Consider the following 103,975-nt stretch of genomic DNA (forward strand, 5'->3'; position numbering starts at 1 on the left):
TGCCTTGGTAAAAGACTGTAAGCTCCTTAGAATTTTTTTCACGCTTATCACTTATTTAGGTCTTTTTATCAAAGCGATCATAGTCATATTTTTGCACCTGTAACGACACTCAGGATACCCTCTTGGCTCATAAGTTAACAGCTCTCTTTCCCTTAATTAACAACATTGAATGGTCATGCAACAGATAAGAAATGTGTGAACTTGTCTTAATGAGTTCATAAATCCATGGCTGTGCTTAAGACAATAGCATGCCGGGGGGCTGAGTGATGAGTGTATTTTGGGGCAGGGCAGCGACCCCCGACACCCGGGACGGCAGGCAGCGGAGGAGGAGGCTGAGCCTGAGCAGGTGTCTCTGCTGACATCTGCTTCAGTTCACTGGGGAAACACAAGCACCCTGCAGCTACAGCGCTAACAATGCCACTGAAGTGCCCTGGCTTCATATAAACAAGGTAGACTTTTTCCTCTTCTTCTTATTGCTCTGGATTCTGGAATGATCAGACTGAGGGGTGAAGCAAAAGGATTTTGTTTGTTTGACTTGATTAATTTTATCGACTTGGTTTTACTTTATTTCTAATTCTTGCTTTTGACACTTGCTAAATTCCATGTTTATTTTCAATGTGTTTGCTTTAATCCATGCAAAAATTAAGAGGATTCGACCCAGATCTCCTACAAACATTAAAGAGAGAAATCGTTGGATGTTCGGTCTCATGCAATATTGATACTGTCATGTTTACTCATCAACCCACTTTCCTCCTGAATCTAATCAAGCTGACAAGACAAACCCACAAGGCTCTTGATTCAGACGCACTATTGATCCAAGTTTGTGCTCCATTGAACCTAGTTTTAAAGATCTTGTAGTGTAATCAAAGGCTGTGTGCACCCCCTGACCTGTGCTGAGCAGATATTTCGGATTTGTGTGTGTGTGCGCGTGCGTGTGTGTGTGTGTGTGTGTGTGTATATATATTTCCCCTGCAGTTCTTTTGCAGCTCTGACAGGCTATCACATCACAAGCCCTTACTCTGTGTGTTTGCTTTAATCGGACATTGATCTTCCTGTACACTCCTCAAACAACAGATTGTAATAGGACAGTGATATGATGGCAGTGTGGAAGTGGTGGCAGGAGGATGATGTGCTGAGATGGATTCATGATGAACGGATGCTGGGGGGATGCTGACGGGAGTACCTGATAGAAATTCTGAGCATGCACTTTGGTGGCAGTGAATCCCAGTCCATATGTGTCCTGGAAATGAAAGAAGCCATCTCTTTATCACCATAATCTGACCTAATTCAAACCTCAGAGGGAACGGAGAAAGTCTATGATGAAGAAAGACTGCTGTTTGATCTTGAAAAGAACAGCATTTCAGAACTCTATGGCTCCTTCACATATACTTTAAGAGCCTGACAGCTATCATGAGACCAGTGGGTGATAGAAATTGTATTGACTGGGGCAGTTTTTGCTTTCTCTATCGAATGGTTTGCTCTTTTGCACTTGCGTTTGAGATATAACTTTATTCTGCTCACACACACTATGTCACAAGTGCCACTGCTTATCTCTTAGCAGCCAAGAAGCTCCTGAAAAAAACTACCACTACTACTACCCGTTCTCATTTCCAGGTATAGACAAATATAGACAACACTTTGTCACACACCCTTGGCATCTCATATGAATAAACAAGGTACTTGTACACTGGCAGAAATGTGATATTTAGTCATACACATATACTACATTGAACATTTATCACACAAGTTACATTTTATTACTATGTAGCTTTTTTTGATAATCCTTTTATTTATGGGTCCATGGTTTCATTTTGATAATCGATCTTTTCTAGAATGTTTCTTCTAAATAGCTGTGTAATTTGTTACAAAATATACTGGAAATAAATGGAGGCTTATTTTTTATATGGACATTTCTATTTCACCTTTAGAAAGTTCTTTCTAGAAAACATCCTGTGAAATTATTAAGAAGTTATTGTGAAAGATAAAACAAATATCTTCAAGAAAAATAGATATAATTTGAGAACTTTGGAGTTAGCTAAACATCTTTCATGAGAAGATTTAGCCATATAATTTCACTGTGATTCCAATTTTTTTTGCCACACTTGTAGTAGAGGACCATGATTACCTACCAATATTTCCAAAAAGTAACACCTAAAGTTAATGAAAACAGAATGCAAAAATGTGCAAACAAGAGTGTTCCTGAGCCCATGTAATAATATCCTGTTTCCTGTATTCCTGTGGAGGGATCCAATCAGGTGTCTTTGGGGCATTCCACAACTTCTCCAGTTTTTTGTTACCTCGGTCCCAACTTGTTTAAAACATGTTGCTGCCAAAAACTTTAGAATAAGTAAAAGTGATGAGGTAAAACATTAAATATAGCGAGCTTTCAGATGTCTCACCCGCACCTTGTAGAATGAACGTCACAGTGGTCACTGAAGGACGTTGATCGCAGGCCAGCAGGCGTATTTGTTGAGACGGGGGTCCCTCCAGCCTGGAGTCACTGCTGATCTGGCATCAGCCTGTCTGGGGACAGGATTAGGGGGTGAGTGTGGAGTTGAGGATTCACAGATAAATAAACTGCTACTGACTGAGCCACATATGCAAACAAGCACATTATCAGCAGGACTAATTTACATTGCTGAACACGGACATAGTAGATCAATCTGATGCTTAATCCTCTCCATTCAGATCATATGATGTGATCCTGCACGTTTATGAAATGTAGGAGCTATTGGTAAATCATACAAGTCATGCGCTACAAAAAACAGATGAGCTCTCTCTTTAGTGACTGTAGTCTATAGTGATTCCACTGATCTCTTTAACCAGATTTAGTTGATACTGAAGGGAACACTCAACTTCTCTCCTGATTAACACAAGAGATTTTGTTCATTTATGGTGTTAATAGTATTCAGAACAGCCACTTATTGCATTTTTGAGTTAGTCCATGCCATTATCAATTTGTTGTTACAGAAGCCTAGTTTAGCTCTTATCCTACTTATGAGAAGTCCAAATAAGATGGGATATAGTATAATTAGAGGGGGTGCTGAGTATGTATACAACTTATCCCACTTAGGGATGGATTTTTGCCGTCTTTGTTAATTGAGTTTCTGTGGCGATAGTCAGTTGATCCATAAAGCCTGTTAGTAACTAATTAACCAAAAAAACAAATGGATTGTTGTCTGGGGCTGGAGTGTTTAGTGTCTGACATTTAACAACAATTTCTGGAATATTCACTGATGACAAGCTGTTTTGTCCAATTCAGATGTACATTTTGGAATAAGAAATGAATTAAATAAATGTGATTAATTACAAATGACTAAAATTGCTGTTCATTTTGTAAATATGAATTTAAATTAAATTAAAGCAGTTAAGTGGATTATAATTTCACCTGTGTCCATTTTTTGTTGGTTGACAGTTGGTTTGTCAGCAGCAACTACTTAGCAAATTTCCACAAAGCTTGGTTTCGGCCCCAAATAGATCCCATTAACCTTTGAGATTGAGGCCGTTTTTCACATTTTTGGCAACTTCTCAGGGAACTAGAATTGCACTCTGTAGTAGAGTGCATACCTCTGCCAAGGCCCGACAGTTGCTTTTAATACGATCAATTCCAACATCTTATCAAACTTATCTGACATATTTGACTAACCAGCCAACCAACAGACAAATGGACACCAGTGAAACAGCTCCTTGGTGGAGAAAAAAAGGGATGGCTTGTGGTGAATTTAGGTGGTTGATATCTTTGAGAGAGTACTTTTTTTTTTTCTTGCACCACACAATGGGATTATGATTCCCTTGCATTGTTTTGTTGTCCTAGTAGCTGCTGTTATAGATCTGGTGATCTTGAATTACGGTTAAGCAGTTATGGATGGTTGGAAATTTAAATTGATGCAGGCTACTGACTTCAATATCAGATAAGGTTTGATTGGATTAAAATGGACTGTTGGGTCTTGGCGGAGGTAATGTGCTATTCTGAGTGCCAGCCAATTTTCATTTGTAAATGCCAGTCTTGCTCTAATGTAGTTAACAAATTAGTTTGAGAAATCAAAGTAAATCTGAAAAAAAAAAAAAAAATCATATAATATCCTTGATGTAGCTAATTTGCTATAGGTCTGCATTATCTAAGCATATCAGATTTAAATAATATAAAGTAATATAATATAAATAAAGTAATATCCACTGAGTTTGTGTGGAGTTCTTTTTATATCATGTAGTACACAAATGCCTATTAACACGTATGTAAGTGTACAGTTGATTTATCGGGGCTTTCTTAACTGAACCCGTCAGTGTTGATGTCATCACTTGACAACAGTGATGACAGTGAACTAAGTTACAGGCTATAAAGCAAAATGCCATAGAATTGAGGAGTGCCATGTTGGCCGATAATGTTCAGCATGCACATGTTCCAAGGGACCCCTTTTATATTGCACTGTCATTTGATCCACTGTGAAAATTAAAAGACTCATCAGCTTTAATTACATTTTATTTTTGTCAGATCGTGTCCAAGTCCCATCCTGAACACTTATGCTGGCCTTCACACAATACAGGCCAGCAAGTTTCTAAAATGGCCGTGAAATTTAGAGGTTGGTCAGTTTTGAACTTTGATCCCTTTGGGACAAGATATCTCACTCCCCGATATGCTCCCACTTAGATACTAACAACGCATTGTGGTGTGACAGACACACACACACACACACACACATACACACACACACTTTGACACATCTCTAGGTGTGTGTCAACAGCTACTTTAGTTCATCGCCAAAGAATCCACAGGGTAAAATTTAGAGTCAAACTGTTTCCTAAGTCTTTGCGCCTGTATGGATCTGAATAAAGGGAAGGATGAAAGGGGAAGGTTAAATGGAGGGTGAAAAATGCTGTTAGCGAAGCCTGTTTGAGGATGGAGGAGGCTGACACACACACACACACACACACACACACACACACACACACACACACTCACAGATGTATGCATGCAAACACACATGCACATGCCCCTCCAGCGAGCAGATATGCAGGAGATTTAGTTCCCTTTTGAATATGTAATGAGTTTAACATGCATGATGAGCCGGTGGTTGATTCCTGGCAAAGCAGCTGTGATCCTCGCAGCACATTCAGGATTATCTGCTGCCTAAGATAACGGGCAGAACAAAGCTGGGGAGAGTGCTGCAGGCAGAGGAAGCCCTCGTCACTCCGCAGCAGCAGCCCTCACAGCTATTTGACTGGAGTATTCCCCCTACATTACCTTTGCATGGCTCCAGGCTTCACTCCACTTTTGGGGGTGGGCGGCCTTGGGGGAGGCACTGTTGGCTTTAGAGGTGACAAAGCATTAGCAAACATTGTGTTTAGAAAGGCTCTTTGGAGTATAGGACATAACACTAACACTGAACAGCCCGACAGCTCAGCTGGTAGAATAATCACATGTGATGTGCCTGACATCGAGATGAGAACATTTAGATATTTAATATTACTTTCATTGCATATAAATAAGTGCCACATTGACATTTGGGCTCTTGTTAAAAGGGGTGCTCCATATTCCTTTTCTCCTTATTATAGGTCAAGTTCAGAAGAAATTAGATGCAAAAAATCTTGATAGGGTTATTTTCTGACATTTGACAAAGAAGATTTGAGCCACCGCAGACTGAGTAGTAAACTACATTACCAGTAAACTGACCGAGATATAAAACATAGAAATAGCAATGGGAACCATTTTCTTCTGCAGCAACACAATCACTGTAAATATTTCATATGGACAGCTGAAATTCTGTTCCAGGTCAGGGGGGATATAGATCCATTCTACTGATGATAACATAGGCTGTCTTTCAGAGAAAAGGCAAATGAGAGATAGACTACATAGCCTATAGAAAAGTAACAAACATCCTTTCACCTCACTGCTTTTTTATTTTTTACCTCCAAGCAGAAACACTTTGAAAGTTTAATGGCTCTGCAGGTGCTCACATTTTCAGCTGGAGTCTCTCATTTTAACCTCGAGCCCTTGTGGTGTAACATGATCGCTGCTGAAGTCATTGAGAGTGCCACCATTTAACTTGAGAGGGACCTTATTAGAGGCAATTCAGCACTTCTTTTCAGTGTCATCGACACCTTGAGCTACAGCCGCTGACTGAGGTTGTCCAAAGTTGACTGAGGAGGTGTGCTTTCTATCATGATTTTTTCAAATGAAAAAATAGCGTCTTCTTGAAAGGCACCACCAGGCAATAATGATTAGACTTTTGGCTTCTGACTCCAGATGAGACTCTTGACAGTGGTTGCTGTAAAGTACTTTCTGTAAAATGATCCTCGGTTTAATGATCTCAAATTAAAGAGTGTATCAGTAGCCATTTTTATACAGGGCAGCAAGCTGCCAATTTGCCCGTCCTTTTGGCAGCTAGGTCCGCGGTTCTAGACAGAGGCTGGCAAATTGGGGATCTGTTTTGGTCCGCCGATTTGCCGCCTCGAAGGGTACACCAATTTCCGCCTCGCCTGCTATCTAAATCTGAGGCGTCAATGTGCCGGCCCCTGCGTGAGATGGGCGGAGGTGTCGATGACCTGCACTGTTGTGCGACCCACAGCCGGGGAGTTTTAAAACCAGGAAACAGCTGATCACAGCAGTCAGTCCATCATTTCATCCGTGGACGTCAAGATGAGCAACTGGACAGCCTCTGAGATCCAGGAGATGCTAGCGTCTCCTGGGTCTCTGTAGCTGTTTGGTTGTCTGCTTGTTGTTGTAGCGGCAAGCTAGTAGCGTTCTCTACTTTCAAATTAAAAGGCCCCCGCTAAGAACCCATTTCTAAACTCCAATGGGGTGCAACGTAAAGCTCTTATTTAGAAGACAAATTCGTTGTCACTGTTCACAGCCCAACTTCGTGCTTCACGTCACGTTACATGTTTATGCCTACCCCGGTGGTGGCTTTTGGAAAAGGAGGAATATTACGCCTCAGTTTTAGAAACACAGGGTGGCACATTGTTGCCTTTACATTGGAGCAAATGTGCCGCCTTTTCTATCTAAAAAGGGCTAGTTAAAGGTGTTATTTGTAAAATATGGATAGAGTGCGAAGGTAGTTCCAAATCTACAGGGGGGACCGTATCACTGACAACTGCTGCTTTCTGCTAGCTATCCTTTCCTGTAGCTAGCTACAGCTGCCTCAGTTAACTGGAAAGCCAGTGCTACTAGAGTTTGCCAGGACTGAGACCTGTAAGCTAGTACAGAGAGTGAGAAAGTCCTCTTAAGGAGGAGGTCTGGTCTAAGTAGTTGGGTCAAACAAGCACAGGACTTTTACCCAGGAGACCGCTGGTTGGATCAGCTGTGCAACCAGAAGTCAACGGTGAGTGATTTCAAGTTAATAATGTATTGAAGTTACATCAAGTACAAAAGGTAACTGCAGTAGCATCACTGGATGTAGACTGTCGGTATAGGCTAAAGCCTGTCATTGGTCATGCCACATGCTCCTCTTCCCTCTACTGTCAGCATGTTACTGTTTTCAAACTTCCTGTCGATGCGTGAAACAGCATCAACAACCACTGTCAACAACCTTCTTGCTGTAAATGGCAAGTTACACCTGGTCACCTACAGTGGTAAAAACCTAAACATCTGCTCGGAGCTGCTTGCTTGTCTTTAGCAGGGATTCAGACATTTTAATGCCAGGGCTTGCCTCTCCACATGTAAACAATTTCACACTATTTTGCAGGGACACCATCATTGCATCCTGGGTTTAGCACTTCCCAAGATAACTGTGATTGTTTTAAAGAAATACAAAAAACCCAGGATATTATATATATATCATCCCTATCCCAGAATGATGATCGATGCAGCCAATACTTTTGTTAGTGCTGACGAGCGCAGTGGAGATAGATCTGGCTATGCGTGACTTACCTTAACATAACCAGTGAGTGTTTTAAACTATAATTCTGTACATATTTTACAAACTTCCAAAGATTTATGTAACAATGAAATTGTGGAATGTCTGTGTTCCTGCTACCCTTACTGGGCCCATAACAGTAGATGATCCAGTGGATATACTGTGCTAATACAGTCCAGGTTTTGTGTGTGTTTACTCTAGTAATTAAATTAGGGTTGTTCCTTTTTTCCCCTCTTGGTTTTCTGTGGCATCTTTAAAAAACATCTCCAGCGGTGGGAGAGGGGGAGTTAAAACATTCAGCCTTCTGTTGCTTTCAGTCTCCTGCTGGACTTGAATATCACAGTGACCTAGTTAGGAGGAAGCTGATGATCTCCCCCACCTTGTCATCAGTGGCCTGAGTCTAACAGATGAAATAATTTCCTTCAATGCACTGTGCAAAGAAAGAGTAGACTCTGGATTAGATCAGGCTTGTGTGACATATAACGGCTATCTAATCACACCGAATGCAAACAATCCAGCTCCCTGGCGTCTTGGCTGTGGGAGCTGGCAAAACCTTCCACTCATCTGGTTTTCCCTGGACTGAGCTAAAGACCTGCCGAGAGGGAGGCCTCAACTCGCTACAGTCAAGTGCTGTTGGCAACCAATTAATGTTAGCAAAAGGGGAAAAGAAGGGTAGGAAAAAGCACCTTGCACAGCGCTTTTCTCAGGCTCCTGTTTCCATGGGCACAAGCTCTCCAGGGGAGGTGATGTCAGATAGGTAGGTTCACCACAGTGTAACCTCCTCTGAGCTCAATTACACCTTTGTAGGATTTTTTTCATCCATCAGTTGCAGACTTTGCAACCGGAAAACTGCTGGAATGTGTGACTTCTCCTTTCCACTCTGTTCTGGTCGTAATGTGAAGATGGATTCAGTTTGAGAACTCTATTTTTTTTGGTTTTTACCCCCTCTCCTCTTCCAGAGAGAGGGCGGCACTCTGCCACCTGATCATCTGCCAGCAGAGCAGCCCCAGTGCCAACTTCTTTTCATTCAAACAGAACAAACGCCTGCATTATTCAGGCTGCGATCTCTCTAGAATGGATCGCCTATCGCGCTGCCAGGCTGCTGGGCTACACACTTACCAACAGATATGTTTGCTGTTCATGTTAGAAGATAGATCTTCTCAGTAGTGTCTGTTGCGGGTGCTACTTTTCTGCACAAATCCAAAGGCCTGCGCCAGGAAGCATAGCAGAGGATCAGTCCCAGAGTGTACACCCTAGCTGTGCAGGATGTTATCTGCTGGTTTATGAGACATTGATGAACCTGAGTGATATCTGAGTGCTGCTGTGAAGTGTTGATGCACTTTACCACCAACACAGCATACTGCCAGTGAAGTAGATTTAAGCATGTCCACACTCCACACATCCCAGGATAAATGTGTTTACATAGCACACAGTGCACTCTCACTAAGTGGCTGTTAAAACACTGGCCTTCTCCTCCTCTCTGCCTGGTTAATAGCCAAGTGATGATGTACAGAAGGTCAGACAGTACACTGCCATGCCAGTGGCTCAGGGTGTTAGTACGACCTGCTTGCCTGCCTGCTGATCAGTGTCATTCCACTCACTGTGGTATTGCCATCAGCACTAATGTTGGGGGAAGTGCTGCACTCCAACATGTAATCAGTGTCTGTTCAGCTCCAAAGGCCAAACAGGATTTTGCCAAACTGCACTGATCTTTCATCTCTCATTAACTGATAATAAGATCTGGACTACTAGCTACTACTAGTAGCTACTATCCAGACATGGTTTCAGTGTCTGTGAGTCAACACTTGGCAAACTTGCTGACTGAGCTGAGACTTGGCTTTGATGATGAAAATGCTGTGGTCTCTTAACAGTCTAACATGCAGATGTGTCTGTTCCACAGCTGCATGACTCATCTTCTGGACGAGTCCAAATCTAAAACTGCTATTAAATCTTCTGATGTCATCATCAAATCCAACTTGGATGTGTGGAGAGAAAGCATTGCTGCCACATGTTTATACCTTTGTTGTCATATAATGTGTGATAAAATCATTGCAGGAGGCATGAAAAGGTCTGAGCCTCTACATACCTGCAGTGTAACATCAGATCATTGTTGAGATTGTAATTTACAGCCTCGTTCACACAGAACCTCTTTAAAGCCCATCCAAACCCAGGGTGTTTATAGGCTGCCAGTGTGTAATACTGTATAATGATTTTGCCTTAAGGAGGCGTGTCTGTTCATTTTTACTTGAAGTACATCTCCATTCAGTGCTGGAATATCAATTATGAAGACAGTTATAGTTGACTTGGTGTGTAATTTAGAAGAACTACACTGCCACTACCACTGAGCAGTAGAGATGATGAAGCATCAAAGAGTAACAGGAAGGAGGGAGTCAAATCATTGTATACACTAAAGGTAAGATAATAGAAGAGGTTACACTGATTAGAAACCTGTTTTAGATGTGTTCAGATTGTATACATTCTTTCAGCCTTTGTTAATCAGGGTTTCCTCTTCAGTTCCATTCATGTTGCAGCAGAAAGATATCCTGTTTTTTTTTAACCATCATACGTGACTCAGATCATGTCTAATACACTCAACAGTCCTCTAGTGGTATCTTACCAGCCAGACAGGTTTTTTTTAGGTCTCTGTCAGGTTCCTGCCTCCACCTTAACACAATAGAAATTCAAATTATTTTGTTTGTGGTATACATTCAACATTAAAATATGATCATATGAAAGAGTGTCCTCATTACTTTCTATGTAATAATAAATACTAACTAGCTGTCAATTAATAGTTAACTAGTGTGTGATGTTGATTAGGTATTAATTCATACACTATTTTATTCTTTAATTTTAGTAACTACATTAACAAGGACACTTTAATTAACATTAACTTCTGAAGTTATTACCATTAACTAACAGCTGACTGAGTGTTAAGTACATATTTACTAGTGGTGTCCATGTTAATTAAGGTGGTAATTCATACATGTTTAACCAGCACTGCTCCCAGCAGACCTCACTCTGCACTGTGCAATACAAACTCTACTCATAACCCATTTTGGTTTGCACTATCTGGGGAATTTTCATACCCATATCTAATATCTATTGACAATAATACACTGCCAAACTGTTTACAATTACACTGATCAAATTGTACAATATTATGTGTATACAATTTATATGAGTCTATTTCTATTTCTTACCTTTTTATGATATTGTTTATTTTGATCTCTACTGATCTCTCTACTGTTTTGTTGTATATATTATTATTGTTTATTGTTTATAGTATTTTTTGCAGATCCACTGCTGCTGTGACAAAATAATTTCCCAGTCTGGGATCAATAAAGTAATTCTATTCTATTCTATTCTATTTTTCACTAGTATTATTGTTTATTGTAATATTACTGGCCTTTGGCTGCTGTGACACAGAAATGTCCCTGTTTCCAGGGAGAATTAAGGAGTTCTGATTCTAATTCTGATAGTTAACTTATGTGACAAGTGATCATTTACTAATGGTGTCCATCCAAATTAAGTTGCTAAATCATACGTTATATCATAGTTTATAAAGCCTCTATTATTATTCAGAAGTTTAATGTCCACAGGACTGTAGCCAACATCCCTGGATGTGGCCGCAAGAGGAAAATTGATGACGAATTGAAGAGGCGGATAATATGAATGGTAACCAAAGAGCCCAGAACAACTTCCAAAGAGATTAGAGGTGAACTCCAAGGTCAAGGTACATCAGATCAGATCGCACCATACGTTGCCGTTTGAACCAAAGTGGACTTCATGGAAGATGACTCCACTGTTGAAAGAAAATCATAAAAAAGCGAGACTGGAATTTGCCAAAATGCATATTGACAAGCCACAAAGCTTCTAGGAGAATTTTCTTTGGACAGATGACACAAAACTTGAGCTATTTGGCAAGTCACATCAGCTCTATGTTCACAGAGGCAAAAATGAAGCATACAAAGAAAAGAACACTGTACCTACTGTGAGACATGGAGGAGGCTCGGTTATGTTCTGGGCTGCTTTGCTACATCTGGCACAGGGTGTCTTGAATCTGTGCAGGGTACAGTGACTCTCAAGACTATCAAGGCATGAGCGAAATGTGCTGCCCAGTGTCAGAAATCTTGGTCTCAGTCACAGGTCATGGGTCCTCCAACAGGATAATGACCCAAAACACACAGCTAAAAACACCCAATAATGACTAAGAACAAAACACAGGACTATTCTGAAGTGGCCGTCTATGAGCCCTGATCTAAATCCTATTGAAAATCTGTGGAAGGAGCTGAAACATACAAACCTGAGGCAACTGGAGCAGTTTGCTCACGAGGAGTGGGCCACATTATATTTTCCTCAATTTCTGCCAAAATGGGTCCGATATTATGTGTATTTAAAATTTCAGTAGATGTAGTTTGGCTGCAGGAAATGCTTGGAATCATTACATTACATAAATAAACAAAAAACAACAAACAAAGTTGGTTGCTGTGGTAAGGCTGTTTAGTTAATTTCAGTTGGATAAATGTTCAGAGCAGCACTGATACAATAATAACTTCAGGGGCCCTATATTTTTATGTGTCCACAAAATGCTGTGGAGGCAGGCAGTCTATTACAGCCATGTGCCAGTCCAGAGGGACACACTTCTTCTTCTCAGTATGCTGAAGGAAAATATAAGACTGCGAGGAAGGAAGAAACACAAGACAATGCACAACATTTTCTTTTATATGCTTTTACTAGACTAGTTTTAGGGCTGTGAATAGATGATCCTATGATTAAGGACGCTGAGGAGGCAATGGGTGATCCATCTAGACTCAGGGTAACATGTCATCATTTCATTATCTCCGGAAAATTGACCTTCGCTTTGTCAGTGAAGAGCCCCTCAATCAGGCTACGGCTCAGTGCTCACAACAATTTTTACCTGGGAGTGGGTGATCCCACTTTTCATCCAGCTGTTGTGGAACCCCATTAGTAGAGATCTACGTGTGACACATTGCAGTGTGTCTTTATTTTACTATATGATTCCTATAAATGAATAAATTTAAAGTAGTTCTTAATTTTACATGTCTGGAAATTTCATGGTTGGTAGGTAATTAACAAGCAACACATTTAATTTTTTCTCCTATTCTCTTTCAAATATCATTAGCTATTTTGGGAAGCAAACTTTACATAAAAGAAAGTAGGAGGGAAACTAGTCATTTAATATAGACAAGTAGAATTGGCACCAGTCGGAAGATTCCTGGAAATGAAATATACCAAAAAAAAAGAAAATACCAGAGAGAATAAAAATGTCTGTCTGCAAAAACAAAACAGGAGCTGCTGCTGCTGGAAATGAGCTTGATGAAACTTGAACCACAACAATAAAGTTTTACAATGAGCTGAACTAAAAAATGCTAAAATTCTCTGTAGCGCTGCGGGAAATTGCAAGTTCAGTGTTAATTCAGTCTAATTTAACCTATTGTTAATATGAAAAGGAAGTATGAGAGCAGCTTTAAAGGTCATATTACTACAAAAAAAAGACTTGAGTCTCACTCCCAACTTGTCAAAAACTGATGCTTTGGGATGGAGGCCAACCCGCCCTATGAATCCAAAGGTAGGGGATGAGGAGGATAAGACTCAAAAATCTATCTTTTTCACAAAAAGGACCTTTGAATAAAGAGATGAATGTATCTGAATTAAATCTTCATGAAGAAAAGTCATTTCGACTTCCTTCCTTTCAGCTACAGTTACTCAAGTTGTGCAGCTTTTTCTGAACAACTTTAAAAAACTAGAGCCACATTTTAGCTAACATTGATTTCCAGGATTAGATTGAGTGTACACATGTTTTGGCAGTCATTTTGGGAATTTTGTAGATTGTAAATGTTCAAATCTTTGCTTTCTTCCTTACTAATCTTGCTGAAACCAACATTATTTTCAAACAGTTGTCTTGCTGTCTGTAGCTGTAACACAAGCTGGCAACAGACAGAACAGAAGCAGTTTGTTTGGTGTTAGTTTAGAGTCAGGACTTTTTTGAAGAGTTGAAGGTTGCACAAGGTCACAACTTCAATAGTTATGTAATCCTGAAATGCAGCTCATCAAGTATGTATTCCCTAAATCCAACAAGCTTGAAATCAAATGCTGTAACATGACAAAATTCTCCAAAGCTCTTAAAAAGCTAACTGGGATTGTATTGTGCTGCTTTAAGTCTTTTCACCATCTGTCCTCATGTTTAGATTATCTGTATTTGGGTCTGACACTGACATACTGTCTACAGCAAGATCATTCCTGACCCTCGACATTCATACTCTTTGTATGACTCCCTGTCAGGCACTAGCATGGTTGTATAGTATAGAAGAGGAAATCACTGGTCTCTATCCATTCAGTCCTAGGACTCTCCTAGCATGTCAATGTAAAGGCCTTAGTCTGTTTGACTCCACAGATTGCACTAGTCTGCAATGCAATGAGATTACAGAAGCAGCAGTGCTTGCCAATCACACAACAGGAACCGCAGTGATCCCCAACCCTCCTGGGCTCTCACTGATGAAAAGGCAAAAGATGTTTCTATACATTCCACACACACACACACACACACACACACACACACACACACACACACACACACACACACACACACCACACCACACACACACACACGCATGCACGCCACGCACACACACAAAAAGCATGAGTATTAAAGGATGATTTGAACACAAACTTGGTCATCTAAGAGCAGCGGCATGCAGCAATGATATCTTTACTGTGCTGAAAGTTGAGGAAAAGTTCTGTTTTGCCTCTGCAGGGTTTTGCAGACGTTGATTCAAGTCTATGTTTTCAACTGTTGCTGTGGCCCACTGGGGTTAGATCACGCTGCAAGGCTCCAAAACCCATCACAGACTCAGTTTGCCAAACTGAACTCCTGAAAATGTTCAGATTCAAAAATCCCTGCTGGCTCCACACTATACCCAATTTTGCTGCAGTATTCTGATTTTAAAACCATGTCCACAGTCTCAGTGTTAGCAGTGGTGATTGACGGATTAATACAGAGCTTCTCCAAGGAAGCAAGTCAGGTCAAAGCCAAATGTCTCTGCAATGCATTTGTTTATCAGTGCTTTATAGAGGGCATACAGAAACAAGTGACTGTTTGTGGGCATCATCTCCAATGTTTATATCCGTGTGGACCCTCTGGTTACAGGCAGTGAGAAGAGTCAGGAGATTCAGGGAGTTGTATCTGCAGCTCGTCTTCAGCCTTGAACAAGTGAAAACTGAAAGTTGAGAGGACCTATGGGCTGCTTTCAGTGTTTTACATTCACAACAGTGTCTCATAAATCCCTCATACGTGTGCTGAACCTTATCTCCTTTATCAACACAAGGCTTTGGTCTGACCTGTGTGCCTCTTTGTTTCAATGCCCCTATCTTTCTGAGGCAGAGCAATAGAATAGGATTTACAGCTGTACATACTGAGGGTCCTGATGTATGACCAGTTTATGTTGGGTGGGTCAAAATGTTTAGGGTCAGAGCAGGAGGACCAAGGCTACTTGTGTTGTTTTATTGCACACACAGATCAAAAGCTCCTGCTTGTAAGGTTGAAGCTAGCTGAGTGTTCTTGTGTTGATGCAAATGAGCATCCAGGAGGGGTTCCCTCAAGGGGTGTGTGGATGTGTTCACATGTGTCCTCTACATGTTTAATGGAACATACATACACCCCTGACACAGATCCCACAGGAATACAGGCCATACATGAGCATAGAAATACTCATGGATGTGATGCCTAAAATATTTGGTTTGAAGGAATCACTTAAATATACTAATAGTAAAAATCTATCTTGACATATTTTCAGTGGACATTGAGTTAATTACTGAACCAAACTTCATGAATGTTTTTTGCGACAAAGTAGTTTGTGTTCCACTCATTCGATCACAGAAAGTGAGAGTTGTAGAAATCACTGGAACTGAAGACTGCCATGATATACATTTTCTTAACAGGTGTATGTCAACTTCTGATCACAACTGTATATATACACTGTCCAAAAAATGAGTCACACACTTTAAAGCCTGAAGCAACATTTATTTCCATGTTGCATTCATTTTTTTGCATTAACTTGTATTGATGATAGGAGAGGTGGGTAAAGGCTTCTCCAGCACATCCCAAAGAGCTCACTGGAGTTAAAGTCTGGACTCTGTGGTGGCCAATCCATGTGTGAAAATTATGTCTTATGTTCTCTGAACCTGAAGAAACAAATCCAGTGAAGGAAGAACTCTGTCATTCAGTATTCAGGTAGTCAGCTGACCTCATTTTTTGGGCACGTAACGTTGCTGAACCTCAACCTGACCAACTGAATCAACCCCAAATCATAACACTGCCCCCACAGGCTTGTATGGGAGGTGCTAGGCATGATGGGTGCATCACCTCATGAGCCTCTCTTCTTACCTGACATGCCCATCACTCTGGAACAGAGTAATATCTTTTCCAGGACCACAGGATATGTCTTCTGAGATGGTTGTTTAAGAAATGAGAAGCTCCTCACTGCATCAGTTAGGATTAAATAACATGTTGCCAGCTGAGTCATATGAATCACTGCAGTAATTATCCAATGGTAGGCTCTTATCGATTTGCTTAGTTAAATGGCGGTGCTAACTTTTTTTGGCCAGGCAGCGTGTATAAACACACACTGTATTTCCCTGAATGTACATCTCAACCAAATAGTCCATTGCCTCTCAAAGTGTATAAACATATTCCTGAGAGTAAATATGTTTGTAAATGTGTATCAGAGGAGGCAGAATAAACATGACCCATTTCTGCTGGTTGCTCTGTATCAGTTGAAGAGATTTCATCCTCCTCCATAAAAACCCTAGTAATATATTACAGATGTCTGTCTTTGTACTTTATAACTAGCTCTGCCCAGACGGCCTCTCAGATTTGTTACAGTGAGTTGGTGTGTGCTTGCTGTTTGAGCTGGTTGTAAGAAAGCAGACTTTACTCGCAGTAAATTCTCTGCTCGCTCAGACACGGCTGCAGCCCTCTGCAAGCCACTGTGTTCCTCAGGGATGTCTCAGATTTTACGGGCTTGGAAAGGCATGTGTGTGTGTGTCTGTCAGTATGTGTGTTTATCACCTTGTGCTGTAATTAACTGCTCTAAAGAGGTCGCACCAGATGGACAAGGCTGATTTGTGTTGCCTGGTCAGGATATCACTAACACAAAGGAAAAGTCAAACCATATGTCAAATTCACTTTCCATTCATCTTCATTTGTTTTGCAGTCATATATTTAAACCACAGTGTGTTGGTATAACAGTGGTATAGATACAACCATAGCTACCCGGCTATTACAACCCAGTAATATGGAATTATTTGTTGCCATATTGGTGCATGAAGACAACCAAATATGAAAGCTGCATCAGCTTTCATCATTGACAGGGATCAGAGAATTGGAAAAAGAGTCTGATAAACAGATGCTGTTGGTTGCATTGTGGGAAAGGAAACGAGGAATTCTTAATCCAAAGGTTACATGATTTTTTTTCAGAGTTTTCAGCCTCGTCTCATGGCCTTCATCAGCAGTGAGTTTTCCCAATCCTAGTGTGAACACTCCAAGACTCATAGAGTGAGACTCCTTGAGGCACGTTCCCAGAAGTCAAATGTTAAATTGTCAAGTGTAAGGGGCCCCTTCACATGGGAATTATCCACAGTTCATAACATTGTAACATTAAACATGGGGTTACCATGGGTTACCAGAGGTCGTCAGAAAAGAAAACAATTAAAAGGACATGATAATCCATATGATGGCGTTCTTCGGGATCTGATAAATTTCATTTTTGTATATGCTGTGGTTCTTATTCAAAAACAGACATTTTCAAAGTCGCTACCTAACGTTAGGTGTGGAACAAAATATCAATTGGCAATATATCGTCATCTTTCCTCATGCAATGTGAGTATCCATACACTGGCACCAAATATCAATATTTTAATACAAAAAAATAAGGAGCTCTTAACAGATATACCTGCCTTCTTTATGGCTCCTTGTGATGGTGCTTTTCACATGAAAATGTGATTTATATATGAACCGTTTATAAAGAAAGGTGCACTCATTTGTTTTCATAGTCTTTCAATAGTTCTGTAAATTTAATTTACAGACTGAAAAACTTGTTAGAACTGTGCTGTTTTCTAACAGTTTGGTTTTGTCAGTTTCTGTGATTGCACATGTGGACATTGACAAGTTCCAGTCAGCATGTTTGTAAAAGAGGCACTATGCTAAGACTTTATGCACTTTTTGTTGAGTGTTTCTCAGTTTCTGTAACATTCTGTGAAACTGACACCAAATTGCAGTGAATATATAGATTCAACTTCTGTCATTGCCCAGTGGTAAAATAAAACAACAAAAATTGCAATTTATCAAAATATCGAATTGCAATTTGTAGAATTGAAGTACCAAGAAGAATCGCAATACATATCGAATATACACTATCACTAAGTATAGTGTATCGTCTCAGCCCTACCTAAAATCTGACATTTTATTGAACTTTTTTTTAATGAAAACAAAACATTCAATAAAAAGTCTCAAACCCACAAATTAACATAAGTCTCAAAGTGTTGTCCTTTTCCTATTTCTGTCATGTTGCTCCCTTGCAGCCTCTCTTAAACACTTATTAGTTGATGTCATCTACGTCCATGGTGGTTCGGAGCGCCAGGCTTTAAGCGGGACATTTGGATTTTGCCTTTGTTCATATGATATGAACTTGTAGCCATGTGTCTGAGGTATGGACTTTTGTTTGCATAACAGCAGGGATGCCTCGATCCTATACAACACTTCTAATAAGGTTTTGCAGAATTTTTGACAAAATAAGATAGACTAAACTAGACAGTAAGCAGACCATAAAACCCTTGATTTTAGAGTTTGCTGTTCACGGCCATTTAAATGTCTGTTTATGAATTTTAATTAGCAGTGACAATTTGAAGTTACAGTGTGACTGACATCTAGTGTCAAAGGTATTGTGTCATTTCCTGTTAGCATGGGGAAGTATGTGGATAATGTGTATGCTAACTGCTAAAACAGTGTAGTAGGATGATCAGTATGTGTTGTATAGAAATAGTGTGGAGCATGAATTTGGATTTAAATAAAACGTCTTCCCATACATTCCCCTGTAATGTGTTGCAACACTCTTTTGCAGTAAAACAATATTTTCAAGCATTACCAAGGGGATTTTGGTTAAGTTATTGCATGAACTATTAAAGATACACATAACCACCCAAACTCATTGTCAATGATGTCATACACAGCATCAAATTATGTATCATGAAACATATTAAACATCTCGTTATATAACTATAAAGCTGAGTTAACCTGGTGTAGTCAATGTTTCATTTGCAGACTAAATGAAATATGCATTTGATGGTAATCTAATGTATCAACCAATAATCATTTGACATTTATAACTCAGTGCACTAGCACAACTGCATTGGTATCAGGTTTGGAAGCTGTCTTAAGCAAACAGTGACAAACATATCTCAATCACAGGTAAATCACATACTTTCTCGCACGACAAACACTCGCTTCATGTCAGCATGTTACTGTAGCTGCAGAGGGGGAGAAGGGGACTTGAGCTGACTTTTTCTGCCACTCAGATGCAATCAGTCTTGCGGGGCTGCCGGTGTCTGAGGGTTTTTTCCTGCTCAATTTCTGGAATGGCTCGAGTTGAACTATTTGAATAAGTGCTGGACGTAAAGGAGCCATACTTCCTCTGGTGCTCTTAGTGCCAATTACCCAGCAGGCTCTCCGCTCTCACACTGAAGCTGCCTCAGTAATTATAGGCTGCTGGTATTGAGGCTATAGCTTTGCCTCTCAGCAGACCAAACGTGTGTAAGCAACATCAGTGTGCACACACAGATGTACATGCGCGCACACATAGAGCTGAGGAATGTGAAGAAAACCAGGGACACACCATCCACACGCAAAATCCACGTGCACAAAAGCAATGCATATTAGCAGCAAGTGTGAACATAGAAAAAGAAGAAAGAAGAAAGAAACATGGCTGAGACTGATGGCTGCTCAGTGTGTTCACACCACAGCGGTGTAGGCACATGTTATATTACACATGCACATGGAAGCCATTACATTCCCCCGCTACTGTTCCAAAGAGTGCATCTCTGCAGTGTGTGATTATTACCCTGAACGACAGCACACAAACCTTTAGCTATTCTCTCTGTTTCTTTGAGGCTGCCCTAACCGTGTTTCAGGCTGATGGTGCTTGTGGCATACAGATGTGCAGTAAAGCTGCTGAGATCCAGGTCAGACAAGGGTGAGCTGTGAGAGGAATAAAACAACACCATCATTTGAGGGTATATTCAGCGAGGATAACATTTGCACTTATAATCAAGTAGAATCGAACTGAATGTAGGATCTTTTCAGGGCTTATAATTGCTCTAGACTTAAATCCTGTTGTGGTCTATCTTTTTGAAAGAACACTTGATTACATATGTCATATTATCAGTCCATCATGAATGTTTCCCTCTTACTAAGTCTCATACTAAGACCTGTTATTTGAGTCCATCTGGCAAAATTGCAGGCCAAAGGATCTTAAAGTTCTCCTGGTTATAGTCGATGTCGATTAATTTAAGTGATTCAGCTAACAACTGTCAATCAATGCAATAGAATGAAACTAGCAGTAAGTGCGTGTATACAGTATACATTGTGTACATCATCAGCATGTATGTGAATGTGCATGTGGATAATTGGACACATGGATCATCTCACGCAATCGAGGAAACATTATTCAGAAATATAGACAAAAACATTCTTCAACCACTTTGATGAATTCATGATCCATGATACAAATAAACTGGATACCAAGATCAGAAGAAGCAATACTAAAGCAAATATTGTAAGATGTTCCAAAGTAAATGCAGGTGAGTGTAACTGTTCTTTCGGATTTACCACTTTTACTATAAAGTAATTATTGTAAAAGGAATGGATTGGTTGAAATTAATTTTCACTTCTCTTTCGTGTCCAGCTGTTAGCAGACACTCTTTCACACTGTTACAGTACAGGACATCTCCTATTAAACCTCCTTTGATTGAAATTGACGAAAAAAACAGGGAGTAAATGAAAAGCAGATGACTGTGCTATAGACGAAGTGAGATTCGACTTTACAAAATGATTCAGATTAACTTTGTTCATATGAGCATTTTCAGATCTGTCTTCTCTGGTTTGCTTAGGGCAACTAAAACTACTCATGTAAAGCTGCACTAATCAACTATTTTATCTTAATTGAAATTGAAGTGAAATGACTGTGTGAAATAATTAAGTAATTTCTGATTCTGATTCAGATTCTGATTCTGAAGTTGAAAGGTGTTTTTCATAGTGACAAACCCACAGAGAATTATCACTGTTTTGATCACTCTCACTCTCACTGCTCTCAACAGCTATTTTCATAGAAACAGCATGTTTGCAGTGCAGTGCAATGTATGACACTCTCCCAGCAGCAAATGGCATACAGACAGAACGAGTGACTTGGAGCTGCTAAAGACAGGAGGCCAAATGAACAACATCGTTGCTCTGTGTCTTCCAGATGTGTAAATAGGCTACTGGTTGATAATATGTCAGCATTATCTCCGATTTCTACCACAAGCTGCACCCAACCATACATTTGTGTTGGTGTAACAATCACGCTATGCCGTCCTGTGCTGTTCAGAGACAACAGTATTTACTCTGATGACCACATGAAGTCACACAAAACTAAAAACATATACTTTTTCTTTTCATTCTTTTCTTTTTTTTTTTTTAAATTACCTAAAATGTCAGTGTCATTACTCAGGATTAGTTAATGTCAGTCCTGGTCCTCAGTGCTCATTCTCCTGCTGCTTTTCATTGTAGTCAAATAATCAAGGTCTGATTTGTGCTTGGGATGTAATTAATGACCTTGTGAGACGCATACACAGCAGTATCTTGGTTTCTGAGAACCAAGATTCAGAATCACTGCTGTGGATAATGCTATTATTCAACCTTCTGTGAACACATACATTATTTTGTTGTCTTATTTCTATAACCAGTTACCCCATCATTGCCACTGAAAGTCTGCATTCACCTTCTTCTTAACTCTGTGTCTACATCTATGATTTGAGTCCATTAGAATTCAAACAGACCAGCCACCATTAAAGAAACGCTCTGGGGTAAATTTGGATGTAATTCATGTTTGTGAGACATTTGCAAGGCTCCATAAGCGAGCACAGCAGGGCTCCAGATATATTTCTCTCTTTGTTTCAAATGGCTGACAGGTTGTGAGAATAAATAGAGCAGACTCTACACCTCGGGAGATCACTGAGCCCTCTGGAGTCTCTGAAGCTAGTTTATCATTAATAAACACTTAGTAGTCCCCATTTTCCCTCCTCATTTCTCCATCCCTGCACAGGAGAAGATGAATCATTAACAACGTTTCTTTCTTTTTCTTTTAACAGATGAACATGCCTACAAGCAGAAGAAGAGTGCTACTCACTTCTTCTGTAACTTTTTTCCGGGGTAGTGAACATGAGGAAGAATATCGACTGTAATCTGCTAAAATATCAAGTCATTTGAGCCAGGCATGGAAAGTTTATTCTTAAAGGATATTTAATACACAGAGGTAATTCAAAGTTTCTATAATAAATAATAAATTGCAACATTAGAGAATGAATACAGTACAAAAACGGAAAGAAATTAAAAATGTTATGGTTGTCAGACTACGGAAAGCCTGGTAACAGCTGGCAGACCGCCAGAGAGTTTTGTCCTAAACCATATATATTTATAGAGATATATTTGTTAACAGCCTTTATGACAAAACTAGAAGCCAGTATAAAGACATGCAAATAAGTGTGATATTTTCTTTTCATCCGTTTTTTGTAGGATGTTTCTTAAATTGAAGTGAGAATTCTTTCTGGAGAGACCTGAGCTGAGATGAAGATTATTGTTGATTTCATGTGTAACCATTAAAGCATTAACAATGGCTCAATGTCTAATGTGCGAAGGTGTCTCTTCAAACCCATAGCGAATAGTCACATAACACTGCAGGTCCCTTCAGTCCTGTGTTTAACCATCTTTAAGCTCATTGTATTGGTTTCCAGCCCACAGCTTTACGGATCTGTTTCAGACTCACTCCTTAAGATCCTCATTTTAAGATTAAGTAGGAAATTGTTTCACTTTCAGTCACTAAAAACACAAAAAGTCACTGATAAACCCACTTTAGGCTATACTACATGCCTACACTGAGATTGTCCCAAGAAAAATCATAGAAGCAGTTGTCTCTTATCTCTCTACCTTATCTAAGCTCACATTTTAACCCATCATATGATTTTTCATGAACCCTTTCCTCGTTGTTTTTATGCCTGAACATGATTAAATCTACAAATGTTATCATCCTAAAAGACAGCAACATATTTGTGTTAAATAGTTTTTAATAGCTGTTGTTTAATAGCTATGTTATTACCCTCTATCTCACAAACATGGCCCAACATTTTTTGGGGGAAATTTCCTCACTATTTCCCATTAGAAATAATACAAAAAAATCAAAACAAAATGAATATTTTGTTTTACTATAAACCAATTATTTCAGACCACAAAAAGGTCCAGAATAGCTTATCAAGTCTCTACTCGTTTGCAAAAAAAAAGCATTTAATATTTGCCATCTGTAATGCTGTCAATCCAGCATGCTTTAGTACACTATCTCGCCCAGGGACTCTTTGGTCGTTGATGGGCTGCTGTGAGGATTGAAACTATGACCTTTCAGCAGCACAATTGTGTCTGCAACCAGTCTGTTGCTACATATGCCACAATAACTGCATGCAAATTAGTTTTGCTTGACTCTGTGCCATGAAACAACTGCTAGTGGGCTGAGATAACATCACTTGTTTGCAAAGTAGCTTCACTAATCTTCCACAAACAAGCTGTGAAGCAGCATCCTGAGCCAAGGCATGAAATATGGTAATAAAGATGACTTCATCGGTACCAATGGCATGAATTAAATTCCAAAAACAAGCAGGGCTGAATTAGAACAAGACAGTCTCCATTAGAGGTTTAAGTTCTTTTGATTTAAAATTTGGGAGGACTATTGTAAATTTGGATTCCACTCAGAAAGTTGAAGCAATTTAGTTAACTTGACATTATCTTTTGTTCATGTTTTTCACCTGTTGTCTCATTGGGAGCTCCTTCACATAGGCTACCATGTTGTTTTTATTCCACTCTGTACAAAGGAGAGGGGTCAAGCTAGTACTCACCATCTCTTACAGTTCCAATGCAGCAGCCTGGTCACTGCCAGGTCAGCCCCTCCAGTGCAGCAGAATAAAGGGTGAGAATAGTTGGTTGGTGGTTGTGGCCATCGAATGGGTCATACAGGACACAGGGGTTTGAGTCCTGTGTGTAACCAAATCCAAAGTGACTTGTTTTGAAGTTATGTATGTCAGTAATCTAACATAAACTATGTAACTCAGTTTTGTAAGTGATGTGACTGAACCACGATCTTTTCTGTGTCTCAATGTAACCAAACTGCAACAATTTCATAATGTTAATATTAGTCTAAAAGGCATATATCCTAGGATTCATTTATTTTGAAAATCTGACCAGACATTGCTTATATTTTATTTCTAACTTGACTGCAGCACTCTGCACATGAAAAACTGACGGCCACCGACAAGCTTCTGTATGTGACGAGCTGGAAGTGACAACATGTTGACATTCGGTATATTATATATCATTCAGTCATTTGAATAACAACACGGAGTAAGGTGTCACATTCACACAATAACATTCTGCAGAACACTGATGTAGGGGCCTATCTTGGCTTGAAATTTAAATTCTTAAATGAACCATAGTTTGTGGTACCTCAACAAAAAATATTTTGACGTGTCACCCATAGAGTCAAGGTTTGGTTAGGAAAATAGGCACTTGGAATGTTGAGATTTCTACAGGACAAAAGTGGCTGAAAAATGCATTTTAGAGGCTAGTCGGAGGCTAATTGCCACCAATAAAGGAGCATCTCTCTGGCATATTTCCACAGGATTATAATGGTGAGATGGAGACGGGTCATAATGGCTCATCCTTGAAAATGATTGAAAAAATATAATAGTGAAGAGGGCGGAGAGGAGAACCACTTAAACCAGCCAACGCTGCTTAATGCAGACGGAAGCTGGCTCTTACGGTCAAGCTCTCCACTCTATTGTCCAGTGGACCTTCTGCTGTCGGCTGACCCGTCTGCTCTCACCTCTCACCTCTATCCATCACAGCTGCTACCGTGTTATAATGGACGGGTGTTTTCCTCAGAGGTATAGGCTCCCTTCTTTGGCTCGCAGGTGATTTATTCAAGATGAATAGTGGTAAATAACGGAACGCTTGGAAATATTGTAAAGTCTGGCTCGTGCTGGGTTTTTCACTGCTTGACAAAAGCAAAGATGAAAGAGAAAAAATAGTTAGTGTGCCGCGGTCAGAAAGGAGGAAGAAAGGATAGGAGAAAGAAAAGCAGGAGGTAGAGAATTAAAGACAAGCCTTCAGCTCTACTGCTGGGTAATATAAACAGTGAAGATAAGCTATAAAAGTTAACATCCTGATGCCTCAGTTTCCATCAGGAACACCTCTTTCATTGTATTTCTAAGAGCATGGACCTCATTGAAATTCATTGCACAACAACTTGTCTTACAGATATCCTCACAGAGCTTAAATAGATTTGCAAAACATGGCATTTTGAAATGTCTTTGCTACTATAGCAAATAAAGATATTGTGGATGACTGTGGCATTGTGACACGACTGAACTACATTTCATTCACATTCAGGGACCACCAACAGTCTATCAGAGTCTCAGTACCGAAGTAGGCATCAATCATGCGAGCCCAGGCTGCGCTGCCTTGTGTGCCATCTCTCCTAAAGCAGAGAAAAAGACTTTGACAAGGGCCCATTATTCAGCAGCTCATCTCCTGTCGCTTCACACATCACCCATCAGCCCGTCTGCCAGCCGTATACCCAGAGGTCACCGCTGGTCATCAGTCACATCACTGACATCATTACAGCCAGATCTAGACTGTGTATTCATCTGTTTAACAAGGCACTATTAGATGTCACTCAGGAGTGCAGGACAATAAGAGAGTATCAATTAACTCCAGTGATAACAGTGGATTTCACACACTCAACACAGAGCATTTCATGAAATATAGATAAAGAAACAAACCATCTCATTGATTTAAAAAGGATTAACCTCCCTGTGTTCTCATTAAAGCCTTGGTCAGGTTCAAACTGACTTCTGGTGGTCTCAGAGCCCCAGACTGGTGTCCAGCTGTGTTCACTGTCAGGCTAACAAATCCTGGTGAGCTGGCATCTGCCCCCCATTGTGACTCAGTCCAGGCACACTCTAGGGCCACTGGCTCCCCAGCTAACTGGGCAATGGCTAATTAGCTAGAAGTAGCTAGCTACAGCCAAGGATAGCCCAAGTGCACCAGCAGTTGTCGGTTATTCTGGTGATATGCTGCCTGCCCCTTATGTTTTTGGAGCTTTCAATACATGTGCACAAATCCAGCCCAAATGAATGCAGTGTAGGAACAGAGGATCCCATCTATATCTTTATACATTATCAAACATTGAGCATAAATGAGATTTAAAAGATGAAGCATACAAATAAGATCTGAATTGTTGTCCTTTTATTGTCTTCCTTGTTCAGATGACCATGAAATACAGTTAAAATCCAAGAAAAGGCTTGTCAGTGGACCTTGAGATATTTCATCACTGTCGTCACTTATCTGTTGAAGATATTCTACTTCTACTTTATTGAAATATAGCAAAACGTATCATGTACATCTGCTTGGAAAACACGTTCTCACTCCAAACTGGTAAAATACAGCAGCTTGGTCAGTGGCCTTAAGCTTCAAACTACGATGCTCTAACAACCGCTCTAGTGTCAGTTTTCCATGTGAAGGGCTCTTAGGTTGAGTTTGTAATAATACGTAATATGGTATGTAAGGTTTGACTTTCAAATTAGGGCTTACTGACAAACATTTCACATATTACGACTTGGACTGTCAAAGTTAACACAATAACACCTTAACACGAACTGCGTAAATTTGTTTGCTGCATGTTTAACAACACGCACACGTTATGACCCTCAGCTCTCCCTGTAGTTTGGGAGAACAGGAAGCGATGCAGCAGTCACATTGTGGATGGCAGCAGAAACAAACCTCCTTGAGCAGAAATAGACAAAGAAAACAGTCTTTTGAATGACAGGTTCAGCTTCAACACCTGCCAGATCGTTCTCTCGACAAGAACAAAGTTATTTGCTTTTACTGTCGATGTGAACTCAGTTACCACCGGAGTACATCAAGTCTCAAATATCACCAAGCACACAGCTGATCGTCTTGAATCGGATGCAGGCCGCAACAGGAAGCCAGTGGAGGTCATAGAGGAGGGGGAGGATTTGGGAAGATTGTAAATGAGGAGTGCTGCAGCGTTCTGGATATGCTCCAACGGTTTAGTCGCAGAGACTGGGAGTCCAGCCAAGAAGGAGTAGTCCAGGCAGGAGATGACCAGCGCTAAGACCAGGAGATGCGTTGCGTCTCTTGTAAGGAAAGACCGGATCCTGTGGATGTTGTAGAGGGCAAATCTGCAGGATCGGGCCACAGCAGTGATGTTGGGGGCGCAGTACAGTCCGTCGTTGAGGATTGCGCCAAGGTACCTCGCCCGTCGACGAAGGCAATACCGTAACATCCTCAACAGTGACTGACAGGTCCATGCGAGGGCAGTCTTTCCCCGATATGAGAAGGACAGGAGTTCATTTTTCCTAAGGTTGAGTTTGAGGTGATGTGCAGCTGAGATGTTTCCCAAACACTCAGAGATGTGTACCACAACGTGGGTGTTGGAGGATGATTGGGGGAAAAGAGAGGAACAGTTGGGTGTCGTCAGCATAGCAGTGGTAGGAGAATCCATGCGATGTGATTGCCGAGCCTAGTGATCTAGTGTATATTAAAAACAGAAGCGGTCCTAATACTGAGCCTTGAGGGACACCAGTTTCCGGAAAGCAAAAAAACAAAACAAACAAACTTTGACAAAAACAAGACACACACCCTGGTCTCTAGAGTGCAGTGTATGAGCCAACCAACCACCCAAGCTTCCACCTGACCTTATTATACTACTGAACTTTTGGGCCACTTCAAGGAGTGATGCCAAAGAGATAGCTACATAACTAAAAAGAAGTACTGACCAGGCTGCTGTATTTGAAGTGTTGGGAATGAGAATAGGCTAGCTCAGAATGCACAAATCACTACAGATTACTACAATCAATCAATCTGTGACACCCATAATGTCAGAGATGAAGCACATCAAGTTTCCAGTATCTGAAATGTATATATATTCCAGGATAGTGAATGAACTTGAAAACAACATCGCTTTATGCAAAATACAAATGTTATTCTTCTTCATTTTTTAGTTGTTGTTGTTCTGCTATAAAAAGGCAATATTCTGCTCATAAAGCCTGTGGCCTGCAGTATCACTTGGTGTCTGGGTGGCAGTCTGCATGGAAGGAGAAGGGGTTATAATCAAGCTGCAGAGGGTAAGGGAAACCACAAGGGAGTTGGGGAAAATGACCTGTAGACAGTGAGGATTGTATGTGTGTGTGTGTGTGTGTGTGTGTGTGCAGACATGCACATGTGTGTGTTGATGTAGTAGTGGTGTGCACACATGTTTTTCACAAAAAAGGAAAAAAAAATGTTCAAAGGGTGAAGCTGCAAAGGCAGGTGGTCGAGGGGAATTCAAATGGCATTTGTGATAAGGTGACATTTAGAGGAATCTCACCTCCATCTTTTTCGCACCTCAAGGTCTTATCTTGATGCTGTAAAGGTATATAGAGTGGCATTTGAGACATAACAAAATTTGGATCATTCATTTGACAAAAAGAAGAAATTAGTCTTGAAACAATTCAAGCCATGATGGGGTAAACCTACCTAAATGTAGTGTGTTGTTTTTAAACTAAGAATATTTTGTAAATCTTAGTATCACATTGTACTGATGACTGTAATAATGCATACTGTAAGCGAATGTAATTTGAGTATAAAAAATAAACTGTGTGACAGAATATCTGGTGCTGATCACCAGCCAGAGGTCATAGTTCACCCTCCGTTTTATTAGGACTACATCACTGATCATATCTAATGGTGACCATGGAGAAACCTGCAATCAGCTGCTGTTTCTCTCCCTTTCACCACTATCTCACAGCCCTCCTTGGCCTGTAGACATTACAGGCCCAGTTGTTGTCAGATAGTGACAGAGCATGTGTAGTGTGGGAAGGAGGATCTCAGCTGTTCATCCTGGAGAACTCATCTCCCCTCCTTTTCCGGTCCTAGGTGAGCCTCAATACTTCCCCAGACCTCCCTTTCCTTTTGGCTGCCATTACCCAAACTAAGCTCATTTGTCCCCCCCAATAGACCCATGATCTGCCTTTTGTTCGGGCCCCAACCTCCCATTCATGTCCCCCAGGAGAGCAGACAAAAGAGGAAAAGACACAGGCCTGAACCCTTTGCCCAGACAGCGACCATAAAGAGATGCTGGGCTTGAATGGAGCTGAGCTGTGACAGGACCTCTCTAGATTTAACTATAGCCCCGTCTGTGAGGATGCCCCCCCAATTTCTGCAGTGTGTGTTGAAGGCAGCTTCAGTTAATGGGTGTATCTTTATTTTTTTGGTTATTCTATAATATATAATGGAAACTACGCAGGCCAGGAGATATAATCTCACTAAAGAAAGCACCAAATCAACTGAAGTACACCTGTTCATCAATTTGACAACACACATCCAACACAACGGAATGTGCTCCAATAATAGAAATACAGAAACAGTGCAAATACACTATGGACATCAGACCATGAGAAAGCAACACAGAATTGTTTCAGCTTTTTCAGGAAAACAGAACAAAGTTACAAGCCAAATGTACAAGGGGGTAGTGCGGGACACACAGTAGTGAGGTACTGCAAGTCTGTGACGCACCCTGGCCAAATACTAGTTTTGTTATTTACAGTCACTGGAGAATTAGCTTCATAAACCTCTTGAGATTTCATTTTGTTTTATCAAAATTGGATCCCTTTTGTCCAGTCACATTTGAATGGTCTAATGACCCTGACACCCCAGGCCCATTGACGGCTTCTCTCTTATCGGTGTGCTTTGCACCGTTTGTGCTAGTCAGCCCTTGTAGGCTGCTTTTCTGGAAGAATGAGCATATTGAATCAGTGGCGGAGCCCGTCAGTGGGAGAAATCATTCTGATTGGCTGTTCAGCTTTGTGAATCAGTAGTACTTCCTTACCTAAAAATAAGTAAAGAAGAGCCCCCTGAGCCTGTCGCTGTAGTATCCAGGATTTCACCAATTAGTGCAGTTCATCCCCTTTTACTCCTCTGCCTCTTCACTAGTTCCATTTACAACCTTTTATAAAACATGTTAGAAGTGGCTTAATGCTTATAAAATGTCAACATCAATGTGTTGCTCAACTCTCCTTTGTTTTATTTTGTGCCACTCTTCTCTTAATGCTATGTTTTTAAATTGCTAAAGAATCACTTGTGATTTTCTATTGACATGATTTCTTGTTGCACTGCATTGAGCTTTGACTTGAGAATGGTGAGAAGTGTGTGAGCACTGTGTTTGTATGCTGAGGAAGCAAGATACAACTATTTAAATGATTTCAGCATCGGTTCAAATTGCCTCTGATAGTATAATATCAAACTGGATCCTTGTTGTCAGATTGAATCCAGCAGCTTACGCTTCTGTTATGGTTTGCGGCACAAATCACATCATATTTAAACCATAAGCTTTATTACTGTAGCTTAGGCTTTATAGGCTTCTAGAAAATACTCTGAACTCCCCGACATGCTAATCTACAAAGCAATAAAGTCTGACATATACAGTCACTGTGTCTGTCTCCACCTGTGAGATGTTAAATATGAGCTCAGGTTCAGCTGGGAGACAACGGGTGGTATCTGCCATACTGTTCTATAGGGGCTCCTCTGCACAGCTTGAAATAGAAGAGATAAGGACCAAGTCTCTGGAGGCATCCATGCTGTTACATATTATCACAAAAATATAGTGTAGGCTGATATGTGTTCCATGTAGAAATGTGGCTTGCAGAATTGTAAACTGAAAATAAAAGAGGTTTTAAAATAAACAGATATAATGCATGCTCATCACAATTATGTTGACATGGAAGTAAAAACCAACAGCAAGTAAAGAACATTGTGATGTAGCCCCGTCATGATACACAGTACCCCACTTAGTATCAAAATAATATGAAAGAAATCCACCAATTAGCAGTGTATCAGATGTGTAGTCACGAAAGTCAAGAGGCTGAACATCAATAACAAACTCGAGAGTGGAATAATAAGAAGGTTGATATACTACTACCATAAATTCTCCTCCCACAGCACGGCTCATCATAGTCACTTCACTTCTGAATCTCATAAACAAAGAGCCCTACCCAGGGACAGCCTGGCCCAGACCAGACCCAGTGATGGAATGTGAGGGCTATAATTCAATACAATATTAAGGTACTTGTACTTGTACATGTCCAATTTCTGCTACTTTACATTTCCACTCCACTACCTTTGGACATAAATATTGTGATTGTACTCCAGCACATTTATATGCTAACTGTATAATTGTTACTTTGCAGATTGTATGCTGCGTCATAGACAAAGTAGCATATTTTCAAAATATATAACAAAAACAAAACTGAATCAGAAAAATGCTTGATATTGGATCTGATAACCCGCCAGGTTGATAAATACATTTAACATCATATACTTCAAGACTCTTACTGAAGTACTATGTATTTGTGTGACTTTCACCCATGGAGTAATCAGAGTAAAGTAGACAGACAACCCACTTCTCGCTTGTTTTCTCCCAATGGCCATTCTGACTATGGCATTACCTGGTTTTTATAGATGCATTGGTGGATTACTGCAGTTTGCCACTTGTATTGACACACTGCCAACATTTTAGATTTCAATGGGAGATGTTGGACAAGTTCCTATAGTTTAATGGGGTTGCCACTTGTAGATGTTTCCCAGCTGACAGTTTCTACAGTAAATGTGACATTGGATATCAATGCAACCTAGGCCACCTTGTATAGGCGCTGAACACAGTTTGCTGGAAATTAACCAGTTTGGCAGAAGTGTTATCAGTAGTATGATGCACTTGAAGGCAGACACAGAAGGGAGGCATACTTATTCAAATGGGAATGACAGTGCACACTTTGCAACTGTTTCCCCTCAAATGTATAAATGGAGTTGCACTGTAAACTGTCTCAATTTATACAAGTAACTGTGTAAAAAAGAAGCGCTTGTGAAATAAATTAAAATAATTCCCTACTTTCTCAACACTGCACACCGACAATTGCTGCATGACGTAGGAACTTGTCAGATTGTTGCTTTAAGAAAGTTAATGCCCCTAATACTGACACCAGTATAGCATGCGGGCAGGGATTTCACATTTCATTCAACTTTTATTAACTTGTTATTTTTTTTATCTAGAAAATCTACACTAGAGTTTTCTTAGAAACTATATAAAGTCAGAGGATTATTTCAAAATAAAAGTCAAAGATTGCATGATTTCTGCTCAATTCTGGCTAATAGATATCAGTCTGACTTACAATTCTTACCTTACTGATTTGAAAGTGTTGTGTCAGCCAACATGATGAACTTGACAGCTTGACTTTTGGTTCTGTGATTTAATGTTGATGATTTTGTGCAATGTTTTGATATGGCTATAAAACATAGTCATTAGGTGTTTTGGAGCCAAGTATCGTAAGATTTTAATGTTGGGCAACCAGGTCCATTTTGTTTTTACGCGTTATGTTTGTGTGTTCATCTTTAATCTCTTTTTCTTTTTGACATAGATTTGTCAACAATCTGCCAGAACTTTGTTCATAGGAACAAACTGAATAGCTGTGTTGAGTGGATGAACAGGGGGTAGCTGGGGTGTTTTGTAGCATTAAATGTCTGTATTAAACTGATCCAGAGAGTTAAAGTATCATATGTGCACTGGAAGCTTAGATGACTAAAGCAGCTGTCACATGCAGGCATGAGTCAGAGTGAACAAGGTGCCAACTGTAGCAACACAAAAGGTTTGTGGAGAATGGATATAGGGTCAAAGGTCAGGGACCACAGTGGAGATTGTGGGACAGTGAGGACCTGTGTTTATAGGCCATTTATACAGACGGGTGCAGCAGTTGTTACTGTGTGGTCTTAAACTGCAGTGTTTTCTTCAGTTGAGAAATAACAAACAGTCAGAACAAAGAACTGAACACATATGTTGTGGGCAGCTTGCAAAGAATCTCAGGTATTCTTCTCTTAATCTTTCAGTGAATTTGCTGTCTCTCTGAGCTGGTGTCAGGACATGTTTACCCTAGCTTATCATAATTACTTAACAGCAATCAAAATGGATTTATTACAACCCTGAACATTTACAAACATATTTGAGCACTGTGTGACAAAGTTAAGCTTGTTTTACTCAGTCCAGATGTTGACTGACTGACACATGTGTTAGGGACAGGGCTTACCTTAGCTGTATGCACTTGCTATACTCAACCAGAGAGCTGCTGGTACTAGCTCTCATTCAGTGTACACGTACAATGCTCCCCGTATACTGTAGCAAACATCATAGATTCAAGATGAAACAGGCTTCAGAGAAAAGAATTTAAAATTCAAAGAGGTCCAGTTAGTCAAACTTTCCTCAGACAAAGCCTCAGAACACCATACATATTCAACTTTGAATTGTATGATTCAGTGCCTTAAAAAATATATTTTTCTCTGTGGCTTAGTTCAGATTATTGTGGGTATGTTTGCTCAATACATGACCTGTGCTTTGTATAGTAGTGGTGCATCACAGTGTCTCTTTTAATAAATGCCATGGTCTCAGATACAAGTCTGGCTGAGCAGCATGATGTATGACTTATTTAATACAAATGCAATTGGTCTTTGAGTTTCCTTAGCTGCTAGTGCTGTAAAGGTTAAAAAAAAAAAAGAACCTGCAAAAGAGAAAAATCAAATTATGATCATTCTGAATGGACTAGTAGTTATTGGTCTAGGTAGAATGTCCTCCGGGTACAGACACAACAGTCTGCCTATTAGTGATCTTGGGGTGGTTGACAGGCAACGAAAATGTTCAGCACACAACGCTCACACAACTGTGTTTAGATTCCATCTGTGTACAAGTTAAAAGGCTTTTGAGAACAGCCAGACAAGCTTTTTCCCTCCCCGGTTTTTATGCTAAGCTAAGCTAAACCTGACACCACTCTGCACAGGCCTAAGATTGATACTGATCTTCTCTTCTCCCCCAAAAGAAAATTCCTATAAATGTAGTATGTGTGACTTTTTCCTCTGTTTGGTTCCTCAGTGAGAGATTGTACCCTGTAATCTTCAGATCTATTTCTTTGACCTCTACGCTACATAATTTCTAGTACCAGTATGATGCAAATAGCTGTGCAAACAGCTGCCATAATGCAAAAAAGAACCACTTGGTTTCACTGCACCTCCATGCCTCATGAAAGCTAGTGTGGGCCCATCTTTTCCCTGCATTATGAATTATGGATCACTGCTAATAGGCTGTTTCTCCCTTGTTTAACTTATTGTGGCCACAGGTTCATCGCTGATGGCTGCTTCTACTTGGACTCCCTACCTTAGTGCTCATCATCTACATTACACTTCTTATCACTGTGTTATCGTCTCATTATTGCATTACAGAGGCAGGTGCATCAGTAGCTTATGGAGGAGGAGGTAGACAGGGTCCCTGTCCAACTGACCCTCCCTGAGGACTTAACCCACACCGTCCCACCTCACTGCTGCATAATGGATGAAGGACAGGCATTGGGAGGAAAAGGAGGAATGGGAGTGGGGCCCTTTTTACCTTGTGATTTATTTTTAATGAGGTAAACAGGTCTTTCCAGGTCACCTGTAAGCTCACACACACACCCATGGCGGGTGGTGTGTCTTCCCTATCGGCTGCCTTATTGCTGCCCGCTTTGACATCTTCCATGACTGCAGGGGCTCCATAGTATAATTAGGTCTCACTGTCATCGACAGAACGTGTCTCACTTCCGACAGAGTCCCTTTCCTTTCCTTCAAGTTGGATGCCACCAATTATACAGTGGCAAGAAGACCTTATTATAAGTGCTCCAGGCACCCTTTGCCTCACTTTTTCTTTTGCTGCCACTAGATTATGTTTTCCAGCACTGGTTCCACACTGTTAGCACCAGCTCCACTGTTAAGTTATTGATTATTGTTTCTAACAGAATTGATTTCACTTCGCAGCTTATAAATTAGATTTTAAATAGGTGTGTAGTGGAATCCTCTCTTTGAGAATAGCCTTCTTTCTTTCTCATTGCAGTGCCTGGTGATATTTCCAACCTTATGCAACATCAGTGCTGTAACATTCAGTGCAGGTAGTTGCTCTCTCTCTTTGCTGGGCATGTTATTGTAGCATTTCTTCGTCTATGTGTATGTTAAATGACAGCCGATAAAACTGAACATTGCTATGCTCTAATGGAAATAAAATGGGCTCCCTCAAGCAGACGTCTGGTTCTCGAGCGGCAGAAATTGGATGACAGTCGAGGATGCACGTATGGGGTGTCATCTGGGAAATCAAAACTGCTCAGTTCACTTGCTCTGAAAGTCGGTGAACAGGTACGCCTTCACAAACAAGGAGGTGGAGAACTCCCACAGCAATTCTCTGCGAAACCTGGCGAGGCTGTGAAGGAAGGAGAAGGGAAGAGAGAGAGAGAGAGAGTGCGACAGAAAGGTGAGAATAGGAACAGATGGAGAGATGCAGGGAATCTACATATACAGTCATTTAAATCAGGTGCTATACATAGCCAAGCTTTCAACCCATCATCTCATCTAAATGATATCATTACAGCCAGAAGTCATTAAAAAAAGATCTATGCCCCCGGACTATATAGATTTCCTCCCTCTCCCTGGGGAGTGGGGATGAAAATGAATTTAGGCCCCCTCAAGTCATTGAATTTGCTTTTTATCACCCGATAGCCATGCTACATATGTGCCATTGTGCTGTATATAGGATTAGGGAGGATATTTTCTGCCTGACTAGCTACCAGCTCTCAGCAACAAGATGAGGATCATTTCGCCTGCTGAGAAATGCTTCACTCAGTCTGGACGAAATGCTCAGCACTCACACCCCACTGATGCTCCCTATAGATCTTCACTCACATACCACCAATCTTTATCAACATGAGGGGCAGACATTGAAAAATTATACTTCCCCAAAACCTTTTATTTCACACAAGCTAAAAAAGAAAAGGCTTGTTTCCTGGATATTCCTTATTAGCACTTTTAAAGTCTGCCCAAGAATTGATACATCACGTTAAAAAGAAAACTAGTATTTGTGACGGTTTTAATCATTCACCAACATTCCCCCTCATAGCAGAGCCCTGTATGATCAGTGTAAGAGGTCACATTTGGACTTAATGAGTGTCACACCATCCTCCACACTGACTCTCATGGAAGATCTTTTGATGTGCATTTCTTTGAAGTCCACGATTTTTCCCTCAGAATGAGGGGTCGATAGACGCTTTGTGGCACAGGATTCTCCTGAGCTCTTTCTTCCGGTGTTTATTTGAGGTGGTCCTGCCTGTTTACACCCCATTCTTGAGTGCAGAACGACTGGTAATTGCAGGCAGTTTACATTTGGTACCTCGAGCAACTCTAATCAAGAAATTGTTGCTGACACGACTGTTTGATCGCGTCAGGTTTGTACTTGTTGGTTGTGCCTGAGCAGTTAAATGGTGAAGTCAGTGGTAATTCCTTCACACTACACAAACATTGAACGTATTTACAGTTTTATATATATATATATATATATATATATATATATATATATATATATATATATATAATAACTGTAAATACAATGCATTTTTTGAATCTGCATTGGGCTGAATGTAAACAGCAGCAACAACACAGTGATGATAAACTGATTGGTATCTTCACATTTTAACGTCAACATCTGGAAAACCATCAACTGTGACTGTGTGCGAGCACCAAGCATCAAAGTTGTAAACACAAAGTCCACCTCTCATCCCGCTGTAGTCCTGCATCGTCCTCCCTGGGGCGCTTTAGCTAGTCAGGTTAGATTGTCGAAAGATTCCGTCTGCAGAGATCACCTAAAAGTCTTCTGCTTTTAATCCAAAACTTGTGCTTCCTACTCCAATGCTGATAAATGTATTCAAGTGTGTAGCAAAATTTAAAGGAGCTGCTGGCCGCTGCATCTGCATGTGTTATCATAGTAGAAGAGGTGTTCGTGACAGCTTACCCGCTGCACAGGAGGGTTTGTTTCACAAAACCATCTGAGATGGTGCTGTAAAAACTGGCAGGCACATGGCAGGTGATCAGAAGAACCTTCTGAGGGCTGAATTCAATCAATCACACCAACTGTAGAGGAGCGCTACCACAAGCAGAGATGGTTGGTAAATTCAACTCTTACCAAAGCCAGTCGAGAAGAGTGAAAAGATCTTTTCCATCAGAAAAGCCTTCAGTGCAGAACGTTGCTCTTCTTTCAATGAAACTCTGAAATGTTCCGATATTACTGATGCTACAGCATCTACATGAACCTTTTTACGAGCTGCCACTGATGTTTTTAAATAAACAGTCACTTCTCTTGCTGGTTGTCACATCTCAACAACACTTGTAGCTGGTAGTAGTTCCTGTAGTTATAATAGTGGACGCTGATTGGTTATGCACCTGTGTATTCAGCCAGAAGAACATATATTGAAGCCTGGCATGATGGATTTGCAAGCTAAACCGATCACGTTATTTTGCGAATCTAGGTGCTGCACAGGGTAAAGTACAGCCAAACAGGTAATCTTTATCTAATATTTATGTATAAATTACATAATCCTAAATTTAAGATTTTATATTATATCACACCTAATTTTTGAAACTAATTATGGTCAGCGTTTTGTCAGCTTTCTTGAAATGCTTTTCCAAATAAAAGCTATCATTGTGTCACCCTTCCTCAGTTGCATATTCCCATATTTAAAACAGCACAATTTCCTACCAAATGCTGTCAATCGATTGGCCTTATGACTGAATTCACTCTTACTATTAAATTATAGTTTGCATCAAATTCAAATTTGTAGAACAGATTTTCAAATTCACAGAACAGAGAGCCAGAAATGAACGGAGCTAGCATTTTTCTTACACTGTCAGCTGTGTGGACCATCTACCCTTACCAACATCTTTTAGAATAACTGAATATTGGCCCAGCCGGTGCCTGAGAGAATCATGTTAGCCCTTAACTAATCAGCTAGTTCACCAACTAGTCCAGCAACTATAATAGCTGCGTTGACCAACTCTTTCAATTTGTAAAATATATTTAGTTGATGTTGGTCGAGTACATAATTTAATATATATTCAGTGTTTGCTGGGATCTGCATTCTCCTCAATCACACAGATGGGGCCGAGGTGGTTCCTGTTCACTCCATGCTTTTAAGTTCTTAAATGCTATGTTAATGCAGGCCCTGCATTCGCTCATATCTTGCTTTCCATTGGCTTGCTTGCTGTTATTTGCTGCTAATGGTACACCCCTCCACCCCCACCCCGATCCATCAGCCTCCCCACCCCCTCCCACCACTATTTTCCTCTCCTACTCTCTTTCTCTCAGTCTCTCTCTCACTCCTTCTAGCCTTGAGGCGTCCCGTTTCTGCTCCTTCGTTTTCATTCACAATGCTGTGGAGAGGGTGAATGGGTGGGGGGCATTTAAGAGAGCAGTAGGTGGGAGTGGAGTCTGACCGCAGAAGGACTACAGTTTAAGAGAAAGGGAATTCTCTCTTTCACTCCCCCTCTCTCTCTCTACCTCTCTCTGCTGCTCTTCGTCTCCCTCTCTCTCTCCTCACTGGCTGCACATCAGCTCTCTAGGTAGACTTGAGTAAACATTCTAAGAGAACAGAGAGAAGGAGGAAGATGACAGAGCTGTCAGCGCTCTGAAAGATTCAGACTGGTGAGAACATTTATCAGGGCTGGCTGATAAGGCTCTCTTCAGCACTGCTTCTGCTTCAGTTTTCTCATCAGTGGAGAGGCTGTGACCATTGTGTGTGAGGTAAGTCACCTTCTTTACCTGCACGGAGTTGGTGTGTTTGAATGAGAGGTGAATGAATGGGATAATTGCTTAGCCTAATTAAGATCAGTTAGGAAATTGAGTAGCATAGCTCAACAACTTAATAACTTCACCCACGTTCCACTCTATTAGTCGATATTTTAGAAGTTTGTTGAGGAATAATTTTCTGTTTTAGTAATACTGGTGCAACTGAGAATGAGTCCCATTAGCATTTTTTCTGTTGATTATTGTTTCATTGTATGCAAAAAAAGCACAACAAAAAAATGAAGGAAGAAGATCACTAGTGATTTTCACAAAATCATTCGGTGTAACCTATGACATGATTGAAATCAAATACTCCCATTTAAAAAGCTCTGCAATATCTGACATTTTTGCTTGATGATTGGATTCATATTATTAGCTGATTGTTATAATTGCTGTCAATTAATTTTCTGTCAGTTAATTAACTAACTGCTTGGGAACAAACTGAATGCTGTATTCTCATCTCCAGTGAAGAACGTGGGGAGATGTTAGCTATAGAGATTATTTCCATTCATCAGATCAGCTTCTGTAATTCTTCCTCATGTTTTACAAGTGTAGACTTCTTTACTGCATTCACCTGGGTGCCAATTATGTTTTACTGTGAAAGTTTTTCCTCTTGCTGGATATTTTGTATTTATTACCACAGCAGGTAAAATGAGTTATGTCTTCAGAGATGGAAGTCTGTGATGATCTACTGAATTATTCTGCCTGCATTAGGACAGATTAGGGCCGAGTTGTGGTCCGATGGGATAGCAGAGGAGAGATGGATACTGTTAGTGCATGTGTGTTTGTGTGTGTGTGTGTGTGTGCGCGCGCGTGTGTGTGACTGTGTTGTGTGCCGGAGTAGGTCCAGCTGTACACTTTACGGTTGCCAGCAGACAGTAGGCTTGTGTAACCCAGGAGACAGACAGCTGCTCTGTATTAGATGCTGCTGGTTGGTTCCTCTCCCAGATCTCCAGCATACACACTGTCGGCTGGCAGCTTCACCGACGCACAAATAAACACACTGACTGACTGACTTGGAAATGAACCGACTATTCATCTCCATGTGCTTCCCAGTCTCCTATCTCCAGATCAGCTTCATCTCTTTGTCAGTTGTGTCCCACACAGAGACAGCATGATGGATGTTTGATGGATTCAAAAATCCAATCCTCACTAAATGTTTGACAGTGGATATGTAATTCATAGATCACTGTAAATTATCTGATTTTTTTTTTTTTGACCATCAACTTGATTTTCATGTAAAAATGAATTAAAAAAAAATTATTCATGTGAGCCCATTTTTTCTAAACAGTGCCCTCTGTGGCCAGAAATGTTAATTACAGAGTGATGGTAAAAGCTGAAATATAGTGTAAGTGAGTATAGACTGTAACAACAGATTGTACTGACCTGAGAAAGTGTGTGTTTTATTGCTTATGATTTCAACTTCTCAAATGTAAGATAATACTGCATTCAAACTAGTCTTACTTTAAAGTTTTTAGCCCTATATCTTATTCTGGCCGGAGTGAGTGAGCGTGTACAATAACTAGACCACAGTGGGAATCTCCACTGAGAGCTAATGAAGCTCTTTTAGGTAAGCTAACAGCCTTTAAATACAGTGTAAGGGTGAACACATTGCAGGTTTCACACATATTCACCCATAAATTAATATAAGTAAAATGATATACTCATGGTGCCTGATAACAGAATCCCAATGTGTATTTCAGCAAGGATGAATGGAGGGAGGTTAGTGAGCTTGTGATGGAGACCCGACAGGATACCAAGGCATTGTCTGCTGGATGGTAATTGTGTGTGATGAGGACATGTGAACACAATAAGGAGTGTGGCTGTGTTTCAGTAGCTGTAACTTCAAGTTTACTGCAGGTTTGTCAATCATTCATCTAAAATAAGATTTTGATTTATTTTCATAGCTTAATACAAGCATGTTGAAAAGAGCTTCTGCTCACATAAAGATTACCTCTGCAATACATTGATGTTGTCCATTCATAGGTGGAAGCGATGCTTGGCACATTAATATTTCATAATGCTTTGGCTACATATATGAGTAGCAACTAACAGTGACACTGAGCTTAACGATGAGTGGGAAATGTCCTGTATTTGGACAGCTGCTAGCTCCCAACACTCCTTGTCCCCCCAAAGCTCTCTGAGAGGGTGACTGTCTTCCACCACACTTAGCTCCTGGACTGTGCTGGTAAGTGCAAATGACAACCTGTGCACTAGACGGTTGTCAGTACCTTGAATCTGGCTTACCAAAGACACATTAGCCCAGTGAAAGTGAAGATAATGTTAAGGGAAGAGAGTGTGGCATTTTTGGCAGAAAAACAGAAAAACAGAAATCATTACATGATTATAGTATGGGGTATAGATGTTAAAATATTCGTGTACAAAGATTCATGGTTCCCAGAGGACAAAATCCTACTCACTTTGGTGCCACATGCCAATGAGGTAAACATGTATGCATGTATGTATTTGTGATTATTTTATTTCATATTGCAATTTTTGCCTGAAGTTGAAGGATTAAAAGAGTAGTTTTCTCAACAGGCTTTGCTTTCAAATAAATGCAAAACTTACACCAGTAGGCCCAGTCTGATTAGTCATCACCACAGAACAAAAACCTTTCCTCATGGAAATTCAGTGTTTTAAGCATTCCAGATGGTTTTTAATGTTCCTCCGATGTTAATGTGTGATGAGAAAGCAGTGAAAGCCTTAGAGCTGTGGGATCCGGGATGCCTTTGTATTACCCGGCACTCCATTGGAGGCATGAAATAGATGAACACATGTGGTAGACACTTCGTTCTGACACTTTGCCTCCACCAGTGACCTCACACATTAGAATGCATGAGCCATAATGTTCTTGAAGCAAGATGGGGGCCCTTTTGAGAGGGGCAGACAATTTGAATTGGGGGAAATGGCAAAAAACGGGAAAGCCAACGAAGAGCCGACCCCGGGGACTGGGGTCATTAGGCTCATACAAGTGTCTGAATGGAAGGCACTCCCAATTTGGACACGCAACACGCTTCGGGCTTTAATCACAGACAAGGACAAACAGATGTCTGGGTATCACAGCCAACATGCTTGCTTCCATCCAGTTTGAATGGAAGAACCAATAAACCTCTAGTGTAAAGGGCTGAAATATGCAGACTATGAAAGGCCTTTCAAAGTCCAGTACGTGTCTACTCAGCATTTCTTGGATTTCATCAAAAAAAGTCCAGAATCCAGACAGTTCTGGTTCACTTGGCATGTTCATTGGGTGTATCTTTCAGTCAGTAGGTCAACTGATTCATGCTGTCAATTTTCTAAACCCCTCTATGTTATGCATGCTGTGCCACCTGCTACTTCTGACAGACATCTTGGTGACAAGCATGCAAAATAAGCCAGCCAAAAGCTCTTTTGAGATTGATTACTTGAGAAGGCAGGTATTAGTTACCTTGTAAGCTTAGACGAGCCCCAGACGTCGCCATCAATACCTCTGTGTAGCATTACAACACAGGCGGCAGCCAGGCACAAGCCAGATTTTTATAGTTCAAACCATACCAGTAAAGAACAGGCCGGTTGCTTGGCCTCTGGTATTGCTGCTTGAAAATTTCTTGTGAACCCTTCATTCAAACTACTTCTAACTAGTGAAATGGACACCTATAGAACTTGAGTTCTAGAGGTATTTCCTGTAAATTTGTCTGTTCAATGACAGACACAAGTTCAGAACTGGAGCTCCACCCCCACTTCTGTGCTGAGCGCTTTTTGCTTAGTTAGGTTGTAAAAACGGGTCTCGAGATATTCCTTCCTTTGTAGTTAGATTGCAGTGCAGTGTGACATCTGAGGAGAGGAGGTAGGTAGAATGGAGGGCTACACCATTACAAGTGTGTGGAGAAAACAGCAGGCGGATGTGCTGTAAAGGCTGCACATGAGGCCGTCAAGCCTCCACATCATGCAGGGGTTAGGCTTATAAATAGTAGGTCACCAGCACCTAGCATGTTAAAAAGCTCATGAACAATGACTTGCATCCAGTGTCTCCATCTGGTCCCAGCGAGAACAGCAGCACAAGATGGAGGCACCGCAGGGGAAGAGCCATAAAGAATATTGATGGGCCTCACGGCGAGCCGTGCGTCAAATCACAATGCAGTAAAAACTAAATGGAGAGTTGACTGTCTGCTGTATGACTGACCCAATGAGCACTCTCATTCGCTCGATATACGTTCTCTTCATATCATAGTGTCAAAGTCGGAAATTGGTTTTGGTTGAAGAAATAGAGTTTCTGGTGTGCAGTATCAGTCAGACATGTCAGCTCTGGCTCCAAATCACTCTGGCGGTTCTGTGAGCGCGATAGGGCTCAGCCTTCGCAGAGCACTCTTTCCGAGTCTTTAGATAAGTGTTTCTGCTGGTATCTCAGATTCAGTCTCCTCGTCCGTCTTATCAGCCGTGAACACACGAACCCCCACCACTCCTCTGCTATCTGTGTCATCAGATCCAATGGGGTCACAGCAGAGAGCCAATGAGAGCAGCCTTGGTTTGATGAAAGCACTCTTCTTTTCATCTATCAAAAACAGAGAATAACTTGTTTCATTTCTGTTTAGCAAGTCAAATGTTCTTATTATTATCATCTATTATCATTATTTATTTTTTACCATGTTGGAAATTATGAAAGAGAGTTTTGTAGTAAAAATAATCAAATGCTTTACTGATTTCAGGTCAGTGCCCTCAGTTAGAAAGACGGAGAACCTTGAACAGAAACTTTATCACAAGTTGAATATCATCACACAGACATCATACATGATTTATAATCATCAAATACAGGGACATCACCTCAAAGTGTCACTACGACCTTGGTGAAAACAATCATCTGGGGCATCTGAAGTAACTGCACTCACAGTAAAGTGGAACATTTTTCCATTTTATTTTTTCTTCCTCCTGGTTTCAAGAAAATAAGATTTCAGAGTAATAGGAATTTTTGTTTTTCTTTTGGCCACTTCTGTAAACACATGACATGCTGTATCATTGGGGCTGCAGATGCAATGTTTAAGGTATCATATTTTTTTTGATCGGTTATAGCTCAGATATATAGAAAGATGGCTATTATATATAATGGCAATCTTTGTTGATATGTTAAGTGTGCTCTGACATTCAGAGAGGTTTTCTGGAGAAGTGGACTGAGAGGAGGTTCCACACATTGTTGCCATAGTAGAACTTAATCCTGCACTCAGCCATTTGCCTCACATGAACTGATTGCCTCTCAATCTTGTTTTCTAATACAGCATATCCTCAGCTATTAAGCAAGCTGTTTATAATGTTGTTGGGGTTTTGTGTAGTTCAGCACAACAGCTTTGGCCACATTGGTCATAAAAGACAGAAAGCCAAAGACCACGTGTGTCCTTCAGAGCGTGAGGTGATAAAATTTGAAAAACCTTTTCTGTGAAGCAGCAACAACTGTACCATCGATCGCAGTTGACTCAAGCTATAGCTTTTCCTGGAAATTCATTTCTGTGTTTGACGATTATAACTCACAACGGTAGTGCTGTCCTCAGCAAGTCGCTGTCTCTCTGACTGTGACCTTGGTGGAGATACAGGATCCAAATCAATACTACCTGCTCTCGCTCAGGACATATGTGGCAGGTTTCTCTCACCTTGCAGGCAAGCTGAATGTGATAAATATGTTTATCAGCAGATTTCAGCTCTAGAGGATTTGTGGTTCTTTGGGATATGAGATTGCACTTTAAAATGGGATTAGAAAAAGAAGTTAATTTACGGTTCTTGCCACGGCAGTGAATGTCTATGACAGAGGCCTATTTCTTGGTTATTTTCTTTTTTATAGTATATATAGATGCAAAGAGCCCCAAACAATAACCCTTCATTCAATCCTTGTAACAGCGACCCAGATTTGGATTCTGTACCAAAGAAGGCAAGCTGAGTTTTTGTCATGGGTGACCTATAAAACTAGGCAAGCTTGATAAATTCTTCAGAAATGAAAAGAAAGCATGTGCATCCTATCAGACCTGTTTAACATACAGTTGTGGGACTTGATTTGTAGTTGTAGTCATTGAATATTTACAGCTTTTACACACCAAGTGGGGCATGCTGCTTTATTATTTAGTTTGTTTGTTGTCGAGTTATCAGACGGATGCCGCGACGTCTGTTCAGAGCGCTGCGGTTATCCATTGACAGTTGGCAAATCTTTCTTTTCTTTTCGTAAAAAGCACTGACTGCACTTCCATGTTGGTCCGCTTTTAAACAACTTGCCACACAATGCTGTTGTATGGACTGATCACACTGGCCCTCCTTTTGTGTCAAAACAAATTACATTTTCGCCACAGAATGATATACAGATAATGTCTCTGCTCGTCAATGCAGAGTAATAGTTTTCGGATTTATCTTGGACCTGCGATATGGTAGTCTCAGCAAAGGTGAGCTACCATGATGATTGAGTTTGTCTGCATGGGCCCTGGCTGAGTTTAAAAGAAGTACTGTGTATGACATCTGCAATCTTCCCCAGATAGGAAGTCTGCTCATCAATCTTAGAACCAACTGAGAGCAAAACTTGTGTCTAAAAGAAAGCAGACAGCAGGAGGAAAGAAACACTGGTAAAGCACTAATCCACTGGGATTTATTTATTTCCATTGAAACAGCAAAGTCTAAATGGAAACAAGATCAATGCTAAGTGATACCACTGTAATAAGACGGCGCTTGTGAGGATTTGTGCTGCTGTACTGTCCTGGTTTTACTCTTATCTTGATCCCCTCGATCCTTCTTTGTGTGAAACAAATGCATTCCCTTGATTTACTGAAGGATTAAGGTTACAGAATTTCACAACATGGAAGCAAAACAAGAAGCAACATCTCAGACCATATGGGAAAACGTTTGCTCTGGAAGTCACTGCTTCGTCAGTTGGTTGGAGGTGCAATGTTTTTTACATTCTACTGATGGGAAATTCAGGGATGTACAAGACTTATGTAAGAAGGCACTCTGTGGAGTGTAAATTCTGTTTATGACTCTTTTGATGTTACTGTTTCTTCTGGCCGGAATCCTTTTTGACTGATGCTCAGTTGAAAACAGCCCGCTGCGCAGAGAGACGTCCACACGACGTCTTTTCCAAGTCATTTTTGCACGTCTAATTTTGGTCACCTCAAGGTGCAGACTGTTACTCCAGACGACGTCTTTTTTTCGACGTACACTTAACGTTCATTCATGACATCCACAGTACCTCCGTACAGGAGCTATTTCTAGTCCAAATATGGTCTTTGTGGACGTCATTTCAACGTCAAATTAGAACTCATATTAGACATTGTTTTTATACTGTACTGCTTCTAGTTTCTATGCATAAATGTAGTCCCATTTCAGAAGGTGGCATGCTGTTAAAAATAATAAATCACAATCCAATCTCCAGGATTCAGTTGAGAAATACTAGTTACTAGGCTACTACTTCTTAACAGCAGGCTGCATAACCCTCAATTAAGTTTGAAAAAAAAAGTGGTAAAATACAATAAATAAAATTACACCTCTTTGGTCTGTACTACAAAAATAGGGTTAGTCCTGAGTGACTATGTACAAATATAAGAACAATTAAAATATAAAACAATTAAACACATATACATATGTATATTTTTATGTATTTATTTTCTAAGTGTGAACACTGGGGTAAAAATCAAACTGAACACAGAAAAATTAAAGGGCTTACCAGATTCATCTTGTGAAAATAAACAAAAATCTGGCTTTTTTTTCTCCACACTTAAATGGTTAATTTTCAAACACACATTCCCTTTGTCTGTAGCCCACTGTCTCAGGTCATCTTCAAGGCTGCTGATCACTTCAGCTTCATCATCATTTGGTTCATATTCAGAGTCAGTGGACAAACAGTCCACATCAGTGTCAAAATCAAAACCCTGTGATGTCTCAGGAACGCTGTCACTTGTTAAACTGCGTGGGGTCCCAGGCACACTGCTACAACTACACTGCTACAACTCCCAGCCACAACATCGATATTAATGTCAATGCTCTGATGTCCATCTTCGCTGTCATAACGTAGAAGTTTATCCATGTCTCTTAGGTGTTTTCGCCATTCTCTCATTTTCATAGCCATCTGTAGACACAGATGCAGTATAAGTCAGTTTAGTCTTACAATTTATTTGACTGGGTGTGTGCAAAGGAGCATGAGGTCACAATCTGTACCTTGTTTAGGTGGCTTCCAAAGGGCTGGAAACCCCACTCCACTTTCAAAAGAGGACCAAACACCACCTGACTAAAGGATAAGACTGATTTAGAAACACCCAACTAAAGCTTCACAATACTTAACTCAGTACTCCATTGCACTAAATTGTGATGCATTTGGCTGCGAACCCCCACGTGGTTGTGTCTGAAGCTCCCCCTCCTCCCGCCTGTATATTAGTATTTTGCTTTGCTTTGTTTTGTTGTGCCGCTAGCCCCATTAGCTGTCCCGGATGTTAGCAAGTGCAGGTACGTCTCTCTCAGCAGCAGCACCGCAAAGAAAAATAACTACAGTCTGAGTGAAGCGCTGGAGCCACGGACCCATACACGGCCGTCACCGACAAAAAAGCCTTGACCGGTAACTTAACAAGTATGATGGCCGTTGTGATGAGGTAGCTTTATGCTAACTTCGACGAGTGGTAGCGGTTAACATCCGCTGCTAACACCCGCTTCCCTGCTCACCACAATGGCCCTCCTGCTTGTTAACACTGGAGGCTCCTGTTGCTGACGATGGTCGGGTAACAGCCCATGGCTCAAGCGCGTAACTCTATGTATTGATTTTTTGCCGGCTTCGTTGTAAACAAAGTTGGTTGTGTTCAAAAGCTAACGTTAGCAGATGTAATGCTAATTATAGCGACAACAGATTTGAAGTAGATTAACACAACAAAGCTAAAACGGCAAACGTTATAAATGCATAAATGAACATAAAATTAACTTATGGGTCTATGAGCAACCCGAACTCACCTGCAATTTAGTGGACGCTGATTTTCGGACTGCTGTAAGTTGTTGTATAGGTCAATGGTGCACAGAGCCGAGCGGCCAATTGCTTCAAACGAAGACAAACACCTGGGCCAATGGGAGTGGCTATTAGGATGTACGTTGTAATGACGTAATGCCTCAGCCAATCAAAATGGCGTTGACTGTATATATATTTGTATTAAACAGAATTACACTGTTTTAGAAAAGAAAAACAGGAAAATGTAAACAAACAAAAACATTACTTTTATTTAATCATGTCCACACTACTAGTACTACTCCTATGATAATAATAATTATTATAATAATAATAATAATAATGATAATAATAATAATAGTAATAATAATAATAATAGAAAAAATAGTAACTAACTAAATAGACACAAACTGAATTTAAATCAAATAAGGTAAAATTAGAGCTAAAATGTACTTTACTTTGATACTACTGTACTCAATTGTACTCTAATAAGACACCAAATAGGAGATCCTCATACACTATTACATACAATTTCACAAGTTAATGCAATAAGAATTCAAATGCAAGACCATACCAGATCCAAAGTATATTGATTAGACACTACCTTTCTACCAAATAATACTGTTGACAGCACACCCAATGCTGCCAATATGGACCAACATGGCTTAATTAAACAATACAAGCTGATCTGACTAATGCAGTGCCATATCAATAAGGGTCAGACACACTCAAATAGTCACATAGGCCTATGTCATCCTGTGATGTCATCTTGAGGGTTAATTATTTTTATTCCACCACAACACCTATGAGTCATTAGCTTAGAGTTAGTTTGTAGCAGGAGCAGCCCACAGCAAAGGGAGAGTTAAAACAGGTGCGTTTGTGGCACATGCAGTTAGCTTGTTAAGCCACGGCAAAGTTCACGCTTTGCCTAAATTGAATCTTTAATTAATTAAAATTAATCTGGTACAAATTATGTCTTATTAGCGTACTAAAATAGAATAAAATAATGTTGCGACCAAAAACAGTACAAAGACAAGTAGGTATATGCTCATTCAGAATTTGATGGCAGCAACATGTTTCTAAAAAGTTTCGACAGGAGCAACAAAAGACTAAAAGTTCTGGAATTCTCCAAAAACACCTGTTTGGAACATTCCACAGGTAAATAGGTTCATTGGTACCAGGTGATAGTATCATGATTGGGTATGACTGGGGCATCCTCAAAAGCCTCAGTCATTCACAAGACATCTTATAAGTGGTTTCTGCAATAGATACATTAAAACATTTCTTTATGTTGAAACTTTAGGTTTCTTCAGGTACAATTTTCAACTTCCCTCTTGTCGCACGCTGTGCTTATGCACTGGTTTGGTTTACGCCCAAAAAGCACTTAGGATTAGGTTTAGAAGACATCATGTGAAGGCCTCAAATACCTGTTTTAGTCATCACAAACACAGCTGGAGTCCTTAACGCTCTTTATAATATAATAAGTGGTATCACACTAATAAATGTTAAAACACAGTCCTAAACTGCGATCGCTGGCTTGCATCACGCTCGCTTAACTCCACCACCACCACCATCACCTCAACCTCCTGATATGGCAGTTTGGTCATAAACATGTATGTGAATGTGATGTTATATGACACAATATGGTACTTAGCCAATGACACATAAAGGGTTGTATCAGTGGTTTGCAGAAATGTTAACCATTAACATTTTATCCTGGCAACTGGGTTGGCATTGGTGATGGATCACACACTTAAAATGCTTTGTTAAAGCTTTCCTCTGTTTACGACAAGCAACTTTATTTGGCTGGAATATGTCACACCTGGCTTCTTTAATCCTGAAACAATAATTCTGTCAAATGAATTGAACATTCCTGACAGTGAGAGATTTATTCCCTTGTGAAACGGACCCCAACTGGATCTTTAAAGCACTTCAAGCTCACCACTGTGGGAGGTATACAACTCAAGTATTTCCTTAGCACTCATTCACAACCGGGTAAATTAGATCAGTTGCACCAAATTTGTGTGTGCCAGCAGGTTTCCACTGGTACCTCACATTCGGCCGCAAGGCGGGCAAAAAGCTTTGCTGCGGTTTGAGAAGAAAACCAAGTGAGGGCATAACAAAGCAGCAGCAGTCAGATTGTATCAAGTCCATGTCTACAGTGCCAGCAGCCAGCTGCATTAGCATAGTGCCAGGGCCACAGGGTGCTCATGAAGGAAGTCCAAATAGAGGGATCAGCACTGTGTTTCTCAGGGTCACACTCAGATTCTCTTATTGTGATTAGTCTGCTTCATATCAAAGAGTAAAAGGTGGCAGCTAAGACGAGAAAAGGCCAAATCAGAAGTTTTCTCTGACTCCGTGGAAGTATCTTCTCTTCATCTATTTCTGAATAAAGCAGAGTTTTGCCAGAGCCACAGATTTTCACACAAAGCGTGCTTTGGACTCTCAGGGTTGCCTCGCTCAGAGATCCATGTGGAGAGCAGCCAGCCTTCAAAGTGAGAAAGCCAACCATCCGCCCAGAACTAAAACCTTAGCAGCAACTCAAAGCAATTTTATGGCTATTTTGTTGATTTAATCCCTAGTTTGTGATGCTTGGGCTCAGCGGTGTGACTATATTGGTGTGTGTGTGTGTGTGTGTGTGTGAGTGTGTGTGTGTGTGTGTGTGTCTGTGTGTCTGTGAATGAAGGGGGGTCCAAGATCCTCAATGCTCCTATCAGCTACATTAGCAGTGTTACACTCTACCTATCATGGAGGCGCTCATCCTTGCCTGTCTAATCAGGGGGCAGGGGGTGGGTGGGTGTCACTGGGGGTGAAGCCGTGGGATCCCTCCAAGCTGAGCTCATCTGTCAGCTTGCCTAATCACATGTTAGGCTGGGATGAGGAGACCAAGCATCTCTTCCTCTTGGAACATTACCTGCTAGCTGTCAGCCTCCCCGTCCCTGCACACATGAAAATGGCCATCAAAGATCTCCTGTGTTTCTGCTGCATCCCCATCAGTGCCATTAACTCATGTGTAGCAGAGAAAATGAAACCCCTTCTTACATATTCCACCGCTGGGTTGACATTAGCTATGTATGCCTGCAGTCACACATTTTCATGTCTGCTACCCAGACATTTTCATGTTTGCTGCTTAGAGCTGCTATTAACGAGCAGCCAAGGCACACACTAGCTTTATTAGAGGAAGGAAATGATTGGTGCAGAATCTCTTAAAAGGTGTGGTAAAAAGGAAAAAAAGTGAAATTGAATAAATTCAGGCTGTGCCGCACACTTTAAAAAGTATATTGCAAAATTATTCATTATTTTGTAACCCCATTTGGTTCAAGTACTGGTAGGCCAAACATGCTTTAAGTATGAACCACCAGTAACGCTCGAAAAGCAACAAAAATGTTGCTTTAAGGTTTCCACAACCTCAGCACATTTTTCCAGCAAACCTTCCTAAAGAATCACGTCTCAGAAGTGTTTGGTGAAGGCAATAGGATTTATGTTACAGAAAGAAAAGAAAGCCTAGTGGCTGTCAGGAGAGCAGACCAGGAATGCTGACCTGCCAGTTTGCAGGTAGCAGAGACATTTGTGCAGACTCTGTGCTTCACAGGAAGCCCACAGATGGTCTAACCATACACTGGTATTAATCTGTCAGCTTGGATTGTGGTCTGGACTGCAGAGCAAAGAGGAGGCTCTCCACCATGCAGGTGTTGCTGGGCTGTTTGTGGCAACCTGTCTCAACATGATCCAAAACAGAAAGCTTCAGGTCTCCAAGGTCACATGCCACCTTGCTGTAATTGCTGCTCCTGGTCGTCAGAAGAATTGTAAAAGAGAATGCCCCAATGTCATCTACTCTGTGTGTCTCCTCCACTGAGAGCAGAGTGGCTTAAATAGGTCAGAGGCAGCAACAGTGATTGGAAGTGGTCTTTTGTTAGGGGCAAAAGAAGAAGGTTAATTGCTTTTTAGTGTGATACTACAATATTTCAGTCCTACTATGGTCCCCAGTGTGTATGCATGCATGTGTGTGGTGGGACTATGTTAATGAATATATCTTGCCTGGCAAGTGCAAAGCAGAAAAGTGAATATCCAACAGAATTCTACGTGGATCGCTCTGTGTTGTATGTCTTCCATATTAAAGCTGTTACAAGGAACTGTCATTTTTTTCTCGATTGTGTTGGCCCCTGTAAGTGAAACAACTTTAACTTTGTTTTAGTACCGTACCACCAGTCTACAGAGAAGCTTCTTTCCACAGGCTGTGAGACTCAGATTTATTCTCAGCACTATACCATGAAATTGATAACATAGGATACATTATATGGCTCTTCCGAATTGGAGAAGTACCAATCTGATCGATATTAAACTGAAACTGTTCCATAACCAGTTAAAAACTAGTTCCTCATTTTCCTTTGTTTTAGGACAAGAACAGCTATTTGATTTCTGAAAAGACCATATTCTGAACGTAGGAGCTACATCCCCAGACGCCGCATGATGGGGTTGAGAGGCTTCCTCTTAGGCTGCATGACTGTGGCCCTGCTACTCGAGATCTCCACTGCTGGCCTGGTCAAGAAGATAATCCGTCACCGTAGAGAGGCTCTGGTGCCCAAGAAAACCCAGGAGAACCTCACTCTGCCTCACCCTGACCAGCCAGTAGTGTTCAACCACGTATACAACATCAACGTTCCCTCTTCGTCCCTCTGCTCCGTGGACCTCGACTCGCCTGGAGGCACTGAGCTCAAACACAAGAGCCCACCGATGGACATGCAGAACACCGAGCACATGGAGCACACAGAGGATGGCGACAATCAGATCGTTTTCACACACCGCATCAGTATCCCAAAACAGGCATGCGGCTGTGACCACCAGCTGCCAGACATCAAGGATATCCTCAACAGGCTGGAGATGCTGGAGTCAGAGCTGTCTAGTCTGAGAGAGCAGTGCAACAGTGGGCCAGGCTGCTGTGGAGCTCAAGTTACAGGTAAGTCCATACTTTTCACTGTGCATGTTGTTGTACTGTAGTTAATGTGCTTCAATGGCAGTGTGTTTATGCTATAGAATATTTACAGTATGTTGGTATATAGTACCTTTATTTTGACAGTACTGTTACCCCTCCAGCGATTTGGATTTTTTTGGATGTGTTCCTCTAGTGCAGTTGAATGAGAAAAAGTAAATTGGGTGGTGGTTGAATGGTTATTCAAGGGACTTTCCCCATGAGAATGGGATACGAGTCCCGTTTGTGATCTGGTGTGAAGACTGATATGTTTTTAAGTAACGTAAGGAAAACATTTATTTCTACTCAACACGTGATCTTTTCCCTAAACCTAATTAAGTTCTTTTTCTACCCTAATCCAACCAAGCCATGAGCAATTGCCAAAATTAATTAACAGTCCTCAAGTCATAATATGCCGAAGGTTTTTCATCAAACTTTAATACTTCTGCCAAGGAGGTTATTGGTTGGTGGGTTGATTTGTCAGCAGGATTACCTAAAAGCTACTGAACATATATCCATGAAACTTCAATGGAGTACAGGTCTCAGCCCAGCATGTATCCCATTAACTTTTAGTAAAATGCTGGATACATTTCTTTAACAAGCTACAGCATTTTTTGACAATTAAATTTTTCAGGAAATGAAATGGACCGTGATGAAAACAGGCAAATCAGGTGTAATTAGGTGGCTGGTACCTATGAGAGTGTACAAAAGGAGACTGGTGGGCGAAGGCAGAGGTATTCCCTTTTCTGAGTCCCTAACTTTGAAAACCCAACCAGATGTTGCATATACTGTATATTATTGCTAATTTGTGGAGCCCTTGTAAAAATGGTGATAGAGGGGTAGGTAGAGTGTCATAAGTTAACGCTTAAAGCCACTGACCAATCTGCTGTAAATGGTGAGTTGGTCTTTAATAAGGATTTAAAATAAGGGAACTAATGCAGCACAATGTAAAAAGCTGCAGCAAATTGTCTGTATTTTGCAGTACTGCCATTCTGTTTCCAAAGCATGGGTTCACTTCAGAGATTCTTTCTACTTTTTTTTAATGCAGACATTGTTTTCCATTCATTTTTACTACAGTAAGGCGTATCAACATCTTAAGACTTGAAAATAGACTAAGATAATTTATACCTTGAATATTCTGTCATCATCATTTGTTGTCAGTCAAATACGGATGCAGTTATGGGCATAGATTTTATTATTGCTTCTGTAAATAAGGACCCTCTGATTATCCTTGTCAAGATGTCTACATTTCTGAATTTGAATAACATGTAAAGCTTTGATGCAGCTGACTGTTGTCTGGGTTGTCCAGCCATCTGCCAACTGCATTGGGCTACCAGGTGACGAAAGTGGAACTCTTCTGGTAAGTTGTAAATCTACTACTACTTATATTTTCTTTCTTGCCCTCCTTTAGGTGAAGTATCCACAAAGCCCTACTGTAATGGTCGAGGGAACTGGAGCACTGACACCTGCAGCTGCGTATGTGAGTCTGGATGGAAGGGCCCCAATTGCACTGAACCTGAGTGCCCCAATGACTGCCAGGACCAGGGCCGCTGTGTAGATGGCAAATGCGAGTGCTTTGAAGGCTTTGGCGGTGATGACTGCGGTATTGAACTCTGCCTGCTGGACTGTGGTGACTACGGCCACTGTGTCGAAGGCTCCTGTCTCTGTGAGGAGGGTTTCATCGGTGAGGACTGCACCCAGACCAACTGTCTGAACAACTGCCTGGACCGAGGACGCTGTGTGGACGATGAGTGTGTTTGTGACAAGCCATGGACGGGCTTTGACTGTTCCGAACTCATCTGTCCAAACGACTGCTATGACCGCGGACGCTGCATCAATGGCACCTGCTACTGTGACGCGGGGTACACTGGAGAAGACTGCGGTGAGCTCACTTGTCCTGGCAACTGTAATAGCCGTGGCATGTGCCTGAATGGCCAGTGTGTGTGTCAGACTGGCTACAGTGGAGAGGACTGCTCGAAACTCACCTGTCCCAATAACTGCAATGAGAGAGGCCATTGCTTCAATGGGAAATGCATCTGCGATCCAGGATTTGAGGGTGAAGATTGCTCCATCCTCTCGTGCCCTGACAACTGCAGCAACAGAGGCCAGTGCATTAATGGAGAATGTGTATGCGATTTAGGTTACCAAGGCGAAGACTGTAGCGAGCTTTCGTGCCCAAACAATTGCCAAGACCGGGGGCGCTGTGTTAACGGACAGTGCATTTGTGACAAAGGCTATGCCGGGGAAGACTGCAGCATCAAGACCTGTCCGAAAAACTGCATGGGACGTGGAGAGTGCGTGGATGGCAAGTGCATGTGCTTTGTCGGGTTTAAGGGAAAAGACTGCGGTGAGCTGACCTGCCCTAATGACTGCCTGGACCGTGGTCACTGTGTAAACGGACAATGTGTTTGTCATAAGGGTTTCTCTGGTGAGGACTGCAGCGAGAAGACCTGTCCCAAGAACTGTCTTGATAGAGGTTACTGCGTCGATGGCAACTGTGTGTGTTATGAAGGTTTCTCTGGGCCAGACTGCTCCATACTGACCTGTCCAGATGACTGCCAGAACCAGGGCCGCTGTGAGAACGGACTGTGTGTTTGTGACCAAGGCTTCATTGGGGAGGACTGCTCAGAGGGTAAGATAGACCTTGCCGACAGAATGTCCAGCTTTCCAGTGGTTCAGAGTTTCAATGGCATCAGTTCTTAGATGTGTCATTTAGGGCGTACAGGAGGCAAGATTTTATTCCATGGGTACCGTTGTGAGTACTGGAAAAGTCAGAGAGTCCAGAATTCGTAATCCAAGTCTCTCAAAGCTCCAAGATCCCAAACTGACTTGAACATATGTTATTTACACCCTTAACACACAGCCGAGCTTGTGCACCCGATTCAGACGGGGTGTGCTGTAACATTTTCAGATTAGCAGCTACAGTAAAGATTTCAGCACTATGAAAGGGCATGAAAAACATCTTTTCAAATTACAAATAATCAAATCCCTGGGGATTTTAGAGACTTTGATTATGCCACACAAGGGATTTTAAAACAAGTCCCCATCTACTTCAGTTGTTGAAGAGAATGCTGCAACGCCATTTTTTGGTATGCTCCAGAAATGTTTTGTGGACTACGAAATTTCTCCAGACTTTCTATTAGCTTGGGGGTGAGAAGATAATGACTGAATAATATACTTTTGAGGTAGCTGCTCCTTTAACTGACTACAGTTAATGATGATGCTTTTCTTATAAAATCACTTGGGAAATGTTAAATTGTGGTTTTTGAAATCGCAAATCGGAAAGCAGCCCTCAATTAAAGGATGAAGGGTGAATCTACAGCAAGGGAACAGAAAAATCTGCAGATCTCAGGTTGCATTTCTTTATAAAACGGTGCATTTTGTGTTTAAAGAGTCCAGAGCAGAGAACAAGCAATACATGAAAATGTTGATGGTAACAACACTATTAAATTTATTGCATATCATTGAACTTGCTATCACTGGACATAGTTACGAATTCAATTTATGTGTGAAGTTTGCTTGTTAATGAAAAATGATAATATTAAGATACTCAATTGCCAATATAATATAATAGCATCAGTCTTTAGCTGCATTTAAAAAATGTCTACATGACTCTGATTTTTTTAACTTAACCTGCAGATTATATTTTCTGCAAAATATGTTTAAATAGAGTCACTTGTTTCAACAGAAACTCAATGTCTAAATCCATGGTTAATCAACTGTCCCTTGCTGTAAAATGTCTTTAGTACAGACCCGTTGGAACATTGCTTACCAGACAGTGCTAAGATCAAACTCCCATTACTATGTTGCTAACAATTCAAAAACCTGGATACAAATGTCTGATTTTCTCCACAGTCTCACCCCCCAAGGACCTAACTGTGATAGAGGTCACCCCAGAGACGGTGGACTTGTCCTGGGAGAATGAAATGCGTGTCACAGAGTACCTGATCACATACGTACCCACTGCCCCTGGAGGCCTGGAGCTAGACATGCAGGTTCCTGGGGATGTGAAGATGACCACTATTCGGGAGCTTGAGCCTGGCGTAGAATACCTGATCAGTGTCTATGCTGTGCTCAGCAACAAGAGGAGTGTTCCTGTCAGTGCTAGGGTGGCTACACGTATGTCAGTCTTCTCTTTGGTAGTTTACAAAATGCAGTGCATAATTCTGGACAAAGTGTAGTTAGAGTTTTGTTCTCTGTCTGATCCCAGATCTGCCAGAGCCTGAGGGACTCAAATTCAAGTCAGTGCGGGAAACATCAGTGGAGGTACAGTGGGACCCTCTTGACATTCCCTTTGACGGCTGGAACCTCATCTTCAGAAACACAGTGAGTCCTGGGTCCCTTTATGTTAAGAGAACTTCTGAGATGGTTTAACTCTGGAGTTTATACACATTTTCCTGTAAGTCAAACCAACACACAACCCACTACAGAACTCCGACTTCAAATTCAATACTTGTCTAATGTGCATACATGAGGATCAGCGTGAGTATCCTGTGGAAAATGGTTATTAATGCCAGAATGCAAAAAATACAGCAGTTAAATCTGTTAGCATGTCCTGACAGCTCCAGTGACCATACAGCGACCATACAGATCAAGTGTTTAATGCTTTATTTTACTTTTTGAGCACGCATAGAAGCTCTCCAAACATTGCTGCTGGGAACTGCTCAAAGCCACACACTATTAAACACATCCCCTGTCAGCTCTTACGAAGTCCAAACGCCACCCAGACTACCATTATAAATGATTTGGCAGTTTTTTTCCTCCCACTCGACACATTTTGCCGAGACTAGTCTTTGTAGTAGTTGATGACTGTTGTTTTTTGGTGCTGGCAGAAAGAGGAGGATGGTGAGATTCTGAACTCGCTCAGCCGTCCAGAGACCACCTTTGAGCAGTCGGGCCTGGGCCCTGGCCAGGAGTACGAGGTCAAACTGGAGGTGGTGAAGAACAACAAGCGTGGTCCGCCTGCCTCCAAAAACATTGTCACAAGTGAGTGTACACATGCACACTGCTAACGGGCTTATCATTCTATTATTTTAGACTGACAGGATGGTGTCATTTCAGCAGGATGCACTCAAGGTTCTGATGCTCCTGATAAAAAGGAAAGTCTTTGTTTAGATTAAGATTTGGAGGCAGCTCTCCTGGAGGTGGGGGAGACCTGTGGGCATACTTCATAAACAGTTTGTGTAATTACTGTAATTACTTACTAATGACTAAATTGAAGGAACTTGTGACCTGGTGCTCCGGGCCTATGCAGTAGAGAGTTTAATTGTGCTATATGAAATAGTTTGCAGTGAAAATCTTTGTGCAAAAGAACAAGAGATGTGAGATAACGAGGCAGATCATTAACATTGTGAACAAATTGTATACCCGCGACAGTTAGTCTACCCAAGCTTATCAGTCGTGATGATTAGTTTTCCCATTATGACACTTATAAACACAGGATTTTCAGAAATGTATTCATACATTGAAGGAAAGATATATCTTTAATGTATGGATTCTAGAATAGCAGGAAAAGATTAAATACCAAGTTAAATTGAAAAATACTAATACTTAAATGAAAGATATATATATCAACCTAGAATAGAGAGCATGCAGTAGAGTGCATATTTCTGCCAAATACCCAACTGTCCACTTTTGTACCCACTGAAGATAACAGTCACCTAATGTCAATAGACCAGATTTTTTTCATTAGGATTCATGCATTATTCTCTGAGAAATAAACGCAAATGAAAAACACTCAATCTCACAATGTTAAAGAAAGTGAGAAAAAAAATTCCTTGATCCATCCCTTCATCTGGATCCAGACCGACCAACAGACAGAAAACCCAACACAGGTTAAAACATGATCTCCTTGGCGGAGGTAATGATTACAGTCTCAACCTCTTAACATCAATCCTAACCATTGAATTCAAACACATTTGTGGTAGAAAAAGCCTAAACTCCTTCTTCTCCATTGCTGCTTATTGAGGTGTTGAGAAATAGATATAATCGTGGAATCAATTGTCACCTAGTTGTCTGCATTAAATGCAAAACACTGTTTGTCACCTTTGAAACTTTATGGTTCCTATATCTGGGTTGTTCATGTTGCAGCACCCAACAGAATATTGAAAACAGCCTGACATGTCATGTCAGCCTGACTGATTAGCTCATTAGATTTCATTGCTTTGTTGAGATTTAGCACTGGTAGTAAAAACAGATATGGATTTCCAACCCAATTGGCAAGTTATGAGATATCTCCATAGCTCCGTCAGGCCATAAAACCCAGTGCTTCATGATACTCTGGTGAATTTGGGGCTGGGGGTGAATATAAAAAGAGAAAACATGGTTGAATTCATGACTTTACCTGCTTGTTCAACCACCAGGCTATTTTTAGGTGTCTTTTAGGGTTAAAATATTGCTCCAACTCTTGTTGAGGTTATTAAATGTATATTTTATTTAGAAGTACATGTCAGTGGCTGGCTTCCCAGGCTTAAACCTAAATCTGGACTCAAACTGGTCTAGCTGTTACCCCTGGGAGACTTCTGTTTCAAAAAAAGGTGCAGCAATGTTCACCACATTCAGCACCGAGTTTAATGATGGCAGCACCGTCTAGCAGTGAGTCAGGCTAATTGTATGCTTATTTATGGTGTAAAAATGGTTGACTATTTGCCAGGACAAACAGAAGTATGCTTGGACATGTAATTTGAGGCCACCTTTCTTATGCGCCAGGCATAAAGAGCAGGGCTGGTAAATTACAACATGAACTACGTGTAGAGCATATCAAGGTGCTTTTTGTTTAATTTCTGCAGTGTCATCTGTAACATAACAATAAAAAACGTTATCTATAAAGCATGGTATTGTATTCAAGGAAAAATCCATTTTTTTGTCTTTAGTCTGCACCCCAACAGGTAAATTAGGTGACGTGTGGTGATAGTGATGAGAAAGGGATGATAATGATTAATGATTAATCAATTAATGGCCATTAGGAGCTCAACCGATTGCAAATGTGTTAAAGGAAACACATAAAAACTCATCTTATTATCTTGTTACAAATAACAACTACTTACTTATCAAATATATAAAACTAAACTACTGGTATGAGAAATTGTTATTTTAAAAAATTTAAAATGTAAATGTGTAAAATTTAGTAGTCTCTGGGTTTGATTTTGTTGGCCCAGTTGTTGAATAGTGACCAAAGCTCTGCAGTTAAAATGAAGCCATTATTTTGTGTTATTTCATCACGTATTAAAGTAGCTTGTTGTCTGTTAAACTCCTAATCTAGCCTGCAAACAGTTTTGTTAGGGTAAAACTTCCAACATATTTCATATATTATTTATGACCATTAATGATGACATCATTAAGGCAACAAAAGAAATTGCTCTGCATCCCTCTTATGAAATCATTAAACATGCATTTAAGATGAAGGCAATGTATACACTAGAAACATTTTTAAAGAAAGCAAATTAAAGTATATGTATGCTACGTGGCCAATGGGTTTTTTCTACATGGAAGTTTTGGTAAACAAACATTGTGATTGGTTCCGTCCTTTAGGCACATCATCATTCTTTATGTCCAGTCATCTGGCAGCAGCATGTCTCTATCTAGGCTTTATGTATCTTCATTCCGTACTGGCTGGGAGTTGAAAAGTTAATTCTGTGTAACAAGAAAATTTTGTAACTGTCATGTAACAATTTAAAGTAAGATGGTCTTACTACAAGAGACTTTTCTTGATAGTATTTAAATGTAGTAATAACATTGCAACATGAATCTTGTTATAATGCGATTCTCTTTAAATCAAATCATTAAATCAGAAAGGATAAGCTACTTTGCACTTTGACATTTAGCAGTGATGAAAAAACCTGGCATCAAAAAATATTTCAGTGCATTTTTGACCAAAAATTTGTAACGAATGTATTACATAAAAAAACCTTGAAATGCAAGAAAAGATCCCAAATTCAAAGGAAATAACTGTTTTTCATATCCACTGTTATTGCATGCACTCATGCACACACATATGTATGACCATGTGTCAGCACTACTTGGATTATGAGGTTCAGAGTTCTTCGTGTCACTCAGACTCTCTTAATATCGCCCATTACACCGGCTTGTGGGTGCGTACCGTGGAATTTGCATGCTGAGGGGGTTTTGTGTGATGCAAGCCTTGCCACTCTTCCCTCTGCCGTCCGTCAGTCAAGCAGCTAGGCTAAGAGGGGCGCTGGCCTCCCAGGAGGATGGTATCGTGACACCAAAACGAGACACTCGCAGCCTCCTCAGAAGACAAATCTGTGTTCACCTCAAATCCAGATTATTCATTTTATCAGTGCTGCACAGAGGGTTGACTCTCCTGAAGTTGCTTGTGTGTGACAAATCTGTTTCAGCAGCCGTGGAGAGGAGCCCTTCATGGGGTTGGGAGTTGATCTGTTAGTAGTTTCAATAGCCTTGTAAATGCAAGAGGGCTGTCACATTTTTCAGTACCTGCATTGCTGAAATGACTGTATTGTCGTCATTTAACTCCCTGACGCTCTATGCCTTCAAACAAAACCAACCCTACTGACTCAATCATGTGCTTCATGCCTTCATGGTCTATGGTCAGGGTTCAGTTTCATCCATGAGTAAAGCAGGACACCAGCACTACCAGTCATATATCTTTGATGAAAAATGTCTACTTCTGCTCAAACAAATTCTAGCTGGAAAGTAATACAACTTAGACATCAACAAGTTTGACAGTAAAACAACTCAGTTTTTGTTATCTACTGCTCCAAGGTTCAAGGGGATTCATTTGCCATAATACAACACAGCAGGACTACTAACTTTTCAGAAACCTCATAGTGAGAAAGGGGAGAAGTAATGAATTACTAATGAACCTATTGGTGCCGTAAGTAGTAGTCGCCTCAAAGGCCACAACTCTTAATCCAAAGCCCTCGTCTTCTTCTCCAATGAATATATTGTCAGTCCTCTAACGTAAATCAATGGTAATATCAGGTATGTGACTGTGTCTGCATGACCCTTCTTTTACATTATGTGATGGAACCCGTGGCTATATTCATTTAAATTTGGTGGTCATCATTATACTACTTAAAGGGATATTCCGGTGTAATTCCGAAATATGTGCTGGGACCCTGTTTCTAATGTTGCTGAAGTTTGGTGCTGTTCTGAGCATTATTTGTGGCTTTTTGATGGCGGTTTTATATTTGGACCCATTTACTGCAATGTATTGTTGCTGTGCGGTCGTTTCTGAGGATGCTAAAACTACGTTAGCTAGCGGTCTGCAAACTTTATCTCTCGAGAGGGAGTCTAACACAGTTTCACGGTGTGTTAGACCATGGATTAAATTTACACCGGAATATCCCTTTAAGATTTGAAAGCAGATTTTCAGTTGGAGCAAGTGGGAGCTCGGTAGAAGCCCCTCCATCTGGGTATATTCTCCCATCCCGGGCTATCTAGCTGTAAAAATAATGTAGTAATTTAGCAAGTTGCCCATATTAACACTGAACCAAGTTTGTCTTGTTGAAATCATTCCATCTGTTCACACTGGACATACTTTTTACTGTACTGCCAATATAAACACGTTTTGATGGTCCTGTGATATTTCATGTGTAAAAATTGTGTTCTTCGCAATTTGTAGCAATTGACTTGTATAATGTTTAAGATGAGTGCCTCATCTCAGTGCCTGTCTCATCTTTGAAAATGGAGAGCAACAGTAGCTAACTTTGGTTTAGAAATTAAGTCTGCTGACATAAAACTACTGGCTCCAAGCACAACACAGAACAGAACGCCTTTGACTGCATAAACAAGTCAATATTAACAGCCTTTCATCAAATACCTCCAATCATATGTGTGTGCACCCTGAAAGACATTGGAATTTTGCTAATAAGGTACTTTTAACCTTCAACCCCCCACGCCTTCTTCTCCAGGGATTGATGCCCCCAGTCAGGTGGATGTGCGTGATGTGACAGATACCACAGCGTTGGTGACCTGGCTCCAGTCCGTGGCTGAGGTGGATGGGGTCACCGTCTCCTATGGGCCCAGATCCAACCCTGCTGACCGTACCATGGTGGAGCTGTCCTCTACTGACACCCAGTACCACCTGGGAGGCCTCACCCCCGACTCCCAGTATGAGGTGTCTCTGACGGCTCGGAGGGGAGAATGGACCAGCATTCCTGTCTTTGAGTCTTTCCTTACAGGTCAGACAGCAATAATTTGATTTGCTGTTCAGTGTTTTCTACCTGAATGTTTTACATCATATATTACCACCTTCTTCCCAGAAGAAAAACAGTCCCAGCCAATAACTGTTTATTACAGCCAAGTTCATTGAGCTGTGTGTCAGCTGGGGGCCTGGACCACACATACTTTACTTCTGTCTATATGTTTACGAGGGAGGTTATCCTGCTGACGTGTGTATGTGGACGTGTTTGCTCTTTGAATGACTAAATGTCAAAGACAAATGAGAAAAATCTGCCCGTATCAGACTTGGCTTTAACAGTACATAAGATTTGGTCCTAGATTACATCTGCACTTACATTTATGTTAGGATAGGTCTAAATTTACCACAATGACATTTGTGTGTTGTAGACTTGGATGCCCCCAGAGACCTGCAGACAGTGGAGCTGACGGACGAGAGCATCACTCTTGAGTGGAAGAACAGTCTAGCTCAGGTGGACAACTACCGCATCAAGTATGGACCTCTGTCTGGAGGCGAGCATGGAGAGCTGCTTTTCCCCCCCGGACCCAAGGACAGCACCCAGGCCAAGATCAGCGGTACTGGATCCCAGAAACACACACAAAAAACATCCAGTCAGGTTATATCACTACTATCAGCGTGAACAGAACAGACACAGACACCAGTGTAAAATAATGGGCTGGTGGGCTTTTTAGTTTTCACAATTTCTTAAATATTCATCCCCCCTTATGTGTTAAGAAATAGAAACCCCTATACATTACATTAATGTACAGGTAGTACACCACCTTTAAGGGGTATCCAAAACCATTTTACACATTAACTGTGTTTACAGGTCTTGTGGAGTACGTCTGCATATGTGAAAAAAATAGTACAAAGCAAAAGGAAGAGAAATGTTTGGAATAAAAAAAGAAATATATCTGGCTCTGCCAAATTGTACAGGTGTACATACAGTATACTGTAGCTACTACATACAATTGTTTAGCACTTTCTCATTAATAAATCAATCTTCATCAAGAGTGAAAGCTGTAACTAATTAATTTGTTATTGTAAAAAGTTAATTTACTTATCAGTCATAGGCCATTTATTAGACATCAACAACTTTTGGGTTTACAGGTTCTCAAAAAAATCTAATACCTGCCAATTGTTAATAAGCCACCCAAGGATTTATGAGTTGAAGAGTAGTTGTAAACCAGCACCTGATCAGAACAACCTTTGGGTCAGCAGAATATAGTATGAAGTGTTTATTTTCCTAATTTGTGGTCCCTGTAAAATGGCCAGTGCTATATTCAGCCTGCTCATTTCCAAAATGGGTTGCCTTTGTTTTGTGTTGTGAAATGTTTGCCCGTCTACAAAAGGCTCAGTTTATTAGAAAGCCACCCAAGGGGGGGTTGGCATTCAGACCTTAAATGGAATAACACTGCTGTTTGTGTCACTGTGAGATCTTGCTCAAACAAGAAAAGCAATGCATTTTTCTTTTATCTGCACTGCTGACAATATAAAGCCATGCTTTGAGGTGGATGTGTTTGTTTCTTCACTCTGCTGTGGCATGGTAGGATTAGACACCATAAGAAACAAAAACAAAGCTTCCAATAAAACAGGCTAATAGTGTCTTTGTATGGCCCAATTCTTTGTCCTTGGGAGGCCCATCCCTTGAAATAAAGCACTGAGACCATTCAGCAGACCCCCTCTGCACTCCACACACACCTCAGCACTTCTTTCACACAGTTATTATCTGTAATTGCCTTCACGCTCATGATTTTATTGATAATGAGTTTCCTGGGCATTAGGCGTAATTTCATGCTGCAAAACTCTGTGTGCGATGACCTCTGTGGGAGTTAATAAAGGAATTAGAGGCGATCAGGCCAAGAGACGGCTTAATTGTAGAGACCAAAGGGCCTCCAGAGCCTGCTGTATCATAGCAAGTAGTGTTTCTGCTCCTCGACAAGGGCCCTATAGATCCATCAATGCAAATACAACACTTACGTTCCACAGTGAGCACAGGCTTACCATGAAATGCAATTAGGCTGAAATCTATTGTGCGATCAAACCACATGAGAACCTTTTTGTGTTCGCCAAAGGCAGTGGAGCCATTAACTGAAACAGCTGGCCACTTGACTACAGAGCCCCCCCCCCCCCCCGCATCGTTCATTTGGTGACACCTCAGTGGATTTGTAAGAACAAAGCATGACATTGCTTTTTATTTCTGTATCACATTTTTTTTCCCCCTCGTTATGTAGGCCTGAGACCTGGAACAGAGTATGGTATGGGTGTGACTGCAGTGAAAGATGAGCGGGAGAGTCTGCCGACGACTACCAATGCAGTGACTGGTAAGATGCTTTCACTTGCACAGTACTGTACCTATATAATCTCTTCATACTGTATATGTGCCTTTACTGTATCCACACTGTTGTCTTTTTCTCCTCTGACATTAAACCAACATGCTTTACTTAGAAAAGTGGGCTGGTAGTTGGAACAGCAAAAGCCAGAGTAACTGCAAAGCATAGACTGTAAATAGAACTAGCAAGTATATCCAAAGATGGCGCCTTTCGGTCAAGTGTGAGAATTGCTGACCTGGCACAACGCAAGGTCACTGGTTTGAAATCCTTATCTCCACTGGCTGCATTTCAAAGTATCCTTGTGCAAGATACTGAACCACAAATTGCTCCTGATATGCAGTTGGCCCTTGCATGGCAGCCTCTGACATCAGTGTATGAATGTGTGTGTGAAAAGGGAATCTGATAATTGTAAAGCGCTTTGAGTGGTCAGTAGACTTGAAAAGCCCAATTGAAATTCCATTTACATCCAAAAAGTTTTTTCTAGGTTTACTCACCGGTTAAGCGGCCCACTGACTATGCCCTGTATTGTCTTTCCCACTGGTCCTGCCCGTGACTTCCCACTCAGCCTATAGATTTGTAATGGCATCACGGATTTTCATGGATCAAAAATGAGAAAGAGGAAAGAGTTGTAATTGACTTTGTCTGCAGTTGGAGGTGTCCTGTCAACATTTTAACAGACCTCCCTTTTCAAATGGTGCTCTAGTGAAAATGCTTTTTGGGCCGCAAGGGAATTACTGTGAGTGGCCACTGGGCAGAACTGGGCAATGCTTAGCAGTGCCCTTGTATCCAGGGGCATTAATGACAAACATTCTGAGAACACCCCTAGAGAGCTCGCCTCAAAACCTCTAGCAAGGAGTCCTAGCACTCTGAGCAAGGACATGACCAAAGCTTTTATCTTAGAAAGGAAGCGGTTGACCACTTGCAACAGCAGTTCAAGGGGTGGAGAGACTGTTGGTGCTCTCTCATTTATCTTCTTACTGGACTTGCCTTTGCTGCAGATGACTTCAGCCCAGGTCCTGACTGGACATGATGCTCTCTGTCTAGCACCCATGCTCTGACAGTTGTGGAGCCTCTGCAGCTGATCCAGTGGTGTTGGTACCAATCGAGGGCAGGGAAACACTGCATTCAATGTTATCCCAGAGATAAAAGTCTGTCAGTTCTTAGCAACATGTGTGCTAGCTGCTACAGAGTCAATTCATTGTTAATTCTCACGTATTTTAAGTAGCGTTTCAACCTTGTTGTCAAGTTTTCTCAGTCCTGGGTCCTAAATGTTTTTCACTGGAGCTCTATTAAGGGCTTAGATGCTTCATGAATCTATTTCTTTTCTCTTTACAAGTCTCTGAAAATGTCATGACTGTAACACTACTTTTTACTATATACCGTCCCCCTCGTCCACATTGAGATGGCTTTATTTTCATAGGCTGTACAAAATATGTTCCATCAGAATAAGGAATCACAACAACCCATACTAGACACTTTAGAAGACAGTAATGTGTTTTTAGAGCACATCAAACCTTTATGGAAACTTAACCAAAGGGAATTTTTTTGGATTCATAGATGAGTTTGTCTCTGACTTGTTTTCTGTTATTCTTTTTCTGTGCCCCCCCCCCTTTTATCAATGCACTCTGTGGTATTATACATATGGGTGTCTATATCCTGTGTGTTGTGTGCATTTGAATTTGATGTCATTTCATCCCTTGTTATTTCATTGTTCTGATATTTATATTTGTTCCACCTGTTAGTTATCGTCTGGGTCACTTGATCGCTTCCTATTGGCTGTGGCTACTATACTGGTGGGGCCACAAAGAGCCCTGATAAAGACCCAATGGTTTAAACATGTTGGCTCTTTCAGTGATAATCCTTTTAAAGTTTTAACTACTATAATAAAAGGGAGCAACGTCTTTTTTCTTTACCTTTCAGCCCTGGATGCTCCCAAGGACCTGACTGTTGCACAAGTGACAGAAACCACCATGATGCTGGAATGGAAAAGCCCCCTGGCCAAACTGGACTCCTTCAGACTGGTTTATGTATCTGCTGATGGCCACAGGGCAGAGGAGGTGGTCCCAGGCAGCTCTGAGTCCCATACCCTGAGGAGTCTTACACCTGGCATGCTGTACACCATCAGCATCACTGCCGAGAGGGGCCGCAGGACCAGTGCACCTGCAACCATCTCAGCACCGACAGGTCAGAACTGCAACAAACACACACCCTCAAAAGCAATGTTCCCGACTAAGCCATAGTGCAAGAGTGAAGTGAAAGAAGGAGGAAGCTTATTGTGTTGATCTCAAACACTGACATTTCAGATACTTGCTATATTACTATCCAGATAACATTTCTGGCATTGGCCATTCTCTACCCAATCTTAGCCCACCCCTAATTTTAAATAGTCATTCACAATAGTCATTCTCACTTACCTCAAGTGGTAGTCATGCAGATAATTTTGGTTTTCCAGAAACACTTTCCTAGTTCTAACCCAAAGACGTTGCCCGGATAGTTTTTAGTTAAACTGCTTTCTATTAGGCACACCTGGGCACAGCAAACCAACATAAAAGAACTAGTGGTGATGAAGGCTGACTGTTGCTTCACCTCACGTTGCCTGTCTCTCAGCCAAAAAGCTGCTCTGGAACACCCTGCATAGACAGTAGCCAGCGGCCACCTAGCTTGTACATTCTGAGCCTGCATTGGAGGAAATACCTCCCTATAAGACCAGGTGGCTGTAGTCTATTTGTTGATCAAAAGGGAAACCGAAAGACTCAGGACTGTGGATAAACAAAATGTTGTTCTGATAAAGCAACATTTACCCACCATTTCCACAGCCCTATCGCTAATACAGTCATTTCGAATTAGGAACATGTCCGAGACAATGTGACAAATGGTACTGGTGAAGAAGCAGAGGAGAAAAATAAGGACAAACCGTTGGACAAACCTCCAAACCTCCATTCCCTTTCTTTTTCTGTTTCTCTTCTGGTGCACTGATACAGTCCACCGAATGGCCAATCGGAGTGTTATCTCTCACTGATGGGCTCTGCTGCCCTTTCAACATGCTTTGTAGGCCAAAAGGCCACTGACAAGGGTCGGCTAGCACCAGCAGTGCAGGACACACCACAAGTTGGCCCACAGATGTTCACCAACAGCCCTGACATTGTCACCTACCTGTTGAAAGTATGTTCATTGGGTTATCCAGAATAGCCCCTTCAGAGGGACCATCGTTGAATGTCATTTAAAAAATACTTTAAACTCAGAGTGAGAAAGAGATCACTTGCATAAATCTGCATTTATACCACTAGAAGTAAGTGAGATTTTCTTTCATCCTTTAGGTAAGCTGGCCTCTCGAAACAAAGCAGAGAGGTATTAAGTTTTCCCTTTGACTAATAGTAGCTAGGCTGAGACTGAGGCTGAGAGATGCAGGATATTCACTGTATTATGAAATGTGTGTGAGACAGAGGCTCTTCTGAATGAAGCCCACTGTTTCCATGAGGTTTATAGCTGGTGGCGTGGGTTAGACCAGTTCTCATTAACCACAGGTTCATTTTTTTATCCTTCAGTACTGCAGCCAAACCGAGGCAATGAATTGAATTCATTGTTAACTTCTCAATGTAAGTCACTCTGTCTGTACCCCTACCCAACCCCCAGCCCGAGGCTCATTTATAGCATGTGGGATTATTATTCTTTTTCCCTGTTTAAAAAAAAAAAAAAAAAAAAAAAAAAAAATGTACCACAAAAAGAAAAAGACAAATGGGGTGATTGTGGCATATTTTTGGTGCTGCGGTCAGGGTGCCTCCAAGTCAGACATTTCACAAGGAAATACTCCAGTTATGCAATGAGGGCCCATTAAATGCATGGTTATGGGCAAAAATCGATATGGTGAGCAATAACTGTCTTTTGCTGCACGCTGCCAAGAAGAACAGAATACAGACTTCTCTGTGTGTGTGTATGTGCGTGGGTGGGTGAGTGTGCATGTGTATATGTTTACTCTTAATGTCTACTTGTGTGTGTGGTCATGTGTTATAGAAAGACTGACAGGCTAAAAGAGTGAGATGAAACTGTGTGTGTGTGTGTGCGTGCGTGTGTGTATGTGTGTGTGTGTGTGAGGTAGGGTGGTGTGAGGTAGGGTGGGGTGGGGTGGGGTGGGGTTGCAGTAGGGGGTTCAATGGACATGTGTTCGCCCTGCACAGTGCTCATTCATGTGATAATTGTTGGCGTGAGCCCCACTCCCCTCTGGTTTTGTGTGATTTGACCACGATGAACTGTAGGTCTGTCAGATAAAAGGCCACATGCTGGGACTCCTGTTAAAACATTGTCTCCCAGAATCAGTAGCCCCCTAATCCACAGCCGGGCCGATCTGCAGCCTTTATCATCTCTCGACACATAGTGCAAACACAGATCGCGCTCGTTTTACAGGAGGGATCGTGATAAAGAGGAGGGGTTGAGCGAGGTCAGACGAGATTTTGATAGAGGTTGGGGGTTCTACTCATGCCTGACAATCATCGAAAGGATTACAAGAATTTGTTATCGAGTGTTTCTGAAAAGCTGCTTAGCTGACCAGCTAAGAATCAATACCAAGCTGAAATGTACTAGTAAAAATCCAGCTTCTTACAAAAGTAGAAAGGAAGATGCAGGAACAAACCAATGTAATTAAAACTGGGAAATCAGGAGACAAAAGCCGGGATTATCATAATTTAAACTAATCATCTGACTGGAAGAGTTAAGCACAGGGAACAATGCCAGCAGACATGGAAATGGTAATGAGTCCAGCAGTAGTCCCAAAATTCAATGCCCATATTCGTACAAACAAAAATTGAACAAACATGTTTGACTTCATGTTTGACATGGCATGACAAACCCAGGGTAGGACTGAACAGATTCAGATTCTGTGCACTGTGTTGTATGTTTGATCCAACACATTCTCAACCCCACCTGGTGAAATACAGCAGCTTGATCACTGGCGTCAAACTATGATGCTCTACCTACCCCTCTAGTATCAGTGTTGCATGTTAAGGGCTAGTTACCAATTATACGTAATATCCAACTTCAAGATATCTTCTCAAAGTAAAGGCTCTGTTATAGAGTAAGCACTAATACTCTATAGAGAGCTGAATCATGCCCTTTCCTTCGGTCCTCAAGGGAACTTCTCTTGAAATATGTATGGTTGTGAATGGAGAGAGACAAATAAATGTTTTATCCTGTTTGGGGTGAGCCATGAACTACATGTTGTCTGTCAATTTAAAAGATATTTGTCAAGTCAATTTAAGTAAAATCATCTAGTTTTGTGTTAAACCGCTCAGTGATCTACATCGTCTCTCTCAACACACGTCACCAAAATAATGGTTCGGCACAGAAAGGGTGGGTTTGTCAGCTCTGTGAGCAGCTCTACAATCTTTAAGTTCCAGGTTTTAGTGAGTGTTCAATGAGACAACGTCAATCAGTTTCATGACAAACTGAGACTTTATTGACCCCGAAAATGATTTTTCAATTCACAAATGTCATATGTAGTTCATGGCAAAATTCAAACATGATCAAAAATGAGTTGTCTCTTTCCATTCGCTAGCATACAAAGTATTTCTGAAATAAGGTCGCATGGGGTCCACTGGAAAGGGTGTGGCATCTGCTCTCTCTATGCAATGTGTGCTTAGACATTTAAAAAAACTTTGCTGACAAAATCTTCACATATCATGACATTTATGACTTCTTGAGTGTTACTAGTGCTGTCAAACCGTTGCAATTTGGTTATGTTAAGACACCAAAACTTGTTAGGGTTAAAATAACTTTATTCAGTCTCATAACTTAGCGTCAATCACATCACACCACGTATGTATATTAATTTACTTATGTAACATAACTTAAAAACATATCACTCTTGATTCTTGGTGATAAACGAGACATGAATTTCAGTCTCCAGAGGGAAAGTCCAGTCTATGAGCCATCCAACCGACCCCCAGCTCAGGCTTGCTCTTTATACTACTGCACTAGAGTGGTGTTGACAACCCAAAAACAGTCACTTTATGTATCTATTGCCATCTTTTTAGGCATTATGTTGGTATGTCTTACTTCATATGTTGATAGTGCATGAGCTTTGTAGAGGAAAACATAGAACATAACCCATGAAAATTCTCCTGCATGCGCTAACCTGATCTGTGCAGTGTTGTATCCAAGCACAGACACTGCCTGCATTAGAAGCCTCCTCAAACACAAATACACTAAAGAACGATATGAATGAGTGGGCAAATGTCAGATATCAGAATGAGAGGGTGATATTTTAGGAGCCCGTTTGATGAAGTCACGATACACCTTCAACTGCATGTGCCAACCAGAACTGAGGCGGAAATTAAACAATAATTCTGAAATATCTGCCTTCACTTCAATAAAATGAAGATGAAGTGAGTTGTGTTTGTGGTGCTCTCAACATTTATCTCAACATCCAGTTACAGGCTGCTGTGCATGGCTCTGCAAGGCCTCCCCATAGGTTTGAAGTGGACAGTGTACCACTGCCATTCTGGCTGGGCTACACTGCACCTTCAAATGTTAATGGATAATTCACAGCCATTAATGGTTACTAGCTGCATCAGCATGTCTGCCTGCTGCCTTTTGTCTTTAAGTCTTCCCACTTAAATGCAAATGTAGAGGAGATGGCTATATTCAATATATGAATACATGATAATGAGGCTGATTTTTTTTTGACTCTATTTGTAGTGGAAATAAAGGAATATTTCCACTCCAGACCAAGTGAAGACCTTTTGTCTTTTGACAGCAAAATGAAATGATTGAAAAACAAATGAGAGATCGTCAATATCAGGGTTATTTCTGTAGTAGACGTTATCAAGGAGGACTCACTGTTGAGCTGAAGCTAAGTCTTGTTTGTTTTGTATCTTGCATAATGTACCATGTTGTCAACAAGTAGGGTACGAAAATAACTTTTTGGGGTCTGTGTATGCTTGTGTGTTATAAGGTTGGACCGATATATTTAGCCAATTCTGGATTTTTAAAATCTGCTGTCTACTCCCGGTCAGTTGAGATTCAGTCCAAAAAATGGCAGAATGGGTTTTGAAAAAGCTGTATCGGTCTACCCTTTGGTCTTCATGCTGTATGTCTGTCCCAGTCTTGTAACTGTATGTTGATGTGCTTGTAATCACCCAGAGGAGGAGAAGCCTGTGGTGACCAACGTCACTGTCAGCGATGTATCGTGGGACAGCTTCCTCCTGTCCTGGTCTGCTGAGGACGGGGCCTTCCAGGCCTTTTTGATTGAGGTTACCGATGCAGAGACGGGCGCCGAGTGGCACAACCACACGGTGCCCGCCCACGCTCGCAGCCTCACCATCTCTGGCCTGTCCCCCGCCACCTGGTATAGGGCCAGTCTGTACGGGCTGTACAGGGGGGCCGTCTTAGATCCTGTCTTTGCTGACACCATCACAGGTATCAAAGCCGTCAACGTTGGGGCTTCGCTCTTTCCTTCGCTTCCATCTTCTTCTGCTGAACACAGTGAATTAACCAGTGTTTTTATCTGTGTGGACCTACACATGGTGTTTGTCTTTTCAAAGAGCTCTGGAGCAGCTTTTCAACACTGTTACATTGACCCTGCTGGGTGTTACAGGAGCAGTTGTTTGTGTTTTCTTTTATGCTGTAAGACTTGAATTATCACTGTCAATTCCCCATAGCCTTACAAAATGTAAGCCTTGTTAAGTAATAAATCTGCCAGCATCATTGGCTTGCAAGGATATTAAAAACAAGTGATCTAGCAAAATTGGAAGCAAGATCCTTGGAGGCAGAATAATTAACTAAGGCTGGCATCTTTTACACAAAAAACTTAATTTGACAGATCTTTGTGACTGGAACCATCTTGATACTGTATCTGTAGGGATGGAGGCTTGTTTTGTTCATCCCCATGGATATATTCTAAGGCAACAACTCTGCTCCCATTGTCTGAGCACAACTGTTTACTTTCAGCCTTGCAAGTACATTTTAAAAAGATGTATTAAGACAATACACCTATCAACCAGTGTGGTGGAAGTTATTCCTCATGGAGTAAACAACATCTCCTTGTCATTCAGACAGCACGCACAATCCAAATCCCCAAACCTCAACCATCATCAGCCATCCATCATGCACATAGGCCTTCCGTTGATACAGGGAGAGTGTTTGAGATGGGCTAACACTAACACTGCCGCAGCACCCACACAAAACACATCTAATCTGTCCAAGCAGTCAAACTGTCACAGTTGCAGATACACATTTAATCCACCTTTAAGATGTCAGCCAACACATAGCCTTCAATGAGGCAATGAGGGGCAAAGCTGAGAGTGCTGTAACTGGGCCAGAACAGATTTTGAAGACCGACATCCTCTACGTCACCTTTGAGAGTAAGTTCACACATATTAAGATTCAGTCATTATCTATTCACCTGTGATGCGCAGTGGCATTCGTGCACCCACTTCAGACGGGGTGAGCACTTTTAGCTTGGCAGCTACAGTTATGATTTTGGCTCAAAGAAGGATGTAAATAACATCTTTTCATATTAATTTGGAATCTTCTGGAGACTTGGATTACACCAGAGGAAGTGTATGAAGCATTCTATGTTTGTTGTTTTTCTTATTTTTTTTTTACATTTAAAACAAGTCCCCAGCTGCTTCAGTTGTTAACACTGTCTGCAGAAATGTTTTATGGACTACAAAACTATGGTTGAGTAGATAATGACAGAATTTTAGTAACTCATTCTTTAAAAAAACTTTTTGATGAGACAAGAAGTAAAAAAATAAGCAGTTTCAGGTTGGTTGATCTTTTTTTTATGTCAGCCACCGTTGGCATTATCATTCAGCATTTAACTGATGAGAATCAGTCAAGTGGAAGAAAGATGGGAGGACTGACAGAGGGCAAAAAAAAACAACAACAAAAAAAAAACCCTGAGGCGCCTTTGTCACTTTGTGTGAGGCCTCTCTTCTGTATGCATCCCTAGTTTCCCAAGCTGGACTGCTCTTCATTCTCATGCTGCCATTGCCCCTGGGCTCTGGTGCTAGGGTGCCAGGGGCTTCTGGGGCCATGCAGAATATGGCATGCGCTCAACACTGCCCATTGTCTGCATGCTAATAGCTGTTTTAACCATCTTAGCATTTTTCATTAGCATTGCTTTATCCATAAAACATTCCAACTTGTGAATACAAGTGCTGACTAATTTGATTATGTTTTGCACGGTGGTCGGCATCGGTCTACTGGAGAGAGACATCGTCGCTAAAATAAAGTCCTCTTCTGAAAAGGGTTTGAGGAACGTCTGATTAACAGAGAGGGAGTTTTATACAACAAATGACTGATGGAACCACAAAGAGATGTAGACAGCGCCCGGAACAAGCTCCACTCAGTTGTAATTCATATGACCACAAGCTGCACTCCTAAAGTTAGACTATCAGGCAAGACTGGAACGAGTTCTGGGCTTCTGCTTTGCAGACCGCTTTTCAGCAGGTTAGCTGGCGCCGGCACGTACCTCCTCCAATAACAGGCTCCCTTTTGTGAGCAGGGATTGTGTTCACTCAGGTCTTGGGGGGGAGGCGGTGTGGAGGGAGATGGGGTAGAGGGGTAGAAGTGGTGGCGGGGTGAAATCAGTAGCAAGCTACCACATGTTAGCTGATGGATGTGGCCCTCCCTCTCTTCCACTGACCAGCTAAAGCTGCCTGGCGGCTAATGAAGAGTGACAGCTCCCTGGGATTTGTCTGCGCTGCTTCTCATTTCCACCACTTCTTCTCACAACAAATGCCTCAATGTGTTTTCCCTCACAATAAAAAAAGGGTTTCAGGCTAGTTCAAGGACCCCTGAGACCCTCACATTTGGTGTAGTGTTTTAATGAGCAGTGGCGCTGGGCTTTATTGAGGCTTTCTTGAGCCCACTTATATCTGCCTCTATCCAGGCTGCTTTAAAAGCTCTGTCGAATCCATGTATCCATCTGCTGCTACCGGAAGTTTCCCTGGCTAATTAGCTTCAGCGGACTCATCCTCTGGAAAAAGAGAGCCTTTCTCCAGCTGTATGGTCCTGCTGTCTCCCAGCCTCTCTTCCTATCACTGCCTTTATTAGCTGCTTCAAATGACTGTTTAACTACCAGCTCTTACAGCACCACATGCACACACTCCCATCTTTATGCACATGGATCCGTCTACACTGTACAGTGAGAAATAAAAACCGCTATTGTTTGACAAAGCCTCTTCATTTTTAATCTCATGGAATTGTACAAGAGCGAGATGGGTCAGACCCGATCTGTCACTTTTTTAAAACATACGCTTTAATTGAATTTTAAGGATCATGTGATTTGTTTCATTGGGAATTAAACAGGCAAAGACCTGAACTTGCCAGTATATTAACCTAGCAAACACTGAGACGTGGTTTGACCACTGTTTGCCAAACAAGTCGTCCTGTTCACGTGGTTCATGTTCCAAGATGGAAGTTGTGCCAGCATCCAGACATTACATAGTCGTCAGCTGCACAGCAACGCCAAAATATGACATAACCACAAACGTGCTTTTACAGTTATTGGGACTTAAACCCCAGTCTCCTGCATGGCTACTTTTGCTGACACAGTTAGCCACCACAACATGGAAGCTTTGGAGACACAGATTAGATAAAGACTTCTGGCTCATTCAACACCACAGGCTCAAATCGAAGAGACAGAAATATAATTTACATTTAGATATGAATCACACAAGTCTGTTTTCTATATTTAAAAATTTCTAGACAGACATAGAAATGCCAGATTCAGTTTGAATTCTGAATAAATATTCTGCTAATGTTTTAATGACATTTTGTGAGGATGAATTTCAGTCACAGTCACAGTCGTGACATCACTTTTTCATCTTACTAACTGCTGTGGCTTTAATATATCTTGTTAACTAATCTTCAATAGAATGCAGCTGGATAATTTCATTTGCTTCACAACTTACCACTTATTGCCTGTTACCAGAAAACTCTTCTCTTTTCACTTCGTAAACTCTTTATTTGTTGACTAATGCTGAACCTCCATTTCTGCCATTTGCAAAAAGACTGATACACCCTCTTTCACTGCCGTGTTCCTCAAATGTCAAAGCACTCTTCCCACAGAGGAGGAAAACTGACTTTCCCCTGTCACTCAGAGGCTGAACCAGAGGTGCAGGCTCTCCTAGTCTCCGATGTCACCCCAGAGAGCTTTAAGCTGGCCTGGATGGCTGAAGAGGATGCCTTGGACACCTTTGTCATAATGGTCAGCCAGGCTGAAGGCACAGGCCAGCCAAGAGAGCAGGTGCTGGGTGGCGAGGAGCGAAGTGCAACAATCACAGATCTCACAGAGGACACAGAGTACAAAATTGAAATCTTTGGGCTCATTTTGGGAAGACGCTCCAAGTCTGTGCTGGAGGGGGTGAGAACAGGTACACGGTGAAAAGTCAGAGCAGTGAACTGAAGCCCTGCGCTGGGAATGTCAACGTAGTCTATGTGGAATGACGTCATAGTGTGTCAATTTTGCCTTTTTGGTAACAGCATGTAAATATGGTTATTAACACCTGTGCTCATAAATCCTTTGGCTTACTAACCTGATAACAAGGCAGTGTTCAGAGGCATTTAATGCCGCAATTTGACAAAAGTGTCTTTGTCTTTAAACTAATGCATTTTAATGATGGTGATGATTTTTCAGGATGACTAGCTCTGGGTGCCTTCTGTTAGCATCTATTGGCTGATCACAGACAGCCGCTGGATCAGGAGTAGGCTTGTACACACGTATATACAATGTACTCATAACAACCTTTACTTAAAAATCTGTTGTTTTCAGTCTCTTGTGATGGGAATGAAGCAACTATGTTGATGAAGCTCATCATTACAGCTTCAGAAAAGGCCTTGAAAACTCACATCAGCTGCCAGGATGAAATGTCGACAGTTAATGTTTCTGCAAACCAGTGATACGTTCACATATGTACGTATCATAGGCTACATACCATACTGACAATTCTTTAGTATGTGTCATGTCATGTTGAACAAATGATTGGACTGTCATAAATATGACAAAAACAAGAACTGGTATTTTACTCCAAAACGTGCCCTATTTCTAACCATTTCTAAGCTATTTCTATTTCTAAGCATGGCATTGACTCAACATGAATAAGAAAATTGAACCTGAAGAAAAGATGCAACATATAGAAATGTTCAACATATTGGTGGTTTGCAGAAATTACTAACTGGGTTGCAGTCAGCTCCCACTCTGCTTTTTAACCTGCTTCTTTCATTGGGTCGTCCTCGTCCAGTCTTCCTCCAAAATGTTGTCTTAGACTGCCTGGTCCCGTGTGTCACAGTCACTCTTTGTGTATGTGTATGTGTGTGTATGTGTGTGTATGTGTGTGTGTGTGTGTGTGTGTGTCTTATCGGGGGGGGGGGGGGTTTACAGTTATCTGTGTCACATAGAGCGGGTGGTTGTGTCCCCTGTCCTCCCTGGGGGTAAAGCTTTACTCTTGGGTTTCGTGGCGCATGTTTCACTTTTGTGTTGCCATGAAATGTGGGCAAGTTAATCTCCTCAGGTCTGTCACGCAAGATACTATGGCTTGCTGTTAGCTGGGAAGGGTCCCTCCATGAGCCCAGGCGTCCCCGGGCCCCCTTTGTCCATCTACCTCGCTCTCTCTTTCACACTCTTTCTTGCTCTTTCCTAAAACGAGTGCCTTTCAGTGGTGGAGCTGTCCTGGCTCCAATGGGTGTCTGCTGCTTAATCCTGAAGCTGAAATTACTAACCAGTGTCGCTCCATGTTGTGGGTTTATTGATGATAGGTGACACACATACTGTCCAGTCCTTACCTGTCTAAGAAGGCAGCACACATGTTGACTAAACGTTGTATTTTTGTGTGTTTTTCCCCTGTCCACTGTTTCTGTCCCTCTTGTGCCAGACCTGGGTCCACCCAAGGGAATCCGCTTCTCTGATGTCACTGACACCTCTGCCACCGTTCACTGGGTGGTACCAAGAGCTCGAGTGGACAGCTACAAGGTCACTTATGTGCCTGCTCACGGAGGTCAGTGTCAGGTCATTAGTGTAACTCATTCATTCTACTTAAAAGAGGGAAGAACTGGCCACTTCTTATAGGACTGCTACTGATTCAACAAACCGCCCAAGTTGATTGAACTAAAAAAAGGAAGAACTTAAGCATTTTTAAAATAAAGATTTATCCTCCCAAAAGCTTTGGGCTGATAGTTTTACCTTCAAAAGCATCCCTGTTCACATCCAGAAAAAAAGGTTTTCTTTACATGCATATTTAGACTCTTACCAACAAGGTGATTTTGAAATCACTTTGAAAAAGTAAAATGTACCCAGTGGTCACACTTGAGTAAAGGTAAAGATATTACCATCAGTGTGAATAGTACTTTAATAAAAGTCTTAATGTTAAATGTGTTTTTAAAGTACAGGTAAAAGTAAATTGAACATATACTTACATGTATGTATTTACTGTATACTGTGGGTAGACTGATTATCAGAACTGATATTCAGCTTTTTTTTGATCATCAGAATGAGCAGTGCCCAGGGTTCATCTCCAACCTGCTGACCTTTCACCCCCCCATCCCTCTCCTTTCATCTCTGAGCTGTCTTATCAATAAAGTCATAAAAAGGCCAACAAAACATTTTCTAAAAAAACGAAAATAAAAAACTTTAATCCTTCATCAGCTACAGGGATCGACGGACCGATTCTGCCCCCTAGTGACCACACTGTGCACCACCCCAGAAAAACAAGGCTCCTCAGCCACCACTATCATGACTGAGGTTGAGTCACATCTCTGTCCCTCTGCTGATAATGTTAGCAGGTGCTGTTAACACTTCAACAGTGCTGCTTAAGTAGCCACGAGCACTCATGCTCAGTTCAATGTCCTCAACTTCAGTTTCAACAGGGCTGCTCGAAATGTTTTTGATCCTTTCATTTTACCTCACTTTACTATCTTGCTGTTTTTCTGACTCTCAGGTAATGCTAAGACACTGACAGTGGATGGCTCTGAGTCTCAAACTGTGCTGCCCAACTTGACCCCCGGGGTCACGTATGAGGTCACTGTTGTTGCTGTCAAGGGTCAAAGGGAGAGTGAGCCTGGTTCAGACAGCGTCACCACAGGTAAGACTTCTGTGGAACTAGCACACAGGCACATTCGTTATCTGAAGGCTAGAAATAAAAATGAATGTTTTGCCTGGATTTGGCAGGTTTGTGATACTTTATAGCTACTGTCTACAATTAAAACAATCACTAAGACTATTCAGTTTCATAGCACTGATCACCTAGACAGTAACTAGTAGCAACTAATTAGCTAAAATTAATCTGTGACCCTGTTTGATTCAACGTTTCTTAACAAACATGTTTATAGTCGTGTGTTCAAGCAGCAGCATGCCTAAAAGTGGACAGGTGTCAACTCTGTGCATACGGATTTATTTGAGTATGGTCAACTCACAGTGATTCTGTGCGTGTGTTTGTGTGTTACAGCTCTGGATAAGCCCCGCGGTCTGACTGCGGTCAACATCACCGACACAGAAGCTCTGCTGCTCTGGCAGCCCGCCATCGCTACTGTAGATGGCTATGTCATCACCTATAGTGCAGACTCAGGTATCTAGTGTATACACATACATGTACACCAGGGGGAGGGGAAAACTGATCCTCAGATGCCATGCGATTTCCTCTGTGACAATGATGATGATCGCAGGTAACAATTATGCTGCACTATGTTTCAAAGTAGCAATCAGTCACACAGTGAGAAAAATCATGCACTGTATATAGGCTACATCAAAAATGTTGATGCATCTATAATTGTTTTATAATCTCATCACAACCCTCTGAATTCGCACAAATCAAATAGAACGGTGAAGGGCCTCGAGATTCCCTCCCCTAATGTACACAAAATCTAATACATAACACAATTGTTCCACTCCGACTATTCATGGTGGAATCATGATAATGAAAACAAAAACAATGAATATCATTAGATAGTCATCACTGCCTTTTACTGAAGAACTAATGAGAATTGCTACTTACTGCAAAGCATAAGTTCAGGTGTGCAAAGAAAATAAAATGTTCAAAGAAAGTTTTCCAGACGGGAGGGACGAATTTCCAACATATCTAAGTGAAACAATGTGAGTAGTGTTCCAATATTGTGTTTTAAATAAAGAGTCAGATTTGTCCGACACATCCGTCCAAACCCTGTTTGCCTTCTCTTGTATAATCGACCTCTTGCCCTACATGTCCGTCCTTAATGTACTAACTTTACATACGGCCTGTTTGTGTTGTTCCAGTGACTCCAGTGATGGAGCGCGTGTCAGGAAACGTTGTGGAGTTTGAGATGAGCTCTCTGACGCCGGCCACACACTACACTGTGAAGGTCTATGCTGTGAGGGACTTGGCCAAGAGTGCAGCCACGACAACTGAGTTTACCACTGGTGAGAATGGATTCCTATAAATTTATTTGTTTCCATCCTGACAGCTGAACTGTTGATTTATTGAACCAAACTTAATCTAAATGATCATCATGAGTACAGTTAAATGTTAAGTCTTTTCATTGGAACTACAAACTGTGTGTTGATCTGAAACAGAAGTACATGATGTTTGATTGAGAAATACTTTATTGGGTACCTTACAGTTGCTCCCTTCCTAGAATAAAAATAAAACAGTATAGAGAGATTAGAAAATATAAATAAAGAAGAGATAATAAGGGACTTGAGCAAATAAGACAAAAAAATGTAAATGAAATATAAAATACCTGTAAAGAAATGTGCATTAAACTGTGATATGTGACAACAATAAATACAGTACAAGTAGAAATATGAACACACGTAGAAATAGATACATGTGTCTATAACTACAATGTAGATAGTATTGAATAATTATGCAAAGAGTAGTAATTAAACACAATGTGTACAACAACAGCAGAACTTAGCACATGAAACTGCACAGCCAAAAGAAAATGCAAAAACTGCGTGAGTTGAATTATTGCACAAAAAATATCTAGATCAGAGATAACCAAGAGGAGGAGCTGGTTTGAAAAAGAATCCTGTGCTGACGTACTGGTGTTTGTTTCTTGTACATTACCAGGATTGCTGCATGACTGCAGAGATGTCAAGTAGAAATATGTGAATGAAAGATTCATTAAAACCTAAATGACATGGCAACAAGGAGCTGATACAGTTACTGAAAAGGCCGTTGTGTTTGTAGATGTGGACGCCCCTCATGACCTGACAGCCAGTAACATCCAAACAGAGAGCGGCATGCTGACCTGGAAGCCGCCTCGTGCTGACATTACCGGATACATCCTCAGCTTCGAGTCTGCCGACGGCACCATCCGAGTAAGTAGCACCACAATGCCACTTATTCTGGTCTGCCGGGTCAGTTATACATTAAATCTATACATTGTGTTGGAGAATAAAATGTCTGAGCATGTTTCCCCCTCCAGGAGGTGGTCCTGAGTCCCACTGCTGTCTCTTATAACATGGCTCAGCTCAGCGCCTCCACAGAGTACTCAGTCAAGCTGCAGGCCATTGCTGGTCCTAAGAGGAGCAGAGTCATCACTACTATCTTCACCACCAGTGAGTGGACAGATCACAGTCTTGGTGGTCTGTGTCTCTGTTGCAACACATTTAACCATGTATTGAATACAACCCTGACTCTAAAAAAGTTGGATGCTGTGATTATTTGCGAAGCCTTTTCTAAATGTGCTCAACTGAAAACAGTACAAAGACAATATTTTTTAATGTTTTAGCTTATGAACTTCATTATTTTTTGAAAACCTACGCCTATTCTGAATGTGATGCCAACAACATGTTCCAAACATGTTGAAACAGGAGCGACAGCCGACTGTGAAAGTTGTGGAATGCTCCAAAAACACCTGTTTGGAACATTCCACAGGTAAACAGGTTCATTGTTACCAGGTGATAGTATCATGATTGGGTGTATATGGGGTGTCCATGAACAGCTCAGTCATTCACAAGCAAGGATGAATGTGTTTTTCAAACACATGATTCTATAAAGGAGATTCCTACAACTGTTTGTTTGCTCCCAATCTGTTCTTATTTACATTTTACAAAGCAGCATACCAACCTTTTTGGAATCAGTGTTGAAGATTACGACATGTTATTTTTTATTACTGTTAATAATTCAGTGAGAAGGCAAATGCCCTAATTTCAAATTCATAACTCATGAACCATAAAGATAAGCTAAATGGTTAAGATAAGAGTTCTGTCTGTGCACAGCAGAAGCAGCATTTATCCGAGGCTGACATTTTTGACTCTACTTCAGTACTAGTAGCGGCTGTACAGTCGTATATAAGAACAATACCCTGATTTATTGCGTGACCCCCAATGCATGCTGGGTAAAAACAAACAAAGACGGAATCTGCCTCTCCCTCTGCACATTGAGCATCATGTGCTTTATTCAATTTACCTTGATTCATAAAACCCTCGGCTAGACTTCCACATTAGTGATATACATCTTTGCGTTGTTACAATCCACTTTGTTGATTATTCCACCATATAATCTGTTGTGTGTGTGTGTGTGTGTGTGTGTGTGTGCAGCTGGTGTGCTATACAGACACCCCAGGGACTGCTCCCAGGCCCTGCTGAATGGTGACACCTCATCAGGCCTGTACACCATCTATCTGGGTGGAGATGAGAGCCAGCCAGTCCAGGTCTACTGCGACATGAACACTGATGGTGGTGGATGGATTGTAAGTCACCGGCTAACAGAGAAAGACAGTAGATACTCAATATGTATTGGTATTTACAGTCACATTATTTGATTTGAACTAATGACTATGACCAGAAACTCTGCAGCTCCCCTTAGCTCTGTGGAGCATGTTTAATGTCTTTCAGCTTATTGTCTGGTTTGGGTCCAGGTTTACAGCTGTCATCACCATAGTTCCAAGCAGACAGCTGTTTTTGGCAGAAAAGCTACCTAACTACCTGCTTGGCACCAAAATGACAGACGACAGACAAATTAGAGACCAGCTGGTTTAAACAGTATTTCATTTAGCAAGATGGTCAGAAACACAACTTCAAATGAATGGAAAAGTTTCTTGAAATGTAACTCTCCCAAATAAGTGAATACATCTTTAATATCATTCAAGAATGACTTCACAGAGAATCTTCTGATTTTTTATGGTACATTTTCATCAATATTCTGCTGAGCCTCTGTGTATATTCAGTTTTCATAAACTCACATATTGACAAGAAAATCTCTGGGATATTTTTCATAATTCTTTCGCTTTTTTTTTGAAGATCTCAAAATCAATCTGTCCATTATAGGGTTTTTTAGGAATGTCCTGTGATCAATAAATCTTCCGTTATTCATTTATTACTATCTTTCTCCGTCCAGGTTTTCCTCAGACGCCAGAGTGGTAAACTTGAGTTTTTCCGCAACTGGAAGAATTACACAGCTGGCTTCGGTGACATGAATGATGAATTCTGGCTGGGTAATTTCTAGCACACACACATATGTCAATACAACACAATGTCATACCCAAACACCTGTAAAGGTCTATTGTTCACATCTCCCTAAATGACATATATCACTGTTTCCAAAATAATATGACAGTTGCAGAGTATCAGTGACAGGCAGACCAGACCTTCATCCTACGCTCACAGTTTGGTTACATTTAGGCAAGAAAACTACCTGATGAGGTTTTGGGGTAATATTGGGGCTTGGCTTAAAAAATGATGTTACTTATGTCCTTTCAGTTATAATTGTATGTACATTACGCATGTAACGGAAGTGTTATTATTTATGTGAAGCAACTTAACTACGTCAGTCAGTTAAAGAACTCAGCGGAGACTTCACACTGGACATGAACAGAGATCTCCCCGATGAAAGTCCTGTTAATGTTTAACCCGTTCATCCACCCCAGCCCCTTGCTTAACAATACTGTCATGCTTTTTATTCTACGTCACATTATAATTTTGGCTGTTGTTATCATTACTTTTTAAAGGAGAATTTCACACTGGCATTATACTTTGAATGTGAAAATAGATCAGCTCTGAGGCTTGAATAGATTTACTAGCCTCCTCCTCGTCTTTTTAGTTGAATTTTTTTTTCTTTTGTTTTTGGACATGTAAAATAGCATATCATCTGATAATCCCATTTTACCAAAAGCTCTCACTGAATTGTTATTGTTGCTGTTCATCCATCTTATATAATATCTCTCACTCAGGTCTTTCAAACCTACATAAGATCACAGCTGGTGGTCAGTATGAGCTGCGAGTCGACCTGAGAGACAAGGGAGAAACAGCCTACGCTCAGTACGACAAGTTCTCTGTCTCTGAACCTCGGACCCGCTACAAAGTCCACGTAGGAGGATACAGTGGAACAGCAGGTGAAGCTGTCTTTATCCTGCATTTGGTCTCTTAATACTTTCTGTCTTCACAGGTTGGGGGCCTGCAGAAACAAAACCCATTATTTCTTCCTGAAGTCCTATATTGATCTTTTAAAAGAGCTCAAAAATATATAGTTTCATATATATTTGCACAAAAAAAGGCTTAGTCATTTCCCCAAAACAGCTGGTCATTGTTTTTATCAACTGTAAAACCATTTGGATTAAAATAGTATTTTATTATTCAAATGTTTCAATGGTTAAGACTGTTTGAGAGACCATCATCTGAAGTGAACAGAGAATTTGTTTAATAGGTTTCAGAATGAAGCACTTTTCTTAGTTAAATGATTTTGTATAAGTGCAGTTTTGGTTTCTTGTTGTTTGGATTGTTTTAACTTATGGGGGATCTTTTGGCTTATTCGTTTATTACATAAATGTAAGGGTTCACCTGTCACTTACATTTGTTCTGCTCTCTCTCTGTTGTGTGACTTTGTAGGTGACTCTATGACCTACCACCACGGTCGTCCATTCTCCACTTATGACCATGACAATGACATTGCTGTCACAAACTGTGCCCTGTCCTATAAGGGAGCGTTCTGGTATAAAAACTGCCACCGTGTCAACCTCATGGGACGATATGGAGATAACAGTCACAGCAAGGTACAGTAGACAGAGTACAGCACATCTCATAATACAATCACAGTATGCAGAGGATGTAGAGTTTCTTAAAAAAAAAACCTGAGGGGTTACAGGGGTCACTGAGGGTCCTTGTTGCACCACACGCGAAAAAACATATCGAAAAGCTACGATATAAACGATATAGATTACCCCGCTCGCCCTGCATGTACAGCTCTGGCAGTCACAACAAACATCATTTTTACGATTGCCCTTGAATGCACCGCTAAGGCCAGCCAACCACAAACCTTATTTCATGCTTGCTGTGGATTTTTGGACTTTGTGGACTTTTTATTTCTACAAAGCGACTTGCGACAAATGTAGCGACTTATTTAGACCATCAGGGGAAAGGCGAGGAATATATTTTAATTCTCCTGCTGCTCAGAGTGATCGCAGTCCACGGCTCCTCTGCAGCAGCGCCGGGGTGTCTCCCCTCCCGAGCGGCTGCGCAGGCGGCAGGCCGGTGTGTGTGTGTGTGGGGGCGCTGGCTGGGGCAGCAGGAGCAGACGCCGCGGCCGCTCCCTCTGTGGATTTGAATCGTTAATTCTCTGACTTCTTAGTCTTTCTAAATTCCACTGGTACTTTACCAGCGATAACCTGAAGCTGCCGAGTCTCGATCTTCAGTCTCACTCTCTCTCCAGATTAGGATGTCATCGTTCATCTTGTAAAAATGCATTTCGTTTGTTTGATCTTCTCCCTCCCTTTCCTGTTGTTACTTCAAGTATATTTGTCTCTGTAGTGAGTTTGTGATTATTTGATAAAGATTTCTCTATCAACCATTTGTTTATGGATTAAAATAATCTCTTTATTTTTCTGAAAAATATTTAGTTATCGTATATCGTATCTTATTGATATAGAGATATCTGGCATGAATATCGAGATATGAAATTTTGTCCATATCGTTCAGCCCTACCGCACGAGCACTTCGCTCTACGACATCAGCTGGCCGGCTGGTACCGCCATCTCTGAGAGCGAACAAAGCTCGCTCAGCGAAATCACGACTCTTCTCTGTTCTGGCAGCTCAGTGGTGGAACGAACTCCCGACTAATGTCATTATGGCAGAATCACTCACTATAATCCGCAAAAGACTCAAGACTCACTTGTTCAGACTTCACCTTGACCCTGCAGAGCATGATAATATTGAATAAATATGAATATTACATGAACTTGTAACCCAACCTATAAAAAGCCACTGGGATAAAGTCAAGCTGTTGTTGTAAAATACTAATAATAAATGAAAATGTAAATGATAGTTGTCATTATATTGTAGATTTTGAGAAATTGCTAGGAAAATCCCATATGAAACAACAATTCTACTCCTGGGATTTACTCGGATCTAAACAACAGACTATTTGTGTTCACTAATATACAGGCACTAACAACAAAGGTCAACTCATAAAGGGTCGTTTGGACTAAATCTTACAGGGAGCGTGTGTGTGCCCAGCCCAGAAATATTGACTTTGACATAATTTTGAGTTCCATGAATAGTGCAATATTTAACTTTAAAGGTCCCATATCGTGCAAAATACACCTTAGAGCGGTTTTCTATCAATAATATGCATCCCCGGCCTGTCTACAACCCCCCCTGGCATGAAAAAAGTTCATCCTCTCCCTTTTTTGCTTTCTCCGCCTTTAGAAAATGTGTGCTTATACAGGCCAGTTGAAGATAGTCTGTCGGTGACGTCACCGACAGATTAGACGCGTCCCCCTAGGTTGGTGGCACCGCCTCAGGTGAAGGTTTGCCACACCCGAAGGAATTATCTAAACGGCGCCATTTTTGTCACTCTGTGACAGGAACATGGCTAAGCGCCTTCCCATTTTAAGTTCTACTTTAACTAACATCATTTGTCCAATTCCTCCTCTCCAGGGTGTAAACTGGTTCCACTGGAAAGGCCATGAGCACTCAATCGAGTTTGCCGAGATGAAGATCAGGCCATCCAACTTTAGAAACCTGGAGGGGAGGAGAAAACGATCATAAATGATCCACCACCATCACCACCACCACCAACAACAACAACACTGCTCCTACTCTGTCTGGACGTCCCATAAACCACCTCAGCTCCCACACCCACACAACCTGCAGCAACCAAAGCCACTGCCAAGAGCCCCGCTGTCTGCCTCCACGCAAAACCAACACACCTTCCCTCCTCTCATTGGCTCACAGATCAGCCTCGACTCCATAACCCCCTTCCCCTGTGATACGGTGGTGGAAATGCTGCCAGTGTGGAAATCAACGTGCATGTAAAAAAAAACTGGACTTAAATCAAGCCCACACAGATTCTACTCACGCACCAAAGAGAGCAAAAACAACTCCATTTCACCTGATTCTGATCCTTTCTCTTGTGTTGCAGCATTTGTGAGGAGGCTAGTGTTCAGCTTGGGCATTATGTTGTGTACAGTAATTAATACAATTCCCTATTTCACATCCAAGCCACATTTAGACTTTAACAGAAAGGACAGGTTGTTTATAGTATAATGTGGTCTTGTTTAGGTTCAGGGCTTCTTTTCAAAAACTGGATTATCCTAGAAATGGTATTCCTTGTACTGTACATGAAAACATCTGATTGAAATGTATGAAAAAGGGAAATTCCTCAGATGGCACTGCTCAGATGTCTCATATCTTCATTTAACTTGCCATTTGTTTGTCTTTGTGCGACTAAACTGGTCTCAGTGTCACTTTATCCTCCCCAGGTTCCCCCATCTCCCACAATATAAGCCAACATCTGATGTGATAAAAATTTAAATGAAAAGAGAAAAAGTTCCATGTCCACGTGGGTGGCAATGTTTCCATTCATCATGTGAGCCCCTGAAGGCATCATGCCATAGCCACAGTATTGTGTTTTAAAAAGCTAAAGAACAGAGAAAAGAAAAGCTGATGTTTTTCAATTTGTTTTGTTTGTCTTATGAATCTGAGGCAGGACCTGTTATTCAGTATATAATGAAACGCAGAATAAATGCGGTGAATAAATTTTTTTTCCCTTTTTTTTGAAAAATGTGAATACAGTGCATACATGTGGAACAAGAGAATGTCATGTGTGGTTCACGCAAAAAATGTTGATGCTCAAAACATACTACTAAACCACTGATCATCTTACGAATGCCTGTGTAAATTAAGTTTGTTTTTATTGTTTTGTTTGTTTATAACTGGGTGAACAACAGCTGTTCTCTGTAAACTGTATTACAATAAAACAGTTCATTTAAAAGGAAGCTGTCTGTATTTGATGACGTCAGCTCTCAGCATATCTTAACTAACTTACAGCACACACAGCTGTGAAGAGTTACTTTGAAACAAGTGAGGAACAAATCAGGAACAACCATTAATAATGAATAGTCAATTTGTTGTTATATAAACTTGTTAGCCAATGAAATGCTTTATAAACTTCTTAGTATGCAATTGTGAAGATTTACATACATCAGTTGCACCTTCATAATGGCCATCCATATATTGTTTATAGATGATAAACATCATGTAAAACTTTACAATAAACAGATGCTTAATAAATGGTTTATAAAGCATTTCATTGTTTGTCGACAGTGAAATATGTTTACCATATGTTACCTTATTTTGCATTAAATTGTACTGACTCATAGATACCAGCCACCTAAATACGTCAGATTTTTTTTTTTCATTTAGATCCATGCGTTGTACCTCGAGAAATTAAAAAAAAATGTATAAAACGCCCTACTTGGCAACCTTGGTCACTCCCTTCATCTGGATCTACACCAAAAGTTAATGGTATCTATACTGGACGGAAAGCCATCCTGCATCCAAGTTTCCCTGGAAGTCTGTCCAAAGAAACCAACAGGTGAAAAAAATAACCTCCTTGACAAAGTAATTAGCCATTAATTGGCTATTGTAATGGGTAAACTAGTTACAACTCATAAATGACTTCTTAATCATTACTCCTTTGTGCCACCCAAAAACTTACCTATTGACTTACCTTTTTTTCTGCTACCTAAATCAGCTGAGCCACTGTTCAGTAAACCACTGAATATGTGTATATTCTCACTCGGATTTGGGTGTTTTAATTGAAAATTTCTCCTCACTAATGTAGGCAGGAGAAACTATTTCATGTTTTTCTGCCCATTGACGTTAATATTTTGTATATTAAGGAATACATTAAAATATATAATCATTTCAAAATAGATTTGAGATAGAAAAAAGCTATTTAAATATATCATAAACATTATCTAATGCAGGCATCTGATGTTCTGCATCAGCCCCCTAGTGGCAAAGAGGCCCCTGTGCCTGCATGCCTCTGTCCAGATCTAGCCTAGCATGTAACCACTTTATATAAATGTGAATAGAGTACCAGTAGAAGTAAGCTGAAGGATTTGACAATGAGTGCAATGGCTATGACCCTAACCAAAAAATGTTGGAAACACAGTATAATACAGGCTGTGATTGATAATGTCTGAGTTTACAGTGTAATTTGATCATACAAATCAGTACATAACTTTATACAGGTTTCTGTCGTAGCATACTTAAATGTAGGTACAGCAGCAATAGGGAGTAACAATTGGTCCTTTGCAAGGAATGAAAAAATAAACTAACTGCAAGTATTTAAGCTGCTTGGTACCTATGGGATATTTCAGAGGAAATAAAAAAAGAGTTTTTTGTTAATAAAAAAGAGTTTTTTGTTAGTACTGAGGGCCCATGGGATACAGTGCTGGTAAACAGAGCTGTACATTTAAGTAGGCTACCAGTAATAACCGCTGAGAATTACATTTATATTACAAAAAAGGACATAAATTCAGAGGAATTGCCAGGTAAATGTCAGGATATTACACTTAAATTGCAGGTTGTATTATGACACTTGTAGAGAAACACAAAAACAATTAAAATGACTTTATCTGAAGGCCACAAAAAAATGCCAAACTAATGTTAAATATTTACTCATTTTGATCCAACTATATTAAATACTATCATTATTATCATTAGTAGTAGTAGTAGTAGTATTTCTTCCTGTGTTGTTTAAATTGACCACAGACTGAATCATGGGAAACATACTAATTAGCCTAATATCTAATGATTTTTGCGCTGGAGAATAACAATAATAATATTATAGCTGCTGCGCAGCGATGGGTCTGGTCCGGGCTATTTTTGGCAAATTTAGGCAATTCTGAGCAACAAACAGGAGAATAGGAAGACAAGACAGTTGACAACAATGTTCATTTTGGACCACTTGAGGCTTGAACTCACAACTTCTGAAACCAAAGATCTATCGCTCTGAGCTAATTGGCAAGTGGCAATACAACAGTGGCTTCACAAATTGAGTAAACCATTCACATGTTGTGCAGGCAGATTTGAAACCACTGTAAAAAATTCAGTTATCAAGGCAAAAATCTGAAAATACACATATTGCAGCATGGAGATGTTGGTAATTTGTTTTTTTTAAATGATTGATTTGCTCTATAAGTCAATAACTGATGTTTAGCTATGTCATTATTGCATTGACTCCAATTGTTCACATGAAAGAAAAATTTAAAATGCTGTGAAAAATTCAGTTTTTGAGGCTCAATTTTTGATAAATCAAAGGAGGAGAGAGGAAAATGTCAGAAATTCTGTTACCTGAACAAAAATCTGATAAACATAAATTGCATCTTGACAGCATGGAAATGTTGGTGATTTGTTTTTAACTCTAAGTGTTTTGCTTCATAAGAGAAAATCTGATGTTTAAAAATGCCACTCTTACATTCCAGTTGTTCCCATGAGAGCAGAATTCAAAATGTTCTCAAAAATTCAGTTTTTGAGATAAAATTCTGATATTTGCCAAACTTCATCAACTATGACTCCAAAATATTCTCTTTTTTTTCAGGAAGATTGAAAATATATTTGGCAAGAATTTGATAGTATATGTTTACAGTACTGTTTACAGTCAAACATTTTGATGCACTGTAGGCTTAATTTTTGAGAAATCAAAAATCCGAGAAACGAGGACGGTCTGAAGATGCTCTTTAGCATGTTTGGTGACAATTGAGCAAACATTGTGGAGGGAGATAGGTTTTATAAGTTTTACAGGTTTTGAAAAAAACTGAGTGATGGACTTCATAATTTGTAATGAGTTTAAGTGGACTAAAGTTTCGTCAGTATTGGGGCTACAGTTTGGTGAAAGTTTCAAAACTGTAGCATGTACTGTTGATTTTGTAGGTAAGTTTTTAAAATTTTAACGCTTATTGTGCCCCCCCCAGGAGGAATATTGACATGTCCCTGGAATTAAGTAAATCTGGCATGGGGCCGGACATTTCTGTAAAGTTTGGTGAGTTTTCGCCCTTGGGAAGTATGACTTCCTCGGAAGAAAGAAGAAGAAAGAAAGAAAGAAAGAAAGAACGAAAGAAAGAAAGAAAGAAAGAAAGAAAGAATTCCTAGGAATACAATAGTGTCCTGGCCGTTTAGCTGCCCGGACCCTAATGATTACGCTGCGTGAAGTCCCGCCTTTTGTCATAAATGTGTATAGTCCACCAATCACGACGAGGCTCTGACAGTCTCTTGAAGCAGACCTGCCTGTCTTTGGTCGGGCTCAGTCGGGTATCGTAGCACTCACCGTCTTTGGCAGCTATCCATTTCCTGGTTCGTCCTGCTGGGAGTGGCCGCTGGCCTCGGGACGGCAATGCTGTGCGACTTCCGTGTTTTTACTGTTTCATGTCGGGGCTAGACCGGGACGACAGAGTGAACAGGACACTGAGGCAATGAGGATAACTTATTTGTGGAGGTTAGTGAGGTTACTCTCGGTTTCAGCTGTGTTTTTCCTGTCTGCTCAGATTTTAAGAGTATCACTGGGAAAACATCCACCAAAGCCAATTCCCCTGTCCGCCGAGGAGTACAGGCTCATATCCCCTGAGACATACCAGTATATTCTCAACCAGCCTGCAGTATGCAAGGACAGAAACCCTTTCCTGGTTTTTATGGTCCCAGTTGCTCCCCTGGAAGCAGCAGCAAGAGAGGCTGTCAGGAAAACGTGGGGTGCTCCAAGTCAGGACAGCCTCACTCTGTTCTACGTGGGGCTCCCTGAGGGGGGCCAGGTGTCCAGCATCCAGCACACGCTGGAGGAGGAGAGTAGGAAACATGCAGACATCATCCAGATGAACTTCCAGGACAGTTACAAGAACCTGACTATCAAGACCATGATGATGATGAACTGGCTGGCAGTCCACTGTCCAAATGCCTCCTACGCCATGAAGGTGGACGCTGACATCTTTGTGAATGTCTTCTACCTCATCAGACGTCTGAGGAGCTCCCCCAGGCAGGGCTTCATCACAGGGTCTGTGATAGCTGATGGCAGACCGAGGAGGGACGCTAACAGCAAGTGGCACGTGTCAGAGGAGTTGTATCCCGAGGAGAGCTTCCCTTGGTATGTGTCTGGAGCTGGCTATGTCTTTTCTGCAGACCTGGCCTCCAGGATCTCCTGGGCATCCAGGTTTGTCCAGATGATCCCCCTGGAGGATGTCTACATAGGGCTGTGTCTGCGTGTGCTGGGTGTGGAGCCAGTGTACTCCCGCAGCCTGCTGACTCTCAGGAACCTGTTTGAGATCAGAAAGCTGAAGTACGACAGGTGCACTTTTGCCAAACTGGTCATTGTTAACGGCTTTAATCCATCAGAGCTGTTGCACAATTGGCAAGACTTCTCTAAAGGCCATAGGAGCTGCTGACAGCAAACATTACTTAGCATGAGACCTTGAAACAAAGTTTCACATAATGAAATAAACAATCTGCTTTGAAGGAAAGAAAGCCATGTGACACCCAGCCGTGGGGGTGTTCAGGTTAAAGGGGTTGGTGATGTGGGTTTTAGTTGTAGAAAATATTATCTGTTAATCATCAGGAAATGTTAACTCAATTAATCAATTTGTCAAACAGCAAAAAAATAATTGACAACAGTTTTGATAATCAATCAGTCCTTTAAGGCACTGGCTCCTAACTGGTCCAGACCACCTACTGAGCTAATGAGGCAGGAAATAGACATTTTGACATGTAATGATAAGAAAAGCACAGGTGGTGTTACTAAAATAAACAATGGCTGAATCCCATTTTGCTTATTCAACACATTTCTGATACACCGGTAAGATTTCCCTTTCTCTGATTTCTCAAATTTTCCTCTCGGGATAACTAAAGACATTCAAATGAATCAATCAGCAAAGGTTACATTACTCTTTACGTATAAAGGTGTACACCTATAAATGCCCATAACTGCCTTATCACCTGTGGGCAAAAGTCAAAAGCACGTGTCGACAGGAGGCTGACTGCAGGTTAAAACAGCTTACAAATCCCAGACATATGCGACCTGTCACATGTGAGAAGGCACACTCTTATTTTTAGGGTCACAAGCCTAAAGGTTGGGAACCAAGTCAGACTCAGGCAATAATGCAGGAAACATGTCAGTACCAGCTTCTAAGATGTGAGAATGTAACTTTAATTTAATCATAAACTTAATATGTTTGAGGTTTGGACAGTTGGTTCGATGAAACATTCAGTTTATAAACAACCATGATCAGGCTCTGGGAAATTATAGACATGAATCACTCATTTAAATAGACTAAATGATTAGTCTAGAGAAACAATTGACACGTTAAATGATGCTTAACATAAAAGACTGCAATTCATTTTGGATTATTTTCTTGATTACATAATGCATTTCAGAGAAATGCCCATCACAATTTGACAGTTGACTCTATTTAATATTATTTCCTTATTGATATATTTTGAAAATAACATATAAACCACACATACATCAATACGCACAGCCTGACATTCTCCATGTGTTTACAAGTAGACATGACATGAAGTGTTTTATCTCACTAACACTCCAAACCCCAGAATATTCAGATTATGGTCTCCAGAAAGCAAAGATATCCTCATAATTGGAAGCTGAAAACTAAATAATATTAGGTTATCAAAAGAATTGGTGATTTGTTTCCTGTTCCTTTTCAGGGAATTTAACACATTTAACAAAACTTCAATCAGCTGAATTTTCAATTGTTTACAGGATTAAAAACTAAACCTGTTTTCAAATATGAGAATTCGCTCTTTGATATCATTGTGAATTGAATATCTTTGTGTTTTAGGTTTTGGTTGGATAGAAAAAGTGATGGGATATTTAATCAACTGCCAAAATTGTATAGACAAATCAGTTGATCAAAAATTGTTAATCATTTTGTCTGTAAAATGTTTGAAAAAAGTAAATGATTACCATCACAGTTTACCAGAGTCCAAAGTGACGTCTTCACTTTGCTTGCTTCATCTGATCAACAGTCCAAAACCCAAAGATGTTCAGGTTACAGTCACATCATTAACATCAGAGATGTTTGACCTGTGTAGTCTATGGCATTATATTTTTCTATATGATGCAAAAATGCAGCAAATCATCGCCAACAAGAAGCTGAGTGTTTGGCACTTTATGCTTGAAAATGGACTCAAGCCATTAATCAATATAACAGTTGTAGATTATTGGACGGTAGATTATTCGTCTGTTGTTAACTGATCAAACAGCTCTAATAGATAATTAAAATAACTCTTAGCTGCAGCCTTAAAAGTATGTATGTTGCGACTTCTGTCACATGCAGTTTGCATTTCAGCCTGACCAGAGAGGAAGCGACTCTCCCTGAGTCAGTGACTGACCAGACATTTACTGCGGCAGTCACAGTGCTTTAACTTCTTTATCCCGAGTGCTGAAAAAGTCATGTCATTTTAATAACTGTAGATCCTCCCTATAGGTGACTACATGGCAACATGTATTTTCAGAATATGCAGTTTACACCAAAGACTATTTGAAAATACATCAGTTTTACCGCCATTGTACTCGTTCGTCAGTAAGTGCCTGATATGTTTACGGTCCACATGTGCAGTATAGTACATGGAGCCAGCAAACATAGTGTTTATAATACAACATAAAAAATCAGCTCCCTACATTGCAAAAGAGATACAAAGAGCTTCACATAATAAAGACAGTACAGAATAACCTGCAGCATATATGTTGGATTAGTGTGCCTATTTATTCATAGTGTGCCCATGTATATACAGGATGTATCGTATGACAATGTGCCTATGTACCGGTATGTACAGTATGACAATGTGCCTGTGTATGTACAGTATGACAATGTGCCTGTGTATGTACAGTATGTATCTAATGACAATGTGCCTGTGTATGTACAGTATGACAATGTGCCTGTGTATGTACAGTATGACAATGTGCCTGTGTATGTACAGTATGACAATGTGCCTATGTATGTACAGTATGACAATGTGCCTGTGTATGTACAGTATGACAATGTGCCTGTGTATGTACAGTATGTATCTGATGACGGTGTGCCTATGTATGTGTGTTGTATCTGCACATGACAACCAGTTGGTGACAGTATTGTGCCAGCAGATGACATGGAAGTTACACTTGATTTTGCAGATGGATATTGCTTTTCAGTCAGTGCCTAATTGTGTTTTTTATTCTTTCACCTATGTCCTTATAAAGTACCACAGTGAGACACTGAACAATTCCTCATAGATTTGCAGTACTCCCCACCAATGCTTACTGAAGCCTCAGTATTTAAACATGTATCAGTCATATACTGAATCAAACACAGTATGCATTGCAATGCTTAGTTACTTAGTTATTTTTGTAAATCAGAGCAAATTCAAATAAAGAAACAGCAAATAAAAGCAGTGCAGTAATAGTCCAGTCAGTCTGCACTTTGACCCAGGGTACATTGTAACTGTAGTCTAATTCTAGGCTTTAAGTGATCCATAGGGACCATCAAATAGTTTATCAAAAGCAGGGATGTTTGTAGCTCTTTTGAGCTTGAACTAAACTTGCTATGGGCTTCTCTTCTCTCCTGTACCTAAACCTTAAGCGGACACATAACCAAATGGTTGAGAGTTCCCTCTTGTTCCTAGCCATCTCTGTCTTCTATATACGCCAGGGAGTGGCCTCACTGCCTAGTACAGTTCATTGTGTACTCCAGGCTTGTTCCTGCCCCAAAGGAATGCCTATGGGCTCCTAGAGTCTATTGTTCCAGATCTAGACCTACATAGAGTTAACCTCTAGCCACCTTGAGGAGGGGGGCCTTACCTTAAAGCAGTGAAGAGGACCAAGCCTGGTTAAAGATGAATCTTCTCTTTCATCAAAGATAAAAGCACTTTACCCAAACAAAAGTCAGCAAGACTTTCTGATATGTGGTACAGGTCTAATCGGATAAAAAATGGTAAGAGCAAAGTCAAAAGCGTGTGGGCAAAGTCCCAAAATGTATTTGAAGACCAAATGAGGAAAGGAAGAAGAGCGCCGACTATGATTTTACCTGACTTTGTATACTCAGCAGCAGGACTTACAGTAGTATACATACACACGTCTCACACATCACTGCACTGCTGTTTTAGAGAAGTGACCCACTGCCCCACCTTTGTGCACTTAAGGCAGCATAATGTGATTCATGATGATGATGTGATATGATTAAGATTAGAATAATGTTAAAAAGCTGATTACACATATGCCTGAGCACATCAACACCTTATTGCATAATTATACATGAGAATATTACATATTTTTGAATACATATCAAATCATTCGAGTATATCAAAGGGAAAATAGTCAGATCTAATCATAAAGATTTTTAAAACAAAGCTAGATTTGACATAACTGAAGTTATCTTCATAAACCTGAGTACATAAGACTCATATAAGGAGATACAATAAAATTCAGACACTTATAGAATCTCTTTAGCTTCAAACTCAATAAACAATCTTGGGGATTAGTCATGATGGTAAAGAGAACTGACATGTCTCATTCTTACCTTTTTGCTTTCCTTTTCAAGGTGATGATTATATATTTTAAGTTACATTTACTTCAAACTAAGCTTTAATGTAATAACACAAGCTGAAACACAATGACTGTTGTATGCATCCGCACAAATCATTATTTGTTACATCAAATTCACTTTGTTTTATTAATGTCTTTAATGTGCTGCCAATCACATGTGCCAGCACGAGCCATCAGATAGCTCCTTCTCTGTGCCTGCGGTGTGTAGCTACACTTCGGCTGTCATCGAGACTGCAACTTCACTTTTATCTCTTAAAGGAATAAATTCAGAACATGATTCCAAGTAACACATATTTCAAACATAACTACATATTTCAAGAGCAGCAATGAAGAACAGTGATGTTTACCTCTAAAAGTCCATATATGAGCTAATTCCTCTCTGGAAACTGTTGCGCATATCTTTGTTATGTTACTAATTATTCATGAACATTTGGCAGCTCTCTTTAATACACAACACATTCAATATGACTGTCATGACGTCAGCAGTTCAAGTTCCTCAGCATTATTGCCTTATTAAATCATGTCTCACAGCATATAGACAACTTTCATTATAGCTTGTTCATTTTTTAAATATATAACTACCACTTTTCGGGACAAACAGGACAGGAATTTTAGGGCATCTGGTGAACAAGGTGCTCTCCCTATTAATATTAGACGCACCTGATGTTAGTTGAATTGATCAGTTCCAGCGCCCATTTTTGATTAATTGATTTGTCTACAAAATGTTGGAAAGTGATGAAATATCCCATCACTGCATAGCCCACATATAGCAAGAAATGGTTAAAAGTAAACCCTAATATACATAGTTGATCAAGGTAAATTAAGGGATTTATAAATGGTCAATTTATTGCTTTAGGACAAGACATCACAGGTGAATATGGTAAAAACTTGAATATGTCACCTAGAAACTTCCTCAGTTGATTGTTTACATTATGACAGTTTTTTGTATGACAGGTTTTTATAAATGCTATGTTTAAATATGCAAATGGATGGTATAGAAGAGATCTTGGAGTCTCTCACATGCCTTCAGGAGAAGTGTAGTTGAGATTTAATGAGCTTTCTTCAACAGTGGTTGTATCCAGAGTCTCTCCAATGTCAGCTACTGAAGCTTTTAACTCATAGGTGTCTTGGTGGCCTCCCTCACTGACCTCTCTCTTGCACGGTCACTCAGTTTGTGAGGACAGCCTGCAGATTTACACATGTGCCATATTCCTTTCATTTCTTATGATGGATTGAAGTGAACTGGAGGGGATGTTCAGTGACTTGTAAAGGTGTTTGTATCCATCCTCTGATGTTTACTTAGTAATACTTTCTTGGCGTGTGCGTTTGTCTTCATAGTGTCGTTTTAGCCAGGAGTACTGATTAAACAGTGACTGGACCTTCAGACACTGGTGTCTTTATACTACAATCACTGGACACACATTCACTGCACTCGGGTCATCTCCATTTCACTAAATGTGAGACTTCTTGCAGTAATTGGCTGGTCCTCGGTTGAATTAGGTCAGTAACTTTAAAGGAGTTGAACACTTATTTTACATGCTATATTTTTGATTAATTGACATTAGTCTGTAGAAATCTGTTTGCACTTTGACATTTAAAAGTTTTTTTTTTGGTCAAAAAAGACAAATTATTTTGAACATGATTCCATTTATAAAAAATGGAAAAAAAAGTGGAAATTACTCAAGGGCATGAATATTTTTTATAGGCACTGTGCATGTTTACCTCAATATACAAGTTTTTAAGACATTTTGTTATTATCTAAAGAGTTTTGTTTATAGTTAGTATCTACATTACATCTGAATGTTTAAGATAATCTTCCTATCAGTGACAGATCATCTGTACAGGGCACGTTAGTACTGATTTCGGCTTTTAAAAAGGCCTGTTGCATATGAAATCAACTGATTGGATAATGTTGAAGTTGAAACAGCAGAAGGTAAGAGCATTAGATGCTGTGTAATGACTGGCCTGCTAGCTGATGCCTGCAGCAGAACCAGTTGGTGGCTTAAAGAAGATGGCTGCGTGCTTCATGATTCACCAGTGTGTCTGACTGTCAGCAGATGGCAGCCTTGCAGCCTTTTTCTGTTAGAAAACACACGTTAATACTGATCAGCTCATTTGCAACATGCCAGGGAACAAGTTGAATTTGTAGCTTTACTGTGGATACACATAAGTTCAAATAATTGAAAAAGCCTGCATTTTTAATATTTTCTTCCTTGTTGATTAGGATGCTTCCATTGCCTCAGATTTTTGAAGTACTCTTCTCCCGGTTTTCCAAGAGCACCGGACACAATTCGTATTTAGACAGAGCATCGTACCTTTTTCTGACCCATTACTTTGGTAATCATTACAGTGCACCGATTGTTATTGACCGATATTAGCTGTAAAAGGTTTAATCAGTGGTCTCTGTAGAACCCGATCAGAATAGCCGATCAATAAACATGTGACAGTTTCTCTATGTTTAAATGTCTCAGCCACACAAACCTCAGGACTACGCTGCTCACTGGCTGCTCACCGCTGACTAACTTCCTCCTGCCAAAATCAATACTGGATTTCAGTGGTTGGTTTATGGTTTGACCACATAACATATTAGTAAGGTCCTACAGCAATCCGTTAGTGACTGAGGGTATAGATGGACCAGTACCGCGGAACAATTCTCCTAATGTTCGGTCTCACGTTGAGTGGCCAGTCAGTAATTATAATTAGAGCTAACGAGAGTGTTGTGGAGAGATATTGATGCTAACAGCAGAAGAACCCTGCTGGAAAAAACAGCATAGACCAGCATAGCTGGTGACCAGCAAGACCAGTATGAGTATGAGGAGGAGTGAAGTTGGATGTGAAAGTCCAATACAGGACACAGAGTCAGTGAGGTTGTCACAGAACACCAAGTTTATTGAACACAAGCTTCAAACCTGCAAGATTTTGGGGTAATTTGAGGGCACCCGAAACAAACTGTAAATACTGCACTAAATACAAAAATATAAATGCAACACTTTGTTTTTTGCTCCCATTTCTCTCACAAGTTGAAGTAAACAATTTTATAATGTTTTTCTTTTTATGTACATAAAATAATAACTTCTTTCAGATTTTGAGTACATATTTGTTAAAATCCAATAAGATAAGCCATCCACCAGCAGTGTTGGGTGTAACGCGTTACAAAGTAATCTCATTACTTTTTTCAGTAACGAGTAGTGTAAGGCATTACCGTTCTGAATGTAGTAATCACATCACAGTTCGCCAAGCTTGTTCCTTACGTTACATTGCTAGTCGCACGCATCACCGGGGGGCGTCAATAATGGAACAGTGATTGGTTGGGGTTTGGAACGAGGTATCTTTCACCATCACCAATTGGCTTGTTGCCACTCGCAAGGGGAGATGGGATAACAATGGCAGCGTCAACAACACGAGCAGAACATGCTGCTGCATGCGACTTGCCTGAAGTCCCCCCGCTGTGTAAAGCCACTTTTGACGGTTGGAGATACAAACATTACTTTGAATTTGTTGAACATAAGGAAAATAACTTTTTTTTTTTTTTTTTTTAAACATCTGTTTATTGGTTTTTCATTAACAGGGCATTGTGTGAGTATGAGTTACATCAAATGTCATAGAAAGATATGTTGACATACACATCAACAGAAACAGCCCAAAATCAAAACAAAAGATACATCAAATTACAGGGTTACATTACCTTATCGACACCACAGCAGAAAATCACAATGGTTATTATTGCCTCGTTTTTGCATAGTCAATAAAGGGTTGCCAAGTCTTGTAAAATTTGTCAACTGAGCCTTGTAGGGTGAATCTGATCTTTTCCAGCCTCAGGTGCTGCATAACATCTCTTATGAATATAGTATAAGTTGGGGGTTGAGCCTGCCTCCAGTTCAATAAAATTAATCTACGCGCTAGCAGGGTTATAAACCTCGCCATAGTTGAGGAGAGTCCTTGAAGAGGACTGTCTTCTCCTGGTACCCCAAACACAGCCAGTAGCGGGTCAGGACTAATGTAAGGAAAATAACTTGACTGTAAGGTGCACACTTTGTCCGTGTTGGAAACTTCTCTCCACCGCTGCTAACACTACCTCAAACTTAACGAAGCACCTACAGAGAAAGCACGCACACACAAAGCTTGTTGCTAAGGAACCGTGGAGCAACATGAATGCAATGAGTAATGTAACTAGTAATGTAACTAATTACTTTCTTCAGGGAGTAATCATGTAATGTAAGGCATTACTATTTTTGAGAGTAATGTGTAATGTGTAATACACTACTTTTTTGAGTAACGAGCCCCAACACTGTCCACCAGACAGGTGTGGCAAATCAAGATGCTGACTGAATAGGATACAGGCACAGGTGGGAACTTCCCATGCTGGTGACCAGCATACCAGATGATGCTGGTCACCAGTATCCCATGCACCAGCATGGGAAGTTCCCTGCCCATGCTAGCAGGGAGCACCTGTGCCTGAGTCCTGTTCAATCAGCATCTTGATTTGCCACACCTGTCAGCTTGATGGCTTATTTTATTGGATTTTAACGCATGTGTGCTCACCATCTGAAAGAAGAAATTATTTTGTGTACATGCAAAAGAAAAACTTTATAAAATTGTTAACTTAAACTTGTGAGAGAAATGGAAGCAACAAACAAAGTGTTGCATTTATAGTGCAGTTTGTTTCGGGTGCCCTCAAATGAGCCCAAAATCTTGCAGGTTTGAAGCTTGTATTCAATAAACTTGGTGTTCTGTGACAACCTCACTGACTCTGTGCCCTGTATTGGATTTTCACAGCCAAATTCACTCCTCCTTATACTCTGCAATATGAAGTATGTTGTTGACATATCGTGCCAGCATACCAGCACCAAAACACAACATATGCTGGTCTATGCTGGTCACCAGCTATGCTGGTCATTGCTGTTTTTTCCAGCAGGGTGAACTAACAGCAACCACAGCTGATAGCTGACTGAGCTTACAGCTACCAGCGCTAAAAGCTGATTGAGCTAAGAGCTACCACAACTCAAAGCTGACGGAGCCAACAGCAACCAGAGCTAAAAGCTGACTGAGCAAACAGCTATCAGAGCTAACAGCTTACTGAGCTAACAGCAACCTTAGCTAAAAGCAGCCAGAGCTAACAGCTCACTGAGCTACCAGCGGAAGCACACAGTGGGACTGAGAGTTTCTGTTCACAGGAACATGAAGTGTGAAACAGTGACTTGCAGTTTCATGTGACAGTTACACTAAATAAGTGTACTGAAGTAGACTACTTTTGCTGACTACAGTTCACTTTGAGACACAAAGTTTAAGGATTCGAGTCATTATGAGTCACTCACTAAATTGAACCAGGTTGTGCGAGTCACTTGAGTCACTTGAGTCAGTATTGCCTAATCACCATGGAAACTCAGACCTAGCCCATTGTCTCTTAACCACTAACTCAGTAAAAAAAAAACACAATGCAATAAAACATTATATACATGATTGGAAAAATAAGAGATACTAACATAAAATCAAATAAAACAAAATAAACAAATAAATAATAGAGAACTGAGGTAGGAATGGTTTAAATGGATAAAGTTCCCAAATAGAGATAATAATAGCCTACTTACAATATACTAGTTAATATTTTTATATAATATTTATATATGAATTATTTTATTTTGCAAAGATCAATTGACCTAATTTCATTTTATTATGCTACATCTATACACCAAACCTACAGTAGACTAGGCTACCTGCAGAACATTGTGTATGTTATTTCAGATTCTCAAATAACATACACAATATTCTGCAGGTAGCCTACAACAGAAGCCATTCTTCCACTTCTGAAATTCAGAAGTGGAAGAATGGCTTCTGTTGTACTATGACAGGGATGTGCTTTTCACGCTGACTCAAGGAAGTCTAACCCCGAGAATTCACTGGCTGTTGGCGCCATCCTGCTCTGCCTCGAGTGGCGGCCGTTTCTGGCATGGTGGCTCGCAAGCTAGTGCTACGACGACTCGGCTGTGTTTCCTGCTGTGTGCTACGAGCTACTAGCTACGAGCTTGCTACGACCTACTGGCTAAGAGCTTGCTACGAGTGTTTCCCGCATTGGCTTGCGGGCTAGCTTGCGAGCTTCGGTGCCGGAAGCACAGCCGACTCGTAGCTTGCGAGCCACGATGCCGGAAATGCAGCCGACTCGTAGCTTGCGAGCCCCGATGCCGGAAACGCAGCCGACTCGTAGCTTGCGAGCCGCGATGCTGGAAACGCCCGCGAGCCACGATGCCACAGGCTAGTGCTACGACGAGTCGGCTGTGTTTCCGGCATCTAGGCTCGCAAGCTAGCCGCAAACCGATGAGGGAAACATTCGTAGCTCGTAGCTAGTTGCAAGCTTGTAGCAAGCCCGTGGCTAGTGGGCTACACGCTTGCTATGTATACGGCTCTGCGCAACGCTATTTATCATTTTAGATTTGATTATAGTAGGACTTAAGTGATTCGAGTTAATAATACTAGAGATTCGCCACTCACGGGTTATTTAAATGAACCGTGTTAAAGATCCGGATGAGTCATACACCTCTAACACACACAAACATGTAATGTGTATTGCATGTGAATTGTATGCATGTGATCAGCTTCTCTCTTTTTCCCCACATCTCCATCCATCTCTTGTCTCTTTTCATACACTGTCTTGCATCTTGCATTAGAAACTGATTGCATCTGTGTTTCGGTTAGGGCACCAACAGCACTATATTTTGACAAACAACATTAAAGGGCATAGGTGTCATTTAATCACAAAATTCAGGCCCAAGTGACAATTTAAAATATAATGTAATGTAATTCAGGGGGGCTCACAGGCCGTCTGCTAGCTTATTAATATTTGTGATTTCTCCTCGTCT

General features: G+C 40.8%; 2 protein-coding genes and 1 long non-coding RNA gene across 6 annotated transcripts; 2 read left to right on the top strand and 1 right to left on the bottom strand.

Moving 5' to 3' along the window:
* Nucleotides 1-352: 352 nt before the first annotated feature.
* On the top strand, nucleotides 353-88,527 carry tncb (tenascin Cb). 4 transcript variants are annotated; one of them, XM_030416831.1, is made up of 23 exons: nucleotides 353-449; nucleotides 52,274-52,833; nucleotides 54,257-55,477; nucleotides 56,701-56,964; nucleotides 57,056-57,171; nucleotides 57,678-57,831; nucleotides 62,739-63,008; nucleotides 63,397-63,582; nucleotides 65,242-65,331; nucleotides 67,261-67,524; nucleotides 72,475-72,750; nucleotides 76,443-76,715; nucleotides 78,213-78,335; nucleotides 79,275-79,418; nucleotides 79,782-79,901; nucleotides 80,585-80,728; nucleotides 81,501-81,631; nucleotides 81,739-81,871; nucleotides 82,856-83,007; nucleotides 83,655-83,751; nucleotides 84,487-84,648; nucleotides 85,142-85,305; nucleotides 87,188-88,527. In XM_030416831.1, the coding sequence occupies exons 2-23, from the start codon at nucleotides 52,344-52,346 to the stop codon at nucleotides 87,296-87,298; spliced, it is 5,085 nt and encodes a 1,694-aa protein (XP_030272691.1). In that variant the 5' UTR covers nucleotides 353-449; nucleotides 52,274-52,343; the 3' UTR covers nucleotides 87,299-88,527. The 4 variants fall into 4 exon arrangements, with proteins under 4 accessions (XP_030272691.1, XP_030272690.1, XP_030272692.1 ...); XM_030416830.1 differs by lacking the exon at nucleotides 353-449 and adding an exon at nucleotides 38,471-38,911; XM_030416832.1 differs by lacking the exons at nucleotides 353-449; nucleotides 76,443-76,715 and adding an exon at nucleotides 38,472-38,911.
* On the bottom strand, nucleotides 46,830-47,940 carry LOC115581599 (uncharacterized). The gene is made up of 3 exons (XR_003984049.1): nucleotides 47,888-47,940; nucleotides 47,108-47,173; nucleotides 46,830-47,018 (listed from the first exon to the last, which is right to left on the bottom strand). It is a non-coding gene; the product is annotated as an uncharacterized LOC115581599 (long non-coding RNA).
* A 3,313-nt stretch (nucleotides 88,528-91,840) lies between the features above and the next one.
* b3galt8 (beta-1,3-galactosyltransferase 8) lies at nucleotides 91,841-95,465 on the top strand. The gene has a single exon (XM_030416000.1). It carries the CDS (start codon nucleotides 92,011-92,013, stop codon nucleotides 92,968-92,970), a length of 960 nt encoding a protein of 319 aa, XP_030271860.1. The 5' UTR covers nucleotides 91,841-92,010; the 3' UTR covers nucleotides 92,971-95,465.
* The last annotated feature ends 8,510 nt before the right edge of the window (nucleotides 95,466-103,975 follow it).

This window comes from Sparus aurata, chromosome 5 (genome assembly GCF_900880675.1).
Source record: "Sparus aurata chromosome 5, fSpaAur1.1, whole genome shotgun sequence".
In the NCBI taxonomy this organism is placed as follows: Eukaryota; Metazoa; Chordata; class Actinopteri; order Spariformes; family Sparidae; genus Sparus; species Sparus aurata.

Bases quoted from the DNA above. Each gene is read 5' to 3' on its own strand.
- tncb (XM_030416831.1), top strand. From the start codon at position 52,344: ATGATGGGGTTGAGAGGCTTCCTCTTAGGCTGCATGACTGTGGCCCTG. The intron at 55,478-56,700 runs GTAAGATAGACC...TTTTCTCCACAG, and splicing joins TGGGGAGGACTGCTCAGAGG to TCTCACCCCCCAAGGACCTA. The intron at 81,632-81,738 runs GTAAGTAGCACC...TTCCCCCTCCAG, and splicing joins CTGCCGACGGCACCATCCGA to GAGGTGGTCCTGAGTCCCAC.
- b3galt8 (XM_030416000.1), top strand. From the start codon at position 92,011: ATGAGGATAACTTATTTGTGGAGGTTAGTGAGGTTACTCTCGGTTTCA.